General features: G+C 39.9%; 1 protein-coding gene across 2 annotated transcripts; it reads left to right on the forward strand.

Annotated features, from left to right (window-relative positions):
* The first annotated feature begins 1076 nt into the window (after positions 1-1076).
* LOC127374224 (dedicator of cytokinesis protein 2) lies at positions 1077-96199 on the forward strand. Of its 2 annotated transcripts, XM_051419303.1 has the most exons (51): positions 1078-1308; positions 3504-3587; positions 4108-4148; positions 4329-4384; positions 4466-4562; positions 4664-4812; positions 5225-5360; positions 6109-6266; positions 7828-7909; positions 8167-8302; positions 8969-9044; positions 9168-9244; positions 10971-11221; positions 11622-11720; positions 11960-12032; positions 12304-12407; positions 14042-14243; positions 16089-16186; positions 16281-16370; positions 16723-16823; positions 18880-19014; positions 25507-25615; positions 26029-26099; positions 28108-28214; positions 42699-42841; positions 47960-48055; positions 77597-77695; positions 77801-77895; positions 78808-78886; positions 79026-79126; positions 79413-79471; positions 79785-79933; positions 80270-80355; positions 80668-80824; positions 83376-83416; positions 86242-86332; positions 87211-87321; positions 87862-87951; positions 89014-89118; positions 90066-90207; positions 90633-90714; positions 90876-90960; positions 91808-91894; positions 92118-92294; positions 93075-93158; positions 93242-93379; positions 93884-94011; positions 94193-94397; positions 94585-94690; positions 95307-95455; positions 95944-96199. In XM_051419303.1, the coding sequence occupies exons 1-51, from the start codon at positions 1266-1268 to the stop codon at positions 96004-96006; spliced, it is 5523 nt and encodes a 1840-aa protein (XP_051275263.1). In that variant the 5' UTR covers positions 1078-1265; the 3' UTR covers positions 96007-96199. The 2 variants fall into 2 exon arrangements, with proteins under 2 accessions (XP_051275262.1, XP_051275263.1); XM_051419302.1 differs by having other exon boundaries at positions 1077-1308; positions 8969-9244.
* Positions 96200-131344: the final 35145 nt, after the last annotated feature.

A 131344-nucleotide genomic window follows, 5' to 3' on the forward strand; every position in this document is an offset into this window, starting at 1 on the left:
TTTCAGCCATTGGCAGTATATCTAAGATTTCAGACTTATGCTATAAAGAATTCTTGAAACAGACATATCCAGAATAGTATTTTCCCTCAAGCTCCCAGTCTGGATCAACAGTGTGTTTAAAATTTGTCATATCTTGAGATAAGATAATAATATAATTAATGCTAGTAATTTGTTAGTGTTAACCGCAGGGAACCAGGCAAGGGAAATTGAAAATTGAGCCAAGAAATCACTGACGGACTGAAAAAAAATGGCTGACTGACTGCTTCCTGCTATGGATAGGTCGAAACTGTGCAGCCAATGAGCGCAACTCAACTTGCAGTACTTCACCTCTGCTGGCTCCTATAAACTGTCATTGTGCCGACCAAAATGCCAAACTCAAGGCTTTAAAACAGTACTCCACAAACCAATGAGTAACGTGATGATAGATTCACACTTGATTACAGCTTTTTTAGAGAATTCTTGAAACAAGCATATCCAGAATAGTATTTTCTCATCAAATTTGCTCACGGAGTTGAAACCAGTCTTTCTTATTGTGGGGTAGTAGGTGAGGACACAATGGGTGAGCTGAGGTTATGTACTAATAAACATCAAGCAATTATCTGCTTCTTCTGACATAAACACTTGATTTCACAAGCATAAAGGGTGATTCACAAAGAGAAAATGGTGAGAGACAACAATGTAAGATGGCAGACAGTTGAGTGAAAGTTCAATTACCTTGTACTCTTTGTAGTATTCAGTACGTATTTTGTCAAGATTTAAGAATGGATCACAAAGGTAACTTGCTTTCTGTCACATTTGATTACATCTGCCTTTTAAAAAGGACATGTTCAGGCCCAGTTTTGCTTTAAAGAGAAGTGCAGTTTTTAGATTGTGGGTAATTTTGCATGCTACGCACATCAATTTTAACCCTTCTGTAACACAAGACACAGGTTGTTTGTGTTTTACATTCAGTTATAATACAGATATGGTAATCACCGAGTCTCCAAAATGGAGTCTTCACACACTGCGCAGGCCTGTGGCCTCTACAGGACTCCACCTTGTTGTACTCACCCACTTCCCCTTAACCGCTTAAAGGCAGGAAGAGAGAAGAGACAGAAGAGGAAGAGAAGCAAGGGGGGATGGGCTTATTACTTTCATTTAAAGTTAAGAAAATACAGAAGTGAGAAGTTTAGCAGACACCCTCACCCAAAACACAGAGAGAGAGAGAAACAGGAGGAGAATCAGAAAGACAAGACTAGAAAGTAGGTAAAGGACTACATGCAGCCATGGCTCCTTGGACGAGGACCATCTCGGAGCGGTATGGTGTAGGTAAGTCAGTATGCGCTCACTTGTCTGTGTCTTAGTCTGTGTGTGTGCATACATATTGCTGTAGTGTCTCTCTGTTTAGGTGTGATCTAAACTATTTATGCTATGAATAAGAATGAGATTAAAACAGATGCCCATCTCTTCCTGCTAAACAGGATGTGAGCAGGTGCGAACAGCCTCATAGAACATTAGTATGTATACATCAGATGTATTCCCTCCAAAGAACTTAAATCCTAAAATCATATTCACTATTTAGCTTCAATGCAATAGGACTCATAAGATCTATGGTGGATTGTGTAAAGGGATAAAGTCATTACTATCCATCCTAAGCTGATGGAGAAATGTGTTGCTGTTAGTAGGAAATCTCCATGCATTACATATTATGCAATGCATAAATATAGATGCAAGAATATAAATCATTCCCGAAAATGACAAGTTTAGTTGCAGATAGATGGATTTTGGCACCAGGAAAAAATCCTAGACTGTGAAAGTGCAACTTCTCTGTACAATCTGTAGTTTATCAGGGATGTGGGTTGAATATGGCCGAGCTGATCCGCATGTGTTGCTGTTAGATATGCAAGACAGACACAAACTTAGTTAGCATGAATACAGATTTCTGACTTCTAATACAGACTGCAAAAGCTGAGGTTCACTGGCATGTTGCAGACGATCTATGGATTGATCTGACATTTGCAATAAATTAGGCATATAGTTCGTTTTGTAGAAAGTGAGTGAAGACAACTTTTTCTTTATTCAAGTTCAAGTTTTTCATCCCAATAGTTATACAGCTTGTAGTTTAAGATTGATAGTGAGAATGACAAATGATTTATGAAATACATTTTGAATCAATTACTAATATGATTACTCAATGAACAGTTGTTTATCTACTCTCGAGTTAATATCTTCCTGGTCTGTGTAAAGCTACAACACAGGAAATGGAGGCGGAAGGAAGGAAGCTTGTTTAAGTTTGAAGCCGTACCGCTAAATAGTGTATGTGTACGTGCATATATTTTTAATTTGAAGGCATTGTTTAACTATTGGTCTAAAAATAGTGTGCCCCTTTTTATAGTCTCAATAATCCCTTTATTTAGCAGTCACTTTATAGCTGTGTAATCGCTTGTTTAGTTCCCATACCAGAGCAAGCCTGTGAGTTAGTGCAGACAGACGATGCCAGTTTCACTACTACACTTACTTTCTGCAGCAAAGTGATATCCAATTGGCCCTTTCCAGTGAGGCAGTGTACAGTAGCTGCTGCCTACTCTCTCGCCCTGCCATGCTGCTGCTTAGTGCTTATTCCTACTGCAAACACCTGTTGCTATCACTGCAGCTTGTACAGTAAGGCTGCAACTGACAATCATATTCATTATTGATTAATCTGCTGATTAATTTATTAATCATTTGGTCTATGAAATGTCCGAAAATAGTGAAAATGCCCATCATTACAGCTTTCCAGAGCCAGTAGACATATTCAGATTGCTTGTTTTGCCTGATCACCGACAGTCCAAAACCCAAAGATATTCATATACTGTATTTACCATCATGTAAGACAGACAAAAGCAGCAAATCCTCACAATTGGACCGGAATGGAACCAGATGATGTTTGGTATTTTTGCTTAAGAAATGAAATCACTGAGTTATCAAAATAGTTTACGAATAATTTTCTTTCAATTTAATATTAGAATTTTATTAATCTAACTATTTTCAGCTCCATTAAAAAGTCAAAAGCAAGCGGACCTGCCTACAGTCCATCATATCGCCCATGTAGTCTGAAAAAAAGGTAGACAGGAGGTGTTAACAATAGGAAATGTTGGCAGGAATAAACCTCTGGATTTGTTTGTTCCGTTGTTGTTGACCTGCACTGTGTTTCTAAATAAGGCATTATTTAGTATTTTCCACTTTTTTAACTTTAGGCTATTAGTTGCTTTCTTTATTTTGATGTAAATATAAAACTATAAGTTATAGTTCTGTCACTCCTGCCATTTTCTGGTGCTACCTTTTGTTTATTTAGCTTTGGTCTGAAAGGTGTGTGCACTGGCAGCTTGAAACTGACAGTTGTTGCCAAGGTTACCAAAGAACTACTAGCTTACTCCTTGTGCTAACATTTATAACATGAGAGGTGTGCTCAGTTGGTGTTTGTGTGCCTCTAAGCTTTTTTCATTGTTGATGCATCTTTCATGACTGTAAAATTTCTTTTTCAGTAAAGTGGAATTTTGTTGGCCAAGGAGAGAAGCAGCTCTCCCTCGAGGTAGGAGATACGGTCCACATCCAGGAGGTCTGTGATGGTAAGAATATCTCAAAACATAAAAAATAGTAGTTATATTAAATTTAACACCACTTCTGCTATAAAGTGCTTCTGAATCTTCTAAATAACATATTCATGGTGTTTGTTTAACATGTTAAAAGAAAAGTTAAAGATGTGTTAATATTTTGCATCTGTATGTCGTATATCCTAAACAAAGTCTTATTCTTACCACATTATAAACCAGGTGCATCAAACAAACATAGAGTACTGTCATTTTCATAAACAATAATTTTTCTTAGTTAAAGTTATATCTCTGTATCTCACTCTGTATGTTACTCATTTTTTGGAGTATCACACAGAATAAAATATTGAGAATTGATTGACAACTTTACTGTGCACCAGTACACCAATATTAGGTTACTGTTAGTACCAGTTAGAGACTGTATGTATCCCAGTCTTCCCACATACAGTCCAGACACCTCAAGATTTTACTACTGAACACCAAAAACCTTCCCATGTAGAGATGTCAGTGCGGCAAGTAAGATGATTGTGTCTTTCAGGATGGTATCGAGGCTACTTGGCTAGGAACAAAGCCCAACAGGTAAGAGCTCACACTTACCACCAGACATTGGTTTTATGAGAAAGGTGATGGCACATAATTCATGACATTCAGCTGGCTTTATTCAACTGGGAGATCTTCTTTTCTACTTTTATGAATAGAAAAAGTGAAAGCTACTGCTGTTTATTCTTATTCATCTCCCCCACACATATTCCTTTCCAGGGAGTGTTCCCTGCCAGTTTTGTCCACCTTAAGGAAGTCATCATTGAAAAACGAGGGTGAGTACAGCTAAAAAGTCTTCATCCATCTCCAAAAGTTACGTTTTTTTGAATTTGTTATGTATGTGTGTGCGACTACAGAGATGAGGAGTTAGTGATCTCTGGAGAGATGCCCTTGGTGAAGGAGGTGACCACCACACTGAGGGAGTGGGGAAGCATATGGAAGCAGCTTTTTGTGGTAATAAAAAACAAAAAACAGACAAACAAAAGCACTGTTTGTGTATGTGAATGTGCGTGAGTGTCAGAGTGTAACATCACAGCATGCATCTACCTGTCCAGGCCAATAAACAGGCGCGTGTGAAGCAGGTCCAGAGACTGATGTGTGAGCTAATGGAGTGGCGTTCCCAGCTCCTGTCTGGCACTCTGCCTAGTGACGAATTCAAAGAACTTAAGCAGAAAGTCACCTCCAAGATTGACTACGGCAACAAGTATGTCTGCTCAAAAATAAAATCACTTGTTCACACTTTATGTTCACTCTTTAAAAACGACATTTCAAACTAATTTCAGTCCGTCATGTAAGCTCATTCGCTCCTGTCTCACCTACTTGTTCACATCTTTCTAACCACAAGTTTTTCAGTATTTTCTCCCCTTATCTTTCTTTCCTCTCTGCTCCCTCCTCCGCCTCACCTACCTGTTCACATCTTTCTAACCATACATTTTTCAGAATCTGCTCCCCTTATCTTTCTTTGCTCTTTGCTCCCTCCTCCCTCCCATCACACCTCCATCTTCTTCCCTCCTCCATAACCACCTACACTCATTGCCCTTTCTTTGTCCTCTGTCCTTTTGTTCGGCTTACATTAATCTCCCACAAATTCTCACCTCTCCTGCCTCCTATCACAGGATCCTGGAGCTGGACCAGGTGGTTCGGGACGAGGATGGGAACATCTTGGAACCGGAGCGGGCTAGTGTCATTAGTCTGTTTCGGGCCCACGAGGAGGCCACGGCCAAGATCAACGAACGCATCAAAGAGGAGCAGGTAAGGCAAAGGATAGGAAGGCATGGAGAGGGCCACACAGAAGGTTTTCTAGGACAGAGAAAGTATCTCCTGGGTGGATGGGATGGTGGATGTTGCAATTAAAAGTAAATTTATTTGGCTACTTCTTTGACACTGCTGTGGTTTGACAGCACTATGCAGAACTACACTAGACTGCACTGATGTAGTTTGACTGCACTATATATGTGTACTCCCATGATACACATGTCTAGACACTAGAAATGTGTACCATGGGATTTTTCCAGGGAAGCTATTCTTTCCTTTCATAAAATCATAAAAATGATATTGAAAAGTAGATGTGGATGAGATCACAATTCTGTCATTTCATTTAGTTTTTTTGTAAGGAAGTTGTAAAATGAAACTATGTGCATGAAAATGCTGTGGATAATACATTTTACTTGCCAATCATGTCTGCTTGCCAAGCCTAATTAAGAATTCATTTCCTCACAAATTGGCTTGGCATTTCAACTCGCTACAGCCTATTTTACATTTCAACATTTATTCATTAGTAACAAAAGATTATATTCTATTATGATTTTCTGTGCTTCACCCTTACAAACCTGCTATCTGGATGCTGCAGCTGGTACATCCCGGAATTAAATAGCCAAATATTTTTAACTGTTTACCAAACTTGACAAGACCTTGAAATGGAGGTTTGTGGCTGTTTTTTTTATCCTGTTAAACCCTTCTTCCAAGTTAACCTCCTACAACTAATGTCCTCTCCTGCCAGTCCAACGTCCAGACAGACCACAGCGGGATCTCAGCACGGATACAGTCTTCCCCCACCCACAGCCTCTACGTCTTTGTCAGGAACTTTGTCTGTCGCATCGGAGAGGACTCAGAGCTCTTCATGTCCCTCTATGACCCCATCAAACAGAGCATCATCAGGTGTCACTTTTCTTGTCCTTCTCCCTTAGCTTCAGTCCTTGATACAGTGAGCTTAAAAAGGTTTTTTATACAGGTTTTCTTTGCAGGTTGATTTAAAGATTTGAAGCTCAAGATTCATATGCACAATTTAAATGTGTTAATCTGTTAACTCCCTTTTCATACATTTGAAATCAATTTTGGGATGTAAAGTTGAGTCACATAGAGATAGAAAATCTTCGTATGGCTTATATTGATGCTATTGTGCTTATCAGTCTGAATTTCATAGGTCAAATATTAGGTATGATTAGATGATATTAGATTAGATAAGTAATCTTTATCCTTTAAATAAAATAAAAATATGGGAAAATTATGATGAAATGCATTTATCCTCCACTATATCCCTCTTAGTGCCAATTTACTGCCTCAAGTTCAGATTTTCTCTAACTCACTTTCATCCCTCAACTGTCTAAAACACACACACACACACACACTCCAGCCCACACACACTCCTCCTTTCACTTCCATTTCCTCATCTCTATATACCTCTCCTTCTCTTGTATACTTATTTTTCCGCTCTCCTCCGTTGTTGAACCCAACTAAATTAGAACAATGGTATGCCAAAAATAAGAATACAGAAAACACAAATTATAGGGGCAGCAGATACTGACTGGCAGCGCTATGTGGTGGCTGACAGGGCTGATGTTAAGCCTTGTCACTCACTGTCATGGTGGGTATATCTATGTCTCAGCTGCTGCCGCTGGGAGTATTAAGATAGACCTGGATCGATCGTCTTTTTCTCAATATACATCCACCACCCTTTCAGTCATTTCTTACCTTCTTGCCATTTGTCCTGATTCTCTTCTGTCTAATCTGCACTTGTTCTTTTTTGTTTGATTTAGTTAAATTTTTTGTTTTGTCCCATCCATTCCCTCACCATGTCAATCTCTCTGTCTCTATCTGAAATATTGGCAGATAGTAGGATTTTATGACAGGAATGTTTTAGGACCGTATCAGCTTTTTCTCAGCTTTGATTCACCCCACTGTACCCATAGACAGCCATCTGTCTATCTTTCTATTCATCCGTCTGTCAGTGTCTGCTCGTATGTTAGGAAAATGCTATTGTGAATAGAGGGCTTGTATTTTTAGCACTTGAGTCAAAATTATTATGCAGCTGCACTGGGTAACATTAGCGGATCCAGGGTTGACTGAAACATTATAACTTAATTTCCCCAGAAATCATGTAACATGACATTCGTGAGCTGCATAGAGTATGCTCATGTACACGACAGACAGACTGCTCTGTGATCCTCTCCAAAGAGTACCAAAAGATAAGGGAGGTAAACGGTCCAGCTTTATCTGGACCAAGCACTTGCTCTCTCCGGGATTAGACCGAGATAATATCTCCATCATTTTAATTCATCACCTCTTGTAGGTGGAAATGTACATACACAAAAACAGAATTTCAGTCATGGAGAACGAGATGATATTTTTATTGCAGCTGCAAATATTGTGTAGTTTAGCTTTGCAGGACAGTAATGTAACAAATATGCTGTGTGTCAAACTCTTTTCCATGTCTGTGCAGTGAGAACTACTTGGTACGCTGGGGCAGCAAAGGATTTCCCAAGGAGATTGACATGCTCAACAACCTGAAGGTTGTCTTTACAGTAAGTGACCACATGAGGGCACTATCACACTGTTTCTTAACACTACATACACTGTAATGTATAAATTAATGAATTTACTTCCTTTAAGAAGATTGCTTTCTTTTCATTTTCTCCCCCACTCTCTTTCCCACTAACTTCCTGGCCCCAACTCTTCTTTCCTCCATCTTTTCATCCTTATATATCTTATTCCCACTCCCTATACTTCCTCTTTTGATTTCTTTTTTCTCTGCTCTCCTTTCCCTGATTTTCTCTACCAGGACCTGGGGAACAAGGATCTGAGCAGAGAAAAGATTTATCTGATCTGTCAGATAGTCAGAGTGGGCAGGATGGACCTGAAAGAGACGCACAACAAGAAGTGGACTATGGGCCTGAGACGGCCGTTCGGGGTGGCAGGTACTTGTAGAACAGCCAATACAGCTTTATTTTGGTGGAAGGTGCTGCCAGTTCAAGTGGTAAAGCAATGTGCAAATTAGTCATTGTAGTAGTTAGACTTACCAAATTGCTTATCAGAAAGATTTTTCTTTATGGTCAATCTATCACAATTGCTTTTAGTAGCTTCTCTCTTTAACCAGCAATAAATTTGATGACAGAAAAGGGCTGTTTTGCCTCATTTCCTTGTCAAATTTGAGCAGTTTGGTACAATAATGCTCTCTTCAGTGAGTTTTACTTTTGTTTCCTAAAGGTCAAAGTCATTTTGTCTGACTTGTCAGCTGCTACTGGTATTATCCCCCATATTTACACCTGGGAGCTAGCTGGTGCAACCACAGTCATCTTTTGCACAAACTACTAAAGTATTGATAGTGACTGTCCGCTACTTTTTTCTGCCAGTAAATCTATTATTGTGCCCTCCAGCTCAAAAAAGTTGCTTATATCCTCACATAACCTCACAAAATAGCTATCAGGGTGTGTTGTGGGGCCTGTTTTGCTAGACTATTGTGTGATAGAGAGTTTTTACAAAATGTTCATTGTTGACTGATGTGAATCCACATTAGAAATGACTGTATAGCATTTTCTTAGATTTTTTTTATCACAGACACATTTGTTTTCTCTTCTTTGCAGTGATGGACATTAGTGATCTCATCAAAGGGAAGATTGAATGCGATGAGGAGAAGCAGTATTTCATCCCCTTCTTCCCGTATGTCTTATTTTCCTCCTCTATTACACCACCTATACTCCCCCTCTCCTTTTGTACTCTTATAAACTTAAAGATTAAGCTGTTTGTGTATTTTCAAGTGTGTTTGTGTCTGTTTGGCTCCAGGGTAGTGGCTGAGAATGACTTCCTCCACTCCTTGTTGAACAAAGTGACGGCATTACGAGGGGACAGTGGTGGCCAAGGTACTGTTCAGCACTTACAGGCTGTGCTCTCTGTTTCCTGTGTGTAAGCCATGTGACTACTCTGCTGTTAGCGCTCCTGTATGCACTGAAGCTACCCAATGGACTGTGTACACTGCAGTCATTTGTGGCCATTCCTCATTGCATCCTCGCCTCTTCTGTGTTCTGTGGGTGAGAATGAAGGTCATTATCCTGATTGATAGCACGCGCCCTTGAGCCGATGTTTTCATATTACTTACCCCTTATTTCTCCCTCGCCAGCCTCCTGTCTCACTGCCCACTACCTCATGTTTATGACTGACTTTGACAGCTCCTATGTGTGACACTGTCTTGTTTCATATAGAGTAACCCTGCATGTTGGACTGCAATGTTATATCGCTCAGCTTTTATCTTTCCTCATGCTCCTGAAGACCATGGGCATAACCTAGATATGAAAGGTGTACCTGGATGAGCAGATATGGAAGGAGCACCTGAGGCCACCAGATGTCTGTTCTTAACATTACTCACCCCTAATCTCTCCTTCCTCTCACTTTGAGATGCTTCTGCCACAGTACACACACACACACACACACACACACACACACACACACACACACACACACACATACACACTGACACACATATCCGGAGTATTCCCTGTAGGTATGTGGTTAGCCTTGAAAATGTGGGTTTGTGACATAGTCTAGATTTCACCAACTATGTGTTTCCCTAAAATAGCTCACCCCCTTTTTCCATTTTCTGCCCCTTCTTTGTCTATTTTTTCTCACACAATTTCTCTGAAAGCTCTTAGCGCTCATATTCTTTAGGACTAGATTATGATACTGTAACACCTCCATCCTTTTCTTTTTTGGTCTTACACACTTTTCACAAACAGGAGTTTTTATAGCATTGATTACAGTGTAGTCTACAAAAACAGACATTTTCACGTTCCCTGGTTCACCTTGGAACACTTTCACATTATGTCTTCCTTGGATACGCACTTAGAACACTTAACTTTTTACATAAAGTGGGTCTCTTTAAGTTCAGCTCTTAAGCCCCATGTGTCAGGGTTTCTGTTGGGCCTGAAAACATTTTCCATGTTTTAAATTCATTTTAAATAGTACAGAGCCTTGAAATTCCTTATGCATTCATTTGACTTTAATTTCAATGTACTTGCCTGCAGTGAGAAATAAAACTCCTCTCTGGATTCCTCATTTAAAATAGCCTGGAGTGGCATCTATTTGTCTGAGTACATTTATTAATATTTGGTCAAACAAAGACCTGTGTAGTATAAAATTTGACTCTCTGATATCTACACATACCCTGTGTTTTCCTAAGTTGTTTTTAGGGGATCAACATTGGTCAGTATTGAAGTATAACAGGAGAATATTTTTGTCTTTCAGACCAGTGACACTGTAAAGTAATGTACACAAAATATTGTGTAATTACCAAGGAACATCATTAAATGAGATACCACGATGAAATATAGTTTCTCTGCTTATTTAATGGGTTATTACTCTTTAGATTAACTACCCATTCGCAGGTAGGAAAATATCCCAGACAATATGTGCAATTCATCAGTCTGCCATCTGTCTTGAGATTCTGACTAAATGCTTTATCTGGTGCTTATCAAGAGCGTTGATGTTTTTTAAGGGACATGTTGAATAAGGCCTAAAAATGCCTGACAAATGTATACTTGTCAAACAGTAATACATAGTCTTCCCTCCTCCTCTACCCCCACCTCCCTCCAGGTCTGTGGGTGACCATGAAGGCTCTGGTCGGGGACATAGTTCAGATCCGGAAGGAATACCCTCACCTGGTGGACCGCAGCACTGTGGTGGCCCGCAAGCTGGGCTTCCCAGAGATCATTATGCCGGGAGATGTTCGCAATGACATCTACCTGACCTTAGTGGGCGGCGACTTCGACAAATATAATAAGACGACGCAGAAAAACGTGGAGGTCATTATGTGGGTCTGTGATGAGGAGGGCAAGGTCATACAGGTGAGCAGCACGAAGAGATGAGGTGGAGGATGTACAGAGCACGTTATATATGATAGGAAAGGGATTTGTGTAAACAAGGATTGGTTTGAGATAAAGTGTGCAAGTGCGAAAGTGTGTGTGTGTGTGTGTGTGTGTGTGTGTGTGTGTGTGTGTGTGTGTGTGTGTGTGTGTGTGTACCGTATGTGCAGTGTTTAAGAGATTGAGGTGGTATGGGCCAGTGAGAAAGCACGGCACTGATCAAGCGCTTACTCACCCTCTCATAGTCTGTGGCACATGGACGTGGCTTTATCCCAGAATGAAAATCTATCTTAGGCATACATGGATGCACCCACACACACACAAACATAAAATCCTTCAGCTCAATATGACAAGTATTTTTCTCTCCCTCCCTTTTTCCTAGAACTCCATCTGTCTGGGAGCAGGGGATAAAGCGGTCAGTGAGTACAGATCCGTCATCTACTACCAAGTCAAACAGCCCCGCTGGGTGGAGACAATTAAGGTGTGTGTGTGTGTGTTGTAGACGAAGTTGCAGAGCAAACAATTCGAAAGTAGTTATTTTTAGAATTTACTGCTGTCTATACTTGACACTTTTTTCAGTTTCCTGATGATGTCTAGTGTTTATATAGCAGTTGCTTTCCTTATTTGAAGAAAATAAACCCCAGAATGTCAGAATATACCTGTAAAATGTTAAAGACATCTGTTTTTTAATATTCTATAATAACATGAGATGTCCTCCAGGTGGCAGTCCCTCTGGAAGAAATGCACAGAATTCATTTGCGCTTCATGTTCAGACACCGCTCTTCCCAGGAGTGTGAGTATCAGCCTCTTGTCCTCTGCCTGTCTGTTGCTGCATAGACTCTTAACTCTGATCCCCTGAGCATAACGTGACACTGAAAGGACCCAATGATTGGAAGCAATTTGGAAAATGATCCAAGGCATCATTACACACACTTGATTATACAAATCAACAGCCTTCTTCCTCCCATGCCTGAATTCTCCCTCCCCTTTCTATTTCCCTGATGTGTTTCCCCCCCTGACCCTCTCCCTCCTTCTGTTTACATATCCGTCTCCTTCGACTGCAGCCAAGGACAAGAGCGAGAAGAACTTTGCCATGGCCTTTGTGCGTCTGATGAAGGAGGATGGGACAGTTCTACAAGATGGGCAGCATGACCTTGTGGTCTTCAAGGTCAGAACCAAAAACGGAGCTTTTGTAGAAAGAAAATAGATGAACTTGTGAACAGCTCCAGTGTCTTCTTCAGAGAAAATCAAATCAAATAAAGAGTAAACCAGGCAAAAGTCAGCTCACCGGAAAAATTTGATTATTTATTGTCACCCAAATCCCATCTTGATTGACCTCCAATATGCAAAATAATACCATTAGGCAACTTAATAGTAGATCAACACACAGAGCTTTCAGACTCAGATATAAAAGCTCCTCTGAGAGTAATAAATGGTGTTTATGATGAAAAAGGGTCACAGCTCATTACTTTTGTTGGACCAACCAGTTTTGGATTGAACAGCCTAGCTCCCATTAAATATGAAATATTTTATGTAGTATGTCAGATGAAAATGGCAAGTCCAATCATTTGGTGGTAAATTATAAAGCCAGTTTACAGGATTCTTTTGATTCATTATTCATGGTCAAACTGAATGGGGAAGTTTTTTGTACCAAAGTTCAATGCCATTCCCTATGTAATTCTGGAGGTCTTTCATCTATTTGTATATAATGGTGAGAAATGAATGGTAGACTTTACAAATCGAGGCATACTGGGTTACTTGGCTGGAGGATATTTGCATGCATGGTAGAAAAGGCAGATAAACTGTTTCTTTGAAAAAAGTTTATACTGTAGCAAAGAAAGAATTTCAGTTGCAACCATCCTGAAAGCAGACCTAAACATAAAGTGAGTCTGGACGGGAGATTATGGCCACACAGACAGCAGGTTGAGTGAAGCCAAATAGATTTCCTGCCAAATAAGCCAGAGCTAAGATTGAATCCCCTTATTGATTAAATGCCAAACGCAATGAAGATTAATTACTCGTGATTCACTCAAAGACCAAATGCATGGTCCCACTGTGCCCTCTTTCTCGATTATCTCTCGTTATCCTAACATTCCCCTCGATGTCTTTGCCACTCATGCCTTCAATCTCTCGCTCCCTGCTTTTCCACCCACTTACTCAATTATTATTACTTACTAGTTTGGCATTAAAGAGGGCAGAGTTGAGGTTTGAGGTTCGAAGTAATCTAAGACACAGGAAGAATGTACAGTAGGATGTAAAGTAGGATCACATAAACAATAGAGACAAAATGGAAAATCAATATGCCAAGAGAAGATAGCTCATCTCTTTTACTCACATATCTCTTTCCTATGTGTTTACACTAAATTTTCAGTACTTTGTAACTAAGTAGAGAAATGCTGCACCAATACTTGGTGTTGTTGTTTGTGCTCTTCTTTTCTGACCTGTCCTGGATTTGAAGGCTCCAAAGTTATGAGTAAACAGACAGAAATTGAGTTAGGCAGAAGTAGATAAGGCATAGTGGTCACAGAGGGTTACTACTGGCGACTTCAATCATTGTTTGTCATTTTTTCCTGCAGGACTGGCCTGATAAATCACTGCAAGTGTAGCAAACCCCAGTGCCTCGCTATCTTCTACTCCTGCATTTGCATCAAGACATTTTGACTAAATACAGGAAATGTAATTCTTGTCCCAGTGCTGCTTCAACACTCACCAAACATCTGTGCCATCATTAGTGAAGTTGTAGCATTACTGTTGTGTCAACATTATTGGGTTAAAAATGACTCCCTCACATTGTCCTCTCAGGGTGACAGTAAGCGCATGGAGGACGTGAACTGCTACTTGTCATTGCCCTCGACACGCCACCACCATGGTGACCCCCACAAGACATCGGGGCTGAGCCGCAGCTCCAGCAACGTGTCTGGGAGTGGAGGAGGCCTGTCAGTCAGCTCTAGAGATAGCTTCACCATCTCCACCCTGGTCTGCTCTACCAAACTCACCCAGAATGGTATGAGTGTGTGTGGTTTTGTTTGTATGTGCGTGATGAGCAGGGGTTAGGATGTTCAAATAGCCCCTTTGTGACATTGTGTTGATTTTAGGCTACTCTAAAGACTTGACAGGGCAAATCATTTTCATTCAGAAGCACACACACACACACACACACACACACACACACACACCCTTGTACACACAAAAACTGAAGAAAGGTTAGGGAAGAAATTATGAGGAGTGTGAGGGTGTCTGAAATTAAACCTGACATGTCAAAAAAACATTAATTAACATCTTCTTTCAACAGAGTAATAAGGGCAAGCCAAGACAATGAATCATCGGTTGGCTGTGAAATTGGTAGAGGACAAAAAACACTGCTTAGAAGGTTGCTTTAAGTCTGAAAACACAACTGGTCCAGTGCGCATAGTGTCTTGTTTTGGGCTAAATGTTTGTTAATTTTTCCTTAGAAAACTCATACAATTGGTAGTAAAATGCAGGTAACATTTTACTGACATCATTAGTTGTTATTTTTAGGTTTAGGGATAAAAGTTGACTCAGGATGACAGTAGCTGAAGGGTGAAATAAGGTTAGGGTCAGCCAATTAACGGTGAGTCAACAGTATGTAAATTAGGTGAATGGTCCCAGAACTACAAGTGTATGTGTGTGTGGGTGTGGTATGGTCATGGGATAGTAAGCAAAGGATGGTGGGAACTGTCTGTATACATAGGTTTTATTAGAGGAGCGTGTCGTCATTTTGTCCTACACACTTTGGCAGGCAGCCACACAAGCAGAGACACGCATTGATGTGCACATCCACATCTACATATGCATACGCACACGCACACTCCAGACAGTAAGGTGCATCAGACACAGGTGCAGTGCAACAGCTGTTACTGAGGAAACCAGTCCATCACTATAATGAACATTATCCTGCAGTATTAATCACCTATACCACACACATACACACACTCACTCACTCACTCACTCACACACACACACACACACACACACACACACACACACACACACACACACACACACACACACACACACACACACAGACACTCACGCACACACACCCAGACACACACTCTGAGGCTCTCAGGCATGCAGGCACACAATGTTGTTTGGGGCCACCCACCAGATGTGCAGCTTGGCTTGGTGAGTCAGAAATTATTGGACAGGGAAAGCAGTGAGCTTCAAGCGGGTAGCCCTACAGAGGCATGGAAATCTGCCCCATGTCAAACTGTAGCAGAATTAATGACAGAACCTGTGGATTTGAATGTTCAGCTGAAAGTCTGACTAAGCAGAGGAACAGTCCACATGACAAATCATCACCTGACAAAGTGCTACTTTGATGTCGCTTATTATCAGTCAGGCATGAACTTGAAAAAAATATATATAATACAAAATTTCCAGAGTCCAAGTGACATTTTCAAAGAACAATCTGTAAGTGCAAATATACAGTGTATCTTAAACTAAAAACTCATTTGATTACAGTGATTTAAAAAAAGAAAAGCAGCAAATGTAACAGTATCCCTAAGAGTGGTGATTATCAAAATGGTTGCCAATTAGTTTTCTTTCAAGTAATTGATAACTTGACTGAGTTTCCTATCTAATTTTAATAGAATAACAACCTCTTAACTTGTTATCTTTAGCATTATATTAAAAAGTACATGTATTCTGTTCAACAGGCATTGTCGAATATTCAAGGGCAGAAAGTGAAAAACGAGAATTTAGAAAATTACTATTAAGACATTTTCATTACAATAGCTTTTATCAGCAGCCACTCATAAGAAAGAACGTGTATGAACAGTTAAGACAGCTGAGCAGAAAATGTTCTGTGTGTGTCTCTCCTCTCCAGTGGGCCTCCTGGGGCTGCTCAAGTGGAGGACTCGACCTGAACTCCTCAAAGAAAACCTGGAGAAACTCAAAATCATCGATGGAGAGGAGGTGGTCAAGGTCAGTGGTATGAATCGAAGTCTGTCTTTGCATATAATTGGTGTGTGTGCGTGCTCTCACCGAACCTCTCCTTTGTCTTTGTGTATGTGTGTAGTTTCTGCAGGACACTCTGGATGCCTTGTTCAACATCATGATGGAACACTCTCAGACTGATGACTACGACATCCTTGTGTTTGATGCCTTGGTGAGTGTGTGTGTGTGTGTGTGTGTGTGTGTGTGTGTGTGTGTGTGTGTGTGTGTGTGTGTGTGTGTGTGTGTGTGTGTGTGTGTGTGTGTGTGTGTGTGTGTGTGTGTGTGTGAGAGAGAGAGAGACTGTGCGTGAGACTGTGCGTGTACCTTGTCAACAGATGCAGCTGATTTTTTCACAAGCTGCCTGTGTGTGTATCGAGTCTGACATCTTTGTGTCTACCTGTCCATCTTTTACCAAATAAACATGTCTGTCACAATGAATGTTCATAACTTCTCGTCTGCCTTGTAAATGTCTACTGCTGTGTAAACATGTAACTGTCTCTCTGTTTCTCTATTCTGTCTCCCAGATATACATCATAGGTCTGATTGCTGACAGAAAGTTCCAGCACTTCAACACAGTGTTGGAGGCCTACATCAAGCAGCATTTCAGTGCTACACTTGCCTACAAGTAAGTTACTTCCTGGATTGACCACTTTCTTTCAACTAATTCTTCGATGTTTTCTGTTTCTGTTGAGTTTTCAGACACAAATCAGTATGCTCATGCAACACTCCTGTTAATGTCTGGAGAAAGCAAAGAGATTGCCTTATTGGATCTGCCACAGGAGACTTTATTATCAATTAAACTCACTGAGCGCGGCTGGCTATTTAAGGTTTAAATAATTTACTCTGGGCTCCATAAAATGACAGCTGAGCACTTAATTCAGGTATGACCTTAGACAACAGTGTTAGACTTTGTGTAAAAAAAAAAAACCCATCCCATACCTTACTTGTGTGAAAAGCAAGTTTTGCAATATTCCTTTTTGCATTTCAAATGAAGGATTACATGATCTTTCACGAGGCAAGTCTCCCACCTCCTGGGAATTATGGGATCTTTTAAATCCCATCATAATCTCAATAGTGCTTTGTCATCAAGCCAAAAGACTGTTTTGTGGTTATTAGAAAGTTGGGCAGAACAGTTTAAAGTACAGTACCAGAAATGCATACATAGCATTAGTGTGGGTTGTCCCAGTTGGAATCAAATGCATAATCCTGTCAGGTACCACATACTCCATGCTAACTTTAAATGCTACCTGAAGATCTAATGTTAAGTGATTAAATACTACACAGTTTCCATCTGCCACTGGAGGTCAGTGTGTGTGTGGTGGCCTTTGGAACACTTGACTGAACAGGATTAGAGTATGCTACTTTACTGTACACCCGGCTAGCCAGAGTTTTAACCCAGCCTGTCTGTGGAGTAGCAGCTAAAGCACTCAGGCATGCTCCCCAAACACTTCATTCTGCTTCTTACTCTCTCACTCTGATAATTCACTTCACTTGATCCAGTGGGTGCTAGAGAAAACATTTGTTTGCATTGCCAAAGCTCCAGTTAGGAAATTAAAAACATGTCTGACTCCTCCTGCTCTCTTTTCCCCCTGAATCCTTTCTTGCTTTCCCCGACCCCTTCTCCTCTTCTCAGCCTCCTTTGCCCAATTATGCCTGTCACTCTCCTCCCCTCTCAACTGCTTTTCTCTCTTCCTATCTGTTCTTCACTCCATCTATTCATCTGTCTCTCCACCATCACTCCATCCCTCCCCTGTCAGTGTGTTGGTGTTCAACCTCTTTAAGAGGGTCACTGCAGCTTAACGCCTGTCAGCCCAGAGGCTGTTATGTAAAACTCTCTAACTCCCTCTCACTACATTTTAAACTCCCTATCTTTCGCTCCTAAAAAAAAAAGAATAAATCTGTGCTTGCCTTTAAGCCACTCACCAAAAACAAAACCATTGAAGACTGAATGATAATATAATAAAACATTTAATATTTTCAAGGCCACTGACGGCAGTGAGGCCAGATTAGAGTTCATTTTTTAAAGGGAATTTTATTGTTTAAGAGGATTCAGTAGTTTTAAACCAGTTAGTGGGTGATCCCCTGTTGCCATTTCATGGAAATAGAGCCATCACAAAACCAAAGGTCTTAACTCTCTGTAGGCGTACAGTATTGTTTTATGTGTAATGAATATGCTAGTATTGCATGCTATTAAGATAATGCAGAGGTAGATTGGGCAGAGACATGCTGGCAGGTCATAAACTTAGACTGAACTCTGTGCCACCTACACCTCTCTCCAACTGCTTTGACACACCAGAATATTTTTGTGTCTAAAGATGCCTGTGGGGCGCACATGTGTTGGAAAATGATTTTCTCACCATGCATCTGAGGGGAAATAAAAATGTCTGTGAGCTGTGTGAAAGGTACATCTGTTGAGGTGTGAAATACTATTTTGCCATTTTTCCACCTCCACCTCCCTCCCAGTCTTCCTCTTTCTCATTCTTTTACTCCTTCCCCCTTTTGGACTCTGTATTTCTGCTCTATGGAAGTGAAAAATGAAGTTGGTGATTAACTTTCCAACTTGTGGAACATCAGAAAAGAAATGACAGTTCTGACTGAATGACTTTGATTTCTTTCTACCCTTTTCTCATTTCTCTCTCTGTCTCTCTTTCTCATGTCTTTCTTAAATCATTCCCTCCCAGAAAGCTGATGGCAGTCTTGAAGAGGTATCTGGATGTGTCCAGCCGAGGGGAACAGTGTGAGCCAATCCTTCGAACCCTCAAAGCCCTCGAGTACATCTTCAAGTTCATCGTACGCTCGCGCATGCTCTACTCTCAGTGAGTGTACCTTTTTTGTGGACTGATCATTATGATAATGACTGCTTTTTGGACCCACAATGATGCAAATAGAGATTCTTGAAACACACACACACACACACACACACACACACACACACACACACACACACAGCCCAGTGACATTGCATTGTCGGAGTAATCGTTTTTGACAGCTCTGTGAGAAAAGGCTGCTGATTACAGCACTAATGTTGCTAATAAGCACTGATGATGAAGTGCAGCGTCCGAATGAGAGCTAATGACAGGGCAGGGCTGCTGAATGGGCAGCCAGTGAAACACCAGACAGACAAAGTTTTGAAGGAAGAGGAAGGAGAGACTTATGACACCCACTGTGCTGAGCCGGGAGCTGCACCATACGATGAGTGTAAACACCATTTATAACACGAAACACGAAAGTTGATGCTGATAGATCAGAGACATGAGACTTGAGTACCCATGTGTGTTTTTGTGCAGATATGTAAGACACAGTCATGTCCGTAATGTAGTGCTTGTTCACGTATGAATGCAAGGTTTATGTGTGAATTGTTACGGGTTGTCTGCCTCTGTCCGGAGGAGTGTATTTCGTGGTTGTATAACGCAGTGATAATTTCCAGGGGTCGCCAAATGGTTACAATAAAATAACACCTTGTGGCAAGCAGCACAGAATGAGAGACAGGAAACAGTTCTCAGCAATGTCATCCCTTTAAGCCTATCTACTGACAGAACTCAAAAACACAGTTTACTATTAGCTATATACTTACTTCTATATATTTTTTAGACATGTTAATAGGCCCAGTTATCACAGTAATATGAGAATGTATTTCTATCTATTATTGTGCTTTTTAGTCCTAAACCCCAACCTGATTATTCTTGGGGCTCTGTACTCTAAAAGGTTGAGAACCACTGGTATAACGGTTGGGAGGGGATCTGTCTATGTGTGTTCGTATGTGTATGTGTTTGTCATTCAAAGTCCATTGGTCAATGAAGGTCTGTGTTTTTAATCTACTAGAGGGGATTGTGGGCTTTATTTGTTGAAATTGCTGGGTTTGTTTATCGATGTGGTGGGTTTCCTTGTTTATTTATTCATAGTGTGTGCGGGTTTGTGTGGATACATTTGTGTGGTTTCTCAAGTTTGTGTGTTTGTGTGTGTGTGTGTGTGTGTGTGTGTGTGTGTGTGTGTGTGTGTGTGTGTGTGTGTGTGTGTGTGTGTGTGTGTGTGTGTGTGTGTGTGTGTGTGTGTGTACACAAGCCCGCACATATACATTTAAGCATACTTCTAAGTATATGTCTTGTTTGTGTGCGTGTGTGTGTGTGCATCACATTATTGCTCCACTGCTCCTGGACTGACTGAGCCCCAGTTGCCACCCTCCCCTGGGTATTTCTTAACCGATAAATCTCACTTTCCTGCTGTCCTCCTCTCTCTCCTCCTCTATCTGTCGTCCTCCAACTACCTGCAGCCGACAACTTAAAGTTGCTCCACATCTAAAGTTTTTACATCAGATTTCTCCTTCTATAAGGCCTTGTCATGCCCACAGAGAATCTGGTATTCAAGGGAGCCACTGCCGCTGTAGGTGCATATGTAAGGCTCCATCATCATCACCATCAAGACTAGCAGTCATTAATAGTTAAATAGGTGACATTGAAGATTTATTAGCTTGTCAAACTGGTTCATGTTCATGCAAAGTCTATTAGGAGCTTGTGATGTTTACTTCAAAAATATGTTAGGCACGTTTTTTTTGCTCTTTCCTTCACCTTTTTTCTGTCCTTCACGCCATATAGCTTCCATTACTTCCCTGTGGTCTAGTCATCAGTTGTGTCTGTTTTTCTTTTTCCTTTTCCCCAAGCACCTACTATGTTCTATATTTCTCTTTTGTTTTATCCTCCCTTCGTCCTCTTTCTTTCCATCCCTCCCCTCATCTTTAAATCTCACCTCTCTCCTTCGTCATTCATCTTTTACTTTGGAAGCACATTGTGTTCAAGTTGTCAAATAAAAAATAAGGATGTTTTCTACTATTAAGTTATTTTCTTATTGATGTGAAAAGGATCTTATTATGAAATCACTTCTGTTTCCTATGACATCATATATTACGATTATGTAATATTTTCTAGTTATCACCGTACCTTTCTAATGTTGTAATCTTATTCATATAATGACATTATTATATAATTATTTTGAGATAATTTCTCATGATAGGAAAAATAATATCTGGTAATGATAATTACCGCCTCATCCTCCCCGTCCAAGGGTTAAGGAGAAAGTATGGTGGCTGCCAAACATGCAAAAACACCCCTTACATGAGCCAGAATTTGGTTTGTCTCTTCTGGGCTACTTTCAAAAACACGGAGGTTCAACATGGCTGCCTCCACAGAAGGTGATCTGCCGTGTAAAAACAGCTCATTACAAGGATAACAACAATTCTTATTTTGATTGTGATTATATACTAATAAAAACATACCTATAAATATTATATTCAGTTTGTGCCTTCATAGATCCTCCTAAATTATGTTCTTGTGTGTGATCCCCCTTCCCCTCTCTCACCCCTCTGTGCCTCTCTCTCCCTCCCTCCCTCCCTCCGTCCCTTTTCCCATTTCTTTCTCACCCGTCCTCAATCTCACCCACTTTGCCTCTGCTTCTGGACCTCTCTGCTCTCTCTTCCGTGTGTGTGTGTGTGTGTGTATGCATGTGTGTGTGTCAACCTGTGTGTCAGCTCATTTTGTGGTCCATCTTGCCTTTTATTAGACATTGGCCACGGTTACATGCACATCATATTTCAGTTTTTGCCCTTATTCCGAAAAAGACAATATTCCTGCTAAGCTGTTTACATGGCAATTCAAAATGGTATATTCCACTAATATTCCTGTTAAATGCAGCTGTGCATGCTCCGATTATACTAATTATTAATGGCGTACTGTACACCCATCGGAGGACTTTCCTTCCTTTTCCCTCTCTCCTTTTCAAACTGCAGTCATGTTGCGCTCCCGTGGTAAAAGTGCAACAGCTGGAGCTCTGCCAACCTAGCCTCCCTCTTTCATTCGTTCAACCACCTTCTTGAAAAGTTTAAGGTTGCGACATTTGTCTTATTCGGAAAATGCTCCATTTGGAATGATGCCTAATTAGGAATATCCAAACGGAATATACTGTTGATACGACTCTTATCAAATGTGTAATATTTTCATCTTTGGAATAATAGTGGAAAATCATCTTTTTCACTCTTGAGTTTGCAGGTCCGAATAATACTGATTAGCCCCAGGGGTCTCCAATGTTTGTTTAATTGTCTGCATGAATAAACTCAAAGTAGGATTTAATAATACTCAAGGTAATTGTGTGACTCATTGCACCAAGTTTACATTTTTAAAAGTTTCACTTATCAGTCTTAGAGGAGCAATGTAATGTTTATTATACTATTTTGATGCATTGCAGCAATGTTAGTCAGTGCGCCACTTATTCACTCGCCTATGTGTCTTGCAAAATATCTGCATTTCAAATTTGGCCAAACCTGAGAAAATCTTGTATCTCACTGCTTAATTACAGCATTGAACAGTTTTACTGATTGGTCCAGGGAGGAACGGCAATTATGAATCTTAACAAGGTGACATTTGTGACTGATTTGCTTAGACAGGGATTTCATAATTCATGGGGGACATGTTTAGTGTTGCCTTGTTTTTCTCTTTTTCCTCCTCTCATCCACAACTACATGCAGCTGAGCTGTCCTCCTTCTGTACTTGCTCTCCCACTCTTCCTTTCTTCATATTCTGCCTTACTGTCCCTCACTCCTTTCCCTCCCCACCCACCCCCTTCGTTGATTGCCTTCCTTTCATCCCTCTCTCTCTCTCCTCTCCATCTGTCTCCAGTATTAGTTTGCTGAGCTAGTATGACATATTTGTGTTGTTATGCTCATGTGTGGGTATTAAGTTCCTGAGTGTGTGTGTGTAGATTCGTTGTGGCAACAGCCTATGGACATTTTTAGTTCCACATTCATCTTTTGAGTTGGATTAAAGTGGTACTTTACAGGCTGTAACATGCTATACTCTACTAATGGGACACAACTTTTACTTAAGTGTACATATATGTGTGGTGGGAGTGCATAAACTGGTGTTATCACACCAACACTGACCCTGACACATCTAGACATCATCACTCTCTACCCACGCACAACACACACACACTCATACATGCGCATTAATGCACAGACGGGGACGTGGATTAAGCAGGACAATGCGTCTGTAATCATAACTGTACTCTGCAAAGAGTCCAGTGATAATACCGCTGTGTGTTACCACCTAATCCCTCCCCCCACATGCTAAATTCGCTGTGTGCCACATGCTAATCCTTCCCTCCAGCACTCATCTTCTATTGTAATTAACAACTGCACAGCTTCACTGAATCACACAGAGATTGCGGGGAGACAGGGAAAGGAAAGGGGCGGAGAGATGGATGAGAGAAAAGTTTGCTAGGGGTGGAGGAAGTGGAACTGAAGGGATGGTAGACGGTGTGTGGGTGTTTTTATGTGTGAATTGCAGCAACAAAGATAACCCTTTTTTTCAAGTCAGAAGAGGATTGTTGTAATCACAGCTGTCAGTGCCTATTGATGTTTAGTTTTACCTTGTCAACGTCATACTGCATTGGTTTGCTACATTAGTGTAATTGAATGTATTGCATTGAACATGTTTACCGGGTAGCTCTATAATCACATAGTATGTATACTTAGCAGTATGACTTTTTGGTTTCATGATCTTTGAGCTTCGTATGTAAAATGTATTGACTTAAGTGTTAAAGGGCAATATAGCACCTTCATGTTTTAATGCATTTTCAATCATATTATTGAAACAAGATGTTGGAACTGCAGCCAATTCAGTTGGTGTCCCATTTCCATAAAAAAACAAGAAGTTAGGTGTATTTTCACTTGTTTGTAGATTACTCTGAACTTCAAAAACACTATCTTTACCAACTTGGAATCAGTTTAAACTGTTAAAAAATCGACTGCTGCAGAATAATTTACATCCCAGTGGAGTGGAGAAATAATAGAATGTTTAAAAGCAAGACAATGGGGCGTCAATACAAAACAAGGCTTCTTTGTGTAATGTATTGATGTGAGTCTTGATGTGAGATTGCTACACAAAAACTCACCTGTTTATTAGAGGCAGGGCTTCCATAAGTATATGTTTTAGTGAAAGAAAAACAACCTATGTAACATGAAGAATCATCTTATTAAGCATGACGATCCCTCGTGTTATTGTTGGGAAATAAAATGGTTCAAGGGGGCACCAAACTGTAGGTTCATTCAATTAATTTTGGCTATCAAAATTGCCAAAGATAATAACAAAAGAAAACTTTAATTCATGTCTAAGTTCCTCAAGACACCACCCTTAAAGGAGGGAAAACAATTGTCCACACATTACTATTACCATATCAATAGTGGGTACGGTGAAGGATTCGGAGCTCTACATAGAAGAGGCTGGCATCCCCCACTTTTGTGCTACATTAAACAGTCCAGTATATACACAAGCATTTATTAAAGAAATATTAAAAGGAAGCACACATAAAGTGTGTGTGTGTGTGTGTGTGTGTGTGTGTGTGTGTGTGTGTGTGTGTGTGTGTCTGTGTCTGTGTGTGTCTGTGTCTGTCTGTGTGTCTGTCTGTGTGTGTGAGTGAGTGTGCATGTGGTTACACGGCAGAAAAAATGTGTCTGTGTCTTAGTTCTGACTGTATGTTCAGCTGAGCATGAAACACCCGTTGGTCTGAGACACGAGGTGAAGCAGAAGGTTTGGGTTTCCCCTCCACGTGTGTCGTTGTTTTTAAAGCAAATTTGAGGTAAATATGTATGTGTGATCTTAGGTTAATTGCATTGAAAAGACTGTGTGTGGAACATTAACATTATCACCTTAGTGGTGTAGTAGAGAACTGGGGTTGCCCAGTAACCTAATGTCAACCATAACAAGATTACAACAATAAGTACATTATGCTTAGCTGTGAACACTGTTAAGTTATGTGAATCAATATGCACTGTACGTTTCCTAATCACATTGAGGTTCAGAGAGCCACGGTGAGCCTGAGGAGAAAAGAGTAAAAGTGATCAAACAGTTTTGTTGCAGCTGGTCACAGGAAGTGACCGTCATGATATAACATATAACATATTTTAAGGTCCCAATGGTCCCAACCTGTATGCACATATGTTTCAGTTATTACCTCACTCAATAATCTGTCTATATTTCTGATGCACAGGAAAAATGTAAAAGAAACCCCAGCTGAGCTTCTTGTCAGCTGACTTTGTTTTGACCCTTGTGTCTTAATCTGTCTCTCCACACCTTACCGTCACTGATTATTCAGCTCCCCTGTTATTTTGTCTCATCTTTCAATTCCTTTCTTAATGTGTTTCGCCTCCTTCATCCTTCTCTCCATCTCCCTTGCTAATCATGTCACGTCATGCTTTCTCCCTTTCTGCCCTTCTCTGTGTTTCCTGTGGCATTTCCATTAATTTCCTCCTGTCCTCCTAGGCTGTACGAAGGGAAGGAGCAGGCAGACTTTGAGGAGTCACTGAGGAGGCTTTTTGAGTCCATCAACAGCCTGATGAGAACAGACTACACCACCACTCTGCTGCTCAGGGTAATTACACACGCTCACCCATCCTTAACCACGTAGTACTCCTCTTTACATTCTACTTGTCCTTATCCTCACCGCTTTTTCTGCCTTTTCTGCTTCTTCTTCTGTTGTTTTCTATTTCCTGTCTGTCCCTGTCTCAGCTTTATACTCAAACTTGGTCTCTCAGTCTGATTAATGCTTAATGTCCTCTCATTCTCACTACTGGTGGACCTACAAACAGATCGAGTCATAAAATGTTAGACATTTTTGACAAGTGGCCCTGTGAAAAATAAAGAAGGCCTTTTCTCACACTTGTGATGAGAGACTGTTTGATGGCAAAGTCACCTTCCATTCACCGACAACTTCCACAGGATTTCAAGACAGTCATTAAACAGTGTTTACTTGTGGTGTGTGTGTGTGTGTGTGTGTGTCATCAGGTCGCTGCTCTGAAGTACCTGCCAACAGTCCTGCATGATGTTGAGAAAGTGTTTGATGCCAAACTCCTCAGGTAAGCTTACCTTTAAAAAACACAAACACCCAAACACACACACACACACACACACACACACACACACACACACACACACACACACACACACACATACACACACAGACAAACACACACTAGTGCCTTATCTTTGGTCTCATTCAGGGACACTGACAGAGAGGATATATGGAGCTTTCAGCTTAGCTCAAGTTTTCGTCTTGGCTTTGTTCAGTGACCCCCATCCTTCTGTCACCCACACATTCCATCCTGGTCGAGCTTTACCTTCTTTATCAGGTGATAAAAATCTCATCAAACTGACATATACACAAGGACACACACTCAAACACGATCTGCACCTCCTCCATGCTCTCTTGACTGAATTGACAATTTCAGTGAAACCATCAAACAAAACCCATTTGAACCTCTTCTCTTAGGTTTATTCTCCTGAAGAGCAAAACGAAGGGCTTGTTTAACCTCTCTTTGACCCAGAATCAAACTTATGATATACTCTTTAACTCAGGAAATGACCTCAGAGTATATACTTTACCAGTTGGGGCATTTTTTTTTCCAAAGGAAAGACACTGTATTTGTCCTCTAGCAATTCCACAACCAAACATGGATTCATTGTCTTGGTATTACCTTATTATTTTACAGAAATAACATATTAATTGATGTTTTCTTGACTTCTTCTTGTCACATTCAATTTCAAACAACCTCGCTCCCATAATTTCTTTTTTTACCTTTCTGTGACCTCTGTGTGCTTTTGTGTGTGGATATGTATGCTTGTGCATTATTCTCATCTACCATTTCAGTCCCTTGAGTGGCTCAGTGTCAACACAGCATCAAAAAGGTGTTACCTTTAACACCAAACAGACACAAGCTAATACACACATGCACAGGTAGAAAGGTGATGAGGAGCAGAGAGTTAAAAATCAGTGCATATATTCTCACTTTCTGTCATTTCAATTTTTCTCTCCTACACACACACACATTAATTCACCCTTATTGTTTGTCTTCTCCACTTCTTTACACACACATACACAAACAAACCCGAGCCATCTAAACTTGAAAGTAAGGTCCCTATTGCATTCCTGATCAAAATTGCCTCAGGCAGAGTCTCCAAAAGCAAGCTATGTGAATTACAATCACGTGCATGAGGTGGACATCAAAGCTTTGTCTCATCTTCTGTATAGTCCCATTACTTGTAGACTCACCTGTAGTTTGATCCACAGAGTGGTACAAGCACATACATTGTCCGTTATGCATGTGTTTTGTTTGCTGTCTGTTTCCTTTGCATCTCCATGTGGAAATATTCTGATATTTTGGGTTTTAATTAAATTCAGCTCAGATGATTAGTGGGCCTGATAAGTCTCTACTGAGCCTCTGTGCCCCAGCGTGTCCTTGTGCCAGCTTATGCACATCAAAAGTCATACAAACCTTTTTGTTGTGTTTGCGTTTGGGAGCAGAGGTGGTGCATTTCATTCTTTCATACCATTACTGAGAGTGCTTTTGCAACCTGTGTGGCATGATTTAGGGAGAGAGACAAATGGAGACAGAGGGTTTGCCATGCTCTGAGCATTCAATCTTTCTAAGTGGCATCAGGGCTTGCAACCAGCCTGTTTAATTATTCTAAAATTGAATTTTGGGTGGAGGATGACTCAAACCTGTGTCTTCATTAAAGTGTGGTTAGACTTTGGCTCATTTGTTTTCATGCAGCAGTCACTGCTCTGCTCATGTCTATGCTGCACAACCATTGCTTTTAGTGGTTGCATATTGTATAACCTTAGAGCACTGATGTTTAAAACTTCACTTAGTAAAATAGGTTTGTGCTTTCGATCTTTGAATCAGTTACGTTTGTGGGTATAAATAGAGTTTTTTAGTTAAAATTCAAAACTCTTGCAATAATTTGTAGAAACGAATTCTTGAATATTTATTGTGCTCATTTTCAAGAAAACAAACTTGTTGCTCTTCCCGTATAATGATCTTGCTGATTATTTATTCCACCGCCTATTGCTTTCTCTCTCTCCAGTCAGTTGCTGCATGACTTTTATTCCTGCATCCCCCCTGAGACACTCCAGAAGCAGAAGGTGGCCTCCATGACTGAAATTGTCAGCAGCCAAATCTTCAAGAAAAAAGGTGTGTAATTTTTTTCCAGTTACAGGCCTCAGCACTGATCTACTAACCATTGGCAGACTTAATGGTTGTGTGAAGAACCAATCACAGACGTGCACAGTACCAAACAACTGCCAACCACTTCTGTGTGAAATCCTACAGAGCATTAGTTGCTTATCACTTAAAGGTCGAGATACCATTAAAAGGTCTATTATACAGTGAGTAATTCCAGCCCAACGACAGGACTGGGCAGACAGCTGTTCCCACTGTACTTTATGACCAGTAAGGGAGTTGCTTTGCTTTAAAGGTTTTATCTTGATACAGCACAGTGGATAAAAGTGTGGCGCTAATACTGCAAGGGTAATGTTCCATTCCCTGTAGGGCAATCCAATAAAGCACTCTGGATAAAAACATCAGCCAAATGGTGAAAGGAGACACTGGTGTTTATGCATTTATGTTTTATTTGGTTTACTGCAACGCACACTCAAATTCAAATCAAATCAGTTTCTTTTATATAAAATTGACTGGACCAGACACAATCACAATCTTTTTATTTTTGAATTTACCTGATTTACCTTATTTATTTGTATAGTAGATTTTAAAAAAATACAGGATAAAGCTACCTAATTATCTGCTTCTTTGGCTAGCATTCAAATATATAAGATATGGGTACTTACTTTTACTCTGGGGCTATTTTCTGTTCAGATAAAGCAAACAATATGGATATTTGATGTTGATGCTGTACACACAATTTCAGTGCTGCTATGTTCACTTACACTGACATTACAATCAGTGCAATGTACCCCAGTCAGATATCGTCTTATTACAATCAGCACAAGTGGCACCTTTTAGTGTACTTCTCTGCTGATGATAAAGGTCACTCCAAGTCACGCTTGCTGAGATTGAACAGTCTTGAGGCTAAAATAACATTGAGCTAAACAGATATTTGTAAGTCATTGGCAGTGTCTGATGGTTTGTTTTGTCCTTGCGGCATTGACATTCCCTCTCCACCCAGACTGAAAACGTCCATGAACCTTATTGCGAGCAAAAAATGAGTATACTGTTCACGCCTCAGTGGCTGTTGGTGAATATAGAGAAAGATAAGTGTTATCCATATTAATGTCACAGGTGATACCTTTTGTCTGCCAATGAGAAGAAGAATATCACCTAATGTTTGAAGCTGTTAAGAAGTGTTTGCAGAACGCTGCAGTTTTGCTGTCATTAACTTGTCACTAGACTTGGCATAATTGCAAGGGACATATGATTTTGTCTGTATCGTACGTTTAGTGCACTACACATCAATGATCCAGCCCCTACCTCTGTTCAGCACTATTATGTCTGTCTAACTTGCTTGTAGTGGGCTGATAAGCGGTGGTTTCCACTGCATAGGACCACACGGTGATGGATGGAGTGGGCTAATATTTTGCTGCCGTATAATACAGACTCGCTAAGAGGGCCTGTAATCGGGCCTCTGCAGTGCAAACGGAAGAATTGCAAGTAGACTTTGAGTGATTGTGGTATAGACCAAATTTGGAGACAGTAATTGGTTGGAGTGGGGCTTGGATGGGATAGGTGCTGGACAGATTCAGTCATATCATGGACATTGCTCCATGTGTGCATGAATGCATTCTCATACACAGCCTGAAAACACATTTGTATGTATTTGTTTAAGAGTGACTGATGACACTATATCTGGGTGCGTGTAAGTGCATTTCATTGTTTGTGCAATGGTGCATGCTAAATGGGTGTGTGCGCTGCCTTGAATATTGTTTTTGTCCAGTGTAGCAGTGGGTCCGTTCATCAGTCAGTTGCTGCCAGCTAAGTCAGTAGCCGGTCCAGGATACGGCCCTTTGGTATTGATCCTGGCTCAGATGATTGATTCCCCGGGGGGTTAGACGACAGCCTTGGCCCTCTGGCTAGCTGTCAACACGCTCAGAGTCACACTCTGTCACCAGGAAAGTATGGAGGAAGTAGGGAGAATGAGGAAAGCGATGAAAGTAAAGGAATTGGACTGATGGGGACGACAGGTAGAGAAAGAGAGAGCTGGATAAAGAGAAAAAAAATCAAAGGAATGTAGGCCAGCATGCCAAAATGTTATATATCAATTTTGACAAACAAAGAACTTTGAATTATCAGTCTATTAATAAAAAAGAGATGACTGTCCTGCAACTATTGTGGAAGCAAATGTTTGGAAATTACTTTTGGCTCCAGTCATAGCTGGAAAGGTGTTTTGAATTCATGCCAAGAGTCATTTTGAGTGTTTGGCATTTTTGAAATTCTGGAAGTCTCTTTTTGAATAAAACTTTTAAAATGCAAAAATGATGGAGATGGAGTTAGGCAGAGGTAGTGGAGAGACCAAAGAGATAAGACAAAACCGAGGAGGAAAGCATGGAAGATAGAGGAGTTCATTTGCAAAGGAGGGGGAAGACAGACAGAGGAGACAGGAAGGATTGTTGCAAAAAAACAAAAACAAATTGAGACCAGGAAAAGAGGGAAGAGGGATGACATGATGATTGGTAAAGTTGGGGCTGGGGCAGCGTGATACGTAAAGGGATGGGAAAGATGGATGACAGAGGAGTGGGGAAGAGACAAAGGCTGGTTTAAAAAGTAGGAACAAGGGATTTGAGACGCATAAAGAGAGAGGAGAGAACAAGTGGATGGTGTTGCTGAGAGAAAACAAAATAGCTTGGGGAGGGCGAAAAAATAAGAGTTTGTGAGACTGGCCTTGTTTTGGTATTAAACAGTCCAAAAGTGATTAAAGTTTGAGGCCTGTTCACACACAGTCTATCAGGAAACCTGCATGCTGTTGGTCAGAGATACCTAACCCCCCCCTGCTCTCTTCTCTCCATGCTCTGGCACGGGGCTTATTTATTTATTTGTTCATTTATACATTGGTCCAATCCATCTCCATCCCTGCCTCGCCAAATGAGGGCTGACACTCAGTCTAATTGAGATGCATTTTAGCATTGGGATGCTAATCAGAAGGCTTGTATGCTAGGGTGCCATTCACCCAGGAGGCTGAAATATGCAGCAGAGCTAAATTATATATTTATAATAGCTAATGGCCCCCGGTGTCCTATCACTGCACTGCAATACATATTTAATAACCCCTACCTGTCTGTCGGACTGTCTGTCTGACCAGGCCTGCTAAGCTCACTCTCCAGGGAAAAATGTCAAGCCACTGACAGTATAGGAGAGGTGAGATGATGGAAGGAGATGGTATGTGTGTGTGTGTGTCAGTGTCAGTGTGAGGCATCACTTGCTTGCTCATGTTTGATAGAGAGTGAGAATGAAAGATCTTACTGTATATATTTTTAGAAATCTGTGAATTCACTGACCTTTTATATGTTAGATATAAAAAACAGATTTAAAAAATGCAAAAATCTGCACCATTCAAATTTAACCACTCTATATTTTTACCTTTCCTTTCCTTTTTTTGTTTTTTTCCCTGACAGTACTTGGAGATGCATAATAAGCAGCACATATGCGTTTGCTCCACAGTTTTTTCCTCACCTAGTGTTATTGCGAGATTTTTGGAGCTGTCCTCATTGCAAGAGGACATTGTTTACTGCAAACTGCATTGGTCAGCATCTTCTTTCAGCAAAAAAACCTTTGGGTGGGGTCTAAAATTTGGATGAAAATTGGTTTACTAAATAAGTCTGCCCCTTTATGGGTATATTTTAGGAGAAATTAACAAAGATCATAAAAATCAACCAAATCTACACTGTCCCTATGTGTATAAGCCTGTTACATAGTTATATTTAAGGTTGTTTAAAAAATAGTTTAAATAGTTTTTAAAAAAATAGCAGTTTCTATATTTGTAATGAGGTCCTGTCACATGGTCACATGTATTCATTTTTCTCCAAAGCTGGTTAGTAATGAATGTACATGTGCTTGTGTGTGTGTATGTGTGTGTGTTTTCATGTGTGTTTGCGTGCCTGTTCTGTGTCCAACTTGCTGATTTTGCCTGTCCATGTGTTTGGCTTTCTCATGACTGGTTGCATCCATGGGCAGTGTTTGAAGGGATTGGATTTTTTTTTTCTCTTGCTCAAAAATACTCCTCTGATTTATTCAGCATACGCTCAAGGGATTAAGGGTCTTGGCAAGCAAATACTGTATACACACACAAACACACACAATGCACGTATACACATGCTGGCACACATGCACAGATACACATGTGCATCCTGTCATACGGGTTAATCTGGTTTTGAGACAAAATTAAATTTACGAGACGCATTATGGCTCAATTTAGGCAAATTACAATGCCGTCAGGCAATCACTGGGACAGATTGAGAGCATCAACGCTGATAAAGGGGGAAAAAAAATAACGAGAGATCAGGGAGAGCAAAGAGCAGAGCGACGAATCTGTCGTTTTGTTTGCCCACTCATTTCCCAGAGCTGGTCAAAGCCCCCTATTCAATCCATCAACTCCCTGTGTTTTCTCAGCCAAGCTGCTATTTGCCTTCCTCCATCTGTACAGCTGGAGAAAAGACTGCAGTCATGTCACTTGTCTTGTACAACATATTAAACAGATTAAAAGAAACCCCATATGTGTCGGTGTAACGCTCTTGTAAGATGAATGGTTACAGCTCAGAATCTCCATGACTGTTGTAAAAAATAACCCATAATACAGAAAATCTGAAAAGCTATGTAAGCATTTAAAAAAATGTATCGTTCCTATCAGTCTATATAAACAGCAGCAATCTCATTACTTAAATTGCTTGCGTTTTACTGAAGCGCATTATACAGTATTGTTGACATTGTTCACACCCATGTCTGTATTTCCCCCTGCTGTGATTACTTAACAGATGCATGTCAGTGCTTGATGAATATGGATGAGTGATGTACTGTACAGTTATTATCGTCAGGATTTAATCAGTGCTGAGTGATATCGGTTGTCCCAACATTCTCTACCAATCAGCATTAGTGACAGGTCACTTTGGGTCCCAGTTATAATGATACTGAACGTGGTTTTCTGTGTCTGGCTTCTAAGAGAGCTTTAGATGACAAAGATATTACCATGTAACCACACAGGCTGGCTCTCTGGCTATGAATCTAGACTTATACCCTCTTTACTCTATGGTCTTTGTCAATATCTTGCTTTAACGGAATCTCCTGTAAAAAGTATTCTTAATAGTGGAAAGCTGATATGTGAGATATATTGTGTGTGTTAGGGTTACCCTGAAGGTAAGTGTTTGCATGGGACCCACATTTATCGATATGTATTTCCTGGCCTTTCTCAAAGCAGCTGGTTGAGCTGTAATTTCAAAGCTGTTTGCTTCACTGCTGCTCGGGTTGTGCGAGTGTGCATGTGTGTGTAACAGGTTGCTTGGTGGTCCAATAAGTCCCTGTGTGCCCATATGCCGCATCTTTAGTTATAGAGAAGTATTAAGAGAAAGACATGTGAATCATAAAAAAACATAATTGTAATATGGCTTCTGTGTCCCCTCAGGCTGTCTCTCTGTTCTGCTGCATTCTTCTCTTCTCTTTTATTTTTATACCTTTGTGCCAGTGAAAGCCATGGCTAGAGGCATTATGTCTGTCTGTCCGTCTCACTCTTCACTTCAGATTGCATGTATGAACATCCACAGTACTGTTCACACAGTCTCCATTGTTGTTCATCAACATCAACATGAAAACAAGCTTCACATTCTCCCTACATTGTTAATTAAACACAACATAATACATTTTGATTCTGCATGGCACAGTCATGTCCTTTAGTCTCCTCAGTTCCACTTGATGGAGACCAGAGATTGTTGTCAGGTTGTTTTGTGCATGATCAGGGCAAGCAAGTTTTAATTTATTAAACTGGCTTAGTTTGTCAGAATTGTTCATGCTCCGGGAGTTCTTGCAGGCTTGTCGTAAAATTGAGAAACTGTCATTCAGCTTTCCATTAGCAACCTCTCGAGTGCTGCAAAGGTCACAGGGACACCTGGGGGAATCAGTTCTTCGGTCTAAAATTCATCATCATCACATAACCATCTTTGTCACGCTACAATCACAAGATTCATTGGTTTTGCTGATAGTGATTGTTGTTGCACCATGTGACCAAGGTCAATCAAATACACTTAATACTTTGCCTTTTACAATTCCTTCAAAGTCTTCACTACATATATTATGTGAGTCTGTACAGACATGGTTGTAAACTGTAATGTGACTGATTGCAGAGGCATACCACTGCAACATTCCTCTTCTCGTCTCTTTTCTGCTCTCTTCTCTCTCCTCTTACCTCCTGCTGTGCCTTGTTCTAATATATTATTTTATGCTGTGCTACATTACATTAGCTTCAGTTACATCACATTAAGGTTCATGTCACGCCTTACTGTAACTGCGTCGAGATCACACTCACAAACACACAACAAAAACTGCCTGCCATACCTGTCAGAGAATTATGAATATAAATTGGGTACAAGAAGTGGTGTGTGTGTGTGTTTGTGTGTTAATATGTGTGTTTGGGTGTTTGACAGCAGAGGAGCCATCTGCCACAAATGATTTTTGACTGTTGTTGTACAGGCTGACCCAAAATAGCTGTGCTTACTGTAGAGCTGTGGGCTGATCGTTCCAGAAGGTTAATGAGAGAGAGAGGGAGGTAGTTTCTGTCATTCATTCAGAGTCTGCAGAGACTGCAGTTTGGGAGGTTGTGGAATGAGACAGTGGTAGAAAAGAGGGATGAGGCTAATGGAGCAAAGTGAATGGAGTTTAATCATTTGGGGAAATGCCTCTGTCTCACACCCTTCTTCTGTCTCATTTATATTCTAATCCATGCTTGTATCTTTGGGTTGATCTCGATGGAAGCTGAACGCAGACAAGGACAGTAGAGGGACACAACGGTCAGTGTATCAACACACTTACCAATTAATTCATTTGGTACAGATGTGAGACAGGAAGAACCTGACAGAACAGCTTGGTGCTGTCAATAGCCGGCAGCTAAGCGGCGCCTTTCTGTTGTGTTTCTCAGGTTAAAGCAAAATAACATTTCTGGGGATGTTTAAAGCTTAATGATCCCCGTTGGGATGCTGGGTCATTATACAGCAGCACCGATAACAGTAAGTGGATGGCATTGAAGATATTACGACAAACAATTTCAACACTTCAGTAAATTGAAGATAATATAAAGAATAAATGAATAAAGATTTACAGATTGAGAATATGTATCACAATTGTGCTCATCCTGTTATTTAATCTGAACAAATACAAAGCAGGACTTAAAAATTGAAATCAGATAAAGGTTTTACCAGAGCCAGCAGCTTGATATATGACTCTCCTATTAGAGGACATTGGGAATAAGCCTGCCCATCAGTCAAAGCAGAGAGATGGTTCACTGCAAGTCATTCATCTACCATTGATCTGCCTTTGTTAAACTGATCAAAAACACGGTAGCAACTAATGCTAGCAACAGACTAATTGGTCAATCAATTTAATAGTCATATGGAAGACAGAGAAGAGGAGGAAGGCAGAGAAGAGGGGTGGCAATTAGTGGGTGAGTCATTGTTAGACAGGTGGAAAGAAAGAGAAAGATAATTTGCAGGCTGTTTGAAACAGACGGTGAAATAAATATAAGCTGCATCTGGAAGTAAGGCTCAAGGGATTATCTGAACGTTAACAACAGCATCTAGTACATGTTATCCTTGTAACAAATCTTTGCTTTAGTGGTAAACATGCCCAGTTCTGTCTGGATTAATTAGCAAATATTAACACGTATATGGTGTTATACACAGTGTTGGGTAGTAACTCATTACATGTAATCGGGATTACATAATTAGATCAGGGTGACTTGATTAGATTTTTGATTGTATCTTTAAAATATGGCAATTTTAAAAATCATAAAACTTTTCTATGATAACTCATGCTCTATTAACCGTCTGGGGTGTATAGATCTTGATAGGGAAATAGGGTAAATCCCTTGTTATTCCATTTTGCAATGCGTTTGAGATCAAAGCTGCCACACACATGCCCGCACAGCCTTTGATTGGTTGACAAGTCGGTAACATTGCCTCTGAATGCTCAATAAACTCTATCCAAGGCATCATGGGATTGCCAGTGGATGGCTAACAACCAACTACAGCAATGGTTTTCAACCACAGAAAAGTGTATTTATAATAACAGCAAACATTTGGTGTTATTGATTTGACCAACTGTAAAAACTTAATATGCAAAATGAATTTTATTTGCATCAAAAATGTTTTGATATTTTTAAAGAGAAAACATGAATATTTGGGTGTTTTTTATTAGATAAAAAATGTGTAAACATGTATTATGTCACCAAGTAATTCGAAAAATGCCATATAATTTGTATTCCGTAACTGACTGCATTTCAAAGTAATCTGGCCCAACACTGGTTAGATCTATATTGTTATATATACTAGAAAACGTGAAGAAAAGCAATTATACTCAAGACAGCACCGTTTACTGTGTTTGTGTTTACTTTGGTTTTGCTGACAGTATTTGTTCTGTGCAAGGTCTTATCAACATCATTTCATTGTGAAAAATGCACTTTCAGGCATCTTATCCAATGTGTATCACCATTATTCAGTGGTGCACTTTATCATCTGTAACTTATTGGCATACACTTTTGGGAGAGCACTCATTCACACAGGCAAGACAATTTTAAGCAAGTCTATGAAAAAAATATTACCCCACTAAACCATTTTGTGACAGTTTTCTTGCTTTTACAAATCATACATGTCAAATATATTTTACCACCACACCAAATCGAACCAGCGATTTAAAGAAAAAAGAAGGGAGAGTAGTTTGGGCAGACAGGCACAACCTAAATACGAACAGAGGAAATGTAGGGCTTTAAATTTCTAATGGGGTTTAAAGATGGAGCAAGGGAAAAAATGAGAAAGGAGGGAGGAAGACAAATGGAGGGTGGAGGGAGTGAGAGGAGACACCCACAGTGACACGGAAAGATGAAAAACCTGCTGAGAGAGACATTTAGTCATCACCAAGCGGGAAGACAGTTGGCGTGGTCCCAACCCCCTCTCAACTCAGAAGATTTACTTGTCATTGCGCCTCCAAACCTCCTCATTATCATCTTTTCTATCACTCTATCTTCCCGAAAGCTAGGCACGACAACCAAAGGGAGGGAAGAGAGAGAGAGAGGGATGGAAGAAAAGGGAAAGACACCTCTGATTTACATGCCTCTTAGAAACTGATATTGCATCTCATTATCATGTGCTATAGTTTATTGTGTTTGGCTGTCAAATGAAAAAATAGAGGAGTGAAAGGATGAGCTGGCTGCTGAGCCATCAAAGCTGCACTCTGTGTGGTGGCCTGCCAGCACTGGCGGCTGTCTGCTCTTACAAACTTGGTAACCCAAACACATAACCATGCTCTCACACAGGCACAAAGAGATTCAAGCTCTTACACATCAAACAGCGGTGAAGCACCAAATCAGACACAAAAAGGACAATTCACACTTGGGCACACATTGGTATTAATAATCAAAGGCAGATTACAGCTTGAATAAATAGACATTTCCAATTGAATATAGATGAGCACTTGAAGCTCTGTTGGTGTGCGTTTTGAATATGTTGTGTGTGTGCGTGAGCACCTGTGTGTATTTCTGTTTCTTTGAACAAGTGTGTATATCTGCACACGGTGAAAGCTAGATGAGAAAAAGTTCAAATGCATCGCAATGTTTGCCCCAAGACCTCGATTTCCATTTGTCTGTCGGTGCCTGTTGCCACAGATTTCTTCCAAAGTATGGCTGAATTGATTTACTGCATTGTTGCACCCTGGGCTAAAACACTTAACATACAACTAACAGGCAAGTGCAACATAGAAACACAGGTGTACATAGAAAGAGCTAAAATAGTAATTTTAGTCACAATAGTGTGTGTATGTGTCAAATAGTACCTTTTCCATTAACAAATAGCTTATCAATTTTATTTTTCATATGTCGTGTTGTATGTGAGTAAAAAACAACAGCTACATCAGTTCAAATGCCTTCTCTCTCTCCTTTTTTCACTTTCTCTGTTGCACAGTTCCACAAAACACACACACACACACACACACACACACACACACACACACACACGCACACACACTCCCGTTTAGTTGAGCCTCTCAGGCACTCTTTTTAAGTCTACTTTGTTACAAAGTCGCTGCTAGCAAGCTCCACCAAACAGACCTTGGCAAAATGGTTATAGGATTAGGGCCATGACTGGGGTTAGACTATGCCAATCTCAGCAAGGGATGCCGGATTTGTATGCAGCCCGAAAGGAAGTTCTGTCTTAGAGACTCAAGCTAGAGCAGATCTAGAGCACATAGCACACGAGTGCTGTTCTATACTCACTGAAAAGACAGAAGCTTGAGGAGAAGCTTGCGACAACACAGAACTGGTGATTGGTAGGATCACTTAATAGGTATAAAACTACTATGTTACTGAAAGGTTGTGGTGAAATGAATTTTACCTAAAGGCAGTATTATGATGGACTGAATAGTAAGTTGATGTCATACACGGAGGGGTTCAGCAGAGAGAAAAATGGAAAAACAACAAACAAAAGACTGAGATGGAGAAGACAGAGACTGGTTTATACATACAGAAGGGAACCCAAAGAATAGAAATAACAAATGAATAAAGTTAAACACACACAAAAGGGAAGCAGCCACCAGGACGGATAAGAGGATATGCTGGCAGAAGCTGCAGATTGTTCGAGGAAGCTACATTTGCAAGCTTTTTGCATTTAGGGACCCAATAGATCTAGCATTTGTGCCGAGGGAATCAATTCCAAAAAAAAATCATTTTGTCAGTGAACAACTGCTTTTCAAAGTGACTGTACAAGTCCCTCTAGCTCAAATGAGGGCAAATTTGTACAGATAGTTAAACAGCTCAGCCAATACAATAGTACTCTTAAGGCCTATTTTGACTCAGTCAAGAAATAAAATCCCACTTAAATTACCTCAGGTGGCTCACCTCTCTGTATGTGCTCTTGCATAGTTTTAAAGTAGTCTAAGAAGAAATGCAGGAGGCATCCATCATGTTTGATTGGACCACTGATGTGAACCACTGTGAGGAGTTATCATTTGTTTTTCGAAAACAAGAGAACTTACTCATTAGTGGAAGGAAGTTATTTTTCATATTCCTCCACTGGTAAGAATGCATATTTCTTCACAGAGAGTGTGTATGGTCAACCACAGTGCAGCACTCAAGCACAAATGTTACTTGAAATGGCAATAATTTCAAACGCCCTCTTAAAGAATGACCTAAACCTGGGAACTGCACACCATTGTAGCTGGAGTTCTTACAAGAATGAAAGCCCAGAGGACCACGGTGCAGTTCAAAGAAGTCACTGAGAAAGCTACCATTCTGGCTGAAGCAGCAGATATTAGCATTCCTGATGTTATTCCAGGCCAGGCAAGGCGCTGTAAAATATCTGCAAAGTTAAAGGCGCTGTTCCGCATCAGTGACTGAAGACTATCAGCCTCAGAGTCTGGAGGAGCATTATCAAGGCAGCCCGTGCTTCATCATTATTGATGCTCATATTCAGGAGCTCCAGAAGGATTTTAAAGGGAAGGCGAGCCTACGTAAAATCAAAACACACTATACACACCCTGACAGACTGTCAAAGTAGGATAGTGGAGATGAGTAAGCTATTAGGTTGTTTATGGTTTCTATAAGTTTTCTGAATTTTAAGATGAGAGGCAGCTGCTGTGTGAACTAAAGTGTGTTTTACTCTGCAAACAGAAGCTCCCAGAGGAGCACAGATTATACAGAAGGAGTTCAAAAAGCATGAGACAGGTTGTTTCTCCAAACTATTCAAATTCTCCCAGTGTCAGCAGGCCCTGTAAAAAGGACGACCAGCAGTTGCCTGCTACCTGATTTTTCCTGAAACTGTTCTTTCTGTTTAGAAAATAACCACGATGAAATGGGAAATAAAATTAAGTTCCAATTTCTGTTTGGAGATTTTTTGTCCCTATTATGCTCCATCTCTAACTTTTTCTATTATTTTATATTCTCTTCCTGATTTTTTTTCAACCAAGGCAGCAATCCATTGTGCAGTGTTAGCTGAGATGGAAATTTTGTATACAAAAACCAGAAATCTTCTAATGTAAAAAGCCTTGCTGGAGATGTCTGTCTAGTAGTATTTGTGTGCTTTAATGTTAATTTTATAGCTGTACCAAACTGCAGTATGCATGGAGCTTCAGTAAATATAACTGTTTAGTAAATTTCATCTTCCTGTACATTTACATAGGTTCAGGGTACACATAGACCTTGAAACTCGCAATTGAGGTTATTTTTTCATTTCGCCTGGCTCCTGACACAGTAAAAACAAAAAGCACACAACGTATCACACAACAGGTTACCCTTTCAATTCCCCCCACCTGCTCTCTATTTTACTTCCCCTGAACATGTTGCACCTAAAAATATCAGCTGGGTTTATTTCTCAGATCAATAGAAATAAAGAGGCAGGTGGCTTTGGGGTCATTTCACCAGGGAATGGAGTTCTCCACAGGTTTAATGCTACATCCAGCCTCCGGAAGGCAGATGGATTAATTCTCCAGCTTGCACACACAACAATACTGCTATAAAACGCTCATTGTTTTCTCTATCTGAAAGGACAAAAGATGATGAGTTTCTCCTTTGATGGATTAAACAGATTTAGCATGGTTATTCAAATACAAAGCAGGCGGCATCTAAAACACCATCCTCTATCTTTTTAAAGGGCACAGACCAGGAAACCTCCCTGCTTCATGTTCTTTAATTCTGACAAAGGGACATTTTTATTTCAACTTGTACATCATGTGTACAATCTATCATGTCAAATAGACTGAGATGCTACTTTTGTTCTTTCCTAGTGTCTCGCTTAAACCTCCCCCTCCTCCAGTTGGATTTCCTCCACCTGCCCAGGCCCCTCCTCCTTGTCCTCCTTCCATTTCTCTGAGTCATAGAGGGCATTCAGTGACTCATGCGTTTTTCTCCCTCTCTGCATGTTTGTGTGATGGAGTGAGTGTTGTGATGAGGGTCCACTCAGCAGGCGTGCAGGCTTGGCTCAGTTAATAATGGAACTAACGAGCATCAGCCCAGATGAGCTTTTAATGGGCTCCGTCTACCTGCGGCTACAAGAGAGGGATGGGGTGGAGGAAGTGAAGGTGGGGAGGATGGTTACATTGCATTTACAGTTCTCTTATACCATGCATATTTACATCTGCATAGTACATAATTTATATCTGACCTTGAGGTAAATAATTTGTCTGTGATGGTGTCTATTTTAATCAATTTACTGCTTCTGTGGAGAATTTTCGTAGCATGGCATCCCTAAAAAGCAGTTGAATTATCTTCCAGAGCGTGTCTAATCAAACTGCTAGTCCCAACATTAAATCATCAAACACCAGTGCTTTTTTCCTCAATACAATGTGTAGTTTTAAAAGCCTGGTTTTGTGTCAACAAACTCTGAATAAAGTGAAAAGTTTAAAAAAGACATTTTCTGGAAAAACGTCAACTGTTTTGCTAAGCAGATAAAAGGTTTAGCCCTGCATATTAAGTTTGAAGTAACATTGTTTTTTGCAGCCGAGAGCAAGGACTGTCTTCGTTGTCGGTGCATTAAGGATATTGTTCAATTGATCAAATAAACACATTCCTCAGTTTGAAAGCTTAAGACAAAGTAAAGGAAAAAATGCACCCTTGAATATTGTTAGCTTGCAGATTACAAGAAATTGTGATGTTCACTGCTTTAGAAAAGGTCCTAAAGTCTCACACACATCCCTTTTACTCAGATCCTCCTTTACTTCACTTTCCACGACAGTACTTTTGCTACTTAATTCCCCCAGTGATTTCCTGTAATTCCTAGAATGACTTTGTGCAACCCCCCAGAGAAGAGCTGTGACCGTGTAACATCCATAAAGAATTTAGAGAGTGGTTAAGCACCAGGTGTTACTAATATAAAAATATAACCGATGCCTTCATGTACAGTAAGTTCACATTGACACAGTCTTTTATGGATGTAATTACTGATGATGCATTGCATGTGTGACCAAATTAACACTCAAATTAACCAAAGATTAGGATTAATCAGAGAGATGGAAAAGAGAAAACGTTAGGCCATGGTGATTGATGTGTTGACTGTGTGGCTGACAGAGTAGTAGACATGCATGGAACTGTAAATAGACACTTGATTGATATCACTCCATTGTGCAGTCTGGGGTTAGGGTTGAATTTCATCTTCAGGGTGCAGCGGCATCATTACTCATAGCTGTGTGGGCACAGCTGTCTCCACAGGTGCTGCACCAATTGATGTAAGAGTCCAGAGTTTAGGTTTTGAAGGGTTTTTCAGAGAGAAATCCCATTAAAGTAAATCTTGATGTAGTGACTTTTGATGTCTGTGTTTAAACATGTTCATTCTTATCTTTGAGGGCATTACCTGAAAGAAGTAAATAAAATCAATCATGCCTCAGTCTTGTCTCACACTATCCAGTTTTTCTGACATGGAGTGTGTGTGTTTATTATCCTGTTTCTGCTTATTAAACCTATCACCATGCGTGGTTTTTGTTTCTTTACAGAGTGCCGTGATGTGCTGTTACCCATGATGCTGCGGGAGCTGAGCGGGGCACTGGCCAGTATGGCTGATGGCCCTCATGATGAGAGGAGAAATAGTCTGGAGCTGCTCAACAACATTCTGGAGGTCCTCAGCAGGGACAATGTGGTGAGACACACAGCAATTTTTGCAGTAAAGAACACATAATCCCTTATTCACACTTTAAACTGAATTCTGGGCGATTGTTTCAAAGTAGATAGTGTTCACATCCAAAATGCACGGAGAACATGTTGAGATCTGATTGCTTAGGCCACATCTGGATATGGGTAGGGTACAATTGCATTGAGCATAGTGTTATCATTTATATTTTTGACTGCAAGGACTTTTTCTTTCTTTCGCTACACCTAATTTCTTTCATTTTGAGGTTTTCTGTGTAGTTCTACCTACTATGCAGATATTCCTCCCAATATCTTCCCACAGTACTTGTGTGGCTGTACTGTATGGTTGCAATTTCCACAGATATAATGAAATGTCAGTGGGAAACTAAATCAGAGCCGAAGTGGCCACTTGAGGTGCACCCACCCATCCTGATGCCAGGAATGAGCAGAAACGACACCAGTTTAGACTTCAATCTAGACAATTTGCATACATAAAAAGATGAACAGGTCTGGTAAAATTAGAAATGAGAAAAGTTAATAACACTAGATGCTTACAGCTGAGGCAAACCAATCTGCAGAAACCGATGAGTGACTGAACTGTTTGCTGAAACTGAAACTACACAATACCACCTTCTTATAAAGTATTATTTGTAAAATGTTAGGGTAAAGATTATCCAGCCCATAAATTAGAAGACATTTTCTTTATCTTTTTAGCATCACTGGATGAATTTGAACTACCACTGAGCTCTGTCCACCACAGTGAAACTCGTCTGCTAAAGAGTAAAGTAAATAGCCTTAAGCTGTTTTGTCTTAAGTCATTCAGTCGTGCAATGAAGCAGGCCTTGACCAATTAGAATCAAATTGATTTTGTTTCACGCATGTTGCTGCATGTTAGCCTGTTGAAACAAAATCCAGTTAGCTCCTGAACTAAACACCCTTAATACACACACACACACACACACACACACACACACACACACACACACACAGAACAAATACATCACCAGTATCCAGCCGTGGGCTTTTTAATTGCTCCCGCAAGTTGTTGACAGCCTGCTGAGTCTTTGAAGTGAAGGTATGGCTTTTTTTCCAGCTCTATTTATTTGGATTACACTAATGAAGCATGAGCCAAGAGAAGAGAGAGAAGTAATGAATGGAGAGGAGTGAATTTGATTAGATGAATTTGCGTCAATTGAGGTATAAAAGTGAAAGCAGGGGGTGGGAGAGTGTCAAAGGGACATGACAGGTACAAATACAATCATGTACAAACTATAAAACCAGCGATGCACAGCCTCATACAAGTTTTCTGTCAAACTACATGAGGGCAAAAGTCTGCTATTGGATGACTTATAGGTGTCAGTATTCTCTATAGAAATCTACACACAATATATTGCCATTTGGTCCTTGCACTGAGTACCGGCTCTGATATTTTGTTCTGAATATAACTGTACTTAATCAAGTACAAACAGATGCTGTCAAAGAAAAACACACACAAATGCACACAAACACTTACCTACATCGCCTAGTCTATGTGTGTTGCTAGACGACACATAGTATAATTAAATAAAACCTTGACCGCAACACCTCTACATGGTTCCTTTATGCTGCACAGCTTTTTGTAAAACCCAGACACTGTTGTTTGTCAATGAAAAGCCTCCATCACACACACACACACACACACACACACACGTGTTATTTGGCTGAAAAAGCAAACTGTGAAGGATTAGTTTTTTTAAATTGTCAGGGGAAAAAATGAACCAGAGCAGAAAAGGCCAGAGAAATGAAAACTGCTTATGGCCATGCAGGGAGGATGCCAAACAGTGAACAGGAAAGCAGGAAAGAGAATTAATAGCTAAACAGGCAGCGATTCAAATGTTTGTTTCATGGACAATAAGGTGGTGGGATTTTACAAGAAAACAATACAGGATGCTAGAGAGATGACAGTCTGAAATTGGATGAAGGGAGAGAGGAAACAGATGGAGAGAAAAACAACAGAATTAGAGGAGGAAGAGGTGATGGGAGACGGTCTCACCTCCTCGCTCTCCACTTCTTATTTTCTCTCCTTTGTTTTTCACCCATCTCTTTTCCTCGCTCTGGGTGGTACCTGATTAAGTTGTCACACCACAGATGTCTCCGAACTCGAAAGACATGCAGAACGAGAGAGCGAAGATGGAAGAGAAGACCAAACAATAGACAGATGCTCATGTCTGTGGGAGAGTTCATGTTTAATTTACAAGTAACTTTTGAGTGTGTATGCAACCGTGTGCATGTGTGCGATAAAGGGAGGATACTAACAGAGAGAGACATGGCTCGCCAGAGCTTTCTCGCTTTTTTCTTTCCCCTATCCTCAAATCAGTGTTTTCTGTTTTTCTTTTTTTTATCATGTTGCCAGTGGAGATGATAAACCAGTCTGGCTACAGTCTGAATAAAATGAGCGGAGTATCGCCTTCCACGTGTTTGTGTTCTGCAGGAGAGAGTGAGAGCATTGTGTCTCATCTCTCGTCTTCCTGCTCTGAGAAGACTGTCTGAGGAACTCTTTCCAGGAGACCGAAATACCTACAGTGAGCCAGAATGATTTAGGCTTATTTAGGATCAACAGCTGCGCCTCAACCTAACTATGCGTGTGTGTGTGTGTGTGTGTGTGTGTGTGTGTGTGTGTGTGTGTGTGTGTCTGTGTCTGTGTCTGTGTCTGTGTCTGTGTCTGTGTGTGTGTGTGTGTGTGTGTGTGTCTGTGTCTGTGTCTGTGTCTGTGTCTGTGTCTGTGTCGTGTGTGTGTGTGTGTGTGTGTGTGTGTGTGTGTGTGTGAGAGTTTGAAGTAGTCTGAAATGGAAATGGTATGCAAGATAACACACACACTTAGGGTTATTTATTTTTTCTGTGTCCTGTGGCTGTAAATCAGTGCATTTAATGTGGTTTAATCTGGCCTACCTGATTCTCATCAGGCCCTTCAAATTATTTGCCATCAGGCCAGCACACACACACACACACACACACACACACACACACACACACACACACACACACACCCACACGCATATGCATATGCACAGCCACATGAGAAAGAGAGTGGTGTGCCTGAGTTTTTGAACTTGAGTCCTTTTTACCTACTTATGTTATTTTTGAACCTTCCCTCTTCGTTTTTATGCTTTGCTGAACAGCTCATACAAGGACATACAGTCATAAAGTACACATACACATGTATTTGGGTCAGATTATGCTAACAAGGTTGTGCGCACACACACGTAGATGCACCTTGCAGCAGTTATGCTAAGGTTTGTTTGGATGTAGCAGATGCTTCACTAGTGAGTTACTGCCTCCAGGCAAGTCTGAGTCAGCTTCCATTGACCGGTACACTGTAGCATCGTGTGTGTGTGTGTGTGTGTGTGTGTGTGTGTGTGTAGGTGTGTGTAGGTGTGTGTGTGTGTGTGTGTGTGTGTGTGTGTGTGTGTGTGTGTGTGTAGGTGTAGGTGTGTGTGTGTGTGTGTGTGTGTGTGTGTGTTTTCCAATGAGCATGGAGCTATGACTCTGAAAAGGCACATATTTTAGATTTACATGCTTATTTTTGATAAAGGGGTTTGCCCTGTTCATTTTTATGTTTGTCATTAGTTAGACTTAATTTCTGTTAACTTAAAGTTTACCAATTGATGACTTCTTTTCTCTTTTTTATTTTTATTTTTATTTTTTTTACAAACATTGCCCTATACCCGATCTCTTGGTCTTTTTGCCATTAAAAGCCATTTTCAGTATTTATTTGAAAATGTTAAATTTGTTATCTTATTTAAGGCTTCTCTGATTAGGTTTCTGCAGGTTCAATGTTAAATTAATATCAAAGTTTTTAAAAAGGTTTAAGTACAGCAGGTTTATAAATCTAAATATTATTTATATTGTGATAAAAGATCTAGTATCATCTGGAATTTACCTATCGTTTTCTTGTTGGGTCATCATATTCAGATTAAAAAAATATTTTGGCAGTGTTACCCAAAGCGCCAAATATTATCATATATTGATACTGAGGTAATTAATTTAAAATATCACGATATTTGAGCTTGTCGGCATCACCACTGCTAACTAACACCTAGTTTTAAATTGAGTTACAAAAAATATATATATATATATATATATATATATATATATATATAAAAATACTATTATACTATAAAATTGCATATACTGTGATGATGGTGATAGAAAAATTATGTACGTCACATACTCCAAGGTTCAAGAAACTGTTTTTTATCTTTGTTACTAAACAGTTATGGTAGTTATAAGGCTCGACCATTTCAAAAGTTTAAAATATTATCCACAGCCTACATTTTCCTTTCACTTTCAGTAGGTGAAACAACCAAAATGGCAGACAAATGCATTACTTACTTACTTTCCACCACAGTTAACGTGTTGGTCTTAATGTCTGACACTTGTCAAATGTATTTGTCATGCAGGATGACACGCAGCAAAGGGTCTGGGCTGGACTCGAACCTGGGCTGCTGCAGTAAGGTGCAGTATGTGCACTACCGGTGTGCCCATAATTATAATATTTTAACCAGGTAACAGTCATTTGACATGGGATAGGTCTGAGTACAAATACAGACAAACTGTTAGATCATCCCCTTTGTTTCCCTCTGGGCAGATGGAGGAAAAGAAACTTGCCAGAACAGTTGCTTCAAAGGGAAGGGAAAAGATAGGAATGGGAAAGCAGGTCTGCACAGAAAAATCCACATCCAAGTGTCAAAAGCCTTTTGCGGTTCAAATGTCCACACTGAAGTTGATTAACCGAATGTTCTGGTGAGGTTTGTTTTCCAAAAGTGAATGGACTTTAAAAAGTTTCTGTTTCAGAACTATATTCTCTTTCTTGTTTCATTTGATCTGCCATCCATTCATTCGGAGCCCGACTGAAGCTTTGGACTGTGTGTGAAAACTTTGTTTTCTTCACAGTGAGAAGAGTTCATGAGAGGGGAGAATGGCTGCACAAACAAAACCTAACGAATCTCTGTTCTGTATCCATGTGTGTTTTTGTGTGTGTTTTCACCTGAGGAAGTCGTACAATCTTTTGTTTCCTTATCTAATTTTCCTCTCCATCCCTCTCTGCCATTCTCTTTCTTTTTCTTTGCTCTGTATCCATTATTCACAGGGGGAAACATTTCAACATATCCAGGACATTGTGGTGTCTCTCCTGAGTATCATCAACCGGACAGTCATCACAATGGGTCGAGAGCATGCCCTAATTGTAAGTACATACAAGCGCCATATATGCTTGACTTTCTGTAAACAGATGCATCTGTTTGTCTTCTGTTTAAAGTGGAGTTGTAAGAAAGGCAAACTTCCATTAGCTCTCATCTGCTATGCAAATTCATTCTGAAACAAAGTATGTCAACAACAGCACATTTTGTTTAAAATACACACTTTTATTGTACATAGAAGAGGAAGATCAGGAAGAGAGGGTCATTGTGGGGGCTCACAGAGTGGTGTTCTTAATTAATAAGTGTTGTCATCCAGGATTCTAATTTGTGGCAACTTGTCACCCAGAAACAGCTGAAGTAGGCCCTTGAGAGATTAGTGGTTAAGCTCAAACTGCTGTGAACTACGCAGGTTCAAATGGTGTGTGTTTATGTGTGGCCAAAGTAAGGGTGTAGGTGAGGTTGCAACAGGGATAGACCCATACATAATTTTTTACAGATTTAATTCTGATGAAAGACATGTTTGCCAATATATAGTTTGTTATAAAATACCATCTTTTTCTATCAATTGTGTTATGATTTTACAAAGAAGACATTCTTTTTTTAAATAGGATTGCACAACTTGATCTGACTGGGTTTTTTTGTACATTTTGATGAGATGTGTAGACCTGCAGTGTAAGTTTTTATTATCAACTTTTGTTGCTCTATTGTAGCTTAATGAATCAACTAGCAACGGCATTGTGGCATGAATGCTAGATATGGTAATAATCATCTGCTGTATATTTAATGTGAACAGGGTGATGTTTGTCATTTGGGAATAATGTCTTAAAAAGATTGGACATGTTTTGTTTTTTGTGTTTGATTTACTAGGTAACTTATTGTATGTACTCAGTTGGTGGGTGCTGAATCACATGAAACGGATGGTTTTGGTCTCTTCATATGTTGCATGAAAACAGAGCATTCATTTGCACAATTTGTTTTAATAGGTGTCTTATTAGTTCAGACTTAGCAAATATTGATACGTCTTTGAAACATGAATACAGGCCAATAACTAACTATGAAGTGATAATTGGTCTACCCCTTGTTTGCATTGGTTCACAAGTGTATGTACTGTGTGTGTGTGTGTGTGTGTGTGTGTGTGTGTGTGCGTGTGCGTGTGTGCGTGTGTGCATGAATTTGTATGCACGTGTGTGTGTGTACTTGTTTCAGTGAATATGCTGAGTGTGTGTCAGTGTCTGTATGTTGTGCATGAATTTGTATGTTGTGCATGAATTTGTATGCACGCGAATTTGTATGCACGTGTGTGTGTGTGTGTGTGTGTGTGTGTGTGTGTGTGTGTGTGAGAAAATTCTTGAAACAAGATTGAGCTTACAACAAAATACTTCCATTTTGGATGTTAATAAAGGAGAGAATCAATCATTCTGTCAGACAACAGTGACAGAATTTTTAATTATCTGACACGGCCTGTCAGCTGCCTATCACATTGTCTCCTAATGTATTCTTAGTACAATCTCCTTTGTGCTCTCCAAAACCCTGATATCCATCCAGAGAGCTGTCTCTTTGTTTCCGGAGAGCTCATCAGCTTGTTTTCCACTCATATCCTCTTAGCTCTTCAGTTGTTGCTACATTCAGTTTTTGGCCGTGGAGCCGTCCAATGACACAGTATTCCGATTAGTTGTTAAATTCCTTGGATTTTCAAAATAGTTTGGGTTTCCCTGCTTATTGCCAAAATTGCTTTGAAGATTCATTCTGAGCTGTAGGCGTGAATCCATCTTGGCATAAAAATTCATTCATACATCTGCCCATCTGTCTAGACAGCCACTCAGCCAAGTGACAAACAGTACGCCTGTCTGTCATCCAAAGTGTCAATGCTTCATCTCTCTGTTACAGAATTGTTATGGGAAAACAATATCCTCACTTTGTGTCAAAAGTTAATCACAAATTAGCTGCTGAAGTCTGGTTTCCTTAGAGGGGAGGTCATGGTGATCTCCCTCTTAGACGGATCTGAGAGGAAAGTTCAGCAGCTCCTTTGGTCATCTTTTCCTCCTTTAGTGCATTTCCTCTTTCTCTTGATCATTACCTGGTCCCCTGGTGTATATTTTTAGAGCCGAGGTGGAAAAAGTGCCATTTACAGGAATGCAGCTTGGAAAATGCCCACACTGATTTGAATGGCACTTAAACGCACCCACAGGACCAAGAGATAGATGCTTTATTCCAAAACTTACTTTGGGGTCTCCTGAAACATAATCATATGGCCAAAAAGTTTGGTGCAGGTTTTTCCAAAGCTTACAGCCACCAGAAACACTTCTTCCGCAGTTTCTTGACACGGGCCTTAGTGCTGGGGCGGCTGGAGGAGGAAGGGGCTAGCGTCGGCTTGGTCAGAGTGGGTGCAGGCACATCATACTCCCCCTCCAGGGCCTCCATAACCCCCTGTAAGCGTCCCTCCTGCTGTCGGAAATCATGCTCCACACTGGAGAGGAGAGAGAGAGAGAGCAGTTAAAGAGGAAGGAGGGAGCACGATTTAGAGGTTGAGGTAGTGTCAAATCAAGTCAGATTTATTTATATCGCTCATTTTTCACAAAAAGAGATTAGATGTGGGGGCAGAGAGAGAGGGAGAGAGAGAAGAGATGAGCAGAGGGGTGCGAGGACAAGTGGAGGTCTGCTGAGCACAAAGAGAGATTAGAGAGAGAGAGGGATTGAGAGAAAGGTGAGCGAAGGAGTTTTCAAATGTAGTCGCAAAATGCTGACAACACCTTCAAGAGAGGTAGTACTTACGCATAATGCAGTTTTATATGGAGATGTAAAATCGTGTTGTGTTCTTAACTCAGATATGTGCACCTTCAGCACACACACATACACACACACACACACACACACACACACACACACACACACACACACACACACACACACACACACACACACACACACTTTCACACAGGTCTCAACTCAGCACTCATTTCACGTCCATAGTATTCTTCTGCGCTTCATGCACCAATAGATCACAGGCTGGTGAGATGAGAGAAGTGGGAGGAGAATCAAAAAGAGAGCAGGGAAGAAGAGGATAGGGGAGGAAAGGAAAGAAGAGGAGAGGAGAATTTGCAAAATGGAGGAGCTGAAGGAAGGAGCAAGGGAGGAACTTTTTTTTTGCTCTTCTGATGTGTTCAAAGCAGACCCTCTTGGCTTTCTTTTTCTATGCTTCTCTCATTCCCCCCTCCCCCTCTCGTCTCTCTCACGCTCTTTTTCCTCACCGTCTCTGAAGTGTCCACCGCTGCAGGTCATAGTGTAGTAGACTTTGAGATTCTCTCTCCTAACTGTGTTTTTGTGTGTGAGAGAATACGTGTGTGTGTGTGTGAGTTGGATTATCGGGGTGGAGCTGCATAGGGTCTGGCATCTGGAGTTAATGAGCCACATGATGAGGCAAGGAGAGCAAAGACAACTACCCACCCTCCCCTCCTCCTGTATTCGAACATCCCAACACAAACACACACACACTTACTCATACACATATACTGTACAAACACATATGTACTCCCCTGACATCCAGCGTGTGCATCTTCCACAACAACCCTACGGCTGAGTGAGGGGAAAAGGGAGTGTACAGGGACTTATGGAAGGAGAGATACACTGAGTCTCTTCTGGGAGATGGAGGGATGGATAGATGAAAGAAAGGCAAGCTTTAATGAAACAGGGCAGAGAGGTCACTGCAGAATAAAGGATGGAAACAAAAAGGCAGAGGGAGGAGGTAAAGGAGGAGAGGATGAGGGTCACCAGAGACGTGGAGAGAGGAGGGCGGAAAGGTCTCAGCTCCCTGTGAAAGAGCACTGAGATGGAGGGAGTGAGGGAAAGAGTAAATACAAGAGGAAGTAAAAGCTCTGGTGGGCAGAGAGGAAGGGAGATGGCTGCAATGAATAAATGATAAATCACATGTACTACGACTACACATACACACAGCTAGCTATTGTTCACACACACACACACACACACACACACACACACACACACACACACAATGTGTGTATATATATGTATATATATATATATATATATATATATATATATATATATATATATATATAAAGTGGTGCACCTGTACCACATTTCTTGTCATAGAATGGAATACTTTTCTTTGTCAGGTCTTTCTTTATCCACACACTTCACTAGGTTTCAACCTCCCCCTCTCTCAATCCTTTCTAACTGCCTCTCTACCAATATCTGCCTCTGTCTCACCATTGTTCATAGGATTACTGCACGGTGGATAAAGCTGCTGCCTTTAGTTGGTTCTGCAAGCTGTCATCTTCAGCATCTTAGCAAACATGTGCGTGACTGTGTAATTGTTGCCTCCGCTCTTGATAGAAGCTGTTAAATTTTTAAACCTTCTCTTTTTGGTTAGAGTGAAGGTTAGTTATGTACTGCTGTGGACAGTGTTAAGGTTTAGGTTTTGCATGTTACTTGTATATCTTTTTGCTTAGGTGTATGTGTGAAAATACCTTTAGGTGTTAGTTGTGTATACGTGCCTGCATATACTGTATCTCTGTGTGTGTATGTGTTTGAGTTGTTGTGGAGAAAAAACAGAGGGGCTGTCAAAAGTTCCTCTCCCTCTTGTCTCTCATCATACAGATTAATTAGGACTGACAATGGCAAAACATCTTCAGGCGGCCAGCCCACATCAAAACCCCTTTTTTCACCACAAATCATTAGGATGGATGTTTCAGTCCCACGCGTAATTCATCCTCTGCTTGTGTGTCTCCCTTTCCCTATCTGCCATCCTCCTTACCCAGAATCCTCTCTGAGGGTCTGATAAGGCCGTTGCTGTCCAATCAACCAAACAGAGCTCTTGTACTTCTGACTTTTGTGTGAGTTTATCCAAATGGGTGACTGAAAATGTAGTGTGTGTAATTTTTCCGTAAGAAACTTATACTGATATGTGAGAAGGAAAGTGATTAGGCAGCAGATTCATTAAGCAGACTCATTAACATCTATCACATAGCGTGAAATATATTCATTCCTTTGTTTGTTGGTATGTATGAGTGTGTGCATGAAAGTATGCATATGAAATGTGTGCACAGACGTATCTAATAAAAGCCGGAAAAAGCCATTTTTGTTGGATTAATTAGCATGTGGATACATGATTATATTTGCATGTGTGCAAGAAAAACAAAGGGAAAGTGGAGCGGGAAAGAAAATCTCTGAAACTGAGAAGAGTGAAAAGGGTACATGATAATGATGTGAGAAGATGCAAGGTACTCCTGAGATCAGCATAGCCTCAGGCCCATAAAAAAGTCCTCGAAATGTCTGAGGATATCTAAATTCAAGGCGTTGAAAAGTATTGTAATGTCTTAATTACTGTTGTTAGATGTTCTCAAGTGTTAATGACAGGTTTCTTTGCACTGCATGCTCACTCTTTGATTACAGAGAAGGTATATTTATAAAAAGAAAGAATAGAGTTAGATAGATAGAAAATAATAGTACTTTATGTCCTGTAAACATTAATTTTCTCTTGTCCAATATCCTGGACTGCTAATCTGTACATACACATGTTTTGAATGTTAGATTTTCATTTTGGAAGCTTTTTCTGTTGTTTTTTGTTGCAGATTAATTTAAGAATGATCATTTAAAAAATTGCATTTGTTGTTTATGTTGTTATTGCCAAAGTTGACAAGTTTAAACAGTCCTAAAAATATTCAGTTTACACAGGTATAAAATAGGGAAAGAAATAAATCCTCATATTTCACAAGTGGGAACCAAATAATTTGTAGCATTTCTGTTTAAAAAAAGTATTTGAATTACCAAAATCAATCAAAATTGTTGCCAATTTATTCCCTGTTGACAGAAGCAAGCTGTGTATTCTGTGTGTGACCAAATGTGTTCAGTTTGTGCTTCCTTGTCTTCATCTTTGTATGTGCTTGCATATGACTCTGTGTAGAGTGAAGGAAGATTTGCGTGTGTTCATTTACATCTGTGTATATCAGTATGGATATATGGGTGGATGAGTACGTTACCATGTGGTAGTTCTTTCCCCTTGGGGTTTATTATAACTTACTGGGCTAAGGATCCTGTTAATTAAGATCAAGGGGAGGAGAGAATCGGATGAGGAGGAAGAAGAAGCTGGAGAAGCATGTGAAGGGATGGAGAGATGTATCAACAGAGGAATAGAAAGTTAAAAAAACAGGAGGGATGCAGATTCGGGGCTGCTGGGAGTGTTTTTGTGAATCAGGCAGAGCTGGAGAGATACAAGCCCTGTAAAATTTGTCTTTATCCCTTGTGGTCTGCAAGGCAGGTTTATATGTGATTGCAAACAAGCAGAGTTAGCTTCAGGCCTAGCTTTGGTCTGATACATGCACACAAAAAGTTTTGGACTAAACAGAGGTTTAGATGCCAGATTATTCCAGTTACAGCAAGTAAATATTTTTCAGTTCTGTTTCTGTGTTCTCAATAAAGCTACTGCATATGTGAAAACCCACATTTCTAGCTTATGTGTGCACAGTGTAGAGAAAGAGCCTTGGAGGTTGGGTGGGAGTGGGGCACAGGTGATTATAGCTTTGCCAATTGACAGATGGAATGAGGCAAGGATGTATAGAGGAAACCAGTTTGATTGAAAGTTAGAGAAGTAAGGGACATTGAGCAGGCATGGAATTAAAAAAAGATGGAATGATTTACATAATGAAAAGAATTAGAGAAGGATGGGATGAAGGTGATGGGAGGATTAAACTACAGTATGTGGTATCAGATTGTGAGGGTGCAGCTCCGAAAGTTATAGAAGATCTAAGAATGCAATTACTTATTGAGGTCACACACACAAGGGATGACTGAAACAGAAAAGACACATCATTTAAGTACTAAATTAATTTGCTTGTTTGCACAGAACACCCTTTTGTGCATAAATAACTTTCTTGGAGAGAGCACCCTCTTCTCATCTCTAGAATACAGCACGTATTAATTTTAATATTGATAAGGTGAATCACTTGTAGTCTCACATTTTTCATATAATAAGGATATATTGTATGAAAAGTGCAATTATCAGACTCGGAGAAAAGGGCAGAGACAGCAGGATACCAGGAAGAAAGGCTAATGAAAAATAAAACAATAAAGAAAGATGTGCTGAATAAGTGATAAAAACCTGGGAAAGCTGAAAAAACAACAACAATGGGAAAATAGAAAATTTTCAAGGCTACCAAAGGCATACTGTTTTCTAGGAGATGTCTCTGGGCTGTTTATTACGCTCCAGGAAAGAATGAGTTGTCACTTATGTAATGCAGTAAGCTCATTATCTTGATCAGGTTACCTGTAGATGATGCAGGCTGTCTTTTGGCAGGTGGGGCAGTTGTTAATGTCCTGACCAGTTCTGTATGAGCTGCGACTGCAGAAACAACAGATGTAAAATATTCACACAAGCCTGCAAAAGGGGTTTAATTGTACAAATCTGATATCTGAAATATAATTTTTTTTTTTTTTTTTACTACAGATATTGTGTTGATATATATATATATTAATTACACATACTATTTCTTTAGGAGTGTCCATCTTGACATTGAATGAATTATTAATCCTGAATTATTTTTGATAAATTTCAGGTTTTGGTATAAACCACTGAAAAATAATTCTCTCTACACTTAACATTATGCAATGATGTTCAACAACAGTAGAAGAAATTGTAAAAATAGCAATTTTGCACTAGAAACAAGCCTACTGGAAAGAGTCTTGCTCTCATGACAGCTGGAGTTACAGTTGTTATTGCTCTCTCCACCTACACATACTCAGTTGTGTTCTCACAACTGAGTATGTGCAACATAAGCTTTTGATGTTTCGCACATGTGATGCTTCCCAACAGGAGTAACAGGACATCACCTGAACAGTCTTGGTGGGTTAAAACCTGCCTGTTTCTGATTAGATACAGGTGAAAATAACCTCTAAGCATTGTTTGCAGTGACTGACTTGGCTGGTCTAGTTGGGAGCCGAACATTACACATCACATACCAATATTATAAGCACTGTGTTCAGTGAAAAATATCTTACTACTTGCTGCATTGAAAATTGGTGGGCATTACAAAAAATATGATTACACATGCAAACCGTGTTATCAAGGTTGAATAAGTCTACAGAGCTGTTGGAAAATAAAGTCAGATAAAAAAATCTGACAAGCTCATGCTGACTGCCATGTAATTAAAACGCTTTATTTTGCCAAGATATTTTGGCTGCGCCTTTACTGAACTGTGTAGATGAGAGTGTAGCTGATTTATGTTGATAAAATAGACATTTTAATTACATGGAGACTGTGTGACTGGCGTCGTTTCTTCATCCCCAACTAGTCTTTATCAAAGACAACAACAGCAAGAGAAGATGAGTATTTGCTTCGAGAGAGAGAAGAAAACAAGTAGCTGAGCACAGCAGCAACCTTTTAGCTCTACCAACACTTTTATCACAGCGGCCCACTTAGAGTACTTTCATTTCTGGCACAGCATCAGATACATGTAGTCCCTCTTAGTTGCTGGTTCTCTTACTTTTCTCTCTCTTTTTATGTCTTTGCTCTAAATTACTCTCTCGTTCTGTCTCTCTTTCTATTCTGTCCGCCTATCAGTCTACCTTTAACCCCTTTTTACCCTGTTTTTCACACACACACACACACACACACACACACACACACACACACACACACACACACACACACACACACACGTGAATCTTATACAGTCACACACAAGGGGCAGGACATTGTGTACACTGAGTTTAGGAGCCTTATTGTGCAGTTTAAACATTAATTGCATTTCTCAAAGGTAATCTGATAGAGATTAGTGTGGAGCCAGACATCTGTTAAACCCAAAAAGAAAGAAGGAGGATGGGAGGGAGTAAAAAGGGGGAGTTTGGGTGGAGCTAGAAAGATCATTTTTGAGAAGGCAAAAGGCTGAGGAATTGGTTTTAGGCAGTTTGAGAGGAGAAGAAGTGCCAATGGGCATATGGATTTAGGAAGAAAAGGAGAAAGGGGTTGAAAGAAGAATTACTAACAGTAAAGGTGAAGGAGGTGGAGGTGGATGAAGAAGTAAAGTGTGTGTGTGTGTGTGTGTGGGGGGGGGCGATAGAGGGAGGGAGAAACAAAACAGAGTGATGGCTAACACATGACAGCAGGGGAGAGTGATGGACAGGTTGTCGGGGCAGAGAGGAGAAGATCAAAAATGGTGAGAGGGCAAAGGAGTGATTCACAGTTGTGAGTTGCAGACATGATTCATGTGTGGAGGTGGAGAAAATGTATTAATTAAAAATTGGGGGAAGATAGGTGCGAGGGCGGAGGTAGAGAAAGATGAATAGCTTGAAGCGGGTTAAAGAGCCTCGGAGAAAGGGGAGGGCGTTGATTGAAATGAAGCGAGTACGGAAAGCCAAGTGGGATGTATTAAGAGGAGAGAAACAAAGGATGTGAAGCAGAAGAGGATGATTTATGATTAAAAGAATTAGCGGGAGACAAAAAGTGATGAATTTAACTTGGTGGGCAAGTTAAAGTTGTCTCTTAGGGATACTGTTACAGAGGGGAGTATATACCCTATAAGGTATACAGTATAAGATTAAAGGACAGGGGAAGGATCTGCTAGCCTCTACTGCAGGCTGGTAGGTATCATATATCCCTACAGGATTGGATCACACACATACACACACATATACACACACACGCTACAGCAGTTCTCCACTGTCCTGACATTTAAAATCTATTACACAGACTTGAAAGCTTGTCGGTATATATTGCTTTAAAAACTCAAATACACTCTCTTCTTAATCTTGTGCACTCCCCTGACACCCCCTGGTCTCTTTCTTCTTCTTCTTCTTCTTCTTCTCTTTATCTCTTCTTCACTCTTTCGCACTCTTACTTAAGCACTCGCAATTAATATCTCCACCTCTCCATCCTTTTTCTCCATCCTTCATCTCTATTTTCATCCTCATCTTCATCTCTCTTTGCTGGCTGCCTTGGTATCTAACCCTCTTTTTTTGTCACACTTCACACTCCATCTCCCATTTCTTTTTTTCCCCCTCTCCTTATATTCTTCCACCCTATCTGCCCTTCTTTCTCCAAATGTTTCCCCCTCCCTAACTCCCTTCTCTCACCCTTCGGTGAGGGCCTTGCTCTTCTCCAGGTCTTGAATGACGTTGAGAAGCACCTTGATCTTCTCCTGATTGGACACTAGGTTCTCCTCCACACTCTGCAGCTGCCTCTCCAGCCCGCGTGGAGCGTTCCCTACTTGTCCACCCAACAATCCTCCTGGAGCCCCATTACATTGTGCTTTCATATGAGTCTTACAAGGCAGAGTTTGGTCGTCAAATGATTTGCTCTTCTGTTTTGCGTAGTCCTTGAGTTTGATCCGTTCTGAAGATGTTTGTTTGGGGATATCCGTGGTCTCCTGGGGGTTTTTGGTTGCAAGTGTAGTGGGTTTAGGAGAATTTTTTGGTGGGAGAGGAGGGGTGTTGGTAGTTTTTGAGTCACTCTGAAGGGAGGAAGCTGGAGGTTTAGAAATGATACAGACTGATGGGTGTTTGTGTTCATCAGCGTGCTGGATTTTAGCCATGTCGTACTTATGTGTTAAATGTGGTTCTGGTGCTTCTGCAGATGGTGTGTGTGTGGTAGCTGTGGTCCTCTCTGTGTTTTGCATGTGCATGTCTGTTGTTTGTGTGGCTGAGTCCTTGTAATGAGTAAAGTCTGCCGAATGTGGCCTTGCCTGCTGCTTTGAATCTTTTGATTTGTTCTGAGTGTGCAATGTGTGGTTGGAATGTGAGCTGTGTGTTTTTGGTATAGTGTGTGACAGCTGTGGTATTTGAGTAGGCTTTACTGATGTGTGAGTTGAGGTGTTTGCCGTCTCTGTGTTTTTGGTGCAAGACTGAGAGTCTAGAGCAGACTCTTTTCTTGACTGGTTGGGAGCCACAGACTGTGTCCGAGGCGGATTAGGTAAAGTCTGGCTGGCTGTTATTTGATTGACAGCCCTCCTGCGACATGCACCTGTGCACGGTGTAATCTGCGACCGTCTCCTCCCACACGTTCCACAAAGGCGGGGTGGGGAAGTTGCCATCACTCGACATGGACGTGGTGGGGTGGCGTGTACGGTTGTACAAGCGCTCCCCGTCTTTAATACTGAGCGATGGCCCTCCCCACGGAGAGACTGCACCCTCCTCCTCTCGTGGGCCGGCTCCTTACCTTCTGTGTTCTCAGTGCAGACCCCACCTACCACGTCAGAGGCTACCACACTGCCATTTGTGTACCGAGCTGTCCTTTTAGCTCTTGTGTCCTTGGGATTTGTCCGTATAGTTTTAATCTGGCAGTAAACTCCACTGCCTGACCCCTGTGACCCCATGTCGCCCTGTGTCAGGCTGTTGATCTCGTTCTGAGATGTCTCCTTGGACACTGGCAGACTGGTGCTGTCACTTCTGATAACTCCCGCTGTCTCTGCTGTCTTTGTTTTGTCTGTTGCCATATTGAGTGGCCGATGCGTGTTGTTTGGTTGGCTGCCGTGTCGTTTGATGGAGGGGAGAGTCCGCAGTCCGGGAGATGTTTGCACCCCGACACTGCAAAGTGGGCCCCATCGCCCCCCTGCCAGGGGAACCCCCAGCGCAGGCACTGGATTGGTTGGGTCAGCCACCCTCCTGCCCATACTCCTCTGCAGGTTGGCTCAGCCCCCTGAGGAGCTGAACGGGATGGAGGCAAGCGGTGACATCAGCCAGCGTCAGCAGGATTATATCCAATAGAAAGCGAGAATGTTTTCAGCTTTTGTTTACCCAGATGAATTTGCGTGTTTGTAAGGGCAGTTTGAGAGAGTTTATAAGTGGAAGCTGGAGACAGAAATTCAATATCCAATAAGGCTATACACTCTCAATGTCCTTCCATTAATGACCTAAGTACTACTTTAAGTACGTGATTGGACATCACTTTCAAAAGCTTTCTCAGTCTCTAACCAGTGGCACGCAGATGATGAGTTAGATGGATTCCCTGGACATTGCAGGTTTGTTCTGGAGAGAGAGAAAAAGAGAGAGGCATTTGAATGAGAGAAACGATTGAAGAAAGGAGCAACCGGGGGAATAAATGGTCAGATTGGCAAGAAGACACAGACATTAGGCACGTAAAGCACCATATAAAAGCTCTGACCTCGACTGAACGCACACACTGGCCAGATCGATAGAACTCTATCAACCTCTTATTAGAGCAGCAGGTGAGTGGGAGTTACAGAGGCAAAACTCTAAATCTCATCAAGCTGTTTCTCTTGAAGGACAGAAAAGACTAGAGATATCTTACAGGTATTAGTGCACGTCTCTATAAAGTTGCACATACGCCCCAGGAGCTAGGTCTGTCAATCTTAGAAAATTAGGACTACAGATGTCATGGCACTCTTTTATTAGGTGATGAGACAACGTGACACATTTCAAATGGTGTTGTTTGCCTTCCACAGCCATATGTAAACTGGTGATGCATCATGCCTCGACATCTCTCATGGAAGCAGTTTGGGAATCTGTCTAATGAGTTTGGCATAATGTCAAGCTCTACAACACGTTTCTGTGCATCTTGCTGTTTTTCAGTGGTGTTGAGAGTAGAGGTGCACCCATATAAAGTCGAACATTGGTATCGGTTGAAGGACATCGACCAATAAGGCAAATAAGATGGTATTCATCAATATCAGTAGCCGATGTTTATCAGTTGTGTCACATCAATTTAATGCTGGCTAAATGTTGTGCTGGCCTAAAGTGTCAGTGTTTCCTATCTTTTACTTTTTGTTTAATTGTTTCAAAAAATAATTTAAATGCATAGCAAGGTTATGTGAAAGCCATATCTTGTTTTGTATTAATATGCTTGATCAGAAGTTTTGATTGTTTGAGCAGGGAGCCACATTGATCGGAGTCACTTCAATTCACTTGAGAATTGACTTAATGTTGCACTGTGACACTATGATTAGCTGATAAAATCGGGGCAACATAATACTATATCAGATTTTTCCTTAAAAGGGAATTAGGCCATTGCAGCAGCACATCTTGACACGGTACATCAAAGAAAATAAGACATAGATAGGAGAGTAAATGGAGGTTGTTTATGCAATAAATCAATTTTAGTAATTGGTTAATACTGTATATGTATATATTTCAGCACATTTCTTTCTATCCACCTACATTTAAATCAGCCCAGCTGTGATTCCTCAGGGAGGCGAAGAAGCTGTTGATTCCTGAATATCGGTGCTTTCCGACAGATGTCTACTTAGGCAAATGACTGGTCACAAAAATGATTTGTGCATGAAATTAGACTAGTCCAAGGTATCATCAGAAGACTTAAATCTTCTTTATGTCTCGATCAGTTTGTTTTCACCCGTCTTCCCCTTCACTACAGTGTTGTCCTTTCATTGCAGTCAGTATGTGCTGTTAAACCAGCTGGCATATGCACACACACTCGAAGAGAAAGAGCTTATTTCATGCCAGCTGGTGCAACATCACAGCACAGATCCTTGCGGTATAGGGTCAAGGTTGGAACAGTGCAATTTTTCAAAATAAATAAAATATGGTCTTGTTCACCTATTAGTTTAAGAACCCAGGAAATTAGTTAGAAGTTTACTTTAAAAAGCAAAGTTAAATGTCAGCTTCATGCTCAAGGTTTCAGTTTTTGAGATCCTACCTGTCAGCAATGACCCTGTAGTGGCAAAGGATGTTCTGGTGGACAGGTACTGACTCATACTGACTCTGATGACTGCTGCACTAATACTTGATATGTATTCAAGATTGGACTCATGTTCACATTCACTCATACCAATACACTGTGTGACCTATATCAACTAATTTTGAAGCCTGATGTCACATGCTGTTTTGACAGTATGAGCAGAATTAAAAAATGGCATATTAGCCCGTTTATTCTCTTTGCCCTGACAGAAAATGTTATTAATATTGTCAGACTCCTTGGAATTTGAGGTTTCATTTAAGATCATTAAATATTAAAACAGAGTGAATACAGTTTATTATGCTGGTGGGCCTGCCCATAGGCCGCAATGTAGAAATGGGAACATTTTAAATTTAGACTATTTCCAGTCTGTATGCCTATTTATGAAACTTTTCTACATGTTTGCTGCGATAACATCCAGTGTCACACAGTTCACACAATACTGGGCAGTTAGTGCCCATGACAAAGTTCTCGGTACACAATTGTACTTGAGAGCTTCACTGACAGACAGCGGAGCTTTGAAATGTAAGGTCTTAATGTCAGGCTTAACAGATCAAAGGATTTCTGCTTCAGTGACATATTGCTGCTATTTATATGAATATCTTGACAGTGTGTTTGGCTCAAGGACTGCTCCATTGCCTTGGAGCTTGCAGGGGGGTCACATATAATTGACAGCCCAGACTGTTTATGATTGGTTACTATGGTAACTGTGATAACCGTTGTCCTGGAGTGGACCACACAGGTCTTGATCCAGAGGCCACACTTCTTGTGTGTGTTCGAGTATGGTGTCTTCTGTGTCTGTGTCTGTGTCTGTGTGTGCGTGTATTTGTTTGTGAAATCTATTTGCAAAGCAGGTCACAGCCATCGGGTGGATGAGAAATGGACTGAGATGTGTTGTTTGCAAAAAAGAAATTGCATGATGATATTTTTTCCAGAGAGAAACAAGGGAGGAAGAGAGAGAGGGGAAAGAGAGAACAAGAAGGCAAGCCAGTGTTTGTGTTTGCAAGAGAGAGAGAGAGTCAAGATTGCAGAACTATATGCATATGTACGAGTGTGTGTGTTTGAGTTTGTGTATGTGTTGTCAAGCAGTATGCTTTGGGATCCAGACTAAGTCAATTGAAGGTAATTTCTCTGCAGCTAATTTCCAAGCATTTGTCTTTCTACCAGCAGCCACACCAGACACCACTGCACCTGCTGCAACAAACTTTCTCTCTCTCTCTCTGTCTCTCTCTCTCGCTCTCTCGCTCTCCCTCTATGTCTCTCTCTCTCCCTCTCCTTTCTGTCCCCAACTATCTGTGTGTGTTTATGTCTGTGCAGACCATCTCGAGTCTCACTCTTGATCCCTGACCTACGGGCTGTCAAAGAGAAAATGACACCATATCCTTAAAAATGAGTTTCTCTGATTCACACGCCTGTCTCTCTTCGTCTGTAACACTCTCTTCATCTTGCTCTCTATCTAATCTTACTGGATATCTCTCTCCCCTTGTTCTCGTCTTTCATCGTTACCTGCGATTGTTGTTGCTCGTTTCCCCTTTTCCATCTCTGTCATGCTGTCTTTGATTTGCTGTGTGTTTCTCTCCCCCTCTGTCTCTATATTTAATCTTAGTCTCTCTCCCACATCACACCTCTGGCTTTGCAAAATGAAAGGGGAGGGGAATGGGAGGTAATGCTGTCGACTGGGGGATGAAGGGGAGGCGACGAAAGAGGAGAACAGGGGAGACGGCAGCACGGGGAACTGGTGGGGGGGATAAGGGACAGAGAACAGACGAAGGAGAAGGATCACGGACAGGATGAAAGCAATGCAAGAGTCTGTGTGTGTCAGAGGATGAGATGGAAAGGCTCATTTTCTTAAGTTGAAATCTCCAAAAGTGACTGATAGAGTTTGTTAAAGAATAAAGAGAGAAGGAAGAGAGCGATGCATGAAGAGAAGGAAGGAAGAAGGAGGTCTGAGCAGCGCACACCGCTTGCCAGTAATCAATACCCACTGCAAGTGTGTTTGAGCATCTGTCATCACACACACACACACACACACACACACACACACACACACACACACACACACACACACACAGCCTTTCAACACTACAGGGAGTTTCTTAACAGGGTGCAGCTTTTTATGAAATCTGTTTATACGTGCAATGAGTTTAATTTACCAGTTGGTGGGTTTGGGCTGTTCAAGAATTGTCTACAAACCATGCAGTCTGAGTGAGGCGTGTGTGTGTGTGTGTGTGTGTGTGTGTGTGTGTGTGTGTGTGTGTGTGTGTGTGTGTGTGTGTGTGTGTGTGTGTGTGTGTGTGTGTGTGTGTGTGTGTGTGTGTGTGTGTGTGTGTGTGTGTGTGTGTGTGTGTGAGTGTGTGTGAGTGCACCCACGCCTTTGCAGTGGTAACAGAGCACTGAATGCTCCAGCGAATCGAGTCCCCTGTCGTTTCAAGGTGAGCCTCATTTTTCAACTGCCGATTGACGGGCCCTGTGTGTGTGTTTTAGGGAGCCTGAGACTCGCTTTACTGCTCTGTAATCACACTGCTTCTCTCGCTCACTATCTCTTACCCACTCGCAGCCACAGCAGAATAAACGTTGCACTTTATTGGTCCTTTGAGACTGGGCACACACTGCATTTTGGGTAGTGTAGTCAGTTTTTTTTTTTTACCTCTCGTCTGGGCTCAAAGTAACAAAAGAAAACTTTTCTATTTTAGCATTTTATTTTTATATATTGGTGAACTTTTATGTTTTATTGCCAGTAATTCTCTGATTCTACAATCCTTTGAAACTGTAAATCTAACACTTAATTCATTCAAGGACACTTGATGTCAAAGAATGTAGGACCATTTATTACAGCAATTGTACTTGGCAGGAAAGGGCTGTCTTCATGAAGTTACTCCCAAATCAGTCTGAATAAGTGTGCAGGAGTTCTTGCAATGTTCCACAGTAAAAATACATATTTTATATTTCATGAATATGAATCATAGCACAAAATCCGACATAATTTCCAGACAGCTTGCCTAGGCATTTGTCGATGAATCATTGTAGGAAGGAGTGATGTCAGCACAGCCACAATGATCTGCTAAGTATGACCTCCTCGACTTGTTATAATGTGATTGATGATTGAAAAAGACTGCTGATACGTTCAGCAGAGGAGAGCTGTCAGACAGGTCAGTCGGACTGATCAGCTCATTACATGTACGACTTCACTACCTCTAATGTAAGAATTAAGATACGTGTGAGAAAAGAGTTTTTTGTCAGTAGCAGTAGCAAATAATAGTATTTGGTTTATTTCTGCTTGTAAATTAAAATTTTATGTCTGCAGACTGCATTGCAGATAGACAGTATTTATGAATTGTTATCAATTTCAAAGGTCAAAGGTTTCATCTTGTCTTAAGTATCATGGTATAACATTTATCCCTGCACCACAGACAGCCGAAATAAACCAATAATGATCATCGAGACAATGGGCAAACCTGCTCAGCTTTCTGCAACCTGTTGTGCATTCTAATTTGGTGCAACTGTAGTTTTCAGGGACAGTGCACTTTAATCAGCATTTCAACTGAGGAGCCAGAAGCCACAGAGGCTAACGTTCATATTGCAAAAGCCAAGCATCTCAACCAACCCAGTATAATCCAAGTGGGGTTCTCATTGAAGCATTGTTTGGGGCAGATTATGTGTGCCTTGCTGATAGTACGAGACTCAAGTGTCTCTTCAAGACAGCTAGTGCAAACTGCGGAAACTGTTGCTGTCCGAGAAACTTGAGAACTTAATGTAGGTCTCACACACACACACACACACACACACACACACACACACACACACACACACACACACACCATCAATTTGATGAGAAACAGAATAGTAGCCCATGGCACCCATTCAGAGTCAATTTTTTGTCATGGCACCAATATGATCAGAATCAGATATACTTTAATAATCCCCTGGGAAGATATGTATGTATGTATGTATTGTATATTATATTATTAAATTGGTATATTCTCAATCAATAATATTAAAATATACTATTATTTACAATTAAATATGCTAATATCTTCATGTATTTCTTTAATTTAAAATTAAAACGATCTCATACTTACGGTGTACAAACAAAACTAATTAAAGGTTACAGGCATCTTAATGGGACATGTGAGCCTGCTGCTGATGTCAGGAGAGAGAGCTCAGCCCGCAGGTCTGACTCCACTGACAGTTTGTTTGTTGTCTTGTTTTCATGTACCGGTGGGTGAGAGAGAGCCAGATCACACATACTGTACATGGTGTTGGGAACATGTCGTATCATAGTGAATCCACTATTGCACAATGATGAATATCTGTCTTCCACAAACAGCCCAAACCTGCCTGTTAGGTTGTTAGCCAAGTAGTGTTGAGTCTGATTTTAGTTTTGTAGATTCAGTTGTCTCAGGCTGTGTTGACGGCTGAGATGTATCAACATTTCATTGAGCTCTGTTCACTGCGTTAAGTCATTCCATTGTTTGCACTGTTTGCACTATTTTTCTGACTGCTGAGCTCCTGAAAAACTTGGAGCAGAAAGCGTGTTGTGTTACACTGACAACCAACAGCCGTGAGTTGTCATGTATGTCATTAGCTGCAGCATAATTACTTATTAGTTTTTCAAATGGCGGTTTTGATATTCATTGCTACATTATTCAAAAAGCACCATGAGCTAGACATATGATCAATCTTGCAGCACTCATGGCCATCCTCAAGGCTCAACTTTTGGAATCACTGCTCTACAGCACATTGTGTACTGTGTGTTCATGATAAATTTACATTCCAGTCTGGCTCGCCATCTTTGTTATGCCTATGAGGAATTAACTTTGCACCAAACATGAATGAGGACCGGGATTCTGAGTTTTGCCATCATGTATTCACTTCCTGGAGCTCACGATGAGGTAGACGATGAGTAATGTTCTGTGTGTAAAGCTCCTCTGAGCATTATGTACTTGTACTGCCATGTGTAAGTGCGTGTGTGCGTGTTTAGAAGAAGCGATGCATAAGTTAGACAAAAGCAGGAAATTTGTTTGTAAGGAGATCACTTAATTCTTCATTAGACCTTTAGAGGAAGACTAGACTGGACTTGTCAGTGTTTTCTCTGAGGAACCCTGAGAAATTAATAATAAGATGAAAGATAGTTCACTTGTACTTCGCATGCATGAACATTTTCAGTATACCTTATACTATACAAGTTTATCTTTTAAGGGATTACATTCAGTGATCATTGACCATTTTAGATGGAATTCCATAATATAAATTAGTTTAATTGCACTTCCACACATATTAATTAATTAATTAAGGACATGTTTAAACATGTGTAAGGCTCCTGCTCTACAAAAAATTAATTTTCTTAAAAGTCTGAATCCTTTTTAGCCTCTTTTACTTGTTCATGAGAGGATAAGTAGGACATAATTCAAAAAGAAGTGATTTTTCCAGCCAGAGGGGTCCTCAGAGAAATAAAAAGGAAGTCTGTGTGATTTTATAGTGTGAGCTTATTTACAACCAGTTAGGTACCTGTAACAAGAAAAGGGGTGAAATATAGACAAAAGAGTGTATCATTGACAAATCAATCTGGCAGCTTAATTCATTTATTTTGTTGTTGGCTAGGGGAATGTGTCCTCGTTGAGCTGCAGAGCAGAGAGAACAATGCAAAACTGAATATTTATGAGATATTTGCCACCAAATATTTGATAATCAGTGATAAACAAGTGGAAAACAAGATCATGTAAGCCAGCAGGGGAAAACAAAGTGTCTAAGTTAGAGGAGGAGATGCAAGACCACACATACATCTTATCAGCGTAGCTAATCAAGTGTGATATAGTCTTTTGCATTTTTGCTCAAACTGCATACTCTCGCATTTAGCATTTTCTTCCTGTCATCTCTTCTTTTTATCCCTCCTTCTCACCTGTCCTCGTCCTCTGATTACTCCCCCGTCTCTCTATCGTCTTCTATCATCTCATCTCTCTTTTCTGTGCCATATCACTCATCCTGTCTGCACGTCCCATCCAATCTCTCCATCATTAACCCCCAATCTATCTATCTCTGCCCATCTCTTCATCCTGTTGCCCCTGCTGCCCTCTCTCCCTCTACCTCATCCATCTTCCTGCCCTCCTGACTTTCTAGTCCTTTTCTCTTTCACCCCATCTCATCTCCTTCTCATCACTTGTTCACAATCTGTCTGGTTAGCAGAGTGGCTCAAGTGTCAGACACACGCAAACACACACACACACACACACACACACACACACACACACAAGGATGCATATGAAAGTGCACACACGCATTTATTTTGACTCTGTCTCACTGTCAGTCTCCCTTAACCTTTATTTCTCTTTCTCTCTATCATCTGTCATTTTCTGGAGAAAAGGGATATAATTAAAGTCAAAGCAGTATAATGTCGTAACCTATTGATTTGGTTTCTTTGGTGTGTAATTTGCATTTTACCCCTTTAAATGATATCTTTCTGTGCTGCACTGGTTTCCTACATACACAATCTTCTCTTTGCTTGAATGCATTTATTACTTTTCAAGCAAATTTTTTTTAAATTTTAAAATGTAAGTTTTGGTTTGTTTCTCTGTTAACTTAAAGCTAAAAGTATACAACGCTCCTGGATATTGAAAAAGAAAGCAGTAAAGTACTTTTAAAATTAATTAATAAAACACATTCATGAGAAACTTGAGACAATGTTTAGAGATTTGATTAGTACTGAATCTAATTCCTGCCAGCGTATGGCTATGCATCATTCTTTCATCCAAGAATGAAAACAGAGAAATGCACTTAGCAATAATATTCTGATGCATTACTAATAACCACAACAAGCTCCCTATACATTGTTATGACATTATTTATTCAACAAGTGTGCTTTTTTCAAGCAAACTTCAACATTTCTAATATGATTCAAACATTAAATCTATCTGTAAAAAAAAAGGTATTTAAATAAAAAACTAAATGAGAGAGAGAGAGAAAGAAAGAAAGAAAGAAAGAAAGAAAGAAAGAGAGCGAGAGAGAGAGAGAGAGAGAGAGAGAATTTACTCAGTTCCCCTTTTACTTGTTGATGCGTTTGTTTGTGCCATTGAAAGACTGTTTGATAATGATAACACAGATACACAAGCACACACACACACGCATATGCACTAACCAACATTTTAAATTATGCACTTAATCTTAACTGACTGATGAGGGTTATATAAATGTTAAGTGCAGAGGTCACATATATCCACACTATCTCATTTGTAGATCCCAGCACACATTTGCTTGTTCTCTCTCAGCCTGTCTGTCTGTCTGTCTGTCTGTCTGTCTGTCTGTCTGTCTGTCTGTCTGTCTGTCTGTCTGTCTGTCTGTCTGTCGGTCTGTCGGTCTGTCGGTCTGTGTCTCTCTCTCTCTCTCTCTCACTCACACAAACACACGAACACATACACAGATGCACAGGGGCAGCATTAGTGTATAAGAGAAGGGTTATTGCAATATAATCCCATATTAATGCTACACTAGCTGTTCTGATGATTGGTTCAGAGCCTTTTAATAGCAAGCAGGCAACAGACACACACACTCGCACACACATGTAAATCGTCAGAAGAAGCATTTGAAGCCTTGTTAAAAGCAAAAGTTGTAATTAATGTTGCATGGTTAAACACACACAAAATAAGCGCTACATGTACACGTTCTATACACTCATATGCATCAAATCCTACTGTGACAGATGGATAGGATTACTCACCTGAGACACACACACACACACACACACACACACCCACACACACAAAGATACACATAGAAATAGATACACACATAGTTTTGATGCTGTGATCACAGTGCTTTAAACAAAAATACATACAGTTGCTATACACAGCCTTCCAGAAGTAGAGATATATACACTTTTCTAAAAGCTACTGATCTTGTAGGAAAATGAGACATCCAACCAAAGCCAGATACTGTGTTTGTTTGTGCACTCCAGAGGTTAAACCTAAGGATTTTTGTCCATTAGCCCAGTTGGCTTACTGTCGCTTGCTCCCATATAATCACCATTACCTCTATGTGTTAAATCTTGAATCAGCTGCTTTGAAAATAAAGTACTAGCCGTGGGCTACGAGACTGGAAGGATACCTCAGAGGGTCATAATAGAGCATCTTTACCAAAAGAAGAAAACATTTCCAGCTTTTATGCCATCACTGACATACATACACTGGCTTATCTTTTCCAACAACTGTCTTCCATTGCTTTCTCAGTCACTTACCTTTTCTTGTCCTCCTCTTTGGTCCGCATGCTTCTCCTCTTTCTTGTTCTCGGTGTGTGTCTCTCTTTCTCATCTCTGATAGTCCTTTAGTCCTCAGTAGCACTCTCCTCAGACTCTTTACCGCTCTCTATCTCTCCCTCCGTCTCATTCTGTTGCTGCTGATCCTCGCATGCTCACGGAGCCCAGTGATCCTCCCTCTCCCCTCTCTCTCTCTCTCTCTCTCTCTCTCTCTCTCTCTCTCTCTTTCTCTGTATCCCTCTCTCCCCCTCTTTCTGCCTCTCTGATCTATCTCAATCTAATTTTTTCTATACCTACTTCATTTCTCACTCTCACCCTTTCTCTTTAGCTTGACCGTCACTCTGTCATTAATTTCTCCGTCTGTCTCTTTCACTCCATCTCAGTCTATTTCCCTATTTCTGTCTCTTGATTGGTAGCTAATCTAATGCCATGCACTAGTGTATGTGTGTGTGTGTGTGTGTTTGTGTGTGCGCCTGCATTGACCCTGGCATGGTGGTAGACCTACAGAAACTTTGGCAGCATAAAAGTGTCTGCTCCTGGGAGTCGAGCCAGGACACAAACAAACACACACGCTTGAACACACAGAAACACACACTCTTGCTTCTATCAGTCACTTTATTTATATCTTTGCTTTTCTGCGTGAACGCAGACTACTATTGCCTCGTTCTCTCTCCCTGTCTTGTTCTGTCGCTTTCTCTCCCTGGTATCTTCACCTCACTATCCTCTGTCAGCTGTTTTGTCGCTGTCCTCCCTCTTCTTTGCCCCACTTTAGCCTCCTCACGCCTTTCTCTCCTCTTCTTTCATCTTCATCTCTCACACACCCCTAATCCCTTGTGTTTGACTGTCCCACCTCCCACTCTCCTCCTATCTCATTCTCTTTCTTTCACTGCTCCTATTCATATCAGTCGAGGATGACTTCTGACTCCTTTCTTGAGGCAAAGGCAAAAACCGAGATAAATAGAAAGTGAGATTAAACGCCACATGACATCAGGTTCTAATTATGCTTAATTATGAGTGCTTTGTCTTTTGTGCACGGCAGGAAGTGTGTTTGCAATTTAATTTCCTCATTTGTCATGCATCAGGAAAGACGAGAATATTTTGCCGGCATTCACTTCTTTTACAGGAACGCTTCAGATTTTAAATTTTGAGTTAGACATCTGAGTTGGATTAGTTATGTTTAATTATTGTAAGGTTGATGTTAGTGTTAGCAGTTGTGAAATAAATACACCAATTAATCAAAAGTTCTCACAAACATAGTAGAACTTTTTTGTGCCTTACATAACTGTGTTTTCAGTGTTTTCAGAGCATATTTATGTTCCCAGGGTCCTAAGTTCCCTAACCCCCTACCCCTAACCCCAGAGCTGGGGACCATAGGACCCTGGAAACAAAGGAAGGACCACATTTTGAGTTATGTCTTTGTGAGTGTGTGTGTGTATGTACGATTAATTATTACCTTTGGGTTTTTGTGTGTGTGTTCCCTGAGTGGTCCCTTGATGCAATGTCCATGTGAATGTCCCTCCTGACCCCTCCCCCATCTGAAAATAACTGGTGATGTATGCGCCACTGCAAAGTGGTTGACTCACCTTGCGTTGTGTTTCAATTGACCTCTGGTGAGACGAGCAAAGGGGTGTGTGAGCGTGACCGTGTGAATGTGTTTGTGCACATTACATAAGCAGCCAGAGTACAGCAACACATGGGGCTTTCAAAAATAATACACGTGTGCACAAAAAAAAAGCTGTTAGGTCTCAGTAATTTGATTTTGGAGTGTAGGATGAGAAAAGAAGTGTCATTTTCTCTTCTCATTATTCCTTTCCCCTTGACCTCTCTCACTCCTTTTGCGTTCTCTCCCCTATTTGTATCAACCGTTTGTGTCTCTTTGTACTTGACTGAGAAATGGGAGTCTGAGGACACATTGATCTGTTTTCTGAACAGTGAACCATATTCACATACTCACTGGAATGTAAACATCAATGCACATACATAGACACTCATGTTACCACTTTCTCTTTCTCTGCCTCAGACAAACACACAGCCACATCACCCTGACACACAACAACTCTAATTACACCTCCGCACCATCCATCTCTCTCTTTCATCCCTCCTCTACTTCCCACCTCAGCCCCCAGGTGTCGGAAAAACGTGTGCAAGTGTGTGTTTGTGTGTAATAGAGGGGGGTCAGACATGAACATGTGCCTGTGAAGGTACAGTGAAGAACGCTGCAGGCTTCCAGTGAGACTGTTTTTTCTAGATGTTCTATTTTGAAAAATTATGAAAAATCACAGTTGAGAGCAGTGTAATGACTTCCCACCTGGGGGGATGCCACAAAAGGACAGAGGAGGGAACAGAAGAAGAAAAAAGGAAAGGGTGGTGAGCAGAGGCATGATATGGACCTAAATGAAGGTTTTGTGAAAGGCATCAATGGACCTGATATGGAATTATTTGAATGGATGGTTGTTGTTATCCCCCCAAGCTTTGAATTGAAACTGATTTATTCATGCATGTGGTTCTGTTTTGCTGCATGAATAACTTCCTGTCTGTCTTTCAGCTTGTCCTCGACTCTTGTAATAGACTAAATGTCTTTGATATTGGCAATTTAATAGGTGAGAACATAGAAGTAGACACAAAAAACATCCATGTGTACCTGGTGAATTACTTGCTCCACAGTTGTGACTTACATACTAGAAACATTTCTTTGTGTTCCTTTTACAGATTAAACCCTAACACTTTAAGTATTTAAATTAGGGCTGTCAAAGTTAATGCCTTAATGCTCTGTCTTAATTTAAAATGAATTATATGTTAATTATATTTAATTGCATTAATTGTGATTCACTGTTTATCCCACTGGGCATCTCTTGAGGATAATGAACTTTAAACAGACAATTCCAACTTGGTAACATAAAGTGAGTCTATGTAAGTTTTGAAAGAAGACATAGCATAATCTCCCTCTCCAATGAAAAGTTAAATTTATAAGTAAATAAAATGGACAGTGAGCTACTTAGCACACCGAGGACATTTGCTGCTACATTTAACATTTCAGTGGTTTTATCACCATTTTCATGGCTGTGCCGTGACAGTTTTTTCAGAAGTTTTTGTTGCTGGAACCAGTGTCTGCAATCACTGAGAATGCTCCCTGCATCCCTATCGACAAATGCGCGGATGGGACAGAAGTAAACAAGCCTCAGCTGCAGTGGCACTGCAGTAATGGTGTGTTTAAGTGCAATAACTCTGTTATGTATGCCAGACAGTGGCTCAGAAAATGTGACAAAGAGGGACTCCATGTAAGAGACTTTTGCAAGACACAAATTAACAATGGGGTGTGGAAATAAGCAGTGCAAGCAATGCATGGATGTGTGCTGTGGAGGTGATGAAAGCGCTAAAGACAATGATTCAGGGTGGATCTCTGCTGTAGGAATGGGAAGAGAGTGAGGACATCCGCCTGCTTTTATAGCCTTTTAGACCCATCCATGTCAGGCAGTGAGGCTTGCTGAGGCTGGTCCGGACAACCTCTGAAACAGTGGGAGGGATGTCACATGCTTTTGCCGACAAATAGTTTACTGGAGATCCTGTAGAGCCTGTGTAAAATATAGTCATCAAAATGCTCTGGGGACCTTTTTTTTATCTTTAAATCACCAAAACCACACTTATTATGTCACAGGGCAAAATCCACAAGCCTCTGCTGCATGAAATTAATTTCATTTTAATAATGGCCATCAAATCCTACATTTACATCTTCTGCTGCATGATGACACTGGGCAGACCAATGACCACTAAATAAAGTTTTATTTGATTTATAATGGAAGAAATCCGAGATTATTTATTTTTTTATAATAATAAGCAGGCAGGTAATGCCAGCTGGGTTTAAATACTACACAGAACTTTTACATTCAGACTGTGTAGGTCGACATTAATGTTTTTAACTGCTTAAATCTGTCAGAGGGTTTAATTGCCGACTGTGACAAATGCAAATATCTCTGCTTTCTTTGACAATGAAAGTGTTAAGTTTGATTCTGCCACCACAGTAATGACAGAATTGTATAAATCAGTCAGCAGATCTCTGTATTCAAACTGCTGCTCGAGGTGTTGAACATTTTGATTTTAACGACCCTGTGACCTTTTCTCTTGCCCCACCTTCAAAACAAATAGTATATTTTTAACTCAACACTTTTGTACTGTGGAGCGTAATGAACATTGCAGCTTAAAGTGATTCCCAGCGAGCCTTAGTTTAGATTTATTTCAAGTGGTGCAGGTGCATTTTTTTTTAGGTAACTGTCATTGTGATGCAACTCTGAAATTACAGCTGCTTATACATTATTAACTTGAGTGGCAAGAGTGAGAGACTGGATAGATAAATCGAGGGAAAGGGAAGGAGAGAGGAGGAGGCGGGGGAAGGGAGAGAAATCCCAGACCTCGTCAGCATCTGTGTCCTGTTTTGTCAGTAATCTCTTCACTGTTGCGTAAGGCCTTTGCCTCAACCAACTCTGAGCTCACTTTCTCTCTCTCTCTCTCTGTCACACACACTGTATTAGTCCGTAGTTTAATCAATATGCCCAAGGATTATATGTCTTGCATATGTCTTTGCATGCCATGCAATGTGTTGATGAAACACATTCATGTGTGAGGACACGGACAGTGGATGGTCAGATATTTGGCCCTTCGAACATTTTATATTTGTCTGTGTTTTAGATGGTGTTAAGGGAGATTGAGACCATAAGTCCTCAGAGGAGACAATTACACTTAAGTAGGGCAATACGACACATGACCTACACTTCAACACACACACACACAGGCACAGGGAACATGGAACCAGAAAGTACTGAACTGTTTTCGTGTGTGTGTGTGTGTGTGTGTGTGTGTGTGTGTGTGTGTGTGTGTGTGTTCTTAATCCTATTTGATCAACCATTACACACTTAGGAGGCAAAGGAGGAAGAGAGAGAGGGAGGTTGAGAAGTAGAAAGAGATTTAGAGTTAAAGTAAATTTTGCTAGTTGCTCCTGTCTGTTAGTGTCTGCCTCATGGGGTGTTTTTCTTTCCATTTACTATAGTGTAATTAGATCATTTAAATGCCTGCTATAATGTCAGGAAAACTGTAACTAGCAGTATTTTTCATTGTTAATTTGAAGGACAATCTAAACCTTGCTCCCTCAATTTTGGAACTGTTCCTTACAGTACTTACTTACTCACTACTTTAGTGCCACACCAAATTCATCTCTAAGTACTTTCAAGGGTGGATCATGTGATGGGAACATGAGGGAGTAAAAGAGAAGAGGGAAAGAAGGGAAGAGAGATTAAAGGTTTCTGGTGTCACCAAACTGTAAGAAGAAAGTTGTGTGGAGGATGGGGGTGGTTATGCACTGAGCTCAAACACTCACACATCCAAGAACACTCAGTCCAACTGAAAACCCTTCCTTTACCAATGTGTGTGTGCGTGTGCATGTGTGTGTGCGTGTGTGTGCGTGTGCATGTGTGTGCGTGTGTGTGTGTGTGTGTGTGTGTGTGTGTGTGTGTGTGTGTGTGCGCGCGCGCCTTTACATTTGCACTACAACTATACACAGTGAAAATATGTTTTTGTTTGCATATGTTACTCAAAAAGTATGTTTTCTTATTAGTATACAGCACAAACACACACACAAACACACACCCTTCACATTTGGATCAGATGAAAGCAGTCACCACTTTTACCATACATCTTTCATCTTCAATTAGCCATCCATCATCCTTCATCTCTGTCTCGTGTTTCCCTTTTCTGCCACCAACTCTGGAGAATAATTTCACCCAAACCTTGACAGATGTACCTGTACAGCTGCCATGTTTCTGAAAAAGGTTTGTGAGCTTATGCACAGCAGAGGGAAGGATCAGAGAACGTCAATGTAGAACACTGGATATTAACAGTGTGCTCTTTATGAATCAGATTCCTCCTGGTCTCCATGAGGTTCACCCAGCCACTTTCAGGCTCAACATGCTGACTTTCATTGCTGTGACAGTTGTGCCTACTTGTTTATGGACAGCTCAAGAAATGAAAATAAAGAGGCAGATTGAAAGAAGAAAGTGGGGACATTGAAAGAGAAAAATAACAAAAGTAACAGGGCCACTTTATGTTTTGTAGGTCGTTTGTCATTGTCAATTTTTCCTATGTTTATGTTTATTTTCCAGAGAAATGTTCAATGTAAGTTTAACCATGTTTCATTTTAGGTTCTCAATAGAACCTAATTTTATTAACTGGACAAAAAATACAAAGGGAAGAGAGAGAAATAATTAAGAAAGTTACATCAGACAAACAGGTGGAGTGGAAGGCACTGGCAGTAGCTAACCTGAATTTGGCTAGACCAACCAATCAATATGTTAGCACTCGAAGGGTTAGTACCATGGGATATATTTTTGCATTCTTGCCGTTGGTTATTTCTGTTTTCTTCTGGTCAGTGTAGGTCAGTCTTTGTTCTTTTCTTCTCTGTTTTCTTCTCTTTTGCTGCCCATCTCCCCTCTCAGTGTCTCCCCCCTCGCTGCCTCTGTTTGTGGGAAGGTTTGTACAAAATTTCCATAAATTGTGTGCTTTAATCCAGCTCGTGGAGATTTTTCGCAGAATAAGTAATGTTTACACACTTAAAACTTGAAACTTTTTCTTACCTATCCTCATCTTTCATGTCTGTCTTTCTTTCACAGTGATAATAGTGCTGTTTCCATCTTCCTCCTCTTGTCTCTTGACTATCCATCACTTTCATCCTCCATTTCTAATTTTTCTTATTACCAGTCTCTCTGTGAGTTTTATTGTTACTGGTATTATTCAGAATGAAGTGCACATACTGGGGAGTTAATACCTCATTAAAAACTGAAATCAGGAGCTTCGTTTGTTGTGTTTTATATTGTACATTGTTTTGTATGATATGATTTTTTGATATCTTGTTTTTACTATGCCATAAAATCACACTGTATAAAATGTCTTCTCCTTTGTGTTGACATTGAAGTTCACCTCATCTGGCGTGGGACACTAGTGTTTATTCAAAACTATTCTCTTTGCTGTTGCTCTGTGTAATATATGTCAGGGTGTTTACTCTTTCTTTACAAAAGGTTAATCAAATTACACATGTTAAAAGTGATTTCTTTAAGCCTTTCACACCTTTTACCATTTGCTGTCACAGGGAACATTGGAAGCTTTTAATTTGTGTTATACAGAAATTTTGAATGTTTTTTTTTTAATCTTACCTAGTGGCAGAGGGCCACAATTTAAACTATAGAAAACAATTTAGAAACTGCAGAGGCTGCCAGTCTTCCTGGCAGAGGTTATGTTTATAATAATTACGCTAATTTGTGAATAACATGGGAGTAACGACTAGTTGATGCATGCTGCATTTTTAAAAATAACATCACAACAATTTTACTTGCTCAGAGCGCTGCCCTTTTGTTCCAGGTCATGGCAGCAGCATGTGACGATGTTGAAGCTGTGTGGACCTCAGCATAAATTGTAGCTCAAATTAGCAAATGACAGGAGAGGTTTTATTTGAAATTCTCTTTAGGCAGCCTTAGACATGGTGCAGCAGCAAATTACTTTAAGAGATTTCAATGTCTTTGGCTTTAGATATATAGTACTCAGTCTAAGAGCAGCTGCACAGTGCCCCAAAAGTAATGGCGCATCTCTCTCTCTCGCTCTCTCTCTCTCCTTTTCTCTCTCCCACACTCACAACCTTCGTAGTCCAGGGTGGTAGCCTGCATGACAGCTATCCTCAGTCAGATGGATGATCGTCACTATGCTACATACATAGAAACCTTCAGTGGAAGCCCTGAACTAGTGGTAAGTGCACACATACACACCTGCAGATGTCTCAAAACTGTCTCAAACTGTATTGGATGAAGATATATATATATCCTTCTCCTTCTCTTCCCCTTATCACTACAGGACTTCCTGATGGAGTCCTTCCTGCTTTTCAAGGACCTGATTGGGAAACATGTGTATCCCTCTGACTGGATGGCCATGATCATGGTACAGAACAGGTACTATACTACAACCATACACATACAGTCCCAGGCCTGCTTCTCTAACTTAATAGGCCACAACTGCCCCAGTACGACCTGCTATTGGAACATTGAGGTGCTGTGTATGTGAATTTTAAAGGATTGTCTGGCATCCACAGAGACTAGTGCATCCGCACAAACCCACACAGGGATAAGATAGAGATAGTAAAGCTGGGATCAGGGTTGCAATGATGAAAAAAGCTGATATGACAAATGTGTTTGTGTATGTGAGCTGATGGAGTGAAAGCCATAGATGTATTTTGTGTGAAGTAAGCTAGAGGGGAGGCTACAGCTGTGTCAGAGGAAGAAAAAAGGCAAATAGGTCAAAGTGAGAGTGAGGGAGAGGAAAAGACAGCTTGATAAGGAATTTGCAGAGTGGCGATAGGGAAGAGATGTGCAGGTAGAGAAAGAAAGAAAGAAAGAAAAGAAAGAAGGAGGTGAGGGAGTTATTCGGCTCTGAATAACGATGATAGATAGTGTTGAAGCAGAAACACAGAGCAGATATGCTGCTTAACTTTAGAAATGCACAGACTCACAACTCAGTGATATACTGGCACACTGTGTGAAGTTGCTATCATGATCTGTCATTGTGACAGAAGTTTTGAATCTAAAGCAATATTACAGTCTTGTCTGTCTAAGAGATAGCACAGCTTTCAAAGCTGAAATTCTTTGACAAACATTGATAGATCATTGATAGATTCTCTTTTATTTATTCTTAAACATTACTGTTTGCCTAAGGTTGTTTTCGATTTATTAATCATTCATCAACAATCAAACTACTGCACAAGGAAAATATTTTTTGCAGCACTGATTTCCATTTCACTTTATACAGTTCTACTTTATTGGTGTGTTTGGTTGTGTGTTTAATAAATGTGTGTCTCTGTCTGTTAGAGTGTTCCTGAGAGCCATCAATACCTATGCAGACACTATGAACCAAAAGTTCCTCAATAACGACGACTTTGAAGTACAGGTAAGTGTGTTTGTATGTGTTTACAGGCTTAGTTTCATATCGACAGCGTCTTGTGTATTTTGCTTGTACTAATTTCAATATCGTTATCTATTGTCTCTCTCCACAACCCCCCTCTTCCCCACTTTTCCTCCTTGTCTAGTTGTGGAATAACTATTTCCACTTGGCGGTGGCGTTTATTACCCAGGAGTCTCTGCAGCTTCAGCATTTCTCGCCAACCAAGAGGAACAAGATTCTGGCCAAGTGAGAGAAGAGCAATATAATTTCCTTATTTACCATACATTCTCTCTCCTGCTCTAATGAAACACTCAGTGATTTGTGATCTATTTTGGAGTCATTTACGTTTACGCTCCCACTGCCTATTAAAACCGCGTGGTGCCTGTAGATAGACATTCAATTTAGTTCATGTTCAGGCAGATTAGTGCAGTGTTATCTCTTCCACTGGGCTCTTCAGTTTCTGAAGGTGAAAATAACAGTATTGACCAAGCCATTGTTTCCTAATGAATGGGCTGATTTCTCTTCTTTTCAGATATGGAGACATGAGACGGCTCATTGGCTTTGCTATACGTGATATCTGGTACAAACTAGGTAAGAACATTTAGTTTAGTATGGTTGCCTGCTGCTTCTTGGTAGGCAAAAATGTGAGTTTGTTTGTTTGTTTGGTTACGGCATGCTAATAATTATTCTCAATGTCATCACCCTTTTACATATATATATACATATAAACAGACATCAAATTAAACATATTATATTCAACAATATATTCTGAAGATAAGAAGTCTATATTGCATATTGAGAAAACTTGGATATTTTCGTAACAGAAACCTGTGGAACACTTGTGGAGGCAAATGTTGGATCACATATGATTTTGTCCTTTTGATTTTGTGGGTGTGTCTTTTAGGCAGTCACAAGATCTGTTTCATTCCCGGCATGGTGGGTCCTATCCTGGAGATGACTTTGATCCCGGAGGAGGAGTTGAGAAGGGCCACCATTCCCATTTTCTTTGACATGATCACTTGTGAAAATGCACACTCTGGAAACTTCCACAAGGTAAAAACGCACACATTTCTGTATGACTGATGTTCGCACATTGCAGTGGACATTTCAGTATGTATAACAGAAATGTGTGAACCTTTTATATCTGTGTGTGCAGAAGTGTTCACACAGAGCATCTGAAGATTTACATTTGCACACACAAAAGCCACACTTGCACAGAAAAGCATTGTGCTCTTCTATTGGTTTCCTGTGACGCTGCACATTAAAGTAAAAGAGACACCTTAATTATGCTTGCATAATTGATTTCTTCTTGTTCCTCCTTTCATGTGCTTTCTTTTCTCCCTTTGTTCTCCCTCTTTGCTTGCTCTTCCTCTCTCTTTTCATCTGCAGTTTGAGAATGAGATCATTCTGAAGTTGGACCACGAGGTGGAGGGTGGAGGAGGAGACGAGCGATACATGCAACTACTGGAGACCATGTAGGCCGAGTATTAGAATATACCACAATTACAGCAGCCAATAATGCTTGACAAGTATATAAACAAGTACAATTGCAGTAAAGTGATATTGATGTTTATGTATATTATATTACACAGTATAAATCTTTGGCATGGCTTTTTCTACTGTCTAAATAACTTCTAAGAATACATTTCCTGCTGACCCTCAAAAAGTCCACTTTTGACACATTGGTCTCTCAGCAATACATTCACAAAACCACAAAGCACTTAAGCACTTCGTATCAAAACAGAATTCTCTGATGATTAACTTGGGGATGCTCGTCTGTATGACAGCCTGCTGGACTGCGCTGCCGAGAAACCCACATTGAAGACACACGTGCAGCACTTTGTTGCCTTGGTGAAGGGACTCCTCATCCGTCTCCTTGACTACCGCACTGTGATGAGCGACGACAGCCGCAACAACCGCATGAGCTGCACTGTCAATCTGCTGGTAAGTCCCACCTTCTTTGAAACTTATCTGGCTGAGTTGTCCTAGGCTGGTCCTTTACATTGCTGTGGGCGTTTTATATTCCTTCTCCACAACAAAAGTGTTCAAAGGGACTTTCTTAAAGTAACACTACATACGATTTGATATTCAAAGCCAGCTATTATTACTTACTAGTCCAACAGCAAGAAGACTAGTTCGCCGTCTGTCTGCAGCCTTTTATTTCACTAAGCTCTCACTTACGACTAAAAGTCAATCTGATATTTATTCAGTCACTCTCTCTCTCTCTCTCCTTTCTTTTATTAGCTTTCTCTGTCGTCCTCTTGAATCTCTTAGCCTTTGCCATCTCCACAAATGCCGCTGAGCCCGGTTACATTGCCCCCTCGCCAGACATTTTGTAGCAGTTACTTTACTGTCCATCAACAAACTCTGTAAATCCCAGAGGCTTGCGGCGGAGCAGCAGTAGCATATCAGAGGGAAAACTGGAAAATATTTTCTCAATAAAATAGTATATCAAAATGAGTGACATAGTATGTGGTGTGTGACTTAGTGCCGTAAAGCATTACGCACTTGTCCAGACCCGGAATGACAGCACAATTCATCCAATTACAGGTCAGTGTAGCATCAAAATGATTTTAAAGCTGTTATTTAGTATAAAAGTTACATAATCCGGGCTTTTTTGGAATTTCATCATATTGCTGTGAGCCTTTCCTCCATGTGAATTTCATCTTTCATTCATCATTTTTGGTTTTTTCATGTTTAATTGATGCTCTGTGGTTCCCGTATGCTGTGAATCTGGCATGTATCACCATGGATTTGCATTTATTGACACTAACCTTGTGATTCGTGTACTGTAGTATTGAATCCCACAGCAAAGAGGTGCTGATCTCAGATACATACACGTCAATAAACTCATTATTAATTAAAGGCTAATGTAAGAAGAGACTATTACGTGAGTTTGTTCCATACTGCCCTCAGTCAATAATCTCATCCCCTACCAAAAGAGCCACACTGACTGAAGAGTTCATTATGAAACACTGATTTTATGTCTTATCTTTCCTGCTAAAGTCTTTGTATTCCTTTACCACATTTAATTTGTGGGCTGGTTGATCTAAAGAAAAAGACTCATCTCTGTGTCTGGTCTCTGACTGTTTGCAAAGGGTTGCATCAGCTCCTGTCTGTTCCACATCCTTTCTCTTATGTGATCTCCTAATCAGATTCTCCCCCACGGTATTCTCAGGTTTAGTAACGGATCCCATCTACTCGCCATATGATCGTCTCCACAGCAGATTAAATCATATAATTCCACCTCTTAACGGTGTCTTCCTTCTTTTTTTATGCATAGTTTTTTATTTGAATTCTTTCCTAGAATTTTCCTTGTTGAAGACATTTCTAAAACGCTAAAGTTTAGGAGGATCAGTTAATCCTAAATGGAAGCGAGTCTATTTGTGTCTTTATAATGTGTTATTTTCTCCCTGAGGAGGGCAGGCTGCTGGCACGTGGCAGAGGTGTTTAGCTTGTAGCCTCTGGCAGCTGCCCATTAGCAATTCTCTTTCATTTGTTTAGCCAGCTTAAAATCCCTTCTGCAGGCTAGCAGGCACTATAGGAAGTCTCACTTAGGAAGTACACACACTTGCACACACAATCACATATTTGCTCTACTTCCTCATGCCGATACACTTTCAAAGAAAATCAAATACTCTTGTACACATTCACAAACATACAGACACATACACACTGCTCAGGCTAAAGTAACCTCTGCTAGCCTCGAGCTAGGGACGCTTTCATCTGTTCATATAAGCATGTTGGTAGATATCACTTCCTCCATATTATATATATATATATATATATATATATATATAAGAACGGGGATTTTTAAACAGCTGCCACTTGGTGTATTGTTATTTTTAAAAGGTGCATAGAAGGTGATACTGTAGTTTGACTATGTCGTATTTTCAGAAGATGTGTGAAAGGCGAAGATTGACCTTCATGTAGATGGGCTAGCCGGCAGCAGGAAATTGGCTTACTTAAGTTAAAAAGCACTGATGCAAACAATAATGTGTCTGACCTTTGCAAAAATAAATAAAGCAAGTAGATATAAATATTACTACAGTATGCTTTGGCTTCACAGTGGATCTCACAGTAATTGAGCTTGTTTTGTTTTCATATTTGTGATTGTGTGTGTGTGCGAGTGTGTATTATTGTGTCTGCTGGCTCATGCTGGTGGTGGGAGGTGGGGTTACATCAGTTCGTTCCACTCCTCTATTCTCTGTAGATGTCATTAAACTTCATTAAACTGGGAGTTTATGCTGCTTAACGAACAAATGCGCATGCACAGACTCCCACACATTATTACACACAGGCAATCAGAAGTAAAGTATAACACACGTAACACACACATACAGCCATATAGGCGAACTCTCGGCCACACAAATGCAAAATTAAAAACTTCCAGTCAGTGCTGTGCGTGAGAATTTGTCACATGCACGCACCTATATGTATATGCACACAGACACACCCGCAGACACTAACCCAACTTGTCCTTTTTATTTTGCAGAACTTTTACAAGGACATCAATCGTGAAGGGATGTATATCAGGTATTTACGTGATGATTTATGGTGCATGTCTGTGTTGTATGTGCATGCATGTATTTTTCTGAACGTGTGTGTGTGTGTGTGTGTGTGTGTGTGTGTGTGTGTGTGTGTGTGTGTGTGTGTGTGTGTGTGTGTGTGTGTGTGTGTGTGTGTGTGTGTGTGTGTGTGTGTGTGTGTGTGTGTGTGTGTGTGTGTGTGTTTGGTGTGTGTGTGTGTGTGTGGCTCCATAATCTGACAAGGGATTATATGAGTCCCACTGAATTAATGTCAAAATCCACAGGATCAGCTCTTGGTCTGACTGGAGGGTGAGCAGAGAGAAAGAGAGACATGATGGGCACGAGGGAGGGAGAGGTGGAGAAGAGATGGAGGAAGACAGGATGATGGCAGAGGAGAGAGAGAGAGAGAGAGAGAGAGAGAGAGAGAGAGAATACAGATCCAGTCAGGTCCCACAGTGCATTTCTGGCAATGGCTTATAGACATAATTAGTTATCTGTATGTGTGAATGTGAGCTCTGTGGTTGATCAGCTGCCTGCGTCTATCCAGTGGAGAATATGGCAATATTTGGCCGGCTCACTGGTTAATGTTAGCAAACAAAGATAGTTTAATGCAAATACACATTTAGGCTCTATGTATGTGTTCTATAATAAGCCAGAATGTTATCGTACACAAAGATCTAGCTATATTACTACAGGCCATGCATGGATAATAAAACAACTAATTGTTGTGGCCCAGTGTGGGAATTCTGGAACATTAAATCTGCAGATGAATTACTAAAATGCTCACATGACTCCTGAATATTTCCTCATCTTTAATGTTACCTGTAGTTATGTTAAACACACTGAACCTTTATTAATAAATAAGTCATTTTTTTCAGTCAAGATAATTAATTTTCATGGCCCACTCATTCAGAATTACCTTAATGCTGCCATCCACAACAGAATCCAGCAATATTAACTGTATAGTACATTATGAAACTCCATTCGGCAATGTTACGAGTTAAAAAAAAAGCTAAGATAAGATAAGATGTTCCTTTATTGATCCCTGTAGGAGAAATTTAAGTTAGGCACAGCGGCACAGGGGAAATGTTCTTAAACAGCAAATATAATAAATTAAAAATAAAATAAAATAAAAGATATCATGAAAAATAAAAATATAATCAAAATCTAGAATATATAAAACACATACCCAATATACAATAAAGTTTAATATGGAAAATAAAGTTGAACATACAAAAACTCACTTCACTGAACTCCTTTAAGTACGTTTTTTCCAGATTATTTTATTTGTAAACACAGCAAAGTCTAAAAGTGTGTCGTTCTGCCCCCAATTCCATAATATATAAGTATATACCATATGATCTATATATTAATCTTTACAGTGTGTTTTTAGTCTACAAGAATTCAACATTATTTATTCTTTTGCACCAACAACTTCGTCAAACGTCAGTCAAGTTACATCTTTAGGATACTGCTGCCAAACATCACAAAAAGCAAAATGGTTTTCCAAACACATATTTCATTTTTTGCTTCTCTTCATGGAGCTGTTTGACTAGAAAACACAAATTATTTTAATGTATTACAGCTGTGAGTATCACCTCCATTCCTTTCATGCGTTACAATGAAGCACACAAAAAAATACCGCATTTTTTTGTATACTGACGTTTTTGGAATGTAATATTTTGTCACACACTACATAATCAAAATCTTATGAATATAACTCTCTATATGGGTGATAGAGACAGTTTAAGCACACCTTGGCCAATGTTACCTTTCAGTAGTAATATAACCTTAATTTTATTTAATTAATTAGAGGGTGAAATTAAAAGATGAATTCTACAAACTTCCTTTTTACGATAAATTGTACAATACTTTTCCTCACACCGTGGTATAGAAGAATGAAAAGCTCTCACCACATCAGTGGTGAAAAGACTGTGCCACTCAGAGAGGGAGGAAGGAAGTGAGGCAAGGGTGCAGTCTGTGAAAGTGAGAAAGAAAACAGGAAGAGTCACAGAAGGGTGGAGAGACAACAGTCAAACAAACAAGTAGATGAACGTTTAGATTTACTCTGGAGAGCAAGAGAAGGATTGAATGTTTGTTGATTCACTCTGTCAACAGCAATTGGATTGTCATGACCAACAGAGCAGGCAGACTCTCCAGTCAGAAAATGATGGGAATATGATCGAGTTGGTTAAAAGTAAGAGGAATGACATAGTTGGAGATGAGATTTTTTTTTATTTTTTAAAGAAAGTATGGCCCTTCAACATTTAGCTAGACAGAATGAACGATCGACTTCAGAGTGCAATCGTACTGCCCAAGCATACAGGGGGTTGTTCGTGTAGAAGAATCTGGAAGCCAGTTCAGCACTTTGTCATCAATACCTTAGAAAGCCTCCAGCCTCTGGCCAAGTGGTATAATGTTTTCTTCAGACAGAAGGAGAAAGACACAGAACAGGATCAAAACTAGAGACAGAAGCAGCGAATTGGCTCATTGCAGCCTGATGTTCCCATTTTCCTCCGTGTCAGGCTTATAAAACATTACTGGGCTACAAAACATCTGTCACACCATTAAAAACACATGCAGTGAATTGTGCTTTTGTGTGTATGCATGTGTGCGCTCTTGAATGACCTTTCTGTGTTGTGTTATGGGTATGTAGAGGTGTGTGTGAGCATATGTGTACGTATATGAAAGAGACAGAATGAATGACACGGTGACAGACGTGATTAATTCATTTGCCTTCTCCAAGTTGCCCAACAGTGGCATCTAGTGGAGTGATATATAAGTTGCATATTAAATTTCACTTGACCTCTGTAACTGTTTGTGTGTGCTCAGGTACCTTTACAAGTTGAGGGACCTTCACCTGGAGGGTGAAAACTACACAGAGGCAGCATACACGCTGCTGCTCCACTCTCGCCTGCTCAAGGTAGGACACACATGCCGGCTTATAAAGAGATATTTTGTTGTTGCTGGACCCGGTGTCTTGCTCTGCCTAATTAATTTGTCTGTCTGCCACGAGTGAGACAGTTTTTTTATTAGCTGATAAATGGTTGCTATGTCTCTGGCCTTCAAATGATGAAGCTCCGAGGTGAGTTTATGGCATGGCATGGGCCACTGTGGCTTCATCACTATGGTGATTGATGCAGCAAGCGTGAGTGTGTGCAGGTTTGTGTGCCCATGCATGTGTCTGAGTGTGTTTGACCTCATTTGTCTTTTCATCTCTTTTATGAGACACTTAGAGGCTCCCAGAGAGGGACAGAGGAAAGAGGGGCATCTCGCTCTCCTCCTCTTTCGATCTAGTATCACTACATCAAATAAGTTGAACTCTATAATGTTTTTTATAATCTCCATTTATCGCCAGTGTCAGTCCTGTCAGCCCGTTTCACATTATTGGAAATAGCGGGCTGTAATGCACAGCTCCAATCCTCTTCATCTCCACTTTCCTTATCAGATAGAACTGTTCCAATAATATAAGTCAGTTTTGAAGATCACTATGTATTTTTTTGTTTGGTTTCTAAATTAATGTCTGTGTAATTTATGTAGCAGAAGATTAGCTGTTTTCTCATTTATATAATAAATGAGCATTGTGCTTTTGTGCACACTCTGCTTAATATTGATTTATTACAACAAAGAAACTCTAAGCTTTATGTTCTTCTCTCTTGTTTCAACATCATGATAAATGGGACAGTAAAAAGCAGTGTTGGTCTGACTGCAACTTTTATTCCTTTAGTTTCAGCAATAAAAAAATATACATACTGTATCTTACTTTTTGCCTCTGTGTCTTCCATCCTTTCTCCATTCCAGTGGTCAGATGAGATGTGTAGCCCCCAGTTTGAGTCCCGCGGCTCCCAAACCCAACGGCAGCTCAAGGAAACGCTCTACGACACCATCATTGACTACTTCGACAAGGGCAAGGTCAGCATTGTTTTAGACTACGACATGCTCCTTTCCTTATGATGCCTTAATAGAATAATACATTATTTGAAATGTTTTGATCAATGCTCCAAAATCAATTATAGTAACTCTGGAGAAAGTATTGCCTAGGCAATTAGCATAAGTTTCTGAATTCCTTTCAGAAAAACATGGTACATTATGAATATATTTTTTTACTTTGGGATAAGCAAAAGCCCATAAAATCAAAACTGAATGCACAGACTTTTATTTTGGAAAATGTTCCACTCCAGTATCACACGTTCAGTGTCTTTTAGGGATGCGGCAGTGTTGCAATCATGCAGTCATAGTTTTTAACAGTATGTTGATGTCACGTTCATTTTGTATTCTCAACGAGTTCTTTGTGTTCTTTGAAGCAGTGATAGAGACATTTCCCTCCACTCTCCAGAGACCTGGATATTTTCACGAGATGAATTCCCACCACGACAGCTGCTGCCAATTTAGCAGATGGTGTAATAAAGGACACTTCTTTGTTTCCTTGTGTGTGTGTGTGTGTGTGTTTAGATGTGGGAAGAGGCCATCACTCTGTGTAAGGAACTAGCTGATCAGTACGAAAACGAGATCTTTGACTACGAATTACTCAGCAAGAGACTGGTAATACATGACTATCTCAAACTTTCATATTGTATCTTCTGCACAATAATCATGATCTTACATCTTTTTCTGTGTTTTCCTCTCACAGCCTTCTCCCTTGAATTCTCTTTGTAGATCTTACAGATGTTCTTGAGTGATAGGGGGTGTTTGAAGTAAAGGAAGAGAATTCAGGCAATTTATTCAAGTTTTTGATAGAAGCAGTAACTATAGCTCACTTACAGTGGAGCTGTTGTTTACCAAACTCTTGTTAAATTTAATATGCAAGTAATAGTTTGGTTTGGTCTTTGGCCGTTATACAGTAAAACCAAATCCAGGCAAAAAGACTAACAGCCTGTCTGTGAGCTCTGAATAGCTCAGAGTAATACGTTTTCTTATCCAAATTGTTCTCAATAAGCAGTTTCCACACTAAATTAGTCATCTGCACTCTCAAACATTACCAACGATTCAGCACAACCATTAATACACATTCAAAAATGAATACTTACTTGACACTTCAAATCCTCCTTTTAAATTGGTCTTTTTCTGAAGAACTGTGGTTTGAGCTTCCACAATTACCATATGACCCCAAAAGTGTGATTGTTCATTGCCAATCATCAGCAACTTCAAACCCCTCCTAACTCCTTTTTACTTTGTCCTTTCAATCACTTTTCTTTCATCTCTTGCCTTAGCACCACAGCAGAAGTGATACTCGAATCCTAACTTGTTCTTTAGCACCACCTCCTCCTCTATCTCCCCTTCGTTTAACTCTTCTTCTTCCCCTCCCCACAGAGAATTACACTTTTTTCCCAACAATGGAAAAATCTCTCTCTTTATATGACTGCAGCAGTGGCTCTCTCAGCTAATGCTGAATTTATGTGGTTATATAAATGACAGACATCGCCCTTGGATGCCGTGCACTTTATTTTTTCTACATCTATCACCCTCAAAGGCCCTGCATTCTGCTGAGGGTAGCTTTGTCATTGGCGTGAGCTGGTAAAACTGCTATGGCTGCACCCAGTGTACATCTGAAACTCTTCCCTGAACTCATCCTCTCTTTCTCTCTTTGTCTCTCTCTCTCTGCAGGAAAAACAAGCCAGGTTCTATGAGAACATTATGAAGATCCTGAGGCCAAAGCCTGACTACTTTGCAGTGGGCTACTATGGACAGGGCTACCCTCCATTCCTCAGGGTATGTGTTTGTTACTGTTTGCTGAGAATAAATATCATTACATAAAATATTCTAATTGTTCATTGAGTAGAAGTACACAGATCCACGTTATGAGTAAGTAACACAAAGACCCCCTAACTAGTGCAAAGGGGTAAAAAAAAAAAAACCTCAGCACTGAAGCTATGCTGTTTAAAATTGCAGCAGTGTACAAGTTTCTAGACACACCAGCAAGACAGTTAACAGAATGGGACATAAAGAACCTTATGGGAACATTGTGGATTTGTGGTTTTTAGCAAACCACAAAAATAAAATATTCCACTGTTTATAGCTCCTGTATTCATTAGATGTGTTAATCTGCTGTGGTAAGGAGTATGACAAAGTCAGTGACTCAGTTCTTGGGGGAGCAGAGCAGGGCAGTGAATGGAGGCCAGGCACAAGCCCATTTTTGTGCCTTGGATTTCAACCACAGCACTGAGACTGCAACATCTATTTAAATGCAGACAATGGTAAAGTCTCTGTGTAAATTTCAAAATCCACGTCAACAGAATTACAAAATCGTCTACTACCACCTTAAAAATATAGCAAGACTTAAAGGAATCATGTATCAACAAGACTTAGAGAAACATGTCTCTGTAAAAAAAAAATCAATCAGACAGCTGCAGCTTATTCAGAATGCTGTGACAGTGGAATACTTCACCCCAGTTTTCAGAGCATTGCACTGGCTTCCCATGCGTCAGAGAATTGATGTGAAAATATTATTATTGTCTGTCAAAGCCCTGAATGGTTTTGGGCCAAAATACATCTCTGATATGCTCCTCTTTTATGAATCATCCAGAGCTCTTAGATCATCTGGGGCAAGTTTGCTCACTGTCCCCAGGGTCAGAATCAAACACACAGAAGCAGCTTTCAGTTTCCATGCAGCATTTTCATTATCATTATTAACACCAATTAATTTCCTCTGTATTCAGAACAAGGTGTTTATCCACCGTGGCAAGGAGTATGAACGCAGAGAGGACTTTCAGAACCAGCTCATGAGCCAGTTCCCCAGCGCCGTGCGCCTCAACACCACCACCATTCCAGGAGACGATATCAGGAACTCTCCACTTCAGTGTATCCTTCTGGCAGCAAAACACACATGTGAACATAAAAAACATTTAAATATTAACAATATACACAGTCTGTAGTCTACACAAGTAAAGTGTAGCAAAGCACAATCAAAGTATCTTTGGGATTATTATTTGGGCTGCTGAAGAAGTCAAACAAATCTCAAAGTAAATGATAAGATCAACTTAGATCCAGGATTTTCCAGAAGGAGATATCAGGGGACCTTTTACCCAGAAACACAATAAAACTTGCCCGGACATCAGATCCAGACAGTATCCGGACCTAAATTTAATTCTTGTTTACTTTTGTTGTAGCTACCTCTTTATATTACAACCCAGCCGCTGGGCCATCGGTTTGTACCTTCTGACACAGAGATGCAGAGATACTCTCCATCATGTTGTGATGTTTAATTCCTGAGTAATCTGAACCAGATATTCAGTGTTTCACAGTGCAGCCAGTCCTCGAGATTCCTCTTCGCCTGAAGAACAAACCTGTTCCTGACCAGATTATCAAGTCAGTCATCATATTTTCATAAAGCGAAATGTGTGTCTGTGAAATGATAGACATTGAAAACGAACAGGCAATTCTGATAATGTAATTTCCCTCTTTTTGCAAACTTGTAATTCCTTTGTTTGACATTAACCTTTGTCTCCCTCTTCTTATGCCATTTGCAGCTTCTACAAGTCCAACTACGTGCAGCGTTTTCACTATTCCAGACCTGTGAGGAAAGGACCTGTGGACCCCAACAATGAGTTTGCTGTAAGTAACTTTTTTTTCAGTGGAATGATTTATGACCACAGGGACCATGAAAGTCTTTCAGAAGCTAGTGTGTACTTGCATTGTTATCACTGAGTTCCTGCTCTATAAAATAATAGGATTTTATTCAGTATATGAGGACTTGAGATTCAACATCAGATTGAGGTATTATTGTAATGTAAGATTAGAAACCAGATTGTGCAGTGAGAAAAAAAAGTACACAAAATGGCCCTTAAGATAGATAAGAGAGAGAAAACACAAAAAAGAAATGCAGCACTGGTTTGAAGAAATGATTTTCTTTTCCAGAGATGATTTGTTCTCCTAATACTTAGAGATATATTTAATTCTTATAGGGATCTGATGTACTCCCCCTACACCGATAGAGATGACTTGTAACTTCTGTGTAGAATGTTAATTGAAGAAATTGGAATTGAATTGTAGATAAAAAATTAACTCTTAATACAAGACATTATTTTAATGGAAAGTCAGAGAATGAGTTTACTGATTCTGTTGGAGTACATGTACAATAGCTGCTACCAAGAGTTGAAGAGACTGTATTTGCGTACTGTATCTGATCACTACTTTTTAGTCCACTGTATAACTGTGAAATCCTGTCATTGTTCTTGGTTGGCTTACTTTCTCAGACCCACTCTTGGTGTCTGTAAGCCAGTATACCATTAAATCAGCAAACTACTAAACAGGACTTAGAATTATTTCTTCAACAGCAGTAAATGTCTGGAAAGAGTTAAGACTTTAATACAAGATATGGTATTATGTTACGACTATTCACAAGTGGCCGAGGCTCATCTAACTGCTTTCTGTTTTCCTCCTCTCCATCTGTGTGTTTCAGTCTATGTGGATTGAACGCACAACCTTCACCACTGTGTATAAGCTACCAGGGATCCTGCGCTGGTTTGAGGCTACTGACATGAAACATGTGAGTCTGTGTTTTCACTCCACGTTGCCTCCTGTGTAACGTTTTCTCCATCTCACCACCACTGATTAAATTCCTTTTCTTTGTTTTTTGTACTAATTTGTCCTAAAATCTCCTACTTCCCACCCTGAAAATCCTCCTCCTTTACTTCATCCGACCCTTCTTCCCTATTTTTTTCCATTTCTTTCTCCTCCTTCCCTCTGCTCTATGTACCACTCGGACTCAGACCACCTTGTCTCCATTGGAGAACGCCATAGAGACCATGGAGTCCACCAATGAGAAGATTCTGACCATGATTAACCAATATCAGGCAGACTGGAGCCTTCCCATCAACCCCCTCTCAATGCTGCTCAACGGCATTGTGGACCCAGCTGTCATGGGTGGCTTTGCCAAGTATGAAAAGGTAAACTGTAAAGAATGAGCCCCAGAATGAGCCCCAATTTATAGCCCCTCACAAATACACTTTTATAGGTCCGTTAATGACCATTGTACTATTGAAGTTAAATAAAAGTCCCAGTGAAAATAAAGGTCCCAGTGAAAAAACTGAGTTTGATTATCAGAAATTACACCCATGGTTATGGGTCTTTATTGCTATATGTTGCATATTGTTTTTCTTTAAAAAAAAAAAAAAAAAGTATAGGTACAGCAGAGTTCAAAACTCATTATGTTTATTACACTTATAACAAGTTTACATTGATTTTGGCTTATATTTCTCTCAGTGGCCTTGATTTTTATCTAAACAAGCACTGATTTATTGTGTCTGTGTGTGTAGAATTTTAAAAGGCACCATGATGATCTCAGTATTCTTTTTTGTTTTTTTTCTACGATGAAGTTATCTGAGCTTGAGAGACGACTTTACTGCAAAACTCATCTCATGATGAATTGACTTGAATTAATTTAGTCACAGAAATCAGTATCACCTCCTGAGGCTCTGAATCTGATCAGTCAAAATTATATTAAATGCAATGAACTTATTATAATTTGGTGGATTCATAACTCAAAATAGTATTAGTGCTCACCCTGAAACACCATTCAGCATTATAATATCCCAAGAAGGATAAGATTAGTGTGCTTTGAAAGTGCACATGTGGGTGTAAAAGTCAGTTATTAATTTACAAACTGCCTGAGCAGGTGAAACGTATAGCTGTGGTTCCTTAAATTATCTCATTATCATCTGTATCAGGCGTTCTTTACCGAGGAGTACAATCAGCAGCACCCAGAAGACAAAGATAAACTGTTGCGCCTCAAAGACCTCATCGCATGGCAGGTACTGAACATACCAACACACATTCTTGAATGTGTCACTTTTATGGGAATGTTCTTTTGACACCATAACATCTGTATTTATAGATCCCATTACTAGGTGGAGGGATCTCTCTCCATGGGAAGAGAGTGACTGATGACCTGCGTCCTTTCCACGAGCGCATGGAGGAGTGTTTCAAACAGCTGAAGAAGAAAGTAGAGAAGGAGTACGGAGTGAGAGAGCTGGTAAGAATTGGGAAAAAATTATGAGAGATGGAAAAGAAAGAAAAGTATGAGAATAGGACACTTTTTACTGAAACATGGTGTTTCTCTACAGTCCAAAACATGTTCTTGTCTGCAAGGCTGGACACAGAGTGTCTGTGGTAGAGCTGCGCTAATTAAGCTGCAAATTAGCTGACCCAGGCGAATTTTAAAGATCAAAGTACTCACAAAAGGCTCTAAGTAGAGTGTTGATATGGGATTTGTACCTTTAGATTTCTCTACAACCAGAACAGGGTTTGGATGGTCTGACTGGGGCTAAATATGGTCATTAACTTGTAAATTAGCTTTGCCCTTCAGGAGAGATTAAACTAATGGTTAGTAGGAGTGATGATGTGCAGTTTTTAAGAGTAACTTCCCTTGATTTTGCTTTTCTTGCTTTCTTTGAATATGTTCTGCTTTGTTTCACTGTCACTGTCCTAGTAGTGTCCTTTTATCTGGATATGATATTTTTCAACTCTCTACTTCCAGCCGGACATGGATGAAAGGAAGTCTACTCGTCCTCGCTCCATGCTGCGCTCAATTCGTCAATCCATCATCTCGATCTCCTCACTGCAGGGATCTGAATGTGGGACTCCAACCAAGCTTTATGCAGACAGGTAGCATATACATACAGCTGTTGGTAGATACATGTATCGAGTGACCTTGGAATGTTAAGAGAACCTCAAAATCTACAGGATACATACATACACTATATTCTAATAAATTTAACCCCTGGATATGAAAATCCACATTAAACCCCTTTAATGTATTAATAACACCATTCCTGCCTCCTCCCAGGGACGCCCCCCCTGAGTCTCCGACCTCCTGGACCCTTCAGCGCTCCAGCGGCAGCGTGAGTGTAAATACAGTGGAGGAAGTCGGAGTGGTGACAGTGGGCGACGCAGAGGTCAAACTGAGGAAGAGTAAGAAGAAGAAGAAGAGGAGCAGCATGATCTTCATCACAGAGGAAAGAGAAAGGACAAATACACTGGACTGCAAACGGGTGAGAACAAGCTTTAATTGGGAGGTAGATTATCGGATAAGAGTGGAGAAAATATCAGGAAAGGTAGAAAGAAGGGAGGGAAAACGTGACAAGACAGCATGTTAAGGAATGTTTAAGTAAGGGAGCTGATTATCTGTGGTATAAGTGTATTGTTGCTGAGTTTTGTGTGATCTCTGTCTCCCTCTAGCTGTCCAAGAAACAAGAGTTCCGCAGTGACACCAACTTGGCTGAGCCAAATGAAGAAAATGTGTCATTGACCAATGCCAACTCCAGATCTCTGCCTGCCATCACAGGTGACACACAAATCCATGTGGGGCTGCATAGTGTACTGTAATTGAGTTACACCTTAAAACCAAGGGCCCACAGTGTCAAAATAGAAAGTCATGACCTGACAAAAGGCACTGGGTTTTTTTCTGACTGTAAAAAAAAAACTAGACACAAGGTTATGGCAGGCTGTCTGGGGAGAGTTGCTGTTAATAGCCTGACCTAACACAAACTCTGGATGTAAGGTGGCAAATTAGTGAATCGGTCATGTTGGTTGTAATTTTCTCAAAACTGGGCTTCAGTTTCACCCAGTTCATATTTCCTCGTTTCAGTTAATACTGCACTTTAGACTAGTGCATCAGGCCACAATTCACTGATGTTTCTGTGGCATCCTGCCATGTTGGACCAGGCCAGCTGAGCCAGCCTCGACTGGAGTGTTTATACATTTCCTCTTATTAGCACTGCTGACTACAAGCTGTACAGCCTCACTGAACATGCACACAGTAACACCGGTGTTGTCAGAGCACGCAGTTCATCACCAAAACAGCTGCAAGAGCACAATTAGTTCCACAAAATCAGCAGGGAGAGGAATAGGTTTTATTGTGAGCTGTGAGACACAAACACTGAAGTTGTTTCTGTCTGTAGGTCTGTCCTTGGCAGTGGTGGGGGGCACAGAGGAGGTAGACTCCCCCAGAATCAGGAGGGACAGCAAGAGCATGTCTGTCTCTGGGACTTCTGACCGGACAGCAGACAGACGCTCAAAGGGTGTCATTAACCTCATCTTCAAGTCCAAGGTGAGACGAACAGGTTTAATAGAGCTATATCAGGTGGACAATCAAGAATCTGTACTAGTTTGGCGACTGATTGGTTAATTTTTTAGTAATACACTTATACCCTTGCTGAGATTAAGAAGAGAACCATTGTAATGTAATGTCTGTATGCTAGATATGAAGCTAGAGCCAAAAGAGGCTTAGCATAAAGACTGGAAACAGGGGTAACCAGCTAGTCTGGCTCTGTCCAAAGATAAAACATACACCTACCACCATTTCTAAAGCTCACTACTTTATATTTTGTTTAATCCAAACTGATATCTCACCTTTGGAGAGAGCCAGGTTAGCTGTTTTTCCAGTCTGCTAAACAATCTGCTAAATAAAAATGTATTGACATGTATTATTTGAACATTTTTACACCATGAACATCATGGACATATATCATGTCATTTTTACCCATAACAAAGAGGAAACCTTCTGTTTACATTATGTATGTTTCTGTGTTTCAACAGAGCTCCAAATCAGAGGATGCAAAGTCCAGTGATCCAGCCAAAGACAATGCCAATCATTTCTGAAATCCTTCATATTCATTTCCTGTTTCGTTACTTACTTTTGTGCATTTATTTTACAAAGAAGTTCACATCAGCCAGCAAGAAAAACCAAATTATGCGCTCATTCTCTCATTCAGTCTGCCTGTCAGTCTTAGTATTGCTGTTGCCTTAATATAATTGATTTTACCTATCAATAAAGGCTATTTTTGTGCCATGACCTTTTTCCTAGTAATTCAAATGATTCCCAGTGAAGCTAAATGCCATCTTGCAGCTTTTCAATCAATTCTGCTTCTACAAGAACGAGCAAACACAAATCATCACGCTGACGTGCTTGATTAAAAAGCTTCTTATTATACAGTTTTCAGCATTGTTGTGACTGAAGTTAATGGAAAAATAATAATTTGATAAAGCACAAAGGTTACCGTGTCCTCCCAAAGGACTTCAAACAGGAACACGCTGCCAAAAAGCTTTGGCACTGATACAACAAACAAGAAAGTCTAATAAATTCAAATATAATCGGGGGCAACAAGCTGTGGAGCCTAGTGTTTAAATGCTACAGCATTTGTTGAATGCACACAGTGTTTAGACAAAACTGTTAAGTATGTTCTTCCGATCTGAATCCTATTATATATTGTATATATTGTGCATGATGGTTATTCTACCATTAGCTTTACCTTTTCCTAAAATAGATTGACATTTTGGAAAAAAAAACTGATGCCACTTTCACATCTGTATGCTATATATGAAGCTAAAGCCAGGATTATCTTAACTCAGCATTAAGATTGGAAGCAAGGGGAAACAGCCCTGCTCTCTGTTACAAAGTTAACAAAATCCACCTACCAGAATCAGAAACTCACTAGTTATCACGTTGTATCTTGTTTGTTTCATCTGTAAAGAACTCGTTATGTAAAAAGTTATGGTTTTATGAAAGTGTTCTTCTGTGTGCAGAAAGTCAATACTCTGTGATAAATAGTTCCAGCACGTAACCCCACTGTAAAACCTTCTTTTTAAATGTTGGTTTTGGTACAAATTAAACAGGATATAACGAGTTAATGACCAAGCTTTAAAGGTGTTAGAGCCAAGCTAGCTGCTTCTCCATGCTTCCATTCTTTATGCTAAGCTAAGCTAATAAATCGCTTTCTGGCTCTAGCTTCATACAGTATGTAACCCACAGACATGAGAAAAGTATTGATCTTTTTATACATCTCTTGGGTTAACATCAACATAAAAAACATCAACCCATGTATTGGTAAAAGTTTCTAAAAAACAACTTGAGGAATGAGCTTCAAGAGTAAAGAAAGAAAAAGGTAAAGAAATGAACATACATCTGTATTTACAGTCAATTTGTGATCATAATTTTATAGTTAGATAATTAGTAACGTAAAGTCTGGGACAAAATTCACAGTATGTCCATGTAAATTTTAGGCTATGGGTACGTATGATGACATATGATATGATATCATAGACATACATTTTTTTTGCCGTCACCACAAAATACTTGCTGTGAGGTAGTTCCCAAAGTTATGGAAGAGTGTGTGATTTATAATCGATGTTGATTTTGTTGGATACGAGGCTGTTGGTTCCCTGAAGAATCTGTTCTTTGATCGCTGAGCTAGAGGGAGTGTGAATAATGAAAGGACAAGCCAGGATGGACAGGTCTACAAGGACAGTGTCTATCCCGGGATCTGAGGGACTCTTACAGCCAGAGGAAAAAACAAACTCAGAGGGCGGTGAGCTGATTTCCTCTTGTCTCCTGTAGCAGAAGAAAGAATTTGAAGAGGAGAAACATTGCAGGCTTCAAGCCAGTGTGGAGCTTTATTTTATGACTTCTGTTGTCTCTCACTCAGTTTGTTAGTGATTCCCCCAGATACAATCTTGCAAGTCCATCCTGGCTTATTCCGAATCTATGAAACTAAACCCTTCAGAGTCCCGACAGATATTGAGGAAGTGAGGTGGGCAGGAAATTAGTTTAAGTATTACTTTCTTCATTGACTTTAGTGACATTTTAATAAATATATTAAGATAAATTGTTAAAAGTGCAGAAAGGCTGATGCATATGATGAATCTGAATTAGTAGCCAGTGCAGTCAGAGGGAGTTAATGTATCACCTGCATTGGTAAAAGGTCATTATGTTAGAAAATATAATTTAGAATGAGGCTTTTTTAATGAGTCGTAGATGTGGATGAATATCTCACATTTGCCTAGTGGTGGTTTTATGTCCTCATGGTTCTCTCTCTGTGCTCTGTAGTGAGGGAGTCAGAGGGTGATTGAGAACAATGGAGACATTTCTCCTCTCCCTTATTAATACCGCCATTATCTGGTGACACATTGACCACCAGGTTTCTCCACAGCCAATTTAAAGTTGCAGTCTAGCCTTTTAAAACTCATGCAAAGTTCTGTGCTGCAATGCTTCAGTCTGGAGTATGGATTCTCTGATTAAACCATAGCTCCGTGACCACAGGCTGATTTCAGCCCATAGACATCTATCTAACTCTTGCAAAAAAAAAAAAGAGGATGGATTGAGTTGAAGTGAGATGATATGCTGTATATTCTCACAGGGAATGAAGTAGCTGCATCACTTGACTGACCAACAGATTCATTCTCATCTAAAACACCAAGACTGCCTTGGAATGTGTGTAAAATTTACCAAAATACTGATCGATAAAATTTCTGGAGTGTAAAGGGAGAACTGTTCAAAACATTGTATTTTAAAATAAAGAAGTGTGCCTGCTCACAAAGCTACCAATGATATATCTGAAAGCATATTCAAAAGTATGACTCATTATTAATGGCTTGTGGCTAAATTCCTCATATTTGTATCAGATGTAACAACCCTGCTCTGTGGCTTCTTTGGTTTCCAAATGGAAAACCTGTCAAAAACTCAACACACAAGTCCTGCAATTATTATAAGTGTTCTTCTGAAGACATGTCAAATTATTGTCATTAAGTTTTGAGCTTTTATTGGAGCTGTCATTTTGTTTGGTGCTATTACTTACATGTCATATTAATGGATATAAATTATGTGCTGCTCAGATGGCATCTTGCCTGCTGTATTTTGAAGACATGGCCAGCTCAACTGCATCTTTAAATAATCTCAGATATGTGAGTGAAGTGGTCAGACAAACATACATTTGCAGGTGCAATAGCCAGTGTTATGTCTGTACAGAATGCATTCTTGCACATTGCATAGACCCTGTGCCTGTTCAATTATTAATTTTATCAGTTTAATGACTATACTAAAAAGCATATTAATATCCTGAATCCTCAGAGCAACATGCAGGCTTCCATATGATGAATTTATCAATAATCACAGCAGGGAGTTACAGTTAATAAGCACATTTTGCTTCAGTGGTATAGAATTCGGAAAATGTTGAAAAGAATGAAATGCACATTCATTATGAAGAATATTTCTCTCAAACTAACATAGGATTTTGTATTTTAAATATTATAAAAAGGATGTGCATTTTTACGTTTGCTGTAGATTTTACAAAACAATCCTGAAAAACCCCAGTGGGTACATCTGTTTTATACGAAAGTTAAAGGTTAAATTTGTTTAACAGAAAGTTTCTGGCATGTCAGTGAGTTTTATGCAAACAACATGCTGGAAAATGTAGTTTGTGTTTGAACTTTGCTGATGTATATCCATGGATCAATAATATAAAACAACATTTCTTGAAGCAGGCGCAGGATTTCTATCTGCGTGTTTTGCTGAACTTGGTAGAGGTACTGGATCTATTTAATCAGTTTAATGGCATATAATGTATGTTTTTTTATTATGTTTATTTATAAGTAGTATAAGTTAGTTCAAAAAGATTATAGACACATTGCTTTTTTACTATAATTCATGCCTCATAAAGTAAAGTGTTTTTCCAAATATGTGAAATGTTTACTGATCAAGTAAACTGACACATGCACATATAGGCCTACATACAATTCTGGAGGCTCCCGACGGACAGACAGGTTTAGGTCTACATTTTAAAAAACAGGTCTATTATATATAAACAAAACTGTAGCTACTTAGCTCTTTGCCCAGAAAACTGAAAACTGAAATAATACACTCCAGGGATATGATTAAAGCACAGTTGAACATGAAACATTTTTATTTATTTATTTATTTAGAAATGCTTAAAATGGTCAGTAAATTATAGATGCAGCCACTGTGGGCTTTTCAATATTTATCTAAACCCAGCACAGCTGCACATGAACCCACCTGGGCCTGAGATCTGCAGGCTGTTCAGTGCTGTGGCAGATCTGCTCTCTATCAGCCTGACTGGAGAATGACAAACATGGCTGAGCAGCTCCACTGTGTCAGAAATCATAATTAATTTCATAATGAGCAGTTGATGGCAAAGTAATAAAGGAGGTAATATGAAAAGAGTGATACTAATATGTAGTGCAGTGAAAGCAAGCTCATTTACAGCTAATTTAAAGCTAATTATATATCAACATCCAAAACTTCCTCATAAGCTTTGTCATTAGTGTTGAACTCATGGTAGTGCAAACATTGTACTGCAGGTTAATTTAGGCTACACTTTCATCAGAGCTGTAGTTATGATCTTTTTCCACTAGGGGGCAGTAAAACATTGATGTAAGGCTTGATAGAGTAACACAGGAATGATTATACAGGCCACTGGCACACACATTGTGAATCCGTAGGGGTAAATTAAACAAACAAATTTAAAAATCTTTTGTGTAATGCATTGCAACAATTCTCTGATTAACTTTCCAACCTGCAGAGATATTAAATACGAAAGAAATATGTTCTGGTCTGCTGTAGGAGCAGGAGAGATGAAGCAGTAGGTTTTTCTAGGCAGTTTGAGTGTTTTCTCACATTATAGTGGCAAGCCGCCCCTGTGAGAATAAAGAGTTGAATCTCTGGTTCTCACTTCTGCCAGCAATTTTAACCACAAGGAATCGTCGGCTACAACATCATGTCACAGCTGCATGGGACTTTCTGCTCATCCCAATTCCTAGGCAGCATTGTCTTCACCAAGATGACAGCGGTCCAGCTGAAACCTGAAGGGTAACTCAAGTGGAACTGATGACATGATGCATACTGTCACATGCTTATTCTTTGTTTAACCTTCATCGTAAAATGCACTTCCTCCTTTTTGGCCGCTGAACCATTACACATCTGTCAACACACTGGGGATGATTGATACAGCTAGGGTTAACAGGTGCACTCATGTCAACACAAACCTTCTCAGTGTGTTATGACCTGTGTCTTTTATATTTGTTGTACCAAAGTCTTTCTATCTTTCTTTAGCAATGCATCTGAAATGCAATCGTTAAAAGTTGGCCTTAGATATTAGTTTTTCTCCTTCCAAAATTAAACTTATGCACAAGGACAGTTTTCTCATTCCAGCAGTTTGTCTTTGGTCAGCAATGTTTTGATCTGCTGCTTCCCTCTTTTCAGCCAAGGTCTTAAAATTGAATCCAGTGGTCTCCAGTGTGTGTTTGTATGCAAGTGAAGGATAGTTGGGGTTAAGGGACATTATGAATATTTGTTGCATCATTAAGTGTGTCCTTGGTGTCTGATATCAGAGAGCTGTGGTAGTACAATATATTACAGTAGTATGCAAAAGTGAAGTCTATAATATATACAATCTTATCCGTCTCCTCTCTTTGGTTATGACTAAACACACACTTGAGTTTTCTCTTCTGGATTTGTGATTTGTTGTTGTCCATGCCAAACAGGCTGGATGAGATTTTTTTTGTGTGAATTTGTGTTGTGATTTGAACTCAGTTTTATTTTCACCCAGGGCTGTCTAAGCTGTTTAGTTGCACAAAAGCTGCCATTGAAAATGGACTGTTGTTGCATTTTGGTTATTGTAACATTAGAGTAGAAACAGAAGTAACAGGTAACCGCCAACACTGACTTTAAAGCCTGTTTGTTATTACTTCAGTTTTTTACCTATTGTACCAGATGCTTCATTTGGCGATTGTAATTTTTTTTTTTTAAAGGCTCAAGTGTCTGAAATGACTGAGGCTCAAGATCCACCTGTGTTTATAGTTTCCATTCCAAGTCACATTTTTTTTTTTTTTAATTCATTTTTTCCCCCAGGGAAATTTCAGCTCTAGCCTGTAGAGTGCAGTGTTGAAATGTGCCAGCAGTGAGCTATTGTAAGCTGTTGAATAGCCCACACAACTCATAAAATCAAGTCTGATAATGTGCTAGTTATCAGCCATCCTTCTCCTCTCAACACCTTCTACTCTTCTACTGTCAGTTCCTCTCCCTTCCTCCTCCTCGTAATTGTCTAGTTCTAACTTTACCAACACATCACTCCCCTCCTCACTCTTTCCAGCCCATTTTGCCCCACCCTCTAACACTCTTGATACTCTCTCCATCTCTGACAGGTTTCGCAAACAGCTGATGGGGGAGCAGAAAGTGGAACAGTGCTGCTATGAGTTTTAATGGCGCTCCTTGGTAATCCTTAATCTGACAGACTAAGGACTGTGCTCACATTCCCTCTTTCTGGGACTGCTTACCAGGATTCATGTGAGTGTAATTTACCACACTCACTGTGCCTGTAGGCTTGTGAGTATGGGTTATGTATATGTATATGTATAATATATACCACATATACTGTATAATATACTGCACATGGTTCACATTTAAAATTTGCAAAATTGCAGATGACAGGGTGCTGGAGTGTGGATAATGTACCAGAAAGAGATGAAAGGTTTTACAGAACTAATGAGGGATTTGGATGCACAGTTTAATCTCAGAATCACTGTATGACACTTGACAAGACTTTCTTACTGATATTTGTGCTGCTGATTATATATCTTGTACAGTGACTGATAGACTTTTGCAACTGTGTCAGATTAATGTTGTTCAGTTTCACCACAAGCACAGTATAGGAACATTAATTGAGAAGAAATGAAAATATAGATTTTTTTTTTTTGGGGGAGGGGGGGGTTCTTATGGCTCCATGCTAAGTTAAAATTTCACGTCAGCAAAAGCGAGAGCAGGGAGAGATCAGTGCCAACTTTCAAAACTGCAGGTGGTACAGAGTCAGATGCCAGCTGGGTACATCCAGATCCTTTTCAGTATTCAGTGCAAGTGAATTTAAAGTGTATGTGCTTTTCTCCCAGGTGACAACCAGCAGTATGTCATGATGACTCCAATATGCCTCTTTGTCAGAGAATTTAAGATTTGTATATGTCTATATATATCTACATATACATATATATATACACACAATACAATTACATGGTTATAGAATAGTCAGATTCCAACTACAGTGCAGTATATGTACCAGTTGAGAATCCACTGCCAATATCCTACATGGTCTGTGTAAATGGATTGGATCTGGTGTGGTCTTTGTAGGACACAGTTCAATATGTTAGCCAGGCACTAGCTGCCCTACTTTAGTAGAAAAGCCAAGACATATAAAGTAGTAAACTACGTAAACATGAAACATCCTCAAATTGTATGTGTATCCCAGCAACAATAAGCAGTACATTTTAATCAGTATGATTCAGCACATTATTCAGGCATAAACAGCATTACATCCCATTTATTTGTAAGTAATCAGGATTTGTAGCAGACTACATGCTGTGTAATGGTTGAGCATTCATGGCAAATGAACGTGAGCTGTTTTTGGTAACTGAAACTGAAAGGAGTTCAACAATTTCGGAAAAACACAAAATTTCTAGGCAACAGTTAGATGAGAATATTGATACCACTGACTGTATGCTAAAATTAACGCCACAGCCAGTTAGCTCAGCATAAAGACTGGAGACAGGAGGAAATAGCTATCCTGGCTCTCTCCAGTCAAAACAAATCCTCCTACCAGCACCTCTGAAGCTCACTAATTAACACGTTATATGTTGTTTGTTTAATCCCTAACAGTTGTTGTTTTATGTTGTGGGGGACTATGTGACAGGTGGAATTTTTTTCAGTGGAGTTGGATGATCATATACTGTATATATATCTACAATATATATAGATTGTGAGACTTTTAGCCATAGCTAAAGGGTGGCATTTTTGGTCAATATCTCAGCAACTATTGCTTTTAAAGTTTTTCCTTTGAAATATTTCAACATCTGGATGGATTGGATTGACCTCATTTGTTGAGATATTCATGGCCCCCAAACAATTTATTATCATACTGACTTTGTTGATCCCTTGACCTTCCTCATGCGCCAGGTTGACATTTTCGATTTTTCTTGACAACTGGATGTATTGCTGTGAACTTTGATACACATATCTGTGGTCTTCAGGGGATTACTTGTAATCACTTTGATTCTCTGACTGAATTTAACACCATCATCAGGTCAAAATGTTATTTTACCCAATACTTCAGTTTATAACCAAGCATGTTCACATGCTGGTCTAAGCATTTAACTCAAGTACTGCCTCACAGAGCTGCTAGCATGGTATCAGTCTCCTTGTGTTACTCTTGTCAAGAAATCAAACAAGCATATTTATAAATGTCAATTTATTAAATTTGTGAACACCAAAACCCATATGTATAAACATGTAGACCTACAGTATGATCCCACAAAACAAGTGGCTTGTGTAAAGACTTCCATCCAGATCCTTTTTAGTATTCAGTGCCAGTAAATATACACAGCATGTTGCAAATCTGTATGTAAAAGTGTATGTTCTTTTCTCCCAGGAGACAACCAGCAGTATGTCAGGACTACTCCAATATGCCTCCTTGTCTGAGGATTTTTAATATATATATATATATATATATATATATATATATATATATATATATATATATATATATATATATGATACAAATACATGATATACCACAGCAAGAATGAACACATTAAACATTAATACTAAGCTCATGTGAAATACTGTCAAGGAGCACAGTGGGTGATGAGAGAATAAAGTTTCCCTCTTGCCCAAAAGGTAATGATGTAGTTCACATGTGATAAAGCTGGATAAGAGCTGTATTAAGGCCTATATCCATGGCTAAGACCCTAAAAAAGGGAACAGATCTCACAGCTCAACATTCCCGGGCTGTAACACTGCAGGCAGACGGAGTCAGACCTTTGATTTCTAACCAGAAAGGAGAAGTGAGGGCAGCAGCTCTTCCTCCGTTTGATTGGGTGGATCACTGGTTGCTGGAATTGAAAGTTTGGAAAGTGGGATGCATGTCATCCTGCAACACGCTTTATAAAAGTGAGACTAATAAGCATGACATTCACAGGTAGCAGCAGGGCAGGAGGCAGCAGAGAATGATGAGTGAATTTGACATCTTAAATCGACCAGCTAATTGGTGATGGTCATACTGTACATGAGCCTACTGTGTGTGTGTGTGTGTGTGTGTGTGTGTGTGTGTGTGTGTGTGTGTGTGTGTGTGTATTGTGTGTATTGTGTGTGTGTGTGTGTGTGTGTGTGTGTGTGTGTATGTGTGTGTGTATGTGTGTGTGTGTGTGTGTGTGTGTGTGTGTGTGTGTGTGTGTGTGTATTGTGTTTGTGTGTGTGTGTTCTGTGGCACTAACTTTGCTATCAGATATCTCCTTTGCCTAATGACAGCCGGAGACATAATGGCAGCAGAGTAGAGGAAATGGAGAAAGGGCAAGATGGGAGAAGACTGAAAGAAGAGGATATTGTCCATTGGGGGACGAAACAAACAGCCAGTGGTTTGTTTTGTGTTTATAATTTTGGACTGAGATTACATTTTCGTAAAAACAATACAAAGAAAATATATTTATACTTCGAATGACTTCAGTCTGTCTGACTGCATAAACAAAAAGGCTTCTTAGATATTTCTTTCTCTTTCACAAACTTCCAAATACCTTCTTTGGTCTTTTTTCTTATAGACACACACATATGTATTTGTTTTTTCATGATAGATAATGCGGTGTTAACCCTGTCAGCGTTGACCCCAGTAGGGGGAGTCTTATTTGGCAAATTGTCTGTCACTCAAGGCTGTGACCTCTGATCTACCCTCTGTCAAGGAAAATGGTTACCGCAGCCACAAGCCTGACACATACAGCATGTCTTGTTATGATCAGGACCTCAATTAACCAAATTAGAATCTTGTGAGGGCCCAAGTGGTGTGGGAAACCTGACTTATTTAGTGTTTGCATTCTTTTAGAAAATATTATTTAATTCTTCTCTAATTGGAATCCTTCTGTGTTTTACTCCCCAGAGCAGACAGGCTTTCTGGTTTTCACCAATTACAGGCCTCTATTGACCCACTGACTCATGTTCAGGAGATCTTGTGTATATTAGTGGACTGTGCCCTGGGAATTGTGGGAGTCTTACACCACAAGGAAAAACAACCACCCTTGTGACAAATCCACTTTTCCAGCCTAAATGTTGCTTATACAAAAAAAAAGTCATATTGAGCAAGTTGCGTTGCATGTCCATGTCACATTATTAACCAAACAAAAGATAAATATATTATTACAGATAAAAATGCATAAAAAGTTGCATTTAAAATAATGATTGGAGAATAAAAAAAAGTAGTATTTCTTTTACCACTTTCTGTCAACAAAATGCCTGAATTAGGTTTTCTTCTGATTACTCCATGAAATCTAACAGGGGAAGGCAATCTTTATACAATTCATTGGGGTTTTTCCATAAATATAAATTATAACGGAACTAAGAATAGAGGGTACTCTATTGAACTCACTGAAATACTTAGTTTCAGAGGGGATGTTTTTGTAAAAGTGTAATATACTTATTGGCTGCCATCATTGCTATTCTCTGGAAAGTTTGAATATATTTGGCGATGGTTGTAAGTTTTGAGGCGTTCACTGGGTGAAGCTTCTCTGGTATAGTTTGTAGATCAAATTAAATATTACCTGCTGTTAAACTAAAACTTGTGACTGCGAACATGTATTCTTTCTCACATACTCAAATTGTTATGTAACATAAAACAAATCTGACACCACTTACACCAATTATTTTGGATGTTGGATTTAAGCTTCTGTGTATTCACTGCAGCCTTTGTCAAGACTTCTCTGAGAGGTATTATGTGAAAAGTCACTACTTTGGTCATTAATGTAAAACAGTTCCAGTGATCCACAGGGGAAATGAGCATAAGTCTCTGGGGAATCACCCTGGGTATCTGACTGTCCGCCCACTGATTAGACAGTTGTCACCAGAGGCCTGGTTGCCAAGGTAACCGCCCTCTGTCACCTCCTGTTCTCGTTCGCTTCCTGCTGCTCTCCACTGTCTGCTGCGCTCTCACTCTCCTACAGTATCTGTCTTTTTCTGTTCAAAGGGCAAGTACTTGCAAACTTCTTTTGCTTGCATCTGTGTGTGTGGGTGTGTGTGCGTGCGTGCGTGCGTGTGTGTGTGTGTGTGTGCGTGTGTGTGTGTATGTCTGTGGGTGTGTATGACTATATGAGTGTGTGTGAGTGTGTGTGAGTGTGTGTGAGTGTGTGTGTGTTAGTAACAGCGTGCTTGTGTCATGCAGAGTGGCCACTGTCTCCCCTGTGGATGGATTGTGATGCCAATCTGTTGCAACAGCTCACAAGTCTGTCTGTACTGAGCTGGAAAGACAGAGAGAGAAAGAGTTGTTCTTAACTCACTCTTCCTTTGTCTACTTTTTCCCACCTCGTTTCAATCTTTGTTTCCTGTGAAAAAAAATAAATAAATAAAGAAATAGAATTTCCCCTTTGAACTGTGTTTTTTATTCCTTTTTTTAATTCTATTTTTCTTTTTACATGTTTTGTATCTTTTGCTTCTCTGGTGCTCGCTTCTTTCCATTAACTCTTTCATCCCTCCATGTTTTTGTCCTCCTGCTTTATGGCTTTACATCCATCTTTTCCTTCCTTGCTTCAGTGAGTCCATCCCTTTCATGTCCTTAATCTTTCATTAATGTCCACATTTCCTCACACCCCTCTTCCATCTCCATGCCCTTCTTGTAAACTCTGTTTTGCTTTTCATCCTTTACCTCTTCTTTACTTTTTTTCATCTGTAGGAGGTGAAGGAAAAAATGAGAAGAAACTGTTGCAGAGGTATGAAAGCAATGAACAAGAACTGTGTTGAAATGGAGATAACATAAGCCATAACCATAACTGGAGAAGTAACGGGATAATGGAAAGCCTGCATTCATGCAGTGGAAAGGAAGAAGATGGCAGTGTCTGAGACCTGTGAACAACATCATTCGGTGCAAATGAGGCTTATTGTAAATGAAGGTAAAGCACACACAATATTAGTATACAGACTGCAGTTTGTCTGTTTTTTGTTTTTTTTGTTTTACCAAAGTACTCTACACATAGTACCTTAAATTCTGAGATAAATTGTACTAGAGACACAGAAAAAGATTTATGGACCTGGGCACAGACAGATACCTGACTGTTACATCTGCAGATGAGACTGAGATTGCTTTTGAGAGAGTGAGACACGCTGCTGAGTGTAACTGCAACCTGGCAATGGAGAACAGAGAAAGAGAACAACTTTGTGTCACCATTTGAACTCAGACACACCCTTTCAAAAAGCTCCAGGACATCCAGATCCAGGAGTGACAGTCCCTGAGCCATCAGAAACACCCCCCTCCATCTGTGTGTGCTTGGCTGCCAGATGGATGCGGAGCACTGCCCGTAATCAGAGCAATACAGACCTAAACTCACAGCTAACCACCTGAAACTGTGTGCATTGCAGAATATATTCGTCCTCTCTGGGGTTCCACTGGCTGCTGCTCTTTTTCTATTTAATTCTCGCTAAACTGTTGTTTGTTTAGTTTATCAACATATTAAAATTATATTTGTAATGCTTGCAATAAGAAGAAATGGAAGTTATGACAGTAATATAAATTTGCAAATGTGATGAGAGCAGACAATGTAGGAAAAGTCATTTTAAATCTGAGTTGTTGTGAATGCAAAGTACAGTGTGTGCTCTGCCTACTTAGCCAGTGGGACACCCAATGCCTGCCAATCACTTTGTCATTCACCATCCTTTATTGTTCTCTTGCTCTCTCTCTCTCTCTCTCTCTCTCTCTCTCTCTCTCTCTCTCTCTCTCTCTCCCCCCCCATTTGCGTGTTCTTCTCTCAGCACAATGGTAATTGGTGTAAGAGTTTATGAGGGACTGGCAGGTCCCGCAGGACAGTCAGTCCTCCCTATGAGTCTAATTAAACACAGCTTTCTCATTGGCGCCCCTCCTTCTTCTCATCCCTCTTTCTTCCTCTCCTCCCTCTCACGTCCCTGTGATGCACAGTGGGCTCATTAATTACTCTGGAGTTTACAGATCAGCATGCTCCGTCTCAATGTCATCCAGTATGAGAACATACGAGCCCACATGGAACTGTATACAGTAACACAGACACTCTGTTGGCATTATTATTAATGAAAGGCGGCAGACTGAGCTATTGTACATGTTTGTTTTTGCCAGATGGTTTTCTCTTGCCATTTCCCATAAGTGACTGTATGCCACTTTGATTTGAAATGTGTATCACAAAGGTGCAGTCACCATTCAATGTTCTCTTAGATCGAGATACAAGTGCACAGCCACCTCTCATCTCCCAGACTGATATCTGACAACCAGAGAGATAAAAGGAGGAAGATGTAGAACAAAAAAGAACAAACACACAAACAAAATAAAAGTTCAATCACTAGCATGAGTAGAAAACAAGTAAGACTGAGTCAGAGGTTGCAAAAAAATACACGGCAAAAAGAAGGAAAAAAATTAATAATTGTGCAAGTTGTTTCACAGGAACGGCGAGTCCGCTACATGACACTACATCCACTACAGAGGTCCAGGACTAGCCCTATACCTCGTCACTTTATGGAAACAAGGAAGTAGGAAGAATAGAAGGCACTGTATCTTGTCCATCCTGATGATGGATCACTGAAGATTCTTCTCTGTCTGAATTCTTGATCCATGCAGTAGTCGCAAGTAATAAGGTAGCCTCACTGATGTTTTATAGGTTATACTACCCAGATACAACCAATCCCGGTGAATTCTTCGACCTTGTAATTTGGTCCAATCACAGCAACTTTTCACAAATTTGACCAGTTGTAATTTCCTGCACGAAAAGTCGAGCCATACATCACCACACTCTCTTCCTCTTTTCTAGTTGTGAAGATGCAGACCATGCAGACATGTACGACCTGAACATTTCACATTTACTGGAACAAGTTGCTTTTGAACTTTAAGAAAGTCACAAACATGTTTTGCACTTTTTCACTTTCTCCCACCATTTCATTGCAAAAAAATGCCAGTTTGCAGCTTCACTGCTAGATGCCAATAAATCCTGCACACTGGTCCTTTAAAGATAACAGCTTAGAAAAACTGGTCTTTTTGTTTTGCTGTCATAGTTTTTTATGTTTGGTTCATAGTTGTGTTTGGATTTAAACACCTTGGTTATAATCATATAGAGATATTTATTACAACTTAGATGAAAGTAATAATACCTTAAAACACAAGAAAAATGCAAGCTGTATAAACATGGCGGCCTCCATGGAAGGCAATCAGCAGTGTCTGTAGATAAAAACATCCCATTCTAAGGTAACGAAAACACATCTGTTCTTATTTTCAGGTGATTATACACTAATGAAAACCCATCTATAAATATTATATTCAAATTCTGCCATTATAGCCTCCTAAATGTTACCCACTGGACCGTTAAGGGAAGGTTTCTCCCCTAGTAGCCATGGGAAGAAAAAAACATGTAATTATCTGCTCACACTGTCAAAATAATAAAAGCTTTGAACAAATCTCCCAGTGAGAAAAAATGCATTACTGAAGAGAAACCACCCTGTGAAAATTGATATTAATGTTTCAGAACTAAAGCAAATGGTTGGTTGTATCAGGAGTAAAGAGGAATAAAAGGAAGACTCAGGGGGAGCTTAAAAACATAAAACCTCGAAAGAGCTGGCTCGTGTCGGGATCAGCGGGGGACTTCCCGGGAGACTTTGTCTGTTTTCTTTAAGTCTCTTGCCAGAGGTGAAGTTGTGATGCATTGCAGTGGAGCATCTGAAAAGTCCTGCTGAGCGGAGGTGGGAATATCAGAGAGGGCTGTTTTTACAGTAATCCACGGGAATCAGATGATACAATCAGTTAACCCCGGCCATTCCATTGTAGCCTCCTCCCAAACTTTGATAAAAACAATCACACTACCACTTTTTCATGGTAATATTTTAATATTTAAAACTGGAAGAAGAGTTTAGCTGCTTACAACTTGTCAAAAGGTAGAAAACTAGCATAGCAACAGGAAGAGTACAGATGTTATTAATAACCTTAATGATCTTAATTCCATTCACATGATCCAGTTCAGGACCCTGGTATTGCCTATGGGTATTGCGCATGCTGGCTTATTGTTGCGCTTATCCTCATTATCCTCATTAGTGTTATTGGTTACACCTGTGCTTTTCTTGTGGTCAACGTGGCTGCTGTGAAAAAGGTCGGTGACATAAAGCTGCAGCAAATTATATTCTTCACTGGCCACTGAAGGTGGGAAGGGAGAGAAAGAAAAAGAAAGTCTCAGGCATGTGTCAAAGTAATTCTTCAGTTTTAAAATGTGGGAAGAAAGTGAGGGGGTGAGAAAGAGATGGAAATGTGTGTCTAAGTGCCTGAGAGCTGGGATCAAAGAATGACATGGAGGTGAACAAAAAATGTAAAAGGCAGGTGACAGTCAGACAGAGAAAGTGTGAACAAAATAAAGAAAGTTTTTAAAAGAAAATGTGTGTGCCTTGGCTGAAGTGGTGGAGAGAGATTGTGTGTGTGTGTGTGTGTGTGTGTGTGTGTGTGTGTGTGTGTGTGTGTGTGTGTGTGTGTGTGTGTGTGTGTGTGTGTGTGTGTGTGTGTGTGTGTGTGTGTGGTAAGGAGGGAGACTGAATGTGTAGGACATCGGCCTCTTTGAAAGCAATTATCCTTGGAGCAGGTGTCATCAGATGTGTGACAAGATTTGCCGGCCCTCCCTAGCACATTTCAGGAACAGGGGATCAAATCTGTGATCTGGCAATGCACTTCAATTTCAGGCCTCAATAAATAAAATAATACCACTACCACAAATAAATGAATAAGGCCAGTATCGCAAGCAATGAGAGCAGGTGGTAGAGTACCCTGTGGTCATCCAAAAGGAAAGCAGGCAAGCAGAAAGCGTTCTAGCCGTCAAGACAGAAAGAAAGATGGAAAACCCACAGAGAATGAACAGTGAACACCTAGAACAGCTGAAGGAAAGTTTTGTCCTACTAGGAATGTATAACTGTCAAAGTTTGAGTTAGAGACTGGTTTGAATAAAAGACATGATTTATTTATTTTCCAGGAGATTGTTTTGCTTCTTTTATATTCAAGGATAGGCAGTTACACTGAAACAAGCACATAAAACAGTAAAGGGCAACACACACACTTACGGCATTTTCTATGAAAGCTTGCCAAACAGGATGTGAATTCATGACATGCATCCATGCTTCAGCAAAACAGTAGCTTTTTTAAATTTGTTCCCTGGAGCAGCACACCATAGCCATTGTAACTTGACTTCTTTTGTCTATGTTTTGACTGTGTTTCCTGGGCTTCAGTTCACACGTAAATGATATAACACTGTGTGTGTGAGGCCCTGTAACACCAGAAAGCAGCAAAGTGAAATTCATACAAGTGTCTTTGTTAAATAGGCGGGACTAGACGTTTTGTGACATTGGGGACTACTCAGGTGAGCTAAGACACACCCAGGAAGGTGCTTCTAGTCAGTCACATGGTTCTCAGAGCAGTGCTTTTTACTTCCTCCCCACTGGATTTTTGTTCTCAGGATTGTTTGTGAGCTGTCAATTGACTGTACATGCCCACACAGTCCTGGGAAGAGGTTTAATCAGCCAAAATAATTGAAATCCTCTGTATTGGTGTTCCTTAAGTATGCACGGCCTTTAAGAGAGTGTTGTAATTTGGGTTGTTTTAAGCTCAATGTTGCTATAGGCTTGAAGGTTCCTGCTGTCCATCAACAGTGTGTTTGCTAGCCAGCCCAGTTTAACCAGCGTGGTTTGTGTTACTTGTTTTGCTTAGATATGGATGAGGCAGAATTGTCAAGAAGCCAAGAAATATGGTGTCATGTCAGAGTACAAAAACGCAGTCTAGCTAACGGTCAGAGAAAAGTTGTGGTCCGGAACTGACCAAAAGCTTAACAAGAAGGGTACATGTATGAAAAATCAGAAAGGTTTTATTTAGCTTACTGTAACTTCACAGCTAAATTCACTAGTTAAAGGTTATATTTAAATATTTGATTAGATATTTGCCAGAGGTCAGATTTTAATCCATGGTCACTGCAGCAAGGGTACATGGAGGGCCAGCTTTACCAAGTGAGCTATCCAGGTGCCCCAAGTCTCTGTTTTAAAACATTCAGTTCAGGTGTTGTAATAGCAGAACAAAGATGATTTAGAAAGCTATAGTAATGATAATACTACAGTATTACATGCTGCTAGTGACGTGCTCCACTATTTCCAAGTACATGCATACACACGCACACACCTCTACAACATTTAACTACAACAAAGACCACAATGGAAATATGTCCTGTGATATTATTGTGTTTTCCTTGAAGCTCTTTTAAAGGACCAGTGTGTAGCATTTAGTGGTATCTAGCGGTGAGGTTGCTGTGAAGTGTGTAAGAGAAACTACAATGGCCACAAAACTCACCAAAAATGCAAAAGGCCCCACTGCACAGGCAGTTCTAAGGTAACAAAAACATATTGATTCCCATATTCAAGTGATTGCACACTAATAAAAACATACCTATAAATATTATATTACACTTCTGCCAATAACGCCTTAAATCTTACACATTGGACCTTTAATTATTTAGTGTGATTGTCTTTTTTAAACGAACTGTCAGATAAACAAAGACATGACTGAAATTTTATAGCTTTAATGTGTTTGTCATGCAAGGTGCATCGTATAGGCTTATATAGGCGTCATATTGTTTTAACACAAAACAACGTTTTGCTTTGAGATAGACAGGATCAATACTTGAAAAGTGGCTGAATCTATCAGCATAATCAGGATCAATAACTAATTAGTTCTGGAAAAGCACATCCCTACAACTGGATGCGAACATTGTATCTTGAACATACCAATAGGAATAATAAGTGAAGGGAAGACCATTAAATGGATTTAATGGTCTCATGCAACCCGAGGATACAAAGTTAACTCAAAATTAATCAATTTAATCAAAGTAAAACTATTAACCAAAACATTGAACATTTAACCTGTTAAATCCATAAACCCTTAAAAGAGTTTCAATGATAATACTATGACCTGACCAAACCTTTCATCTTTCATTACTGGAAATACTCAGGGTCAGCAAAGGAATAATATCCGCATCTGTAGATGGGACGCTGCATCCTCTGTAGATCACAGATACCAGCCATGCTGTACCAGACATCAATAGAGCTGACGGCCATATCCACTAGTGGATCAGAACTGCTGTGACAGTGGGAGGAGATGAAGACAGATTGCATCTTTCCTTCTCCCAGTTCCTTATCACAGCCACACTTATCTACTACCAGTGGAACGATGTTGTTAGAAGCGTGAGTGAGAGGCAGGAAGAGAGACAAATGACTGGAAATGCAAAGAATGAGAACTATGAGAGCTGGAAAGATAAAAGTTTAGAGCCAAAGTCATGATTAAGGGATTAATTGCAGATAGTGGAAGAGAACAGAGTGTGACATTCAGTGGCGGTTCTATCTTGAATGACACCCTGGGCGAGACCCCCGTTCGATCGTTTTGTATTACCTATTTTTGTTAACCATTTCACACAATTCAGAAAAACAAAAATGTGCATGAACTATAGGCCTGTATTTATTATATTATCAATGCAATGTGCGTTATTTGGAAGAAAGTCGAGGTGTGACTGCTTTGCCCATGCCCAAAACCGCTACTGGTTACATTAAATATTAAGCTGGTTCTGGGTGTTATTCTCCATGTATTGACGGGGCAGTTCAGTCAGTTCAAAATAGCAAGTTTGTCAAATAGGTCAACCATGGAGACAAAAGGGACATATACATCCCATCAATACTGAAATAGTGTTTTAGAGGAGAAATTTTTTTGTAAGGGTCATGACCCCATAAAGTGCCCTTGCCATCACTCTCCTTTCTTGCTCTCTTGATAGTCGATTATTCCCTGATAGGGCCCCCATCTCACTATTATTTCATTTTGTCTGTTCAAAAGTTTCACACTCTTCACTGTTAAATCTGCCAATATATAGTGTAGATAGTTATGAAATAGCTAAATTTAATTGGACAGGGATCCCAGAGACTAGATCTTATCAAATACGGGTCTGCAGCCTTTTAATGAAATATTCCACACCTATTGTACAATTAAAAGTCACCTCTAATACTCTCTTAAATTAATACTCCACTGAGTTTCAATCCAATCTTCATGTCTATAATAATACAGTAGGAGTAATTATCTGTACATTTGACAAAGTTAATTGCTTCCTGTATCACTCAGGTACCCAAGATTCTTGTTGTTAATTAAGCCTGAAACTGGTCAGAAAAGTTCCTATATTTACTAATACATATATTGACACATTTACTATAATAATAATCGTTACTCGTAAAAAAAACAAAACAAACATCTTTATCTATACCAGATACTTGTTTCAGCGGAATATTACATTATTGCTGACTAACAGTAACGTTAACAAACAGCAGGGCTTCAGTTATGTATGGACTGACAGCCAGCAGAGGATCTTTGTGGTCTGTAAAATAGGCGGAAATTTAGTGATTTCAGTAATTGAAAGGTAACTGTAGCAGTGCTCTGGTACTGAAAAGAGTTTCAAATAATCCAAATTGCACAAGCTTATGAGTCCACATGCCTTTCATTTTGTGTGCATATGTTTGTGTGAAAGAGTGTGTGTTTGTATGTGAGAATGTGAACAGAGGGACACACCATTCCTGTTGTTGATGCATATGAAATCAATCCTCTGTGTTTGAAGGAATAATAAAGTAAAACAACAGTGGAACTGCACAGCAGCTGCCAAGTCAAATTGGAAACGTGCTTCTGTGTATTACATATGTGTGCACCTGGGGACTGTGTGTGCCTTGAATTACTTTATTCCTGCTGATGTTAAATGCTTGTCAGTCAACAGCCAAGAGGTACAAAGCAGAATAGTGCGTTCATTTTTCTCGCTGTCAGGATGTTAACAGAGTGGTAGGACTGCGACAATGGAGGTCTCATCAATTCAACAAAGAAAACACCCACTTTACAATATCTCATTTATCCTCACAAATTGTGGCCACGCAAAGGACAATTCAGCGTGTCCTGAGGGGGTGTTTGTGTTTATGTCCCTGTGAAGGTCAGTAAGGGGAGGAAGATGAAGAAACTCCCTGAGAAGTGAGGACATCTAGCCATTCAAATTTTTCTTTGTTGGATTAAAAAAGGATCAAAAATGTTTCTGTCTCACAGAAATACATCTTGGGAAATATGATGAATTATATTTGCTTTCTTGCCGAGAGTAAGATAGGATTGATAACACTCTAATATCTCGATAGCCTGGCTCACTCCATAATTCAAAAATAAGTCTATCAGCACCTCTAAATCTCACTAATTTAACATGTTGTGTTTTGTTTGTTTAATCTGTACACAAACCAGAATATAACAGTTGCGGTTTTGCCTGGTAACTGGCAAAATAATTTGGTATGTGAATTTCCTGTAAAACCACAACTGGACCTTGGTGTGTAGAGCCAGACTAGCTGTTTCTTCCTGCTTCAGTCTTTATGCTAAGCTAAGCTAGTTGACACCCAGCAGCGTCAGTTCTCTCATCAAACTCTCAGCAGGAAAGCATATCAGCATAGTTCCCAAAATGTCTAACTACTCCTTTTACTTCTGAGAAGTTTGGCTACTTTTGTTAAATGCTCTTTCGTGTACATTATGTTACACTATTTCCCTTGAAATTAAATACTATAATAAAATTTTGAAAGCTGCAGAGGAAATGAGGTCTGTCTCATGTTAATTGCTCTATGCTTTAATCCTGAAAACTAAATCACTATCCAGGAAGTCATGTGAATATACGGAATGATTTGCCTCATAAATCTAAGTTTGAATAGAGTATTTGAAGACTTTACTTCCTATTTGATAACTAACACTATAATATACTGCTGTACCTTTTATGTTCATGTTTACTTTATCAAACTAATATTGGTAAGAGAACAAGTGAGGGAGAAAGTGTGTGTGTGTGTGTGTGTGTGTGTGTGTGTGTGTGTGTGTGTGTGTGTGTGTGTGTGTGTGTGTGTGTGTGTGTGTGTGTGTTGGCTACCTGATAGTGATAATGGGCATCATAAATTACCAGTGGGTCTTCATAGAGCCTGATAGCTGGTTAATCAGCTGCTTTATTCATCTCCAGGGGGTTTATGAGCACTTACAAATTACTATTGCAGTTTATTGTGTGTGTGTGTGTGTGTGTGTGTGTGTGTGTGTGTGTGTGTGTGTGTGTGTGTGTGTGTGTGTGTGTGTGTGTGAGTGTGTGTGTGTGAGTGAGTGTGTGTGTTTGTATGCACACAAATACTATGTATCTTTTTTATAACGCATGGTAATAACTCTCATTTGTTTTCTGAGTAAGTGCACATTACCTGCTATTAACCTTTATATCCTGCATAATGCGGTTTGTGTAATGTCTCAATTTCTTAATGCTTGCCCTTTTAATTCATTCCTGGTTACATTTCCTTACATTTTGCTACTTTCCCTTCATCTTCCTGCATGTGAATGATGAAGTTATCAAATACCAAATCCTGCTGTCACACAGGCAGGCTGTGTTTATGTTACTTATTTATGACTAGCCATCTGGAGCATGTAAATATACTGTAACACATCAGTGTGCCGGAAGGATTCAATATTGGATACTAGATATTGTATAATCAAGGTCAATTCCCCACATCGAACACATACTCGAGTCTAATGTACCGTGTTGACTGAACCACTAGTCTCCCCTCTCTCTCTCTCCTCTTGTTTGTATATGTGTGGAGTCCATATACACATATATGGTATCCACGTATGCATATACAGTATGTGTGTATGTTCACACTCTTCTTTGCCTTGTCCATAGTTACTGTATGCATGTGGGTTTGATGTGCTGCTATTAGAAAAACATGTGTATTTTGTGTGTGTTTGTGTGTACTGTGTATGCATCTCTTCCCTCTTTACACCTCCTCAGTCATTCTTGCTTTGTGTGTTCATCCCTTTTCTTTTGCCCCCCATTGATGCAAACACATTAGAAGCAACACACTATATTGTGGCAATCAAGACAGCTCAATGTTATGCACAAGCTCCAAACTACTCCAGCAGCACAGTAAGAGTGACTGCCAACACACCTGTGGGAAATATAAAAACAGAGAGAGAGCAAATGTGAGATTCAGTAAGGATATATTAGGGCAAAAAGCTAAATAGAAACAGAAAGAGATAGCTGGTTACAAAAGCATACTGTAGTTTTATTAAGTATTCTATATGTATAAGTTTGCGTTTCTGATTTTGTCTATATGATATGTCTACACTGTGCACACTGTGAGTCATAATGTCCAGACAGCCTTTTTGTGTCTGCAGTAAACTAATGAGCAGTCAGCCTAACAACAGCCATGGCACCCTAACTACAGAGCTGAGCTGACATTTTGTTGTTTGTGTTGTCTAATCAGTTGATAGCTTACCAATACTTTGCTTTCATATTTCTCCCTTGGGGATAATAAGTCATTATGGTAGCTTACTAGGGGGAAGTGCAGCTTGTACTTCATGATGAATACTGCTTTGTTATGCAGAGCAGTTACATTAATATGCACGCTGAAACTTATGAAATATTTAGTTACACACACATAAGATGGTGTGTGCAAATAAATATGCACAAAATGATACTAACATGCAAAGACACTGACATGCGAAAACAATCATATTTGTCTGTATATAGATATAATTTATAAGAGGGAGCGATTGCAAACACTCCATAAAGTACGTGCCTGTACACACACATACACACACAGGATACACATTCATCTTCATTAGGGTTGTGATTAGGAAATGAGGCTTGGGGGTGTTATTGCTAATACTGATGTTGCTCTCTTGATGTCTTTCACTCTGTCTCTTTCAAATCAGGAGGTGTACCCCTTTCATCTTCTCTGCTAAACTATATCTGTTCCTTGTGTCTCATGTCTAAGTAATACTGAAATCACATTAGACCAGACAGACCATTGCTCTGAGTTGCCCTGGAAGAGTTCTGTGTGGCTGGTTTTCATGTATTGCAGACAACTAAAGCTGAAATTTATGTTTCTGTACATTTTCCATCATTACAGTGGTAAATGTTACTGGCAGGGTGGTAATTAGGTGCATCAGGAGAAATCTATGGTACATCGGTACCATTTTGTTCATGCTCGAAAACCCTCCAATATGGCTGAATTAAAACAATTCTGCAAAGAAGAGTGGGCCGTTGGCTGCAGGAACACCAGATATCTTCAAAAATAGATAGTATGTACCTTTAAAAAGTATGTTTACGTTAAAAAAGTTTAACTGCTGTTCTCCTCCGCTGTCACACATCTCCAATTGATTGTGACTGATGGAGCTGTTTGGCTTTACTTTTGTACTTGTACTTGTAAAAACAAGACTAATTAGTGAAATATTTGTGAAAGGCTGTTGCATAAACTTCTGCCCATGTTTAGTGAAACATTCACAGATACTTATTTAAAATATATTTGAGCGCTAGCCTAATGTTGGTGTGACTGGTGTGTAAATGGTATAGTATTTGCATTACCATTAAGTTGCTTACTGGAGAGTAAGAGTGACTTGACCACCAGGACCCATAGGCTTCTCGGAACCTACACTGTGAGGGTCCCTGGACCCCGGCCAAGCATGAGCTGATGATGATGATGATGATGATGATGATGATGATGATTTTTTATTTTTATTTATTATTATTATTATTATTATTTTATTATATTATTATAGTAATACAAATTACTTTTATAGTTACAATGACCTTAAAGGAATCAAAAGGTGTTTTTTTTTGTCTCTGTGGCAAACTGTGTATTTTTTCATGTCATAATCGACATATACAGTTTTACAAAGTATAAGCATAGCTTTCAGTGTTGTTGTCAATTTCTTGATTGGTTTTTCTATATTGTGACTCCTTTTTGGATGTTGATCGAAGTGATTTGCCTGTGTTTTGTTTTTTTCCAAACGAGTAAGGGTTTAAAGAAATAAAATAAAGTATCTGTGATTCAATCATCCTTGTTAGTCTCTATGGAGGCAGGGTGTCTAAAAGGAAGCGTGTGATGGGGTCACAGGGCACCCATGGTGATTTGGGCAACAGATTTAATATAATGCAGATGTGTGTTTTCATGGTCTGGCAAGCACACTCATTTGTGAGTTAAGAGGAATCCCACACACATAGAAACACATCTGTGCATAAACACATAGAGTAACTATGGCCACCAGTTTTACTGTACATAGTGATTTCTCGCCTTGTTAATCTCTCTCTCCTGTTCTCTCTCGCTCACCAGGCTGCCTTACCATCTATAAACATCTTTTTAATATAAGCACACTCTTGCTTTGTTTGTAAACCCTGCCCAATTTCCCATTCATATTTGATCACCCTTCATGCTTAAATGATAAAGGTAATTGAGGCTGCCAGCTAGCTCTGGTTCAGCAGCACAAACTGTATCTGCCTGCAGCAAACACTCTTCTACCAATCAGAAACGTTATATAAAAGTAGGTTCTCCTCATTGGTACTGTAGCACACTCTGTATTCGATTTTGCTTTAGGGTTTGCTTCATCACACAAGCAAATCAAATGCTCAGGATAATATACTTTCACATAAATTTCACACTAGTTTAACTGATGTCAACATATCTTTGTTCAGGACCTACTGTATGTCCCTAGAAAGAGGAGTATTCAGAGAATCAGTGATGATAATAATTCTGTGTGTGTTATTCATATTGCCAGCATCTATGTACCCACATGTCAAAATGTGATTTAACTGTAAGTGCTCACTGGATAGGGTAGAGCATATATTAATTGATGCATTGATAAAGCCTGCCAAACTCTGCAGACAGTATAACACACACAGGTCATTTAAAAGGGAGTGATAGGGAGATCAAGTGTAATCCTTGTACCTTGATTCACATTTGATTTTGTCATAATGAGTTTAGATACTGTATAAGCTCAAACAAATAAACAGTCACTACTCCAAATATGTAGTTTGTAGTTAGTTCTCACTCCTAGAGCCTCAGTGCTTTTCAGATAAATATTTGGCTACAGCTCCCCGGTTTGATCAGGCATCAGTATAATGATAATAATAATAATAACAATAATACATTGATGACAATGACGTATTAATCTGCTGTCACATGAACATATATGATGACAACTGAGAAAATGCCCTCCGTTGATAATGGGGAAGGCTAATGAGAGTTTTTTGTCTTTTCCAATATGGATCTTATATCAGACTATATAACTCAGCTGTAAGTTCTTCTTTAAATTATAAAATTATATGATCAACAATCAACAGAAAACAGTCACACTTGTACAAGCTGTACAAATCTAAAATAACTTAAAACACATTTAAAAAGTAAAATAATAATAATGCATTGATGACAATGACAATAATAATAATAACAACAATAATAAATCAAATTTATAAAGACCACACTTTTTGCACACGTTTTATGTTACAGGTGATAAATAACTGGTTGTAGCCATCACTGGATTTCCTACAAGATAGGAAAGATGATTGTTATCAGCTATTGTTTTGTTATTAACTACTGTTTTCATTTGTCTATCAGGGCAAAAAATAGATTTTTTTATGAGGATGTTTTGCCCTTTGGCACTGTGTATTTTCCATTAAATATGCAGTTTGTTGCACAAGAAGACTGAGAGTGACAGTTAAATTCCAGAAGTGTCAAAAACATGGGATAGTTTTTAATGAGAAGGTCCAAGGGTGCCGAATCTGGTGACTACAAGAGCTGTTGTATAACTCTTATATATATATATATATAGTGCCATTTATCACCTTGGAGGGCTGTGATTGGGTTTCATTCTTGGATTCTTCACCTCTCATGTATTTCCTGTCTCACTTGTTCAGATAGTTTCTCAACTACTTCCCCTCAGAGTGATGATGCTATATATACACACACTTGTTTCTTGTCCACTCTCACCTAATATGTTGTTTTGAGTGCTGGGGGCTCCCACACAAACTATAAACTGGCTCTCTTAAACAGGCTATTTGTGTCTGAGAGTTTGTGCTTTTTTACTTGTTAATTAAATTCTGCTGAAGTTTGAAAGAGGAGAGATTGGAGAAAAACCTGACTGGGTTGTGTGTGTGTGTGTGTGTGTGTGTGTGTGTGTGTGTGTGTGTGTGTGTGTGTGTGTGTGCGTGCGTGCGTGCGTGCGTGCGTGCGTGCGTGTGCGTGCGTGCGTGCGTGCGTGCGTGCGTGCGTGCGTGCGTGCGTGCGTGTTTGGGTGGTGGTGATGAGACAAAAGAGTGAATTTGAGAGGGAAAAGAGGAAAGGACAGGTTGTGAGCGGCTGTGAATCATAAGTCTGTGATGAGCGCTAATGAAAAATAATTCCGGCTGAAAATAAGATTCGACAGGAGACAAGACACTGCAGGCGCCTGTCTCATCCTCTGCCTCTTTTGTCATTCCTCCCTTGTTTTCCTCTCCTCTCACTTCCTTCATCCCATTATCATAAAGTCCTTCCATTCCTGTCTTCCTCTCTCTCTCTCTTTCTCTTTGAAGGCCAGAACCAGATAAAGCGGAAAGTAGAGGCAAACAAGAAATGAGGGTTTCCTAATACCCCTGAATGTGCTATTATATTTATCAGGCCTGGACACCAAGCTTGACCAATTTAATTAGCTGTGAGGAAAGACCATTTCATTACTCAGAAAAAACTGTTTCTGTGTTTGCAAAGACAAGCAGCACTCCACTTCCTCTTTGATGTGGTTTAAAATTGTCTCAGTGTTTCTCAGTGGAACATCTACATAAGGGAACAATGATAATGAAAAAGTACGCTAATGCTTCCCATTGTAGGCACAAGAATAGGGGGTGAGGTGGTGAGCAGTATGACTGATAAGTTATCCGAACTGAGGGTACAGATTGTAAAAACCATTGAGGCAAAATTTGTGATTTGTAATATTGAGCTTTATAATTAAAATTGACTTGATTTGATTTTGTTGTCAGTGAAAGTGGGCAAATTGATCAGTTACCTTAGTACACTATTGGCTTAAAAGTGGATGCCGGGTTGGCAACCAGGCACCAGCTTTTGGTTGCCGGAACTAAAAATACGGTTGCCATTTTTTGTCCCCTCATATTTGTATATTTTTATAGTCTGTATTTTATCTGATATTTTACAGCATGAAAAGGGAAGAGTCAATTCCTGATACACACTATACAAGTAGGGCAGCTGTTGTCATGTTCTTCACAGACTCTGTAAAAATGAATCGGTTCTCTCCCTTTTAAATCAATTTGCACATTTCTTTGTGATGTTGACAGGTTAGTCAAACTTTCAGACAACTTAATTAGCATTGCCATTGTCTCTATTGTCTCAGCGACTGTTACTAACTGTAACAGCAATATATAAATATCTCTAATGTAGACTGGATCTACTTAAAACAAGAAGAGGAAGAGAAGAAATAGCCACAGGGACGCATCTAGATATGTGGTTGGTGTCTACATCACATGCTCGTCTACATGATGGAGTCAGTTTGAACTTTGGTCAGGCAATAAGGGCTGGTCGTATTAACCTGCTGTCACATGAACATATATGATGACAACTGAGAAAATGCCCTCCGCTGATAATGGGGAAGGCTAATGAGAGTTTTTTGTCTTTTACAATATGGATCTTTTTTGCAAAGGGCGCTTGTTTGTCTTTTTAAGATAATACAGATGAGAATAATGAGAAAGCAGGATGCTGGCTTTTGTGTAAGTGCAGTATCCCATAATGTGCTCTTATATTGGTTTAAATCAGCCCAATAAGCAAACACTTTTAATTCAAACATTTAATCTCTGCACAAAGAATTAGACACTAGATGGCATATGCTGCTGTCGTAGGTATTTGCAGAAGCTAAATTAGGATAGTTTTCAGTGTTCAAGTAAATAGACATAAAAGACACTTCATTATTTATTGTGTACACTATTGTGTATTGTGTGATTCTGGGTTACCTTGTGGTTACTTGCTAGATCCCACACACCCAGTAAGTGAGGTGTAATTTTCACACATGCGTCTTTCTAGCTTCGGTTTGTGATCATAAAGATAACGAACATCTGTTGATCCTCTTGCTAGATTCAGTGCTTTTCATATGTTTATATCTATCCCTAGGCTTTTAATATGTTAAATTAATGTCTGTGTTGTTGAGTGAGAAAATGCAGAGAAGTAGCAGATCTCAGTCCCTATGTTGGACAAGGCAGAAACACTGAGCAAATAATCTATGAGCTTGACTAAGAGAAGACAAAAGAGGAAGTGGTAAAAAAAAAGTTGAATTTCCAGCTCAGCAGGGGCAGCCCATGTTAATTAAACTTTGCGTCTTGTTTAACACAGTTTAAATAATGTATTAAGGCTATTAGAGAAAGAGAAGCAGAAGGAGGAAAGTGGGGTAGGAAAAAAAATCTCTTTCATTTTATCATTGAGTCATTTGTTTCCTCTTTCGTTGCCTACAATCAAGAGCAAAGCTTGTAAATTTAATAAGGAACAAGTGAGTGATCCTCTGAACTCACAGCCAAATACAACATAGCTTTAAGGGGGTGTACAATCAATTTTCGGTTCAGTTTTTAGACTTTGTACAGTTTTTCATATGCAAATATCCCTTTGACCATAAATTAGCTGTTACATACCGACCTACTCCATACAAGAACCTCAATATGTATATAAAAGACACTGGCCTCAATTATTTATGGCTGTTTAACTGAAACAGCCTTTTGTCAGTTTAACTGTGAACTCTAATTGTTCAAAATATAATTTTAATAACAAAGTGAATCTTTTGCTAATATAAAAAAGAAACATAACACATTGACATATTGATTTATAAGTTAGCATATAGTATTTTCACATACTGTAAATGTTTGCCTATAATGTTGTTTGGTTTGTTTTGGGATGCAGGAACAGTTTGTCCTTGATAAATATTGGTGTATACCACAGAGGATTAAATGATCTCTCGTCTCTAAGAGAAAAGATACAGGCTGCTGCACGCCTGAATGTGTGTGTTTTTGTTCACACACTGTGCATCTGAAAACTCAGCTTTTCTCTCTTAAAATGTCAGAAATTTGACATCCTACAGTGCCAACCTCTAGAGTCATTATTACTTGGCTACTGCCTTCTCTGTCAGTCAATACAACCTTTGAAAATATCACATTTTGTACGTGTGTGTGTGGGTGGGTGTTGTGAAAAAGATATTATATATGTTTTATAACCCACAACCATGTACTTTGCTCCTGCTTCTCGACTTCTTTCCCCACCTGTCTCTTTTTGACAGGGTATCACTTGTGCTGAAAAATGTAATTTAAAGGTACATTTTTAATTAATTTGTTTATTGAAACAATCTAAGGTCAATTTGTTACCTCTCCAAAGGAATTTGATGCCAATTTAGAGAAACAGGTGCATAGTTTGGTCCAGTTAGTTTAACTTGTGTAAGTGATCTTGGTCTTGATTATGTTTTAAATGCTGTGTGTGTAGGTCTGTATGGTAACTCCAGGTTGAATGGCAGCCATGTTACCCGAAAATAATGCTGACTCCCAGGTGAGTAACAGGGGGAAAATAATTACTTTTGGCAGCAGCGGTTCAGAGTCACACCATCCAACCTCACAGATAAATATACAGCTATACACACCAAATACACCTGCCTTTCTTCCCTCCTCAGTAGTTCAAATTGCAAATGAGGTGAAGTGTCACTGAAAGACTGTGATAAGAGACAGTTAGATGCATAAAGTAGAAGACAGAGAGAGGGAGACAGTGACAAACAGAGAGAGACACACAATGTGACGGAGACAAGTGGCTGCTCTGCACCATGATAGATAAGCCATGCAATTCTCAGGCAGCTCCTCATATCTCCTCTTATGCTTGATTGTGGGGACAGAATAACCTTTCAGCAACATCCCCACCACCCAACCCTCCTTCTCCATCTTCATTTACGGCCTCCAATTTAGACATGAACATACTGAACCTTTTTAATACACATGAGAGGTATCTGGATTTAATTCCTCAGGCTCTTTTATGCTATTTCCAATCAGCCTTTCTTCTTGTATTGAATTCACTATAAATGTGTTAAACTGAAACACTAACAATGTGTGAGGCGATCTGATTTTCAAGAACCTTGGGGAGAAGTGAATGTGGGTGCAAGGTGGTGGAGGGGTGACAGAGAGACAACAGAAATGAGGTGATTAGTCTTTGTGATTCATTATAGACCAATCTTCTTCCATTAGTAAGTTGGTGCAGTTTGTTTCTCCCCTGTTGCTATAGAGGAAAATAAGATTGAGTGGAGGCAGATCTTCCCTGCTTCGATTACCTTTGAATAAAATATTTAGTTACTATGTTTCTGGAGAATAATCAGTGTAATCAATGTGGGTTTAATTCTATTCTTATCCCATTGTCTTGCTCCTGTATGTGCATCTCTACCATCTTCTTTTCCTCAGTTCTGTTTTCCCCTTTACTATCCTCCCTTTCTTTCTTTGTCCCTGCTTTCACTGTCTGTCTTGCAGATCACAGTATCTGGAAGAATAAGTCTCACATTGTTAGGTTGTTATTTTCTCCCTCCCAGCCTCCCCCTCTTCTTGTGTCAAAGCTTAAATAGTCCAAACTTTAACAGCACAGCCTCATCCATATTTTACAAAACGCCACTGTGTTCTTCATTCCCCACTCTCTTCAGTCTGGGGGCACATTGATGAGAATGAGGAAGATGAGGAGAAAGGACAGACTCTGTATGCCTTGCGAATGTGATGGACAGAGAAGGCTTAAGGGGAGGCACAATAGAAGCTGGAGAAAGAGGGAAAGTGATTGAGAAAGGGGGCAATGGCATGAGAGAGTTGAAAGGAATGGAAGCAAAATGCAAAGCCTGTGCGTTTGTGTGTACTTGTCTTTGCTTTGTGTGTATATGTGAGCAGAGAGAAAAGTCCTGCCCCAGTCTATGGATGAACACCTGAGTCCAATTACTTGCACAGGTCACCATTTCCTGTCTGCCTCTGAGAGGAAACACACATACACTCACCTCTCCTCCTTTCTTCCTTTCTGCAAATAGCTGAAGAGTAGCTGGCAATAACCATAAAATTAAAACTGTTTAGCATTTTGTCACTCAACCCCCAAAAATGTTTTCAATATACATAAACATTCATTCATCCATCCTTCTGTTGAACTTATGTGAACTTTTTCTCTCCTGATACTGATTCACATACAGAGTACCCATCCGATACCAGTGCTCTTTTCCTCCCAATTTAATTTTGGTATACCACACTGCGTCAAAAGCATCAGAATAAGTGTTGTGTAAGATAACACAAGGTTAGGGATTGCTGTGGCACTAAAAACTGAGTCAGCAGCCCACTGAATATATATCCAACTAATAGTGGAAATATTGAGTTTTATAATGAAACCAAAGAAACTTTTCTAAATGTGAATCGGTCTATACCTGATCCACTTAATATTGTTGGTATCTGCCCCAATACATGATCCCTACTTCAAGTTTGTTTTCATGTTTTCAGAGAAGATACATTCTCCTTTACTGGTGGAGAAAACTCTTGTACGTTTTTAGGCTTATAAAATATTTTTCAAAACCCAACAGATCTCAAAAAGTGCATTGTCATCTAACTTAACACAAGGCTTGTTTTAAAGAGGTACTCCACCCTGAACATATTTTTGGAGCTGTAAACAAAATGTTATGACTGTACTGTGAGAAAACACACCAATGCTGGTGTTAATACTGACATTCTTACCAAAGATAAAAAAATCTGCATTTTGTGGGTTGAAAATGGCTCATCATGCCCTCTCTTGTTCTAAATCACCCTGAACCTGGCAAGATCAGTGCTGAGATAGAATCAACTGTTTGGGACTACCAGTACTTTACAACAGGACATGACATCAAGGCCTTCTAATCTGAGGAGGCCGTCCCACCTCCCCTGTGGGAAACCACATTTTCAGATGTATACTGATGGAGAGAAGAGTTTATGCAAATTTTTCGTAACCTTTTATTTAGTATTTTTCCCCTTTGGCAGTGATTCGGACTTGTGCTTTAGACAGCTGTTGAAGCACCACCGAACAGCAGTCTTTAACTCGATTCCACACACTGAGAGCCCCAGCACAGACACACACACATAACGGAGAGTGATCTTCTTTCATTCACTAGCTAAGCTACAACACAGGTACCACACTGAAACTTGTTGTCGTGAATGTGCTTATAGTGACTGTGAAACTCAGTCAGTCACAGTGTTTCCAGTGCAGACGTGGAGAGTCTGACAGCAGCTGTTCATGTCTGGTTAGCTCTGACTGCCAGCTTGCTGTTCCTGTTACACTGCTGTGGCCAGTCAGAGTCACGGCAACGCCCCTAAAGCCACTGTCCTTTGCAGGTCTCTGATGCATTTTTGTAATTAGCTGAGAGGAAGGGAGCTAGCAGAATTGAAGAGTGGAGTTACACTTTAAACTTGTAATTTTTGAAATACAGGATTTTCATCTGACAGCTGCAATTTGTTATTAGAGTCAGCTCCTGTCTTTTGCTCCGTGGGTACACCTACAGTACAGAAATACACACATACACACACTCTGTCCTGTTTAATGAGCAGGAACCTCAACCAAGCAGCAAGTTGGCAGGATAAACGATGCTTGTGTTTTATGGGGGAGATGTTTACTTTGGTAAAACACATTGAACACAGTGTACAGATACTGTACTCTCCCGGCCTCAGACAGAGGAGTCATTAACTCTCACACTGTGCTCATAAAATAAGACAAGTGCACACAGTACAAGCTGGCAAACAGCTCTTCAGGTACATAGATTGAATTTCCCCTCTTTCTCCTTGTCTTCTGCTGTCACTCATATTGTAGATAACTTTCAAATCCACTGCAGTAGTACATCCCAGCCACCTTCCGACTTTAAACCTAAACTGTATCTAGGTAGAGAAATACAGCTGTTTCTGAAGACTCCAAGTTGCCTGCGTCCTCTGTTCTATTTTTTCATTTGGCTGCCACTGTTCTTCCTAAATCCTTCTATCTAGATGTGTTGGAACAGTATCATGCCATGCAACTGTGCACAGTATTCATTTGTTTGTGTTAGCTACTTGGTCTACATGATAAGAAACCTCAAAAGACTCAAAGTTGGTAAAATTATCTCCAGGATGATGTTGCTGTCAAGTGAAAATCTTGCATCTCCAAAATGTCAGCACTTCTTGAATGTAATAGAATGTAACTCCAAGGATACATTAATCCAAGGGGATTTAAAGTGTTTATTTAACACATGGAGGGACATGTAGTTAAATTATATAAGTTTAAAACAATATATCAATAGTTAGCATACTATATTTGTAGTACAGTACTGGATCATTATGTTGATACAGAGCAATTAAATCCTGCTTGCATCAGCTGATTGGCATCAGCCGTCTCGTTCATGCTTCACCATCGGTGACTCATACATACATCAGCTTTGATTCATCAGGTTTTTACATCAGCTTTGATTCATCTGAATTTTTGAACACTCTCTCGAAGAGCAGCAGCCTTTCCTGCCAAATCTAACTGGATAAACATCTGGTGTAAATAGTCAGTTCCAAAAGCAGAAATGTCTCTGAATGAGCTAAAATATCCTATACAAATTGCAAAAAATATTTTATTACAGACAACAATTCTAGCATCAAACAATTATTGGACATGGATCTACAGTTGTTTGTTTACACACTTAGTTATATTGGCAGAAAAGTCTGTGATCTTAAGCCAGTCTCCCTTAAGAAGCATACAATCGGATTCTGCTAGGAGCACTGAATCCCTTACCGTATTCACCTAGTAAACATATAGAATCATTAAATGCAGGATTCAGATAACTTCTTGACACCACTGCATACTGTAAACTGCAGTGCAGAATTCTTGAATGATGGGCAGGAGCTGCAGCTAGGAGCACTGCTGTTTGCAGGAAGATTAGAAGAGTTAAGCTGCAGTCACACTAGAATACCTAAAGAACTTTTAAAGGCCATCTTCAATTTGAATGCCATTGGTTTTTTCCTAGCCAGCTAAAGCACATGCGGATGTGCCACATAGTCTAATGAATGCATCTAACATCCATTGAGCTGATATGTGCAGAACATCAGTGTTATGTTGTAAGAGTCATTAGGGGTGATACAAGCCTTGTTCAATGACTTATATCATAGTAGTTATGTGGGAGGCGGATTAGTTTGTAGTTCCTATTAGCCTTACAGCCTAGTCTTGCTAATAGCTCCTAGTGACCTATTAGCAAGACATGGAGAGCTAAACCTGTAGCACACAGAAAACAAAAAACATGCTCCGTGGTCTCAGTGTTTGTATGTACCATTTCATTACGAAACATAGCCCTTCACTCTCTTTCATTTAAATGCCTCAGGCTACTGGCATGATCATTAGCTGACAGTGACAACCAATATTTCACCCCATTTAAATGCCTGGAAAAAACTAAACATCTCATTTGAATATCAGTAGTCACTGCAAGTTAGTTTCTCACTCTGCCAGGTAGGCAGTGGAGCATTGGCTGATGCAGTCGGGCCACTAGTCTATGTATGTGTATGTGAAACCGGTATTGAAGCTTGGCATTAATAATGGGGTCTTCTCCTGAGAATATTCACCCTGCAGACTATTGTCACAGTATTTATATTTGTTTGGCTGTGTGCAATAATTGCATCAAAGGTGGCATTAAGCCTCTTTTAAGAATTAAATGATTTAGGTTGATTTGATTGGGTATCCGTGTATGACTTTTCATTTAATGCCCTGAGGAAATGATTGACATGCATGACTGAGAATTATGGTTATAGGGCAGACCTGCTTTATATGCTAATTAAACAGCTTTAAATTTCAAATCAGCACAGAAGAAGTATGGTAATTCACATACAGCCAAACATACAGTCTTTACTTTAGTAAACCATACAGTATTAGGGTTGGGGCTGGAAAAAAAGCTATTAGTTGTAGCAATACAAATATTTTTAGTAACTAATGAAATCAAAAGATAGTCATAAGATCAACCTCTTTCATTTTGAAAGGAACTTATCTAATTTTGCTGAATGATAGCTTTTCATAAGCTGCTGAAGATATTATTCCACTAAACTAGCGAGGGAACTGGAAACCATTAGAAGTGATTATCTGTGCAGTTTCCTGACTGATGTACTGTATGTGCAGTCTGTTTGTAGTTCACAATTAAAAGTTGAAACCCTTTTTAGGGTCGACCAGAATTAAGTAAATATCAGCAAAAAGAGAGCAGTTAGAGACATGAGATTGATTGTTTCCTCTTGCTTTCACGTAGCAGAGACCAGTTTGTTTTTTTGGTTTTTTTTT

This window comes from Dicentrarchus labrax, unplaced genomic scaffold (genome assembly GCF_905237075.1).
Source record: "Dicentrarchus labrax unplaced genomic scaffold, dlabrax2021, whole genome shotgun sequence".
In the NCBI taxonomy this organism is placed as follows: Eukaryota; Metazoa; Chordata; class Actinopteri; family Moronidae; genus Dicentrarchus; species Dicentrarchus labrax.

Coding starts and splice junctions, on each gene's coding strand:
- LOC127374224 (XM_051419302.1), top strand. CDS start 1,266: ATGGCTCCTTGGACGAGGACCATCTCGGAGCGGTATGGTGTAG. Junction 48,056..77,596: donor GTCGAGAGCATGCCCTAATT/GTAAGTACATAC, acceptor CAACCTTCGTAG/TCCAGGGTGGTAGCCTGCAT. Junction 94,012..94,192: donor ACCAAGCTTTATGCAGACAG/GTAGCATATACA, acceptor GCCTCCTCCCAG/GGACGCCCCCCCTGAGTCTC.